The sequence below is a fragment of the Cetorhinus maximus genome, chromosome 29 (genome assembly GCF_964194155.1).
Source record: "Cetorhinus maximus chromosome 29, sCetMax3.hap1.1, whole genome shotgun sequence".
NCBI classification, from domain to species: Eukaryota; Metazoa; Chordata; class Chondrichthyes; order Lamniformes; family Cetorhinidae; genus Cetorhinus; species Cetorhinus maximus.
In genome coordinates, this window is record NC_135907.1 from 15409426 (window position 1) to 15553604 (window position 144179).

The 144179-nt window shown below is 46.8% G+C and overlaps 2 protein-coding genes across 2 annotated transcripts; both read right to left on the minus strand.

Annotated features, from left to right (window-relative positions):
- Positions 1 to 20782: 20782 nt before the first annotated feature.
- Positions 20783 to 85788, minus strand: LOC144669277 (ras-related C3 botulinum toxin substrate 1-like). Its single transcript, XM_078531609.1, has 7 exons — positions 85579 to 85788; positions 46681 to 46752; positions 44149 to 44266; positions 41411 to 41473; positions 39372 to 39531; positions 27896 to 28028; positions 20783 to 22873 (listed from the first exon to the last, which is right to left on the minus strand). Exons 1-6 carry the CDS (start codon positions 85611 to 85613, stop codon positions 27898 to 27900), a joined length of 579 nt encoding a protein of 192 aa, XP_078387735.1. The 5' UTR covers positions 85614 to 85788; the 3' UTR covers positions 20783 to 22873; positions 27896 to 27897.
- A 22589-nt stretch (positions 85789 to 108377) lies between these two features.
- LOC144669278 (ras-related C3 botulinum toxin substrate 1-like) lies at positions 108378 to 129727 on the minus strand. The gene is made up of 6 exons (XM_078531610.1): positions 129597 to 129727; positions 126915 to 126986; positions 123149 to 123266; positions 122219 to 122281; positions 113545 to 113704; positions 108378 to 110665 (listed from the first exon to the last, which is right to left on the minus strand). The coding sequence occupies exons 1-6, from the start codon at positions 129632 to 129634 to the stop codon at positions 110538 to 110540; spliced, it is 579 nt and encodes a 192-aa protein (XP_078387736.1). The 5' UTR covers positions 129635 to 129727; the 3' UTR covers positions 108378 to 110537.
- Positions 129728 to 144179: the final 14452 nt, after the last annotated feature.

Sequence of the window (144179 nt, forward strand, 5' to 3'; positions counted from 1 at the left end):
CAGCGACAGTGAAGGAACGGCGACATATTTCCAAGTCAGGATGGTGAGTGGCTTGGAGGGGAACTTCCAGGTAGTGGTGTTCCCATGTGTCTGCTGCCCTTCTTGTAGATGGTAGAGGTCATGGGTTTGGAAGGTGCTGTCAAAGGAGCCTTGGTGAGCTGCTGCAGTGCATTTTATAGATGGCACACACACTGCTGCCTCTGTGCTTCAATGTGGAGGGAGTGAATGTTGGAGGTGGTGGATGTGGTGCCAATCAAGCGGGGCTGCTTTGTCCTGGACGGTGTTGAGCTTCTTGAGTGTTGTGGGAGCTGCACTCATCCAGGCAAGTGGAGAGTATTCCTGACTTGTGCCTTGTAGATGGTGGACAGGCTTTGGGGAGTCAGGAGGTGAGTTTCTCACAGACCATGGCCAGGATTTTCCGGCCCTGTAGCGGGTGGGACCCACCGCGGGCGAGGCGGTGCCCTCCAGCCAGAAGCCCATTGACCTGCGGCGGGACCGGAAGATCCCAGAGGCAGGCGGGTGGGGGAAAATCCCGCCCCATAGCTGCTCCTGCACTTAGGCAAGCGGAGTGAGGGGGAGCGAGGGGGACCAACTCTGGGTGAAATGAATAAGGGACACACTGGCATGGAGGGTGCTGGCGAAACATTGAGATCAGGGGGAGCGGTAAGTGGCGGGACACTGATAGCGGGGTGAGGGGAGTCGGTCTTTCGCTTGCGCATGACAATACGTGCCCTGCCCCGAGTCCAATAATGTCGGCTTGGGCAACTTCCCACCCCCCCCCCCCCCACAACCCCCCCATCCCGCTCCTGACCCCCCCCTAGACAGCCCCGAGCCCAAACCACCGACCTGCAAAGCTTGAGACGCGTTCCGGGCATAAAGCCTGCAGGGACACAAGAAATCCGGGACAGAATGCATCCTGGGAAGGCCTAACCCGGAACGCAGAGCGAAAGACCAAATTACAGGGACGGACCCAGAAAACCCGGGATGGTCGGTCACCCCGTCTTGGAGCACTGGCACCCCCCCACCCAGGCCCGGGTCTGCCAATGGGAGTCGACCTCCAAGGACCCCCCCCCACCCACCTGTGGGAGCCTGAAACCAAATGGAAGTCCCAGTTGGTCTCCATTAAATAGTTTCCTTTAATAAGTCTGATCGGCTGCCTGCCAAGTGCGGGCAGGTACCCTGCAAAATGGGCCCAGAGGTGGCATTAGAGCCGGGCAATTTGCACATCACCGGCCAGGCTATTTTTTTTTAGTCCCCACCCACCTCAGGTCCCGGCCCCCGACATAACTTATTTTAGCTGGACGTGAAAGAGCGGACGCCATTAATTAAAGACGAGTAGGAAGATCTCCTGACCCCCTTGACTAACGCCCTTCCCTCTACCGAATCTGTTTTTAATCGCGTCGCTGTTTAAGATGTGCTAACGTGCGGCTTCACGAACGACACAATGGGAGCAACTGGTTTGACAAAGTGGTTAATTGTGCGTGAAGCGCTTCCAGTGTTTCTGAGAGAGGTGGCAAGGGGGCCATCCAAACTCCAGTTCCTCCCCCTTCTGCATCTTTCGGCAACGCCACACGTTGAAAAATTCCTTCTGGATCTGTAAAGCCTCTGGGCGGGATTTTTCCGGGTCCCGCCGAAAGCCGATGGGATTTCGGCTGAGCCGCCGAATCTCCCGCGTGGGCTCCGGCCACAACGGAGCTGGAAAATCCCGGCCTACAAATCGGCCATTCCAAGTGCATTGTGGTAACTATTCGATCCGGAATGGTTCCTGAGCCCCACACCAGTATTTCTCACCTGACCCACTACAAACCCTCATACTCAACTCGAAAGGCCCAATCCGGGGAGAAACCAGTTTTAATAAGTCCCTGTTCCTTTATGAACCAAAAAAGAAATGGTTTGATAAGTCAAAATCCATAATCTTGGATGTTTGAAATCATTCAGGCTAGGGCTGCGAGTAACATTCACAACACACAAAGTACCAGGCAATGACCATCTCCAACAAGAGAGAATCTAACCAGGTCCCTCTCACATTCAATGGTATTACCATCACCGAATCCTCCACCACCAACATCCTGGGGGCGGGGGGGGGGCTACTGTTGACCAGAGATTTAACTGGACCAGTCACATAAATACCGTGGCTACGTGCAGGTCGGAGGCTGGGAATTCTGTGGCAAGTAACTCACCTCCTGACACGCTAAGGAGTGTCCACCACATGGGACAAGTCAGGAGTGTGATGGAATATTCTTCACTTGCCTGGATGAGTGCAACTCCAACGACACTCAAGAAGCTCCATATCATCCAGCACAAGGCAGCCCACTTGATTGGCACCCCATCCACCACCTTGGAACACTCACTCCCTCCACCACTGACACACAGTATAAGATGCGCTGCAGCAACTCACCAATCCTCCTCCGTCAGCGCCTTCCAAACCCGTGACCTCTACCAAGAGCAGCATGGGAACACCACCTTCTCGAGGGCCATTCGTGGGGTGGTGGGGGCCTACAAATGCTAGCCTTGCTCACATCCCCATGAATGAATAAAAGAAAGAAGCCACCTTGAAATCTTAATGGCCAATTATCCTGTCAACTCGAGTTTTCACCTTGGGATTCGCTGCCACAACGTGAAATGGAACAAATCCTGTGATGGAATTTTCCTCGGGATTAATTCCAACTGATGCTTAGACAATGAGAGAACGGCTGATGTCTACAACTTCCCTGGTTTCACGGCGCTCAGCGGAGCAGTCGATGTATCGTTAAAATTGACTAACTAACATCATGTAGATTAATTCAGTCAAGCAGTTTTTATAATCCCATCTGTGTGAGCACATATTAAACCCAATTTGTGACTGACAATCTGTTAGATTTTAAAACAGCGGTAGCCCAGTCTCTATGGTGAACACTTAAAAGCACTAGACATTTTTAGATTGAGTTAAGTGCATGTGGGCAGGATGTGGGAGCACTTTATTTGTTTCTAATCAGTTTCGATAGAACTCAACCTTCCTTGTAGCTCCTTCCCCCAGTTCCTTCTGTATCATTCATCTGTATTTTGAAGTCAATTCTCGTTCTTTTCAACAGATTGAAAAAACAATTATGATAATCTTTTTTTTTTAAATCAAAGAGAGCTTAGAAGGTTGCACAGAGTAACATAATTTATCCATCAGTTGTTTTGAAGGTTGACAGATATTAGCTGGTAATGGTGAGACTGTGGGCTGGCAGTCATGGGCTCCTCAAGCTGATAGTGGTAGAATGAAGCGTTGGTAACCCAAGAATGAGAGGCATTTGTAAATTTTGAATCTCAAAAGTCCAACCCAACAGTCAGAACAGAGAACAGGCAGGTCACCTTCCTCCACTTTTTGTAAAGGCTCGGTAAAACCTCCAGGCTGACACTCCAACTGTGGTACCCATGGAGCGCTGCGCTGTCAGGGTACCACATGTGCTGTCTTACCGATGAAACATTAAACCAAGGCTCCACGCCACCCCTCCCAACCCCCCACCCTCAAGTCGATGTAAAAGATCCCACAGTCTTCATAGAGGAGCCAGGGAGTTCTCCCGCATGCCCTGCCTAATATTTATCCCTCAGCAAAATAGGTTATCTTGCTGCCACATTGATATCCATGGGATCCTACTGTGTACAAGTTGGCTGCCACATTTCCTACATTGCAACAGTGGCATACGTTTCAAAAATTACTTTAGCCCACTGTGAGGCCTTTTGGGATATTATGAGGGTGATGAAAAGTGCTATAGAAATGCAGGTTCTTTCTAATTGGCGTTAGGGCAGAGCTGAGCGAGCTCTGTCCTGCTTCTGACTGTGGCCTGTCCAGCCTGTAGGGTAGAGGGAGTTTGCTCTTTGCTGCCACTCGGTGGTGAATGTTAAGACCCCGATGGGGGAGGGGGGCAGGTACAGAGGTGGGCAGGGGAGTAAATTTTGCATTGCCAGCTGGCATGCCTATTTGCCAGTTCCATCTCATTCCTGGACCATTTTCCCGAAGGCAAGAGGAAGGGGCATGTTTGGCAGGGCTACCCGCCCGCAAGTAGCAGATAACCAATTCAACTGTGATTAAAGGTTTTCCTGGAGGTTTCATCACACGACTTGCCCCCACGCTCCAGCCAATCGGCCAACACATCTATCCCTGTGACACACTGCCTTCCTACGCCAATTGGAAAGCAAAAAGACTCATTACCCAATTGGATGATGCTTGACTTTCAGCCAAACAGCCTTTATTTTTTGCCATTTTTAATATTTTTATATCTGGCTAAGAGAAATGGTCAAAGAAAATGACAAATAACGACAATCTTCCTTAAATATTCTGATGATTTTTCTCTGGGTTTGCACACAACAGTGTCCTGGGGTTTGACCTTCAAGCCTGGAGGCTCCAGGCCAATTTTGGAGGGCTGGCGACCCTAGCTACAGAAGACTATGTTGTCGGACGCTGACTAGAATTTTCCAGTCTGCCTCTTAGTCCCTGTGGAGGCATTGTGGAACTGCCTGTGGTGTAGCTGCCTGGAGACAGCCTCCCAGTGGCACCAGGGCAAGAGGCCAGCGCTCCAAGGTGGCTTAAATGCTCCCCCCCCTCCCAACCCCCGGCCTGCCTGGCTTCAGCTGCAGCCACAGGCCGCCCTATGGCGGGTCCTCCCCCAACCACCACCCGCCCCACCCCTCCCCACCCCCTCACCATCCCCCCACTCCCACCCCAACAATCACTTCAAAATTAAAAAGTTACACAACGTACATATGAATTAGAGGCAGGAGTGGGCCGCTTGGCCTTTCAAGCCTGCTCCGCCATTCAATAAGACCATGGCTGATCTTATTGTAACCTCAACCCCACATTCTCACCTACCCTCAATAATAACCTTTCAACCCCTTGCTTATCAAGGATCTATCCACCTCTGCCTTAAAAATATTCAAGCGCTCTGCTTCCATCATCTTTTCAGGAAGAGAGTTCCAAAGACTCACGACCCTCTCAAAGGAAAAAAAAAATCCTTGTCATCTCAGTCCTAAATGGACTTATTTTTAAGGTGTTTAAAACCTGTCTCTAGATTCCCCCACCAAGAGGAAATATCCTCTCCACATCCACCCTGTCAAGACCCCTCGGGGTCTTTTTTTTTTATTCGTTCATGGGACGTGGGCATCAGTGGCTAGGCCAGCATTTATTGCCCGTCCCTAATTGCCCTTGTTCAGAGGGCATTTTTAAGAGTCAACCACATTGCTGTGGGCCTGGAGTCACACGTAGGCCAGACCGGGTAAGGATGGCAGATTTCCTTACCTAAGGGACATCAGTGAACCAGATGGGTTTTTATGCCAATCGGCAATGGTTTCACGGCCATCATTAGACTTTTAATTCCGGAAATTTATTGAATTGAAATTCCGCCATCTGCCGTGGTGGGATTCGAACCCGGGTCCACCAGAGCTTTACCCTGGGTCTCTGGAACACTAGTCCAGCAACAATACCACCACACCTCCCCTGTGTCAACCAAAATGGAGAGAGGGTGCCTCCATCTTGAGCCGCGCTGGCTGTAGCCTGTTGCTTCTTCAGTGCTAGAAGGCTTCCTAGTGGCACCCCAGAGCCCACTTGCTGTCTTTAATTGGATGGTGAGCCTACCTTCTGGCCATTAATGAGCAAACTGAGGGAAAATTGCAATCGGGTGGCTGTTCCCCCACTCAGTGCGGGCTTCCGCCCCTCATTCTGACCACGACAACGGGACCGAACCCCAAGAGGAAAATCCTGCCCTCGGTGCCCGAAATGGGACTATCGTATTTCCCTGTCTTCTCCAGGGCACGCAGAATGCAATTGCAAAAGGGAAAGGACTCTAGCGGATGTCGTCTGTGGTTCAGGCGGAGGAGGAGGAGGAGGGTTGGGTGGCAGATGGGCTCCGGGGGAAGAAAGCAAGGCGGCTCATGAAGATGAAACGTGTCACAGAAACGCAGGCTGTTGACAGGGAATTTGCATCGGAGAAAACAGGTGCCTGATCCCAACAAACAACCAAAATAGGCAGCTAAAAATGAACGGGTGATTTTGTTTAAACAATCTGCAGCAGCGATTATCACTAGGGTTAAAAAAAAACCCATAAAATTGAAGAGTGATGCAGCACAGAAGGAGGCCATTCAGCCCGTCGTGTCTGTGCTGGCTCTTTGAAAGACCGACCGCTGAGGCTCACTTGGCTAGGGGCCAAGTGCTGAAAAATGGGATCAGAGTAGATGGGGGCTTGGTGACCAGCACGGACACGATGGGCCGAAGGGCCTCTTTCCGTGCTGTAAAACTCGATGACACTCACACCACCTCCGCTTCTTCCATATAATTCTACAATCTTTTTTTCCTTATTTTGATCCAATTTTCTCTTTGAGAATAACTATTGAATCTACTTTCACCCCTCAGGCAGCGCATTCCGAATCTTAACAACTTGTACCGTTAAAAAAAAATTAGGTGGAGGGGGGGAAAGGGATTACTAAACGTAATGGATACGAGAGCTGGTTTGTAATCAGTAACTCAGGCCACTCATACTCGTACGGTACTTTGATCGGCAAAACCAGCTCCGTGGACACGAGAGTCGCTGTCAGCCTTTCCTATCCAGTAGAAGATGTGTCCCCCCTGCTCGTTCTGTCAGCTGCCCCTCCCCAGGAAGGTGTCTCACTGAGGGCAGCAACGTCAGTTTGGAGTTTTGATAGCTCACGTGGTACAATTGGTTCTTCTTTCCAGGTGGTCACCATTGAGATTGTCCACACGTGTTCTAACATTGTAAAATTTAGTGTTCTTTCTTTGACCACAAAGATGGCAAGCTCGCAGGGTGTGGTTCCCCAGCCGGGAGAAGCTGAGACAGCCTATTTTTAGGACACCTTTTCTGGCCACCTTCTCATCTGGGTAATCTGAAGAGAATCTGAGGGTCATTTTCCAACCCTCACTAGATACAGGCGGGGTACCCAGAGGACTGGAGGTCTGCGAACGTCATACCATTCTTTAAAAAGGGTGCGAGGGATAGACCAAATAATTATAGGCCGGTCAGTTTGACTTCTGTGGTGGCAAATTATGAGAATCAATTCCAAGAGACAAGATAAACTGTCACTTAGAAAGGAATGGATTAATGCGGGTAGTCAGCGTGGTTTTGTTAGGGGAAGGTCGTGTGTTACTAATTTAATCAAATCTTTTGAGGAAGTAACAAGGAAGATTGATGAGGGTAGTGCAGTGGATGTTGTCTACATGGATTTTAGTAAGGCATTTGACAAGGTCTCTCATGGCAGGCTGGTCAGGAAAGTAATAGCCCATGGGATACAGGGGAATGTGGTGAGTTGGATCCAAAATTGGCTCAGCGACAGGAAACAAAGGGTAATGGTTGATGGATGTTTTTGCGAATGGATAACAGTTTCCAGTTGCATTCCACAGGGCTCAGTCTTGGGTCCCTTGCTGTTTGTTGTGTATATTAATGATTTGGACTTAAATGTGGGTGGTATGATTGGGAAATTTGCAGATGACACAAAAGTTGGCCGTGTAGTTGGTAGCGAAGAGGATAGCTGTCATCTCCAAAATGATATCAATGGTTCGGTTGAGTGGGCAGAAAAGTGGCAGATGGAATTCAATCCAGAGAATTGTGAGGTAATGCATTTGGAGAGTGCAAACAAAGCTAGAAAATACAAAATAAATGGGAGGATATTGGGAGGGGTAGAGGAAGTGAGAGACCTTGGAGTGCATGTCCACAGGTCCCTGAAGGTGGCAGGGTAGGTGGATAAGGTGGTAAAGAAAGCATATGGAATGCTTTCCTTTACTGGTATCGAATACAAAAAGCAGGGATGTAATGCTGGAACTGTATAAACTGCTGATTAGGCCACAGCTGGAATTTTGTGTTCGGTTCTGGTCACCACATTGCAGGATGGATGTGATTGATCTGGACAGAGTACAGAGGAGATTTACAAGGATGTTGCCAGGGCTTGAAAATTGCAGCTGTGAGGAGAGATTGGATAGGCTGGGGTTGTTTTCCTTGGAACTGAGGAGGCTGAGGGGTGACCTGATTGAGGTGTACAAGATTATGAGGGGCCTAGATAAAGTAGACAGGGATGTCCTGTTCCCCCTAGCAGAGAGGTCAATAACCAGGGGGCACAGATTGAAGGTGATTGGTAGGGGGATTAGAGGGGACATGAGAAAACATTTCTTCACCCAGAGAGTGGTGGGTGTTTGGAATTCGCTGCCTGGTTTGGTGGTGGAGGCAGAAACCCCTCAACTCATTTAAAAGGCACCTGGATCTGCACCTAAAGCGCTGTAACCCGCAAGGCTACAGACTGGGTGCTGGAAGGTGGGATTAAAATGGGCAACTAGTTTTATTTTTTCTGTTCAGCCCGTGCAGACACGATGGGCTGAATGGCCTCTTTCTGTTCTGTAACTTATGGTCCTATGGTTCTAGGACTGCTCAGTCACAGATGCTGCTGTGCAAAGACACCACTGTCCCAACACAGATGCCCAACGGCCTTCATGTATCTGTCACCGTGTGCAGATCCTTGACTAGGGTCCTCGTCACCAATATTCCTTCGCCACAGGGCTTGGCAAACGGACCCTGTAGAAGCCGACGCGTGACTTTGTCTAGCGTGGGGACCTTGGGACGCTGTCACTGTCCACACAATCTTGATGGGCTGGCGGTAAGATTTTGGTGATGTGTGGAACCACGCCGGTAGGGACCATCTTGCCGCTGCAGCCTTCTTCAGCCTTCGCAGCTGGTGAGACGCACGGTCTTCCTTCATCTGTTCTGCCGTTGAGGACTTTTTGGACCGCGCTTTGCCATTTCTGCACCCCCGCAACCAACTGACCTTGACCTTGCCATCATGGGTGATCCTATCAGGAGCAAGGCGCTCCCAATGGCTTCGTTCAATGGGTCATCAGAGCGGACAAACCTCTCCACATGTCATGGTTGTGATCCACAGTTTTGCCATCCGGAATAGGATCCTGGATGCATTGCCAGAACTCCCCAGTTGTATAAATAAAAGGTTCATGACACCACTTACAGCTCAGCCACAACAACAAATATGCCATCATCATCAGCGTTTATGTTCTGACCCGTGACTCCACTCAAGACGTTAAAAGAAAAGTTCTAATCTAAGGGGGAAGGGGGATTCTAACCTTGAATCCTCACTGCCATCCCAAAAGAAGAAAAGATCATTCTTTTGCGGGACCGTTAATGCTAGGGTTGGTCATGATTCCGATATCACCGTGGGAAAAAAGGGATGAGAAAAGCCAATGCAAATGGGCATCCTCCTGCTGACAAAGTGTGCTCAGCCTGGCCTCATTATAACAAGCACCCTCCTTCACCAGGAGGAAAAATACAAAACCGCATGGAGGCATCATGGATCAAAGCGTTGGCACTTCCTAGATTATGTCATTGTTCGGGTCAAAGGTCTAAGTGACGTCTGTATCACTCGATCCATATAGGGGACTGATACCTGCTGGACACATCATAAACTTGTTCAATCAGAGACGTACATCCCCCTAGCATCAACTTGCAACTCAAGGTCCAAAAGTCCAAGAGGAAGAGGACTAATGCCTCAGCCCTAAAGCAGTCCGACCAAAGAGGGGGAATTCCAAGTGCAGCTCATGACCAGATGGAAAATCTTCACACACCCAACTCAGTTCCAGAACAGTGGGATCAATAAAGTCAGCTGTGTAGTATAAAGGGCTAACAGAGGAGATATGCTAATGTATGACATAGATGATGATGCTTCACTGACATCAGTCAGTCAAGTGTTAGACTCTAGAGAGAGAGAGAGGGAGAGAGAGGTTGGAACACAATGCCCAGGAGCAACGTGCCTACCCTGTAACCTGTTTAGATGTCGTACTAATAAACAGGAGTTAAGCAAGTACCAGAGTATGTCTACAGTCTGTCTAGTAATCAAGTATCACGCCTAGAGTCCACAGATAAGAAGGACCATCTCAGGACATGGTGGCAGCGGTGGAGACATCAATGTGAAAAATGCATGGGTGCCATCGCTGGACCCACAGCCTGAGAGTGAAGAAAAACTTTGAGAAGGGTGTCAAAGTCCGCAGTGGACTCCTGCACTGATAGCAGCTGGTGCTTACAACTCAACGGAAAGAGGCGGCAAACTGAAACACAGAGAGAGGATGCCAGCACCACTCGAGCAGTCCCTACTTTTCCCGCAGTCGCTGGTCAAATGTTGAGAAAAAACACAGAGGAACCAGAGCTGGACTTTTTGGAAGAAAGATTTCCCCAGGTATCGGGTGGCATTGGGATTGTACAACAGAGAGCAGCAGTTTATTTCTTTACGCTGTGGGTCCAGTAGCAGACGACATTGTCCTGGGGCAAGGGGTGGAGGAGTCCACTACAGACTTTGACACGTTCCTTAAAGCCGTCTGCCAGGGAATCCCATAATCAATCAAGCGGCCTGTTAGTGGAGGCAGGTTGAACTCAGACAGACAAACTGGGCTATAACTTGGCACTGCTCTGAGGCTTCACATGACACTCTTGACTGGGCAGGCCCACGGGTAGGCGGCCCCACCCATAAGAAAGCCCGCCAAACTGGGCGACAGGGCGGGAAGCTCCACACCGGTAGCCATTTTGAGATGCTAGCATTGTAGTGCCTGGACTGCCCAGCAGGGGGCACAGAATGCTCCCAGCGAGGTAAAACTGGACATTTCAAGTATTTCTGCAAATCCATCAACCTCAATCGCGGGAGAAGACATGAAAATATTTAGGAAACACATTCTATCCAAGAAATTGGGAATCAAGATAAAGACGAAATTACAAAGTTCCTAGGGAAAGTTAATAGCCTTAGCCTAGGCTATTGGTCAGTTACAGTGCAAGGTAAAGGCTTCGATACCACCTTTAAAATTGGTACTGGAGCTGGCGTTAACAAACTGGCAGATGATCTTGACTGGCTTCAGCTAATACCCCTTCATCTACCAAACATCAAACCACAAGGCCCCGGTGGCACACACCCTCCAATTCAAGGCAGGATTATTGCTCCTCTTTGTTATAAGGGGATGACAGGTTGTTGATTCTCTCCATGTTGTCCACAGTCAACGCCCATCCTCATTGAGTGGTGGTGTTGGCGTGCTTCTAGGAATCTTAGAAAAACCAGGTGATGCCCAACATTTGAAGAACTCAATGTCGTTCATGGAACAATCTTCAACCTTTTATGTAGAGCCAGTGGAACTTCAGCCTACAGCAGCCGAGGAAGTTTATTCAATCACAGAGACACCGTCCACTAGACTCCGGGCGGAGTCTGAAGTTATGAATCTCTCATTTCCTCATGAAGTGAGACCGGAGATGGCGGATACAGAAGGCGCTTGTGGCAGACAGTGGCCATGCTCATGAAGACCTGCTGGACCTGAATTGGCTCGTCCCAGAAGGGGGTGATGAGGAAGAAGCTGTTGCAGCGCTGAGTGATCTGCTGGAGGAGCTAGAGGTTGGCCTGTCTTTCCAATCGATAGACGCACCGTAGGAAGTCTCTGTTGTCTTTTCTCAGGAGTCTGGCAGCTAAGGAGCATTCAGTCCTTTGTTCCATTGAACCATATGATGTGATCTCTGTCCCAGTCAGCAGTTCCCTTTTGAAGGGAGCAGAGAGAGGCAGCACCCACTACACTGTCACGAAAATATAATCATTTTCATAATATTATTGTAATTTGTTGTAAAGGCAGGTTAATAGTGGGGTTTGGATTAGCTTCTCTGTGTGAGGCTTTGTGAGGTGGGGGTGGGGGGAGCTGTTTAATTGAATTGCAGACAGCTAATCTGGAGCTTTTGAGCTATCAAAAGAGAAGCTAGGTTTGAAATGCTAAATATGTAAACATGGCTGAAATTTTAGGATGTGAGGTGTGAAGAATATTTGCATTTTTAGATAAACCAGAGTAGTGAATTTCAAAGAGATGGTAAGATGTTACACCTAGCCAACAGAGGCTAAGCCAAACAGTGTGTTTATTTTTCCCAAAGATTTCCCGATAATATGAGTGCTATGGAAGATTTATATTATGGAAAAAGTAAAGTTGCAAAGACATATTGGGACAATGGAATTTACATTAAAAAGGGAGAAACCTGTATAAAGGAGATGAGGTTATGTGTAAGGAAGAAGGAATTCTAAGATCTAACAAGTGTGAAAAGCCTCCAGCCTCATGGTATCAAGTTGCTGTCTACAGGAACCGAAGCTACGAAAACTCACTGTGAATATCACTGTCCAGTGACTGCCTGGGTCTGTTGAAGTTTATTTGTTTTTATTGTTGCCCTAACAGAGGTATAACTGCGAGTCAGATTAATTAGGGAGTTAGGAGTTATCATCGTAGTAATTTGTTGACCTCTGTATGTGCTTAAAATCATTTCTTTTATTAATAAAGGTTTAATTTTGTTTTGGTAAAAAACCTCCAGGACTCGGTGGACTTGTCACTACTGAATTCAAGGCATGTATGTCAAAATAAAACTACAAATTGCAAAAACAGCCATGGCAGCTGTTTCAAATTTCTCTCTGGGATTTGAGCAGCTCAGCATTTACCACCCGCTGTGCCATAACACCACCAGCCGGCAACTCAATCCAGAGGCTCACTGCTCTCAGTCCTCACCTAGTATCCAATCTATCCCTACTCTGTGCTTAATTTAAACTCATGGTCTCATGGCTTCCCACGTCTGTCAAAACAAGAATCACCTATCACTAGATCTGGTATCCAGCCCTGTTATTATCGCACGGGTCTCCACTAGCTTGTCTCTAAGTCAGAATATAACCACTTCACCACCTGAGGATCGAGAGGGCCCCTAACCCTTGCTGACCGTTTATTCCAGAGAGGCCATTCACGGGCACGTTTGTACAGCATCTGACTCATCGACCACCCAGCCCACGGCCGAGTGGCCTTCACTGGTCGGGCTTAATCGCATGGGTGAGTTCGGGGAAGGGGGCTGCCGGGGCCCTGGGGGCATTGGACCCCAACAAGAGTCGGGGAGAGGGCGGCGCTGGGCGATGAGAAAGTTGGAGAGGCTGAAGGAGCTTTTGTTCAGCTTGGTTTTAAAGCCCGGCTGTGTTTACAGTTGATACTGCCAAGCGGAGATGACAGCCTGAGTGACTAGACTGAAGGTGGATCACTTTCCTTTCTCTCAATGATTGGAAATGTCAAGGTAACTGTTATTTTCACCCCTGAAAAGGCATTAAGCCTCATTCTGTGTATTATGACACCTGTCCTCAGGAACATTTCAGGCAGCTACATCGCCATGGAAACAAGATATTATGGAGGGAGAGTATTTGTGCCTTGGCATATATGCTGTTTTGTTTAATGCAGCAAAACAACAGCATTTAACCCTTTCTTTCCACCCCTCCTTTCTCCCATCCCTTCCTCCCCTGCCTGCCACCCATCCCCACAACGTTCCATAAGCCAATAGAAAGTTTTGAAATGGACCGGTGCTACCGACTGAAGGAGGGAGAGAGATTGAGTGGCAGTATGTGGTGGGGGGGGGTCAGCCGCCCGTCATCCTCGTTGGCCGGTTGTCCTGGTCGATCGGGGCAGGTGCGTGGAGGGCGGGCGATCGTTTTACTATCCGTTTTCGGCCACCACCGACGGCCGAAATCAGCCCTCGGGCCCTTCACTTGTGGATGACCTACTTTAACAAAAAGGGATCTCTAAGCGAGCACTTGGCAGATAACCATTAAAGTCACTCGCATCCACAAGGATCCCCAATTCAGTTTGCGTGGCCACTTCTCTTTGGCTTCCGCTTTGAAGTGAGCTTGGGCTGGCCGTTGATTTGGGCTACCTCTTGAATGTATTAAGGCTTCGGCCTTGTCGTTCCCTCTGGACTCCCAGAGGCAGTGTAAGAGATGTACGGTGGCAATGTGTTTGTAGAACCGAGCTAGTGTAAGCCAGAGACTTTTTTTTTTTAGTTCTGGCTTGGCTAGGCCTGCATTTGTTGCCCATCCCTAAATGCCCTTGAAAAGCCGGCGGTGAGCCGCCTTCTTGAACTACTACATCCATGTAGCCTAGGTACATCCACAGTGCTGCACCGACTAATGATCTGGAGGCATAAGTTCAAATCCCACCATAGGAGGTGGGGAATTTGAACTCAACTAATTAAATTAAATCTGAAATAAAAAGCTACTATCTGTCATAGTGACCACGAAATTTCAGGATTGTCGTAAAAATCCATCTGATTCATTCAGGCCCTTCAGGATGAGGAAATCTTCTGCCCCCACCTGGTCTGCCCTACATTTGACCCCCAGACCCAAGCAATCGGATTGACTCTTAACTATGGGCCTACGAAATGGCCTAGCAAGCTATTCAGCTGTAATCTAGGAGGTGGCTCACCACCACCACCTTCTCAAGGGCAATACACAGAGGCCTTACGGGTTTACTCAATGAGTGTATTAAAAGAATGCATGTCAGACGGGGATGTCGTTGGTGTTAGACTGCAGCTCAGCCCCCATTGTTCTTGAAGCAGCGACTATGGGTGTAAAATTAGAGGGTGTTCCTACCTGCAGTCACCCCACAGCCATTTTAAGGCCATTGGGCCATTAATTGGTTCGAGTCAAGCCTTCCCCTGCCCCAACCCATCAGAGAGGAAGTCCTGCCTCTGAAAGCAGCCTGCCAATCAAATGGCTGACAGCTCTTGTGCCAACAGCACCACCGGGTGCGGTGGCCACTGCTGGGACTACAGGCAGTCCTGGAGAGGAGCAGCACGGAGTCTGGTGTCTCCCAGGGGCCAGGCCAGCAGGCCCCTGGCGAGGGGACGAAGGGGAGGCAAGATCAACAGAGCAAGTGGGAAGGGAAATGTGTGGGTGGTAAGCTGGGGGCGGGGAGGGGCGGGGCTCCGATGGGCACAGCATGGCCAACCAGCAGGCTCCTCCGCAGCCCAGACACCTCCAGGTGGACACTTGGCACCAGCCTCTCGAGGTGGGTAAAATGCCAGCGATGGCAAGAGGAGGTCCCTGTGGGGCTATCAATTGGCCCACGGCCTCGTGGTTTATCTGACACATCCTCTTCTGACTGTAAAATACTCGCAGGGGAAAGTGGGTGCAGGTATATGATGGGCGTGACACCATTACAATTTTACACCGCTCCCCCCCCACCCACACACACCAGCCTGGCATCTTGCCCATGTGGGGACATAAAATTTAGCTCAATGTGGTGTGCAGCCAGCAAGCTCATAATTATCACTGAAAAGACAGACTTACATTTACATAGGGCCTTTCAGGACTACAGAAAACCTCAAAGTGCTTTACACCCAATGAGGTACTTTTCGAAGTGTAGTCACCGTCGTCATTTAGGAAACGGGGCAGCCAATTTGCGCACAGCAAGCTCCCACACACAGCAGTGTGATAACGACCAGGCAATCTGTTTTTTGTAGTGATGACTGAGGGACAAATATTGGCCAGGACACCAGGGAGAACTCCCCTGCTCTTCTTCAAAATAATGGTATGAGATCTTTTCCATCCACCCAAGAGGGCTGCCCACCGAGTCACAGCTGGCATCAGTGCATAAACTACCCAGGAGCTTGTGGCAAGGAAGCGATAAGCGGCGGGTTCGAATTGGCACAAGTTGCTGGACAATTTGTGACATTCTGCCATTTGCCTCACAGAGTTCACCAACCTCCGCGAGTGTCGCAAGATTGCTGAATTTATGGCCGAAGAACAGATCAATCGCTCCGTGGCCACTATTTCACTTCACACGACTGTTCCCCTAGAATCACAGAATAGAACGACACAGGGGGCCATTTGGCCCGTCTGGTCTCTGCTGGCTCTTTCAAAGGGTAAGCCACTCCTCTTTCACTGCACGCCTGCAATCCAATTTGCCCTTCAAATACTTATGCAATTCCCTTTCAGAAGCAGCGAGTGAATCTGCATCCACTGCCCTATTAGACAGTGCATTCCAAATTCCAACCATTCATTGCGAGAATGAGCTTTTTCCTCCTGTCACGTCTCATTCCTTGCGTGTTTTACGTTCTGTCATCGCCCTACCATCCGGGGTTTGGAATGACTCGCTGGGTAAGCTCTCCTGCCTCTGAGCCAGGAGGCTCTGGGTTCAAGTCCTGCTCCAGGACTTGTTTCCCATTATTTCTTTCTTTATACCCCGTCCCACCGTGTGGTTACTGTTAGGGGGCCTGTACACCCACTCCCACGAGTGACTTCCTGCCTTTTATTATTTCTCATCTGTACCCCAGCCACTTCTACATCCTGGTTTCCTGGACTTAGGCCATCCCTCTCTATTGTGCTAACACCATCATTAATTAAGAGAACCACCCCCTCCACCTTTTCCTAGCTTCCTGCCCTTCCTAAATGTCATGTGCCCATCAATATTCAGATCCCAAATCTACGTCATCCTGCAGCCATGTCTCCATTGTGGCTATCAGATCGAACTTATTTACTTCTATTTGCATTATCAGTTCATCTGTTTTGCTTTGAATGCTACGTGCGTTCAGATACAGAGCATTTAGTTTTGTCCTTTTATTATTTTTGTAACCTTTATCCTTATCTGCTTATTTACACTTATATTTGTATTCACTGTGCTCTCTGTCCCTTCCTCTCACGGTACATTTATAATTTCCCACATTAATGCTTTAAACCTCAAACAAAACCCCTCTATTTGCATGAGTTATCCAGCCAATCGACTGTCACTGTGGTCTGCACACGATGGAATTTACCGAAAGGGAAGCCTAAGTAAGATGAACAATGTCGTACGGGCTTTAAGTTTTAAACAAAAAAAAACCTTGATATATTTTTAGTCATCGCGATGTAAGGTTATCATCCATAGGTCAACGCAACATCATTGAAAGGAAAATAAATAAAAGATTTTAAGGTAACTTTTGTTACTGCAAGTCGAGGGGTCAGAGGGGAGCTGCAGTCAAGGAGGGGGGGAAAGCAACCAATCGCCAGGAGAGAGCTGAGGAGCAGGCCACTTTGGGATGATTATATGACAACTTACTTACAACATATTTGGCCAAGGTTTTGCTAGGAAAATCTTTATCACTAAGAGTAGACTAAGGCAGGCATTGTGTACAAAAAAAAAGTGCTGGAAAAACTCAGCAGGTCTGGCAACATCTGTAGAGAGAGAAACAGGGGTTAACGCTGAGCCAAATATGACTCTTCTTCAGAACTGAAGATCATCTTAGAGCCAGTTAGACTAAGAAAGGGATTGCCATTTAAATCTACGCCATATATTGCGGCGTACAAGTAAAAACAGCATACAAGAATCATTTTCCCAGCCCTTCATGTTTTTGCAGCGCATGAGTTGACCCTTTTCAGCCACGACATGCGGTGTTCGCATCAGTCGTTACCGTCAATTTTTCTCCCCACAAACGCATGCTTCACTTACCGATATAACTGGTATAACTAGCACGTACGGGCTGTGTTGTGAAGACGCGTGGCACTTTTAAGACAATCCCACTCTCTGCATCGGATGCTGATATTTCAAAACGGTGTTCACCTCCCACTGGTGGCTCACTTTTTATGCTAGGTGCATAAGTCCACCCCCATTTTTGGAGGGCTTTTCTTTTGAGGCTTCAAAGATCGAACTAGATGCCAACTTCTAGGATAAACAGGTTTATTTTTCTTTCTTTAATGAGCAACTTAATTCAAGTCCAGAGCGTTTGGCAAAATCCATTAATTATTTCACTTGCAATTTGTGGGTTAAAATGAAAACTACAAGCTTGAGAATAGGACAGAAAAGACTTACATCATTGATCTCATCGTGAGATCCAGCAATTTCTGGGTCATGATCTTTATTAGGGGGAAATCAGGGGAAAGAGGTAGGTTTGCTCGAGTTGCGCTCAGCCAGGCTTAGCATACTGCAGTCACCAAGGAAGAAAACCAATTAGGCTCCTTCCCTACGTCCAGTGTATAGTTAAATATTTCCCACAGCATTTCTAATTTTAATATACAAAGCCTACAGAGGCAGAAAGTGTTGATGACAATCACCAGGGCAACCTGGCCTTGGGGGAAAAAGTTATCCAAACCTGAACAATGTGTGAGACCAAATTATCATGAGCAACTGAGGTAAGATAATTACTCCAGCCATCGGAGTACCAAGTGCAGTTCCGCTGATGTTCGCTCCACAGCCCAACATGGTTTCCCAGGTTTCCCCTTGAGGCCAAGGCAGTTCAAATTGGCAAAAGCAACTAAATTCACAGAAGGCCAAAATGATGTGTTTTAGATCATTTATTTTGGTGATAAGTGCACCGCAGGCAAAGCCCAGCGTTTATGGCCCACACCTAATTGCCCTCAAGGTGGTGGTGAGCCACCTTCTTGAACCGCTGCAGTCCCTGCAGTGTAGGTACACCCACGGTGCTTCATTTCCTGTGGGCACCTCGATGCAACGGAGTGGCTTGCTAGGCTATTTCTGCAGGCAGTAAAGAGTCAGCCACAACTAGCGTGCGTCTGGAGTCACATGGAGGTCAGACCGAATAAGGATAGCAGATTTCCTTCCCTGAAGAACCTTTGGGAAACGGAAAGGCTTTTCCAAAAAAAAAACAAACAGATTCCAGTAGTGTCATGGTCATCGTTGATGAGACTGGTATCCTATTCCAAGTTTATTAATTAAATTCTTTCAGAGCCTGGGTGGAATTTGAACTCATGCCTCCAGAGGATCAGTCCAGCGTCTGGATTACTATTCCCGTGACATCACCACGACACTACTGTCCACATGATGGTGTTCCTTGGCGAGGGTCTTCAACTTTCAATCACAAGGGTTGGGGCATCTGAAGACTTTTTCCTTTCCCTATGCATAGGATGGGAGGAGGCTCATGTGGAGCATGAACACAGGCATAGACCAGTTGGCCAAATGGCCCGTTTCTGTGCTGCAATTTCTTTGGCACTCAAACTTCTTGTCCAAATATTCTACGTCCCCTGTTCTCTCATCAATGTTGCTCACAAAACTGGGCAGTAGCCAGTGCAGGCTGTCTTAATTTGACAATTCTGAGACACCATGCCAATTCAATCTCATGTCTTGGGTCAATCTTCTGTTAAGTCTTTTGTCCGACAGTCAAATCCTGTAGTCGGGCTTGAACCCATGACTTTCTCCCTCACCCACCTTCAAAAGGGTGTGGATATTGCTGGCAAGGCCAGCGTTTGTTGTCCGTCCCTAACTGTCCATGAGTTGGTGATGGTGAGCTGCCTTTGTGAACCACTGCAGTCCACAGTGCTGTTAGGGAGGGAGTTCCAGGATTTTGACCCAGTGGACAGTGAAAGAACGGCGATATAGTTCCAAGTCAGGATGGTGGGCGACTTGGAGGGGAACTTGCAGGTGGTAGTGTTCCCATGTGTCTGTTGCCCCTGTCCTTCTAGATGATAGAGGTCACAGATTTGGAAAGTGCTGTCTAAGGAGCCTTGCTGAGTTGCTGCAGTGCACCTTGTAGATGGTACACACTGCTGCCACTATGCATCGGTGGTGGAGAGGGTGAATGTTGAAGGCGGTGGACGGAGGCATATAATTGATTGGTGCTATCCAGTCAAGTAGGTGGCTTACTACTGGATGCTTCTCGTCACCAACCAGGCCAAAGCAGCCCACTTGATCGGCACCCCATCCACCACCTTAAATATTCACTGTCTCAGTAGCAAGAGTGCTTCCACCGAAACAACTCTAACACCTAACTAGCGGAGGTAACATCTCAATAGAGTACTAGCAAGCAGAGCAAACTACTCTGCAATTCACACTTCCTGGCCATACCCACCCAATTAGGTAAAGACTGACACATTTGTCTGTCTGAAATCCCAGGGGCCCTACTGGAACACACTTCACACATTACAAACTGACAATAGCCCCACCTCTCGATGGCGCACCTCCTGGTTGACTGCAAACAAACATCGCCAACTGCAACCTGGTAACTGACATGAGTAGAGGAGCCCCAAGTTTCAACCTTCCACGGAAAATCTGAACAACCCCAACCGCTTGAGGATGGGCCATGGAGGGAAGATGCGATCCACTGTGGAACAAGTGACCCCACAGAACAGCTCAAATTGTGACCGAGGCCATCCCAGTCAGACCATTTCCCACATACTGAACTCCTGCCCCGAGATCTCCATTCCTGGTGGCATCTCAACCATTCCCGTCATCAGCTAAAGCCATTGAATGGATGGTTAACCTAGACGTCGAACTATAACTGCTTCCCCAGCCATAAGACTACTATTACAGCCTGGGTTTCCACACAAGCAGCAGTCACTTCGATCATGAACTGGAGGACCCACACCCACGAAGCAGTGCCCAAAAGTGAATCAGCACCTTGAGGTGAGAATCCAAAAGCAGAGCAGAATAGAAGTCAATGTTTAACATCAACTTCAACGGCCTGGGGCCCAAGGTCAGATATTCCCTCCCTAAATCTTTCCTACTCACTCTCCTCCTTTGATGCACCCTTAAAACCTCCCTCTTTGACCCAAGCTTTAGGTCACCTGTCTTATTATCTACGTGGTTTGGTGTCAAATTTCATTTGATGAATGTTCCTATGTAGTGTAATATAAGGGTCTGGCATATACAGGATTAATGGTGGACTGAGTACAGTACTGCCCACACAGTGATGTTAAACAGCCCAGACCTAGGGTCAACGTGGTGTTCAGTAGAGACGTGTAAAGACCTAGACATGGAGATAACTTCTTGCCCGTACCCTTTACTGTGCATCGTTACAAGTCGTTAACAAAGGCTTGCTGTGAACATACAGAAGACGACAAGAAGATTTCTTGAAGACACATTCTATAACCAACACCATGGAGCACTTTAGGACCCTTCACAAGGTTAAAGCAGCTGTAGAAGTACAGATTGTTGTAACCGAGGAACTGTTTAAAAAAAAAAGGGGTGAGCAGCTGGAGTACAAAACAGAGGAACAAAAATAAAAGCCAAAGGAGGTCATGTTTTCAAAGTGCAGATTTTATTTTCTTAGAAAAGAACTGACAAAGTTTATAGCAAATTTTTTTTATCACTTCTGGCTATTTTGAGCCCACAAACTGTTACATAAGTTGCAAGGCACAAAAAGGGAGAGTGGTTTTTGTACTTTAATATATTTGTAGATTGTATAAAAACTGCAATCAGGCAGGATAGCTACTGGACTTTCAGGAGAAAAAAAAGAGAGATTGTACATGAAGCAAGTAAAGCTAATATTCCAGAGGGCTACAAATCTAGAATGACAATCAGAGGACAACACTACTGAAACCTGCAGTGGGGAACGAGCAAACTGTGCACCATGAGGGGAGCCAAGGCATTAGCTGTACTGATAGAAAAAGGTCAACTTTAACAGTGGATGCGGTCAGGGCGGGGAAATTCCTACCATTTCAACTCCTGGATCCCATTTAAATAACCCAACATGGTCTCCAGGCAGCCAAAATCCGGTTGGGAATCCCGAAAAGCCCCCGGGGAACCCCAGGAGAATAAATCCCTGGTGTGTGTGTGTGTGAAAATTGGCATCGGTTGGTCTTTGGAATCTGGTGGTGCTATTGGGAAGGGGAAGGAAGGCCAGAGCAGGGAAGACCGGAGGATGTCTGCCATGTCCATGGCCTCTCTTGCGCAGGTGGGGTCAAGGTCCCCGTGTGGGCCTTCTGAAGCGGAAGTTAAAATGCCGGCGCCTATGGCATTAAAATTGAGCCAAGGCGTTTTCCACGTCAAGTAAGCCACTGCCAGCTCTTCCATGCCCAAATTAAGGCAGGTAAAGCCAGTGATGGAACTATGGCACGACACAAACTATCCCATGACTAGATTTTAAACTGCCTGAATTTTACACACACACACACACAAACTTCCTGCTTCCTCCCCCAAAACCGTGCCCCGGTTTATACCTGAAGAGAATTGGGCAGAAGGCATCCATTTCCACCACATGGTCCCCGTGCAGCAAGCAAAGGCTCAACCCAATTCTAATGCCCCGTTAAGGCCAAAACATTTGCCCCAAGTTTGTGCATCACCAAGATCTGCACCCACAGGGGCACTAGATCGTATATAGCAGCAGTGCAAAGCCTGCCTGCTCGCCCAGTACGTCCATGCCAACCCGAACAGCGGCCCCCCCCTCCATCAAAGCCCCCCCACTGTGAAACAAACAGGAGCAGCCCTGTACTGGAGCAGAGCCCATTCGACGCACACAGCACTGATGAGCAGCCAGCAGCAAGCGTCTGCACTCACGGATAAAACACAGATTTTACTTGCAGGGAAAGGAGTTACAAGGCAGGGGATTTTTATTTTTGGTTCCATATCTGCAATAGTTTGTGGAAGAAAACAAACTTAATTGAGGGTAATTCTGACTGAATACTCTGCGGATTTAAAATCCTTAAAACACTATTTAAATACTTAAGACTGGTGTATCAAAGCTCTATATTTAACTATGCTATAGCCAACTTGGGAGTGTTTGATGCCGACATTAGGTTTAATTGGAGAAGGGCTTTTTCCCTCGCGGGCGTTCTTCTTAAAGTTGCCTGTTAATATAGGACTGGAGACGTGCTCTAAAGGCAGAATTTTAAACGCTTTGCAACTCAAAAGAGTAATCCAGCTTTCATGAACAACAGTGCCAGCATTTTCCCAGCTCCCGCTAGTAGATGTTCTGGGAGACGGAGTTACTGACTCAGTTAAATTGTAGGAGGGCCCAGAAAAAAAAAAGCTTGCCCCCCCCCCTCGCCAACCACCGCCCCCCCCCCTCCCAAAAACATTGTAACATCAAATTGAAGCAACTGAATATCAACCAGCAGGGGAACTGGTACCTTCAACATGTTGTAGAGGGACAGGATTAAATCGAACACGAGCAAAATAAAAAAAAAGCTTTTTTTGGACTTAAAGCACAATTTACAAAGAAAAAAAAACAGCAAAAATATTTCTTTTTTATAAAAGTAATAAACCGTAATGTTACATCCCCAAAAATATCTTACAAAGATTGCATCAGAAATCCAGTAGACTGGGCTCCAACTCAATCCTTTTGGCACATTCCTTTGGCTTGATCTGGTAAAATGGGCCACTGTGCGGCTGAAACAGTAAGAGAAATGGAAAATAAGTTCGAACAAGGTGCTGTGTTCACAGAGGACAGCCATCTCAACTTGGAATCATCCCTCAAGCCCCATCATTCTCCACCCCCCCCACCGCCCCACCACAGCTCAGTCACTGCTTACGGTTGCTGCCAAGTCATTGCAACCAGAAGGTCCCTCTTAACCCTGCACTCGGGGGTTATCACGTGGAAGTTCTTTTAAGGAAGCTCAAAGGCATCACCAACTGTGTCGGCCGTGGCTCAGGGGGTAGCACTCTCACCTTTCAAGCACCCAAAGCAAAATCGAGGACGAGAATTTAAAAATCAAAACTTTTTCTTGACCAGGAGCAAGTGTAGGTCAGCAAGCACAGGGGTGATAGGAGAATGGGACTTGCTGCACGTTATGAGATAGGAAGCTTACAATGATTGCAAGCAGAAAGAAAAAAGACTTGCATTTATATATCACTTCACACAACCCTTTTGAAGTGTAACCACCTTTGCAATTTAGGAAAGGCAGCAGCCAATAAGCACACAGCACAACACCGCAGTGCAGAGCTGAGCGAGTGCTGCACTGTCAGGGGTGCAACACTACAGTGCAGAGCTGAGCGAGTGCTGCACTATCAGGGGTGCAACCTTTTGGGTGAGACGTTAAACCGAGGCCCCATCTTCCCTCTTGGGTGGATGTAAAAGACACCATGGCGCTACTTTGAAGAGCAGCAGGGGAGTTATCGCCCGGTGTCCTGGCCAATACTTATTCTCTCGACTGACATCACAAAAACAGATTACCTAGCCATTGCCACATTGATGTTTGTGGGATCCTGCTGTGCACAAACTGGCTGTCGCGTTTCCTACGTTACAACAATGGCTACACTTTTAAAAAGTACTTCATTGGCTGTAAAATGCTTCCAGAGATCTGGTGGTCATGAAAAGCGCTATATAAATGCAAGACTTTCTTTTCTTTCAATATATAATCAATGTAAGTTGCCCACTGCAGCTAGCCCCATGCTCCTATCAATGCCCATCCCCCCTCCCCCGCCGACCCACGCTCACTGCCCTACAGTAGCTCTCCAAGTAACATCCTGATTTCAAAATTCTCATCCTACTTTTCAAATCCTTCCAAGGCCTCGCCCCTCCCCATCTCTGTAATCTCCTCCAGCCCCACAACCCTCCAAGCTAATCTGAGCTCCTCCAGTTCTGGCCTCTTCTACGTGCCAAGTTATAATTCCCTTGCCATTGGCGGCCGGGCCTTCAGTCGCCTAGGCCCCAAGCTCTGGAATTCCCTCCCTACCGCTCTCTGCCAGGCACTTCTCAAAGCCTACAACTTTGACCAAGCTTTTGGTCATCTGACGTAAAATATCTCCTTATGCGGCTCGATGTCATTCTTTGTTTTATAACGCTCCTGTGAAGGGGCCTTGGGACGTTTAATTACAACAAAAACGGACTGTATAAATGCGAGTTGACGCTGTTGTAGTTGCTGTCACAACGGTCAGTTTGGCCCGTCCGTCGTCACCCTTTAAGCTGGGACACGCTGCACTGTGCTCCTTCCAAATCTGGTGGACCGCAGCATCCCACAGGTTTCCAATACTTGTGAAGGGTGGCCCAGAAAGGGGGGTGCGGGGGACTCATTTTTTGACGTCTTTTGGACAGGCAACAAACACGTAGCAATCTGCTGGAAGGGGAGGACGCGGGGGGGGGGGGTGGAAATAAGATAAAAGATTCCAGAGAGCGGTTTTTAATCTTCGGCCTCAGGTTTTCGGAACACTGCCGCCCGTTTTGGGGCCAACAGAGGGGGTAAGGTCAGGCCCCTGGTGTCCAGGTATCGTCAATACATGCCTGCCGAGTGGAAAACATTGCTGACGGCACCATCTGGTGTCAGCAGGAGATATTTTGCAATATTTCACAGAGCACGTGGGAAATTGTGGAAGAGAAAAAAAATTGGTGTTCGATTTAACACATCCTCAGGGCATCTAAAAAAGAGCAGTGCTGCGGTAGCTCTTTGAGGCTTTGGGCTCCACATTACAGGTGAGGCAACAGAGAGGGTACAACCTGAGATTTGGCCACGTAAGACTTAAGGGCCAACCCGTTTGCTTTTCGAAGTCTTTTGCAATCCCATTTTTAACCCGGTGTTTCCTTTTCATCCAATTTTTACTAACTCTTGTAGATGAAATGGCTTTAAATGCGATACTCGTACTTGGAAATTAGGGTGTTCGGGGGTGAAAGGGTTAATCTGGGGCTGGGGAAAACAATATTGCCCATATGGTGTAGTCACATGTCTAGGAGTAATCTGATTGGAGAAGCTCATGGCTTGGACTGAAGCAGCCCACTGTCTTGCGTATCTGTACATAGTTACGTTCTACAATGAATGGTTGCTGTTCAGACCCCAGACCTCTGAACCTCTTCCTTAGGCGATCACCGCAACATACAACACAGCTGAAGGCAAAGGACCCCAAAATCTCCAAAAATAGAAAAAGAGAAATATCTGCAGCCTGACCCGAACCAAAAACGCACCAGGTACAAAAGACTTGGATGAAGGCCGTTGGAAATCACCAGAAAAGCTCCATAACAGGCATGGAGGCAGAGAAGGAAAATCAACTGAACAACTCGAGAATGGCTCCACCATAGCACGCAGAGGTCCACTGAAAATCCCCATCAAAAAGCAGGATCAAAAGAACTTGGTAACGATCGAGGCAGGGTGAGCAAACTTTGAAAAAGGCTTTAAAAAAAAAAGCTTCTAAACAAGGCGCAGTAACCAGGTAACACTGGGAGTTGGTTCATTTTCAAGGGTGCGGCTTGAAACGTGCCACAGAGTCGGCGCCATAAGACACGGTAACCGCATGGTGGAAAAAAAGGGAATGAAAAAATTAGCTACTAAATTCGATCCACCAGCGATAGCAAAGTCACTAACTGGCCTTAGTAATCGTTTTAAAAGATATTTTCCTGAGGTTCAGAGAAGATTTGAAACAGCTCAGCAACCGCGGCGGGGATCCGAAAATCTCCGGTCAGCACGGGAAATCTCGATTGGTGCAACGCCATTGAAAAAATTTAAGGCAAGCCTCTCCTGAGCTGAGAACAGCGATAGATTCTAAACTTACTCTGCCAGAACGATTTCGGGCAGATGGTAGGGTCAGACCAGACACAGAATTGGGCACTATGGAGGACAACACCATAAGTCGTTTCACCTGGCCAACAAAGACGTGGATGCTGGTGAGGCAAGTGTGAAGATAGACAGATGTGGACTTGGTGATAGAATATGGATTTCAAAGTTCAGGGTCGATCAGGACAGAGTTGGACACTACATGGTTCAACTTGGTACCCCATTAAAAATGAGTTTGAGAGTTGGGTTGAAACAGCTGAAGGGTCTGCTTAGTGATTTATTTTTGGTTTGAAACACAGGTTTCATTAAGATTAAAGGCCATTACTGCAGCTCTCGAATTGTGTCTTCCAACGATGTTCAGTTGGCTCCAGGAAAGTCAAACACCCTCTCTCCATTTTTGTAGAAATGGAATGTTGGCATGCAACTTACTTGATACTGTTCAAGATCCAGTGCATTGTCCACATCTACCTCACAGAAAATTACACTTGGTGGGGGGGTGTTCTCTGCCAATTCATGGAATCGCGGCTTGATAGTTTGACAAGGTCCACACCATGTTGCTGAGAAGTCAATAACCACTAGTTTGCATCCCGCCTCCTTCAGTAGCATTTCAAAAATCTTTCCCACCTCTTGATGGAGCCAGATGGATAACGTGCAGGGGATCAGAAAGCCAATGGGATGGGCCAGGATGGAGAACAAGGGGGAAGACTGCATCGGTAAGGGTGGCACAACCTCATGGAGGTTGGCAGGGCCAAGGGCAATGGAAAGCTGGACAGGATGACTGGGTTGGAGCTCAAGAGGGCAGCAAGAACACTGGAGGAGGAGGAGGGTGTAGAGCAACAAAAAATTGGGGATGATGATTTGTGAGGGCTGAGGCATGAGAGAAGTAGGAAGCACACGGGGCTTGGCGACAGATAGGATGGGTTTCGAAGCTCAGTGCAGAGCTACGTGTTAAATTTGGGGCCATTTGGCTCAGCTGGAAGGAGCCGGCACAATTGGGAGTCACCTGGAGCCGAGAACGGGTAGAAAGATCTATTACACACACTCGCCACTCTTAGGAGGGATTGCACAGCAGACAAGGTGATTCTTGGAGCTTAGAAGGAAAAATTCAGCAGAGAAGTTACATACATACTTAGCTTGTATTCCCTTAATTATTCCAACAGCAGCATCCTCTCCCAAGCTACCTTGTCCAGCATCAAGGTGTTAATAACTAAAAACCAGTTCCTCTGGGCAGGAAATGTCGCTCGTATGCCTGATGCCAAACTCCTGGAGCAACTGCTCTACTCGGAACTTGGTTGCAGCAGCAGACTCCCAGGAGCACAGTGGAAACACCTTAGGGATGTCCTCAAAAGCGCCCTCGCAGCGGTCAAACATCCCCCACCTGACCGATGGGAGTCCCCGGCTTGTGACCGGTCGAAATGGAACAGGTTCATTTGGGAATCTGTCGAGACACCTTTTGTCAGGAACGTGCAAAGACTAAGTTGAGGCATCGGAGGGAGCGCATAAACCTCCCAACAATCCGCCTATCCAACCTCCCAAGCTGCCAACCACCTGCCTCGCATGTGGCAGAGGCTGCAGATTGCGCATTGGACTTATCAGCCATCTCAGAACCCTTCGAACCGGAATGCAAGCAAGGCGCCTCGATTCCGAGGGACTGTGCAAGACGACGATTACTCCCTTGAATGTAGGAGATTAAGGGGTGATCGGATCAAGGTGTTTGAAATATTTAAGAACTTGGTATGGTAGATACAATGACCCTACTTCCTCTGGTGGTGGTGGTGGTGGTATGGGGTGGGAGTATCAAGAGATATAGAGCAAAAAGCAGGATAAATGGAGCCAAGGTACCAAACAGCCATAGTGTAACTGAATGGTGGAGTATTCTCCAGGGGCTGAATGGTCTACACCCATTGGTACCTGATGAAAAGACAAATACCTTTACAGTAGCAGACACCTCTTCTTTTTCCTTTCTTCAGGAGCTGGGCACAGCACCGCACGGATGGCCTCGTCAAACACCGTCTTCAGACCTCGCTGCGTGAGTGCTGAGCACTCAAGGTACCTCATGGAACCTTTTTCAAACACAAACAAGGAGAAATATCAGCAGGCGCCTTGACAATTAAAGATTTCAGATTTAATTAAGATTTGATGGAGATATTCAAAGTCCTGAGGGGTCTGGACAGAGTAGATGGGGAAAAACTGTTCCCACTGGTGGAAGGATCGAGAACAAGGGGGCACAGATTTAAGGTAATTGGTAGAAGCAGCAACGGGGGCATCATGAGAAGAAACTTTTTCAGGCAGCGAGTGGTTAGGATCTGGAATGCGCCGCCTGAGTGTGTGGTGGAGGCAGGTTCAATCAGGGCATTCAAGAGGGAATTGGATTATTATCTGAAAAGGAAGAAGGTGCAGATTAGGGGGAGAAGGCGGGGAAACGGCACTAGGTGCATGGCTCATTCAGACCGGTGCAGACATGATGGGCCAAATGGCCTCCTTCTGTGCTGTAACCATTGTGTGATTCTGTAAAGCAGCCGTTACATTTTCTCAGGTCTCGTGTTTTTCCCCTTCACGTGGCTGAATGCCAGTGGCCCAGTGCCCACTGCCTTACAACAGGAATGTGCCGTTACCCAGCCAGTGCCTAGAACTCTACTGGATCGCGGGGCTCCAACAACCACCGCCAACACAACCAACAACTTGTGCCTGCACAGCATCCTCGATGTAGGCAAATATCCCAAGAGGGAGAGTATCAAACAATATTCGATACTCAAACCACACAAGATTATATTAGAATAAAAGCAAAATAAAAAAACCGCAGATGCTGGAAATTTGAAACGAAAACAGAAAATGCTGGAAAAACTCAGCATGTCCGGCAGCGCCCGTGGAGAGAAAAACAAACAGTTAACGTTTCAAATCCAATGTGACTCTTCAGAACAGTTCTGAAGAAGAGTAAGACGGAATCGAAACATCAACTCTGTTTCTTTCTCCACAGATGCTGCCAGACCCGCTGAGTTTTTCCAGCATTTTCTGTTTTTAATTTCAGATTACTTTAGGACCAGTACCAAAGTTTGGTCAAAGAGGTAGGATATGAGGGGCTTCTTTTCAAGGTGGAAGAGAGGGGGACGGGATGCGGGTAGGGAATTCCGGAGCTTGGGGCCCAGGCAGGTGAAGACATGGCCGCCAGAAGTGCAGCCAAGAAAACTGGGGAATACATAAGCCAGAATTTGGGGGAAATGCAGAAGTAAGAAGATACGGAGATAGAAATGCGAGGGATTTGGAAACCAGGGTGAGAATTTTCTTGCTTTAACCCACAGTAGAGAAAACCTTCCGTAAATCCCTCAAACTAAGCACTCTGAACTACTTGCAAAGAGCTCACAGGTTTATTGTATATTGATGATACACATTGGACAGACACCATTCAATATCAAGCCTTGTCGGTCTCAAGCAGAACAGTTGGGCATTTCAGTGCAAAATGGTGTTAGTCTAGTCCATGCTCACTAAAGTAGAAGTTTACAAGGTTAGGGCATCAATCAAGGTTGTCAACCATTTGGCTTTGGGACAGTCAGTCAGTCAGTATGGTCAGACAGTCACTGCCCTAGATTGAGTTTTATCAAAAGTCTACTTCTTCCGTCCCTTAACTCCATGCCCTGTAAGGTGGAGTCACTGCAGTGTTCAATTGTTCTATGTTTGATTATACAAGTCTGATCTAGGCTCACTACGCTTGATTCATTAAGCCTGGGTGTGGATTCAGGGAAAAGTAAACATACTATAGAAAGAACTGGAAGTCAGAGCTAGAAGCATGGAGTAGACATTTTGAAGCACTGTGCATAAATCCTGTTAAACACACTTAAGTGTCATCCCAGCCTAGATCTAAGATTTAAAATATACAACAGTCACCGAAGGCCTTTGATGACTATTCTTCAGCAGTAAACATCAGAACTCGATCATAACCTCAACTATGGTGCAAAAGTTGACATTAGTTGCAGTCAATGGTAACAACAGAATCAGGCCGTGTTGTCAATGTTCAACTCCAGCCACCAGGTGGCGATGTAACCCTGGCTGCACCAGAGGACAGGAAGCAAGCCTGGGGCCTACCCTGGCCCTTGGTTCATGCAATATTGAGGCAGAAAGTGTCAAGATTCATCAGGAATGAGCAAAAAAATTTTTTTTTTTTTTTTTAAAAGGATTGAACGAGAAAGGACCATTTTCAAAAGAAAATGAAAATAATGGGAATAATACCTATTCATTTGTGGGATGAGAGCATTATTGGCAAGGACAAAAATAGTTTAAGCATAATGGAAGCATTCAATCTGTAACTTATGATGAAAGCTGGTGAGACAGACACTCGTGTTTGAAATGGCCTTGTTCATGGATGGCCTCATGCCCGAGATACTGGAGGAGAGCCAGTACCTGTGGCAATTGCACCCAGCATGAGTCAGCGGCAGCAGAAGCAGCAGCAGCTGAATGGAGGGAGAAAGAAAACAAGCAACAGGCTCTTAGATTAGTTGAGGAGGCTCAAAGAACAGCACCGAAGGAGGCCATTTGGCCACTCGTGTCTGCACTGGCTCTCAGAATGAGCAATTCACCGAGTGCCATTTCCCTCACCTTCTCCCAGTAACTCTGCACATACTTCCTTTTCAGATCGCTCTCTCTCTCTCTCTCTTCAGGTGCAATATGCCCTAAGAGGACATTGGTGACCATAGGCTTCCATGGGTTAATCATGGTTTTCCTCGGCAAGGTATTACAGTAGCTTGCCATCGTCTTCTGTAGGTTCTGCCTGACCAGGAGATTCTCCCACTCTTGCAGTCTGCCATAGGCATATTGGAATCAACTTGTTTGGCCAGGTTACAAATGCACCTTCCACAGCCATCCATGGGACTCGAACAGAGTTTCTAGCTATCACTATGCCCCAAGACACCACCAACCCCCCCAACTTTTCAGATAATAATCCCATTCCTTCTTAAATGCCACAAATCGAACCTGCCTGCACCACACACTCATCCCAGATCCTAACCACTCGCTGCGTGAAAACGTTTCTCCTCATGTCTCCACTGCTTCTTTTGCTAATCACTTTAAAATCTGTGCCCTCTCGTTCTCCATCCTCTCACAAACGGGAACAGTTTCTCCCCATCTACTCTGTCCAGACCCCTCGTGATTTTGAACACCTCATTCAAATCTCCTCTCAATCTTCTCATTTCCAAGGGAAACGGTCCTAACTTCTCCAACCTATCTACATAACCGAAGTTGCTCACCCCTGGAACCATTCTCGTGAATCTTTTCTGCACTTTCCCTAATGCCTTCACATCTTCCCTAAAAGTGTTGCGCCCAGAACTAGACACAATACTCCAGATGAGGCTGGACCAGTGTTCTAAACTAGTTTAAAATAACCTCCTTTGGAGGGGAAATAAGTAATACTGTGTACTGGATGGGCTGGGTGGCCTGTTTCTGCACCAGAGCCATCACTAAGCTGGTGAAGAGTGAAGGAAGCAGCGTGTGGTTAAATCCAAAAAGTGTTAAGCCGGAAGTAGGGTTAGATACCAACCTGTTCCAAATGTACGTGGGATTACAATACAACCTAAGCATGTTAACTTCCTGTACTGAAATGAGGACGTAAAAGTATAAAACTCCTTCATTAACCAGTTGGCCCCCACCACCAGCAGTCCACCCATCAAAATAAATATTCACTGGTGATTTCTCTTACAGCTATTGGCTCTTGCTGGGATAAGGTTCGACCAGCACGAACCTCCAGTACTTTGCCCAAGTGGTCTTCCTCCATGTGCCAGCCTAGATTTTGAAGGCTCTGAAGAGTTGCCTTGTTGGGGTGGTGGGGGCAGGGGTGGACTGGATGATGCAAGATTACAGTCAAGTTTAATTCCGCCCTTGGGCAAGATCTACACACATGTACAACCCAATAGCGTCGCTAGATAATGGCCAGGGCCCCTCAGTACAAGGACCAATTGTACCACCCCAACTGTTGCCAGCAGATCGGAGATCAAGCCCCAGAAGTTCCTGTGAGCCAATCGCACATTGGACAGTGATTGAGCTCAATGATTGGATGGCTGTAATGCCACAGAACAAAAAAGGAAGCTGGTTATTACAAGAGATTGAGTAAACTAGGCCGATATTTCCTGGAACTTAAGAATGAGCCGTGATCTAATTGAAATTAAGAAACTCGAAAGGGTAAATGCTGAGAAAACATTTCCCTTTCCTGGGGAACCAGGAACAAGGCCACAGCCTCAGAATAAGCACTCAGCCATTTAGGACTGAGGAGGAGGAGGAAACATTTCTTCACTGTGGGCCCTTGGCGTTCTCTAACCCAGAGGGTTGTGGAGTTTTACTTGGAGCTGGTGTACTCGGTCACTGCCTTTGTCCCTCCCGACACGGCGTGCTTGGCCAGTTCCCCGGGCAGCAGCAGGCGCACGGTGGTCTGGATCTCCTGGGAGCTGTGGATTCTCACTCGTTGACTATATTTAAAATGCAGGTTAATAGATTTTCAGGTACTAAGAGGATTAAGGGACATGGGATAATGTGAGAAGGTCAAGGTAAATGATCAGCCACAATCTTGTTGAATGGCACAGATCAGGCTCAAATGGCCTACTCCAGCTCCAAATTCTAGTGCATTTATGACAATGGCTCTCAGCTGCCCATATCTTCAATTGCAACAAGTCCCATTCCCACCATCCACCCCTGTGCTCACTGACTTACATTAGCAACATCTTGATTTTCCCTCAAGTCATCCTTACATGACCTTGCCCCTCCCTATCTCTATTCTCCTCCTGTCCCACAACCCTCAGATATCTGCACTCTTCTAATTCCGGCCTCTTGTGCATTCCCAATTATAATCGCTCCACCATGGGTGGCCTTGCCTTCAATGGCCTAGTCCCCAAGCTCTGGAATTGCCTCCCTTCACCTCTGTACCTCACTTTCCTCCTTGAAGGCACCCTTTAAAACCTCTCTCTTTGACCAAGCTTTTAGTCATCTGACTTAATATCTCCTTAGGCAGCTCAGTGTCGTACGTGGCTTTAAAATGCTCGTGTGGGGATGTTTCATCACCTTAAGAGGTGCTTTATAAGTTGCTGCTGATATTGTTATTAACGGGTTAGAACAAGAGTGAAGTCCAAGTCTCCAATCTCTGTGAATGGAGTCATGTAATTAATATGAGGAGTCAGATGTAAACTTTAAATCCATGTTCCCATTAATTTTTATGCAACTCATGCTCCCAGTGTCAACAGATGGAGGTGTTCTGATTCACTATTTAGTCACCAAGTCAAAGGTGCCAGAAATCAAGCCTTCAGGCTCATGACACTAGGAAGTTTGAGGAACAAAGGGACCTTGGCGTGTGTCCATAGATCTCTGAAGGTGGAGGGGCATGTTAGTGGCGTGGTGAAAAAGGCATATGGGACACTTGCCTTTATCAATCGAGGCATAATTACAAAAGTAGGGAGGTCATGTTGGAGTTGTATAGAACCTTGGTGAGGCCACAGCTGGAGTACTGTTTGCAGTTCTGGTCGCCACATTATAGGAAGGATGTGATTGCGCTGGAGGGGGTGCAGAGGAGATTCACCAGGATGTTGCCTGGGATGAAACACTTAAGTTATGAAGAGAGGTTGGATAGACTTGGGTTGTTTTCGTTGGAGCAGAGAAGACTGAGGGGCGACCTGATCGAGGTGTACAAGATTATGAGGGGCATGGACAGGGTGGATAGGGAGGAGCTGTTCCTCTTAGTCGAAGGGTCAGTCACGAGGGGACACAAATTCAAGGTGAGGGGCAGGAGGTTTAGCAGGGATGTGAGGAAACACTTTTTTACCCAGAGGGTGGTGACGGTCTGGAATGCACTGCCTGGGAGGGTGATGGAGGCGGGGTTGACTCTCATCCTTTAAAAAGTACCTAGATGAGCACTTGGCACGTCATAACATTCAAGGCTATGGGCCAAGTGCTTGGTAAATGGGGTTAGGTAGGTAGGTCAGGTGTTTCTCACGTGTCTGTGCAGACTCGATGGGCCGAAGGGCCTCTTCTGCACGGTGAGATTCTGTGATCCAGTGTGGGCTATACTCATTTACAGCCCCCAGCTGGTTTTCTCTGGGGACCAAATGGATAGAATAACCAGCCAACAGGACTCAAATTGTGATGAAAACAAACAGTGAAGCTGGACAGAAGGCCAGCGATAGGTGGGGGTAAAGGAGAGCTTGACAGAGATGTCATGAACAAAAGGACAAAGGGGGTGTTAATATTAGTGGCAAGGGCTAAATAAAGGTGCTGATAGTGGCAAAGATAAGAAAGCAGAATGTGATAATAGTAGAACAAGGGTAAGCGCTCTGAAATAACAACATGAACATGTAACAGATGACCCTTGTGGGGGTAGGGAAAAAGGATCTAGAATGGGATAAAAAAAGGGGGATAAAACAATGAATAAATAAATAAAAATAAGTGGATAAAAAATAAAAATGAATTTTGAAAAAAGGGATTAAACAAAAAAAGGTGGGGGGGTGGGGGTGAAGATAGAGGACAGAGTTCATGGTCTGAAGTTGTGGAGCTCAATGTTAAGTCCGGAAGGCTATAAAGTGCCTAATCGGAAGATGAGGTGCTGTTCCTCCAGTTTGCGTTGAGCTTCACCGGAACAATGCAGCAGGCCAAGGATGGACATGTGGGCATGAGAGCGGGGTGGAGTGTTAAAATGGCAACCGACAGGGAGGTCTGGGTCATGCTTGCGGACAGACCAAAGGTGTTCCACAAAGCGGTCACCCAGTCTGCATTTGGCCTCTCCAATGTAGAGGAGACCACATTGGGAGCAGCGAATGCAGTAGACTAAATTGTAGGAGGTGCAAGTGAAGCGCTGCTTCACCTGAAAGGAGTGTTTGGGCCCTTGGATTGGCAAGGAGGGAGGAGGTAAAGGAGCAGGTGTTACAATTGCATGGGAAGGTACCTTGAGAAGGGGGTGAGATGTTGGGGGTGATGGAAGAGTAGAGCAGGGTGTCCCGGAGGGAACAGTCCCTACGGAATGTTGACAGGGTGGGTGAGGGGAAGATGTGTTTGGTGGTGGCATCGTGCTGGAGTTGGCGGAAGATGATCCTCTGAATGCAGAGGCTGGTGGGCTGAAAAGTGAGGACAAGGGAGATCCTATCATGGTTCTGGGAGGGAGAGGAAGGTGTGAGGGCAGAGGCACAGGAGATGGGTCGGACATGGTAGAGGGCCCTGTCAACCACAGTGGGTGGGAAACGTCGGTTAAAGGAGGAAGACATGTCAGAAGCACCAACTGGAAAGTGGCATCATCGAAACAGATGCGATGAAGGTAAAGTAACTGAGAGAATGGGATGGAGTCCTTACAAGAAGCAGGGTGTGAGCAGCTGTAGTCAAGGCAGCTGTGGGAGTTGGTGGGCTTGTAATAAATATTGGTGGACTGTCTATCACCAGAAATGGAGACAGAGAGATCAAGGAAGGGAAGGGAGGTGTCAGAGATGGACCATGTGAAGGTGATAGAGGGGTGGAAATTGGAAGCAAAATTGATAAACTTTTCCAGGTCCAGACGAGAGCATGAAGCAGCGCCGAAACAGTCATCAATGTATCGGAGGAAGAGTTGTGGGGCGGGGGGGGGGGCTGCCTGAGTAGGACTGGAACAAGGAATGTTCCACATACCCCATAAAGAGACAGGCATAGCTGGGGCCCATGCGGGTACCCATAGCCACACCTTTTATTTGGAGGAAGTGAGAGGAGTTAAAAAGGAGAAATTGTTCAGTGTGAGAACAAGTTCAGCCAGACGGAGGAGAGTAGTGGTGGATGGGGATTGTTTGGGCCTCTGTTCAAAGAACAAGCGGAGAGCCCTCACACCATCCTGGTGGGGGATGGAGGTGTAGAGGGGTTGGACGTTCGTGGTGAAGAGGCGGTGGTTAGGGCCAGGGAACTGGAAATTGTTGATATGGCGTAGGGCAGAGGAATCGCAGATGTAGGGGGGAAGAGACTGGACAAGGGGAGAGAGAACGGAGTCAAGATAGGTAGAAATGAGTTCCGCGGGGCAGGAACAGACTGACATGATTGGTCTACCGGGACAGCCCTGTTTATGGATTTTGGGAAGGGGGTAGAAGCAGGCCGTCTGGGGTTGGGAGACTGAGGTTGGAAGCTGTGGAGGGAAGGTCTCCAGAGGAGATGAGGTCAGTGACAGCCTTGGAAACAATGGCTAGCCTATCCAATCTTTCCTCATAGCTGCAATTTTCAAGCACTGGCAACATTCTTGCAAATCTCCTCTGCGCCCTTTCCAGAGCAGTTATGTCCTTCCTGTAATGTAGTGACCAGAACTGCACACAAAATTCCAGCTGTGGCCTAATCAACGCTTTATACAGTCCATCATTACATCCTTGCTTTTGTTTCCAATACCTTGCCCAATAAAGGAAAGCATCCCATATGCTTTCTTGACCACCCTGTCCACATGTCCTGCCACCTTCAAGGACCTGTGGACATGCACGCCAAATGTTAACTCCGTTTCTCGCTCCACAGATTCTGCTAGACTCAGTTTGTGTTTCTTTCAGTGTTACAGTGCATAGTCTGAAAAGCAGTCCACCTGGGGCAGGGAGAACGTGGAGAGAAAGCTGGCTGTGCCATGGAAATGAGGACTGAAGGCATCACAAAAGGCAGTGATTAATTTGCAAACTTGACTGTTTTTCACTCCCATGGGTCAGCCATGAATTGGTTGGAAACTCGCACTTCAGAGTCACAAGGTTCCAGGTTCAAGTTTCACTCCAGGGCGCGAGCACAAAAGTTGACGCTGAAGCTCCAGTGCAGTGCTGAGGGAGTGCTGCACTGTCTTTTGGACGAGACATTAAACCGAGGCCCCATCTGCCTGCTCGGGTGGGAGGAAGGATCCCATGGCACAATTTCGAAGAAGAGTAGGGGAGCTTTCCCTGGTGTCCTGGCCAATACTTATCAATCACTAAAGGCGCCTTATCTGGTCATTATCATTGTGGGAGCTTGCTGTGTGCAAATTGGCTGCTGTATTTCCGAAATTACAACAGCGACCACACTTCAACAATACTTAAATGGTTTTAAAGGGCTTCTAGATGTCCGGTGGTGATGAAAGCCGCTATATAAATGAAAGTCTTTCCTTTCGTTGTGCCTGCACTGGGATCACTGAAGAACAATCCAATCGATTTCACTCCTCTCCCCAAATGCCCCAGGTAACTTTTGCCCTTTCAGGTTACATCTGTAAATTTCCAAAATGAAGATTTCTAAATAATCCAATCATTGTTTCAGCTAACCCTGACTTCTTAACGACACAAGGGAAAAGCTAACCCAGTAAAAATCTACAAGTATGCATACAAGATGGAAGGGGGAGAGAAAAAAAAGCAGTATTGGGTAATTGCTTCTTGTGTAATTCCCTGGCAAAGAACAACTTAGCATGTTTGTCTTCCGTTAATTGGTTCCCTATTCCTGTAATTCTAGAGAGCGATGACTTGAGTTGCTGATAGCTCCATTATTACTACTGCACTCACTGATGGAGATTTGCTACCAGCTCAAGGACTGATGTTCCTTGATGAGAACAACGCATTGAAAGCTGCGCCTTTTAGTAGGAAGCCATTGGCCTTACTGCAAGACCTGTATAAGCCTTAAGAGAGAATGGTATCCTTCTGGGTGTGAGCATTGCACAGATAGTCCAGGGGAAGTTTTGTCCCATCCTCAAACCAAGGCAGGTAACAGGATGCATGACCACGTGGGTCAGCTGAGGCTCTCCCAACGTGGAATGGTCTATCTTATCTGCCCCACTTGTCCTTCCCTACCCGTTCACACACATCTGTTGGGAAGAAACAACAAAAGAAAAACGGGGTGAAAGGAAACTGGGGATATTTTTTTTCTCCAGCCACCGAAGACAAACCAAGGAAACTCTGATCGCGCCTGACTGGTGATGTGAACTGCCCAAACGATGCATCTACCTTCTATCGGAAAAGGGTCAAAATTGCCTGTCGTTGCCACGGGACCTCACAGCCAACGAAGTGCTTTGTGAAGTGGAGCCGCCATTGTAATGTGGGAAACGCAGCAGCTAATCTGCACACAGCAAACTCCCATGGACAGCGTATGTGATAACGACCAAATAACCTGTTCGTGATGTCAATTGAGGGATAAATATTGGCCAGGGCACTGGGGATAGCTCCCATGCTTCCTTCTTTGAAATAGTGCCATGGGATATTTTAAGTCCACCTGAGACGGCGCCTCAGTTTAACGCCTCATCCAAAAGCGTGGCAACCCCGACAGCGTGGCACTCCCTTGGTATTGCAATGGGGCGTTAGCTTAGGTTTTGCTGCTCAAGCTCTGAAGTGGGACTTGAACCCAGAACCTTTTGACCCAGAGGCCAGTGTGATACCCGCTGAGCCACGACTGACAACGTCCAGTTCTCTTTTGAATGTTTGCGGTGAATCCGCAATCGCTGAGACCACTCCAAGTGCACGGCTACCGAGAGGCAGATATTCAACCAGAGCATCATCTGAAGGCAGAACTGCAATTGTGCACAACCTTATTCCGGGAACTATTGTACACCAATTTTTTTTTTTTTTTAAACTGGTTCTCCGCCGGCCCTGATCAGCACTTTTGGATGAACACGAGGGATCCGAGAATCTAAGTTATCTTTTCATAGAAGTCTGATGCATACAATGGAGAATGAGGAACTGCCAGGAAAATGTCCCTTTTAACTATTCGTTCCTATTAAGTAACATGTTCCAAAACCTGAAGTAATTAACCCTTCTGACACAACGTGCATTAGGTGTCCAGGGTAGTTTTGAGTATTCAAATCTCTCCATGGCCTGGCTCCTCCCCATCTCCGTAACCTCCTCCAGTCCCTTCAACACTCCTCCAGTCCTTGCCTCTTGCGCACCCTCGATTTTCATCATTGAAATCGGTGGCCACACATTCAGCTGCTGAGACCCTAAGTTCTGGAATTCCCTCCCTAAGCCTTGTCCAAGATGCTCATCAAAACCTTTGACCAAATCTTTGGTCACCTCCCCTAATACCTCTCACGAGGCTTGGTGTTGCATTTTGCTTGTCAACTGGTTCGTACCTTGGGATGTTTTACAACATTTTTTTTAAAAAAGGGTGCTGTATAACTGCAAGTCGCTGTCGTTAGCCACAACTGAGGCAGCACCGTGACAGACGAATATTAGAACTCCAACACACAACAGTATAGCAAAGTGGAGTTCAACTGGCCTCCCTACATCTAACACCTCCCTTAACGCTCCTGCGAAATACCTTTGGGTCATTTTACCACATTGAAAAGTGCGACATAAATACAAGACTTTGATTCAGTACGTGATAGTGTGGTCCACCAAAACCTCACTAGGTTTCACTGGTTGGATGACACTGATTTACAAACAGCCCAACTAGTCACCACCATCAGCCCTTGTTAGGGCAAATGCAGCATTGTCCCAAAGAAGGAGAAACCTTACCAATCTCCTTTGTCATGGCAAGTCCTTGTGGATAGGTGATGGGTGCCAGCTTCTTTTCCTTGAGTTTCTCTATGGTGTCTTTGTCGTCCCTCAAATCCAGTTTGGTGCCTACGAGGATGATTGGAGTACTAGGACAGTGATGCCGCACCTCAGGATACCACTGAGAAGAAGAACATAACAGTCAGCAAAATGGTCAACAACTCCTCAGTACAGCCGCCAATACACTGCCTCACATCTTCCTGACTTGCCATAGCACTTGAAAATCTTAATGTCATTGTCAACCAAGGCTTTTTTGTTTTGGCACTCAAGGTCAGTAGTGCTTAACTTTGGCACTGGTTGGCAAGATACTTTCGCAGGTGAAAAAAGGTGCAGAGCAAGATGCTCTCTCTACTCTGTCCCGATTATTTACTATAGCCCAGGGCACAGAAAGACACCCCTTCAAAGAGCAGAATGAACTTTCCCATTTCCGCCACCCTCAATATCTCTAAGTAGGGCCAGCTGTTTGTTACCGAATCATACAGGGACTAGTGATAACCAGTCACTAGAAATTAGATTGTCGTTTGATAGTATGGTGCTTGAATGTTGCTGACAAGAGAGACATGTCGTCAAAGCTTTTCATCCTACACTCATCAGGACAAACACAAAAACTTCAAGTTGCAAACAATCACAACAATTTATACTGCAGGAGAAAAGGGTGCCGGCTGGTTGGCAAGTCGACTCTGATTGGCCGAGGTGTTGCCAAGGGGAAAGCAGTGGGGAACTACTGGCTCCCCAAGCTCCCGAGTAATTCAAAAAGGGCTCAAGGTTGGAACATATTGCTTTGTTTGTTTCCCTTCACTTGAATGAATGCCGCTTCTGGTTAAGTGTAAATGAGCCATGTTATGAGCTAGTTTGAAATTTGGCATTAGCTTGTCCTGATGAGTGCAAAAATGAAAAACTTCGGCAACATGTCTCCCTTTTCAGCAATATTCATGAAATTGGATTGAAACGAACAAACCCACGACTACCTTGTCCGTATAATTGGTGCAATGAAGGGTCGAGAGGAAAAAAAAAACATTCGACCTTAGTTTCAGTTGTTACGTGCACAGAGACACCTGGAGCTAAAAACAGTGCCTGGAACTTCTACGATATCGCTGAGTAACGTGAACTCCGTGTTCGATCCCTCCTGAAACCCGCAATTTAAACTTAAAATGGTGTATAAAGAGAGGAACTTCTCCCCAACACTGCAATTTCTCAGCTGCATGAACAACAAGTCTATTTTAAACCCAAAGACATGCTGCACGATATTACACGACTTTGCATCGTATGTGGCGTGCTTCACGAGCGCTGACACACAACATTCTTAAAAGGGGTTTGACAGGGTAGATGCGGAGGAAAAAAATGTTTCCCCAGATATGGGGGGGTCACAGTCTCAGAATAAGGAGTCAGTCACACGGACCGAGCAGAGGAAAAATATCCTGATGCAAAGGTTTGCGGATCCTACCCCACAGAGCTGTGGTTGCTTGGTATATTCAAGACAGAGGTTAATGGATTTTCAGGTGCTAAGGGAATGAAGAGACATGGGGGACAGTGCAGGAAGGTGGAGCTGAGAGAGAAGATCAGCCACGATCCTAGTGAATGTAGAGCAGGCTCGGAGGACCAAATGCCTTACTCCCAACTCCTTACGCTCTTCGGGTCCCGCACTCCAGGCTTGGGTGCCTCCAAGTGAATGCATTTAGAAGCCACCGGGGAATGATCCGGCGTCAAAAACAAGGCGGCTCACCAACAATATCCACAAAGTTGCCAAGGCTGCTGTTTGAGGCAAACTGCAGCAGCTATTTTGAAACCAGATGCAACAATTCCAATGAGCGCGGGAATGATCAAAGCAACACTGGGGCAAAATTCCCTGCATTAAGCAGGGATGTCTTGGAACCCAGGCTGTTCCTTTTTACAAGTTTCAGCCATACCAGCAAGATTGAACAGCTTTTGGATAAAACGATGGACACCGCTGGCAGAACAAGAGCGACCGGTTTAAAAAAAAGAGATGCTTCAATGCTTACCTTGGCACGAACATTTTCAAACGATGCAGGACTGACCAACGAAAAACAGATCAAGAACACATCCTGGGAAGAAAAGAAAGTGAATCATTACCTCAGCAATTCAAGTTACACAGGATATATGGCGCAGAAAGAGGCCATTCAGCCCAACTGGCCCATACTGGTGTTAACACTCTCAGAATTCAAGACCGGCCTACAAAAACAGGCCAGCCCGGGGAGATGGCCATATCCTTGCACCAGACAGCCTCATTGTTTTCCTTTCACTATTCCCCACCTCTCTTCTCCGAACCATTTTCTCTGCCTCCTCCTTTTTCCCTCCGTCCACGTTTCTTCTGTCAAAGTCGTTTAGTCATACCTGGATATAATGCCATTGGTGGCATATGCCTAACCATAAAACCCATGCTTCATACTCACACCTCAACGGTGAGCCTTGGGAGGTATTGTAACTATGGAGGCCAGTACAACCAAGAGCTCATTTTATATCCATGTACATGCATTTTCCAGCATCATTCACCTGAACGTCAATCAGGAACAGGAGCTCAGGCTGATTTTCACACCTCAACTCCTTCCACGTCCCTTGGATCTGGTCTGTTTAGTTCAGAGTTACAGTGGGAAGCAGTAGCTACCTACTGCTGAGCCTTTACTCAGAACCCCTCATCACCCAACCCAATAATCTAATGAGAAACTCTCTTTAAAAGGAAAGACTGAGGGGTGACCTGTTAGAGGTATTTAAGATTATGAAAAAGTTTGTTATGGTGGATGTAGAGAGGATGCTTCAACTTGCGGGTGAGACCAGAAACAGAGTCATAAATACAAGGTTGCCACATTCTGTCCCATCTGCCATGTTAGTGACTAAGTGTGAAGTTAGGAAAAATGACAGGCAAAATAAAAGATTTTTAAAAAAATGAATATTGAAGCTAGGAAATGTGTGCAAAGGGACCTGGATGCCCTTGTAGAATCACAGAAAGTTAACATGTGGTAAAGTGAGGTACCCTGTCCCTTTAAGACAATGCAAGTGTACTGATCATGTGACAGCACTGACAAATCACTATACAGCGCAGGCAACTGGGAACTCAGTCTAGCTCTGGAGGTTTCTGAGTGAGCACGTATGATCTGGTGCTCTGCCCTATGTCTCAATAAACCACCACTGTTAATTCTTACATTGGTCTCTCCCCATTATTGATTGCAAGCAGCAATGAGGAGAACGTAGGAAGGCGTGCAATTAGAGTTCGATTGGCCAACAAACTCATTTACCAAAGACATAAAGGTCAAGAATGATGGGAGAATCAAGACCTGTTCCTAACCAAGCTTAAGGCTTCACGACATCCTGTTTATGAGGAAAACGGAAAGAATTTCCAAGAGAGGATCGGCGAAGAATGGAGGGTGCATTGAGAGGAACGTAAGAAACAACGTAGAGGAAAGATGCAAGATCTACTACATACAACAAGGGGAGGAAGCTCAGGAGATTGGAGGAAGAAAAGCTTAAGAGCAAGCGCAAAGGGAAGGAATGCTGCGAGGCGTGAAAACTGGGAAGCGTGAATACCAGAAAAGACAATGGAAACAGGAAGAAACTGAAAGGGAATGACGCCAGCGAGATACAGAAATTGTAGAACCAGAGCACCATAGAGAAGTAGAAGAAAGGAAATATGCTGAAGACTTGTTTCATACAAAGGACTAACAGCTCTGGAGTGACAGAGACTCTGATCGAGATGACTGTGGGGGATTCCCACATTATAGAATGGGAATCCAAATGGAGAGGCGGTGGCACTGAGCAGAGTGGAGCCGGAGGGGGACACTGGTGGCTATGATGATGAGAGGCCAGCATTCAGCTGTGGGGATTCGACAGTTCAGCAAGCAATTAGGAAGGAAAATGCTACCTTAGCTTTTGTTACAGAGGGATTAGACATCAGTAAAGAATCTAACTACAATTACTACCACCTGGAGTAGGGTGTGCAGGTTTGGCCTCCTTACCCACGGAAGGGCATACTTGTCCCAGAGGGAGAGAAACAAAGGTTTGCTAAATTGGTTCCTGGAATTAGACAATTGTCCTATGAGGAGCCCTACATTTTCTGGAGTTTAGAAGAATCAGAGGTGACCTAATTAATACATATAAAATTCTTAAAGAGGCTTAACAGGGTAGATGCTGAGAAAGTGTGGGGAATCTAGAACCCAGGGTCAACAGTCTCAGAATAAAAAGGGTCGACCATTTAGGACTGAGATGAGGAGAAATTTCTTCACTCAAAGGGTCGTAAATTTGTGGAATTCTCTATCCCAGGGGGCTATGGATGCTCAGTCATTGAAAATACTCCAAGACAAAGATGGATAGATTTTTGAATACTTGAGGAACAAAGGAATACAAGGAAAGTGGAGTTCAGGTAGAAGATCAGTCTTAATCTTAATGAATGGTGCAGCAGGCTCGAAGGGCAAAATGTCCTACTCCAGATCCTATTTCTTACATATTTTTTCCATGTTCTTCTGTAAATCCAACAGGGAATTCAAGGGAAATTTCTTTACCCAGAGAGTGGCGAGAATGGGGAACATGCTCCCACTTGGAGTAACCGAGGTGAATGGTACATACGCATTAAACGCAAGGCTGGATAAGTACACGAGAAAGGAATACAAGGTCATGTTGATGGGGTTAGATGAAGAGGTGTGGGAAGAAGCTTGTGTGGAGCACAAATACCAGGGCAGACCTGCTGGGCTGAACTGTGCTACATATTTCCTAATTGAGATCTACGTACAGTCTGCGGGTAGGAGAGTGGTCGAAGTCGATCATAATCCTCTTGTCCAGCCGTATCCCATAGCCCCAGGTTCACTGGCTTCCCATCGACCATCACATTGGCAGAATAGTTATCGAATCTGTAAGGAGGACACGATCAAACACTGTTGCAACAGAACTGGAACAGGGAGATGCGAGCGTAGTGGTAATGCTACTGGACTAGTAATCCGGAGGCCTGGACTAATGCTGAGGTGGTGAGAGTTCAGATCCCATCAGGGCAGCTGGGGGAATTTAAATTCAAAAGGAGTATGTCCAGACATTGCATCTTTTTTTGATTAACATAAGCATGGTGCGGGGGGGGACCAATAGCTCTCTGGGTGCATTTGCCACGGCAACATCTCAAGCAATCAGAGATAACTTGCCGACCAATCAGCACCCACTTCTCATGCAGTATAAACTGTTGCTCCCTTTGAGATTTGGTATCCTTGTCTGACGACTGCAAGACGAAAAGCTTTGGCAGCGTCTGTCTCTTTTTTCAGCAATTAATCTAGGAAAAAGTGCTTAATAATAATAATGAAACTAATGGATCATTAGAACACATTTGGTTCACTAATGTCCTTTAGGGGAAGGAATCTGCTGTCTGGCCTACCCGGTCTGGCCTACATGTGGCTCCAGGCCCACAGCAATGTGGTTGACTCCTCTGAAATGGCCGAGCAAGCCACTCAGTTCATGGTCCGCACTGTGATTCTGTGAATTGGGGACGCATAATAATTGCTGGCCTTGCCAGCAACGCCCACAAGCCAAGAGCGAATAAGAGAAAAAAATATATATATCCTTTGCTTAATTGCAGCCACTGCCATGGAATAGAAAGTATTCATTTAATAACTCAGCCATGGTTCCTTTTAGGCCTCTAATTGGCCCTACTCCTCCTTTTACCATTGTTTATGCATTTTACTGCAAGGGTTTTTTTTGAAGAAAGCACCTACCTCTTTTGTTTTTGGCAGAAGCAATTGGGTCTCAACAGATCAGACGTTAGGCCACGCCCACCATTAGAAAAACAAACAAGGATTAAAGGGACCTGGCAGCTGCTAGCATTGAGTCCGAGCTCTACGGCAGCCATTACCGCCTCAGAGCTCGAGACCCCAAAATGTCACCTTGCGGCCCCACTCAGGTCACGGCCCACAGTCTGGGAATCTCTGAACTCAGGGTGGGGGGGATTGGTGGAAACTAGAAATACGTGCGTAACATATTTGCTGTGCATCACATAGTCCTCATCTGGACATCGCCGTTCTGTCCTGCCTCTGGAAGAATCTTAATCGGATATACTTTGATGCCATCGGTTAGCCAATTGTTGGTTTGGATGTCGCTCCAGATGTGCAGCATTACCTGGAAGTTATAGCACAGAAACAGGCTGTCCAGTCCAACATGTCTGTGTTTATGCTGCACGTGATCCTATGCACTCCTACCATCAACAGCAGCAACAACTTATATTTATATAGCACCTTTAGCTCAGTTAAGCATCCCAAGGCATTTCACAAGGAGCATTATAAAGCTGAATGTGACACCGAGCCAAATAAAGAGAGATCAAAACAAATGGCCAAAAGCCTGTTCAAAAAGTGGGTGTCTTAGGAACCTCTTAAAAGGGATGAAAGAGAGGAGCAGAGATTTAGGGAGGGAATGCTAGAGCTTGGGGCTCCGAAGGTACGGCGGCCAGTGTTGGAGTAATTAAAATTGGGGATGCTCAAGAGGTCAGAATTAGGTGAACGTAGTTTTCTTGGGAGGGCTGTGGAGCTGGAGGAGATTACAGAGATAGAGAGGGTCGGGGCGGGGGGGAGGGGTGGAGGGATTTCAAAACATGGATGAGAATTTTGAGAGAAAAAAAAGAGACGTTGCTTTACTGGGAGCCAATGTGGGTCAGCGGGGAGATGGATGAACAGGTCTTGGTGCGAGTAAGCGGTTTTGGATGACTTCCAGTTTATGGAGGGTTGAATATGGAGACTGACCAAGAGTGCATTGGAATAGTCAAGCTTGGGAGGTAACAAAGGCATGGCTGAAATGGATGACTAAATTGAGTTTCATTGGGTCCAGAGGTGGCAGGTATCCAAATAATCAGAACAATACGAATGCAGTGGGAAACTCATTTGTCCCAACTTCCTTTGAGCTAGGGACAGATTCTCTAATCTCAGAAATAGCAGAAAACTCTCTTTGGGGGAGAAGAGAGTCCAAAACTAGACGACAGAAGTATAAGATGGTGACAAGTAAATGCAATAATGGATCGCGTGCAGCATAAACACAGACATGTTGGGCTGGACAGCCTGTTTCTGTGCTATAACTTCCATGTAATGCTGCACATCCCGAGCGACATCCAACCCAACAATTGGCTAACCGATGGCATCAAAGTATCCTTGTTTGGAGAAGAAGTGAAATATGTCCAATTCAAAATGCATGTGGTCTATACGCTGAGGGGAGTTCGTTTGTCCTCGGGGGACATTTTCTGAGCAAATCTTAAAATACTAATAAGAATTAAACTCATACCCAGCTTCAAGGTACTTACACGGTTGGGATGTATTCTCCTGGAAAGGCATTTGTCGTGTAGCTGATCAGTAGACAGGTTTTACCCACAGCTCTGTGATAAAAGAAACACAGACACAGGTCATCGACATGAACAACGACTAACCATCCTCATTTATCATGCTGTGTGCAAATTGGTTGCTGTGCTTCCTACATTGCAACAGTAATTACACTTCAATAGTTGATGATAGGCTGTGAAGTGCTTTGGGAAGTCCCGGAAGTGCTATATAAATGGATCATGAAGAGTGCTTTATAAATGCAAATGTGTAAATTTTAAAAATGTAGAAGTTGGAAATCTGAACCAGACAGAATGTTGGGAGATCCACAGTCAGACCATAAGATGTAGGAGCAGTAGGCCATTCGGCCCATCGAGTCTGCTCTGCCATTCAATGAGACCATCGAGTCTGCTCTGCCAGTCCATGAGACCATGGCTGACCTGATAATCCTCAACTCCACTTTCGTGCCTTTTCCCCATAACCCTCGATTCTCTTACTGATTAAAAATCTGTCCATCTCAGCCTGGAATATATTTAACAACCCAGCCCCTACAGCCCTCTGCGGTAAAGAATTCCACAGACTGACTACCATCTGAGAGAAGAAATTCTTCCTAAATCTCTGTTTTAAATGGACGACCCCCTTACTCTGAGATTATGCCCTCTGGTCCTAGACTCTCCCACAAGGGGAAACAACCTCTCAGCATCTACCCTGTCAAGCCCCCTAAGGATCTTATATGTTTCAATAAGATCGCCTCTCACTTAGGACTAAGAGAAAAAGACAGATCATGGCATTTTGTGTGATGGACCAGAGGGTGCAAACAAGCACCTCCCCCTTCCTTTTAAAAAAAATCTTTGTAAACGTTAGCTACGGTGCTGTGCTTTTTCTTGCACTGCTTTTAATTCACATCCCTATTACTTCAATTTAAATTTAAAAAAAGCTAAACCAGCTGACTGGTAGCAAACCACCACCCCCACCCCCCACCACCACCCACCCCCCTGACCTCCTCGCCCCAAGGAGAACCTGAAAAAGTGTATTTTCAATCTGCTTCATTACAATGTACATAACACAGTTCAGCACAAATCTTTTTTAAACAAAGGATGTCTAGTAATCGTGTGTAATACATTTGGCCTATTCAGCATCACAATTGCTTTCACTGTGTCAGCAATAGAAAGAACTCTCTTTAGAGGCAGTGTTTCTGTTACTCACAGAGATCCAGCTGGATGCTAACGGGTTCAAGCGCTGGAACGCGGGTTAAATTATGAGACAAGTCTTGGCTGCCAATGAAACAGTTTTCGCACCTAGACAAACAGCTCAACACACTGACTGCCAAAAGTGCTCGGGTATCCGATGGAGGTGAAAGATAATGACGCAGAAATGGCCAGTAGCAATTTTCACACCTAGACAATGATATTGAAGACATCACTCCTGGCCCCCATCGCAGATCTTTGTACTTTCCTGTTTCCCACCCCAGCACCCTGCCACTTTTCCGAGCTCCGCACTTGCTTAAAAGCCGTTTAAAATCTTCCAGCTCTGATTTAAGGGTCATCGACCTGAAACGTTAACTCATTTCTCGCTCTCTCTGCGGATGCTACCTGAGCGTTTCCAACATTTTCCGCTTCTATTTCAGCTTTCCAGCAATCACAGTACAGTAAGGCCTTGGTTCGGCATGTGCAGGGAATGGGTGCCAGTCAATCAATAACTGTGGGCTCTGTTTACCAATAGAATACAGCGCAATACTTGTAGCATAAACGAATGTGCAAGTACTCTAAGTAAGGAACAGTATTCTTTTTACTTCTACTCTTTGACAGTAGATTAAAACATAAAATGAAGTATAAAATAATACAGTGTACGGTATGAGATCTAGATAATTTTGTAATTGCTTGCGGTTGGTAAAGTGACGATTCATGTTCGGGGAACATCAGAAATTTCAGTTATCGGAGTGTTCCGGTAGGTAGAATGCCAGATAACACAATTTATTTTTATTTTTTTTAAACTGTATTTTGCTTTGGTATTTGACTTACTGCCTCCACAAAATGAAACTGCTGCACAAGCTCAGTGAGCCTAACCAATGGGGTAGCTCAGCCATACGGGCAAGGATAGGTTAAGCTTCAATTCCCTAGTGTGCGCTCAATTCGCTGGGACAGCAGTGGAGGCGTTACCACGGGGTTTCGCCAGCTATCGAAGGTGCTAACAACTGGTTAGGCTTTTTTTTTATATATTATTCGTTCATGGGATGTGGGCATCGCTGCCTAGGCCAGCATTTATTCCCTAATTACCCTTGTTCAGGGGGCATTTTAAAAGCCAGCCACATTGCTGTGGGTCTGGAGTCACATGTAGGGCCAGACCAGGTAAGGACGGCAGATTTCCTTCCCTGAAGGGCATTAGTGAACCAGATGGGTTTTTACAACAATCGACAACGGTTTCATGGTCAGACTTCCAATTCTAGATTTTTATTGAATTCAAGTTCCAAATTCAAAATTCAAAATTCGGACCCAGGTCCCCAGAGCATTACCCTGGATCTCTAGAATACCAGTCCAGTGGCAATACCACTACACCATCGCCTCCCCTTGATCCTGATCACCATATACAAGAAAACGCAAACATTAGCTGAGGGCAGGATCAGGGTCACTTTTATGTTTTGAGTTATTGGGTTCGCTGTGCCCTGCATATCCACACACTAGTCGGTGCTTGAAACAACGTAGGCAGAGAGAGACCTATTTACTTAAACACTGGTGGTTTATTGGAACTATGAACAGAGCCCCAACACCACGTGTGCTTCTTCAATCACCTCCAGCTCTAGACTTAGTTACAAAAGTAGCCCGTGCTGTTTATCGATTGGTCGATACAGTCACATGGTCGATTAGCTACACTCTCTTAAAAGGTACTTAGCACTCCACTTTACCACAATCACAGAGGCCCACAAACTCGGCCTTGGTGGCAAGTGCTAGAGGGTCAGTCACAAGCACCAGCTGCCCCCTGAGCTGTGCCCAGCAAAGTGCCAGTGCCTTCATGACAGGGAGAGGCAGCAACGATACACCCAGAGAGGTCATTCTGAGGTGGCTATTTCCTACAATGCAAGAACTTGCTTAACTCCCAACTGGTGGTCAAAGCAATAAAAACAGAATCCCGCGAGGAGAGAAACAGAGTTAACATTTCGAGCCCAACGCGACCCTTCTGCGGAAGAGTCATATTGGACGAAAACATTAACCCTTCCTTTCTGATGCTGCCAGACCTGTTGACTTTCTCCAGAGCTTTGTTTTTACTTCAAATCTCCAGCATCAGCAACCTTTTGCTTTCATTTTGGTGGTTGAAGCAGTTTTGCGCGCGTGGTGATCTAGAAAAATACAACTCCTATGACCTCCTAGAAAAGGAACCGGAAAAGGTATTTAACCTGCTTTTTTTTTTTAAACAAAAAAGTCTGTTGACGCGGGTTGGTGGGCACTTGAGGGGTCTGGGGAAAAGTGGGGGAAGCAGGGTTTGGATTGTGTCACCCAGCGACCTCGCCAACACTCATCTGTGCAGGAAATCACTGCAACAAAGAAAGGGTTAATAACAACCAAGAGCTTTTTTAAGTTTGGTCGATGTAAGTGGGGTTTTAAAAAAAATCACCATTTTGTTGGTTGTCACCCGTCTATGACCACAGGAGGCAGATCACAAAAACCCCAACAACGCAAAATACGCTGATGGGTTCGATAGTGTCACTCACACGTTAAATAATGTGAAATTTTTACCAGTGAGTCCCCATTTGATGAGATATTTTAAAATGACACAACTGTAATAAGTAAAATGGGACAACTGCGCGAGAAAAGATGTCAAACATGTCAATTTAATGAGCACATGGAACCTCTGCATGATTCATCACAAGGACCGAAAACCCAGGAGATTCTGCATTAAAATTTGGAAAATATTTCGATAGGCATGTCAGTAACAACAAGCAAGTGTTTTGAACAAAGTCAGGGCTCTATTTAAAAACTTTCCCTCCCCTTGAATACACATTGACTTTTTTCAGCTTCCTCTTCAGTCGCTGGAAGTGTTTTAGCTTCTCATCGGGCTGTTTGCTTAGGTCAGCCGGTTTCGTGGACACCCAACGACACCCGGTTTTAACAGGAGTGCAGGAAGCGCGAATCCTGGACCTTGCTCGCATGTCGCTTGCTGACTTTTTTTTTTTAAAAAAGCAAAAGGAGGTGGGAAACCAGCTACCTACCCCACTGCCCCACCCCCTATATGTGCTAGTCAGAGAGAAGATGATGCTGGGACCTGGAAAGAATGCTCTCTATCACTAAGGCAAATGGGCAGACACAGGGCCAGAGAGGTGGAGGGCTTGGGTACAGATGTCCAGCTCCATTTTAGCTGATCCAAAGCTATTTCGCCAGTTGGCCAAAGATTATATATGTTTTTTTTTAAAATGAGGCTACAGTTCCTGTATTAAATGAAAGTTGTAAAAACTCTCATTGCAGACATGCTAACTGGATTTAGGTTTGATTCATTCCACTCACATCAAAGCTCGTGCAGATAGTTTGCCATCCAATGGGTTCCCTATTTCAGCTAGCTCTTTGGCAAGAAGATATTTCCAATTAGCCATCAACATGTCATTCTCTTCTGGGGGACAGTACCATAGCGGTAATATTACTGGACCAGTAATCCAGAGGTACAGAACAATGCTCCAAAGGTCCAAGTTAAAATCCCACCACGGCAGCTGGGGGAATTTAAATTCAATCAATTAATAAAATACTAGTCTCATTAATAACGATTATGAAACTACTGGGTCATCGTAAAAACCTATTTGGCTCACTAATATTCTTCAGGGAAGGGAAATCTGCCGTCCTTACTTGGCCTGGCCTACATGTGACTCCAGACCCGCAGCAATGTGGTTGGCTCTCAATTTCCCTCTGAAATGGCCTAACAAGCCTAACACTTGGTTCAAGGGCAATTAGGGATGGGCAACAAACGCTGGCCTTGCCAGTGACCACCGCACCCCCCCACCCAAAGAATGAATAACAAAAAAAATTAAGACTTTTTTCGAAAGGAGCTGGATATATTAATACCCTTAAATCTGGAATTCTCGTTCCAAAAAAAAAGGAATGGGGTTGGGTGTGGAGTGGAGGGAACAATTGGAGCTTTCAAGACTAAGGTAGACTTTGGTTAGGTAAGGGTATAAGGCATATGAAGCCATGACGAGTAAATCAAGTTGAGATACAGATCAGCCACAATTCAAATGAATTAGCAAGAATAGGCTATTTGCTCCATCAAGCCTATCTGCCACTCATCAAGATCACAGCTAGGCTTTTACTTCAACTGCACCTTTTCTTCCTTTCTTTACTCTTTCATGGGACGTGGGCGTCGCTGGCCAGGCCAGCATTTGTTGCCCATCCCTAAATGCCCTTGAAATGAGCGGCTTGCTAGGCATTTTCGGGGGTGGGCAGTTAAGAGTCAACCACATTGCTGTGGGTCTGGAGTCATATGTAGGCCAGACCGGTTAAGGATGGCAGATTCCCTTCCCCGAAAGGACATTAGTGAGCCAGGTGGGTTTTTATGACAATGGACGATAGTTTCGAGGTCACCATTACTGAGGCTGGCTTTCAATTCAAATTAATAAATCGGAATTGAAATCCCACCAGTTGCCATTGTGGGATTTGAACCCATGTCCCCGGAGTATTAGGCCACCATCTCCCCACACTATTCCAACATCCCACCACCCCCTTAGTATTCAAAATAATAGGTTGACCTGGGTCTTGAACATACTCAACATCTGAGCATCCACAGTTCTCCGAAGGTCAAGGATTCCAAAGATCCCACAAGTTTTTGAGTGAAAAAAAAATCCCTCATCTCCGTTCTAAATTTCTGACACCTGTTTTTGTGCCAGACTTCCCAGCCAGAGGAAACTGCCTCCCAGGCTCAGCCCTTTCAAGCCCCTTAAGAATTGTGTGTTTCAAATAAAATCACCTCTTGTTCTGCTAAACTCAAGGGACTTTGTAAAAAAAAAACTTTATTCCTAAAATTTGTAAAGGCACATTCTAAAACATTTCAAACTGTATAATACAGAAATTGCAGTAAATTAAACTTCTGTATCCAGCATGTTCCACTAAGTTGCCTTAAAACAAGCTCAATTGCAATACTCTTGATATTTACAATATATATATTCCATGTCAGGTATGCAGCCCAAGAAGCTCTCCAAAGTTTCCAGCCCCTTGGTGTACTATAGCTGATCAAGACAGTGGTCTTTCCCCATTGCACCTCTGCAGTGACTGCTCCAACCTTTTCTTTGGGACTGTTTTTTTTTGTAAAAATATACTTTATTCATAAAATATCTTCAATCACATTCCAAACCATTTCAAAAACAACATTACAAGGGTACAATCCAGGTTACACTTTTACAAGATGTATCACCAGGTGCATCAGTACAAACAATATTACTATCATTTACAGCCTTTCATTTTGATCTGTACAGCCCGAGGGGCTCTAAACAGTTCCCAGTCTCTCGGTGCGCTGTGGTAGAAAGGTCTTAGACAGCGACCCTTCCCCATTGCGCCTTTGCGGCAGCTGCCCCAAGCTTTAGTGCGTCCCTCAGCACGTAGTCCTGGACTTTGGATTGTGCCAGTCCGCAACAATCGGTCGGGGACAACTCTTTGTGCTGGAAGACCAACAAGTTTCGGGCAGACCAAAGCGCGTCTTTCACCGAGTTGATGATCCTCCAGCTGCAGTTGATGTTTGTCTCGGTGTGTGTCCCTGGGAACAGCCCGTAGAGCACAGAGTCCTGTGTCACAGAACTGCTCGGGATGAACCTCGACAGCAACCACTGCATCTCTCTCCAGACTTTCTTTGCAAAGGCACAATCCACAAGGAGGTGAACAACGGTCTCTTCCCCACCACAGCCACCTCGAGGGCAACGTGCAGAGGGGGTGAGCCTCCTGGCGTGTAGGAAGGATCTGACGGGGAGGGCCTTTCTCACCCCCAGCCAAGCTACGTCTTGGTGCTTGTTGGAAAGTTCTGGCGATGAGGCGTTCTGCCAAATGACTTTGACAGTCTGCTCGGGGAACCATCCCACAGGGTCCACCCTCTCCTTTTCCCTCAGGGCCTCTAGGACGTTACGTGCTGACCACTGCCTGATGGACTTGTGGTCAAAGGTGTTTTTCTGCATAAATTTTTCCACCAGGGACAGGTGGTACGGCACGGTCCAACTACTTGGAGCGTTCCGCGGCAGCGTGGCCAGACCCATCCTTCGCAACACCGGGGACAGGTAGAACCTCAGCACGTAGTGACACTTGGTGTTTGCGTACTGAGGGTCCACGCACCGCTTGATGCAGCCACACACAAAGGTGGCCATCAGTATGAGGGCGATGTTGGGCACGTTTTTTCCCCCTTTATCTAGAGGCTTGTACATCGCGTCCCTGCGGACACGATCCATTTTCGACCTCCAGATAAAGCGGAAGATGGCTCGAGTGATCGCCATCGCGCAGGAGTCTGGAATGGGCCAGACCTGCGCCACGTACAGCAACAGCGAGAATACCTCACACCTGATGACCAGGTTCTTACCCGCAATGGAGAGGGAGCGTCGCTCCCACATGCCCAGTTTCCTTTTCACCATAGCCACTTGCTCCTTCCAGTTTCTAACGCATGCCCCGGTCCCTCCGAACCATATCCCCAGCACCTTCAGGCCGTCAGCCCTGACAGTGAAGGGGACAAAGGATCGGTCAGCCCAGTTCCCAAAGAACAAAGCTTAGTCTACTCAATCTCTCCTCAGGGGACAACCGTCTCATGCTAAGAATCAATCTAGTGGACTTCTGCTGCACTCCCTTTAAGGCAAGTATATCCTTCCTTAGGGAAAGGGGCTGAAAAATTCCTTTTGTCCCAAACACTATTCCAAATCAGGCCAATTTCCGTTAAAAGGAGAACTCCGGGTTCGAGTTCTGTTTAATGAGGGGGCTGAATGGCCTTCTCCTGCTCCTAATGTCTTATAAAACAAATCTTCACTACTTCGCCACTAGGAACATTCATTTTTCTCACAACACCTTTGCCGAAGGCATCCGATCACAAGGCTGTACTTGGATATAATTCCATTGGTCACTCAGGGGAAGGACATCAAATCAAACATACAGCCAGGGAGGAGGACACAAGGAGGAGCAGGAATACATTAGAAGAAGGTGAAGATTCAGGAAGAAGCGACTGACGCTTTTTTTAAAAAAAAAAACCCATTTGCTGCCCTGCCTAGATTCGACCAGACCCTGCAACAATTGCCAATTAATCTTTCCAGACTGTTAAGTTTTCTTCATCACTGTAGAGAAGTGCCCTCAACACTAATGCAACAATTAAAATGGCTACAGGCTTCCTGTTACAACATAAGCTGTAAAAACGTGAGTCATACATATCTAACAGCTTCGCTGGAAGTTTTAGGTTGCACCACATGAGTAAAGGAAGGGTTTATTTAGCATTGTTTTAAAAAAAAAACTGAACAGGATGAAGTTCAAAAGATAGACATAACACAAAACAGCAGTTTACAGCCTTCTGGACTCAAGGGTGGGGACAATTATAAATCATAAACACTGCTCCATTTTTTTTCCAGACTGTCGGTGATGATTTGGCTCTTCGCCTCTGTGCCTCTTTTAGTCCCACCTTTTGTGTGTTTCTTCTCCCATTACCATCTCCTTTTGCCTTGCACCATCACCCCTTTCTCAATTTACTTTCTCCTGCCTTACACCTCGTCGCAGTCCTTCCCTTTTGTTATTTCCCCAACCCTCCACCTGCTCGCTCTCCCCCCCCCACCCCTCATCCCACACCATCCATACCCTATCTCTGTACCTGCTTAAAACCTGTTACGTTTCTAACTTTTCCAGTTCTGATGAAAAGACCATTAAGCTGAAACATTAATTCTGTTTCGCCCTCCACAGACCAGCTCAGCATGGCCACCTTCTTCCCTTTCGTTATTTCGGAGAAATAAATGGTAAACGAGGCCAAAGTCAAGCCCCAGATTTAACACTCAGGGACCTGCAAAAAAACCCAGGGGGTTAAAATAGAGGCAGCACCCTGCTCTCTGGCTTGGCCGTGCACTCTCACTGGCTACGCACTCAACACCCGAGTTTCTGAAGGTGTACAAGGACCATACCACAGGGCCCCAGTTGGATTGTGCGCGCTCGGTATGAGCATTGACAGGAAAACCTGGAAAGGAGACTGACTGTTAAGTCATTTAAAGCTGTTCGAGAGCCAGGAGAAACAGGGATTCCCTCCCAATCTGCCAACTCCACCTCCCTCTAAGCTCACCGTCACCAGGGACCAGCCCAGCAGATCCCCAGCAGCACCCTCCTGCCACACTCGCCCGCTAGCGCCACACTATTGCTGCCAGGTTTAGGCAGAGGTCGGGCCTCATTTATTTAAATAGGACCCGCGAGTCAAAATGGCAACGCCTCACGCAGGAAAGCTGGGGCTAGTCCTGGGCGTGACCCTACTGAAGAAATCGGGGTCTTAAGATGATCTTAGTAGGGAGTCAGGCAAGGCTGGAACATGAATTTCGCTGCATTCTAAAGTTCTCTAAAGGTCATGCGGTTCTCCTTCGCAGTGGGATCTTGCCGTGCGCAAATTGGTTGCTGCATTTGCGGGGTGGCCAGCTCACAGGGAATAAATCAAGAGACACTATTGGTGCGGCCGAACCTGTAAGAGCAGGCTCACGGACTCGGTTAAACAGTCCCCCAGACGCGCGCTCAGAACCCCCGCCCCAGCACAAATCAAAGCGCTCCTGGGCCCGATGCACGCACAGCAGCGAGGACTGGCCGAAGGCACGTGCAGGCTAAGACCAGCAGGCGCGGGTGAATTCCTGGGGACAAAACATGTCCCAAGAGAGGCATGACCCGGGATGCGGGACACAAAGGGGCCTAATTACGCGGCAGTCCCGCATAATCCTGGACGGGCTGCCCATCCTGGCATTTCCCAACACAACACCAAGGACCACATTTCAAAATAAGCAACGAATTAGATCTCAAGAACTTTGGGATGCCCTGGGCTGATCTCTGGTTCTAAATAAGCCCCCATGTCCTTGCTTTCTGAGAAGCTGTCTTCCCTCCTGCTCATCCTCAGCTCAGCGCACTCACCGTAATGAAAACTCGCAGCGCTCCAAACTCACTCCCAGGATTTCAAAAATCGTGGAATTCCTTACCTGCCTTAATTTTATAACCTACTGGCTTTAAACGCTCGCTTGGAGTCGCTTTCTGATTTACACCATCTTTGAAGCTAGATGCATCCTGCGCTACTGCGTCTTAGTCATTCCACCAAGTTTCCAAACAATCTGGAGAAAGATATTTATCAGTTTGAAACCACTTGCCTTGAAACAAAAAAAAAAGGGCCAGCCACGTTAGCACTGCTCTGATTTTCAACATTTTAGCTGGACTGTTATAATTCTAAAATTCCCACCCTTGATTTAAATCCCTCCGTGTCCCTGCCCCCTATCTCTGTAATCTCTTCCAGTCACATAACCCTCCGAGATACCTGCACTCCTCCAATTCTGGCCCCTTCAGCAACTCCGGTTTTAACTGCCCCAACATTGGCCGCTGTGCCTTCAGCTAGAAAACCCTCCCTACACCTCTCAGCCTCACTTTGCTCCTTTTTAAGACGCTTCTTAAAACCCACCTCTTTGACCAAGCTTTTGGTCACCTGACCTATCTTGTGTTTCTGCAACAAAGTTTTGCTTTCTAACACTCCTCGGAGCGCCTTGGGATGTTGGATCACGTCAAAGGTGCAAAGTCTTGCTGCAGCAATCAAGAAAGGTTTATTTTACTGCCTAGGCGCCTGACAAACGTCACTCTTATCAAGCTGCTTTCAGGCTGCATTTATATAATGCCTCAACACGACCTGTCAAAATACATTAGAGGAACAATAAAAAAAGTGCACACAAGGGATGACAGTTGACAAACCGTGCTAGTTGAGCGATGACTGAAAGCTTTGGCGAGATGATAAGATTCCAGATTGTTCCACCGCCCCCCCCCACCCCCAGTGGAGGCTGAGGCAACCGACTGCCAAAGCTGACGCAGTTAAAGGGAGCAGGAGATGCCCAGAGTCTGTAGGCTTCAGGAGGGAATGCGTGACAGGCGCAGGTGTTGAGTAGTAGGACGGCCAGGGCCTTGGATGAGCACAGATATGCGACGAGAGGGATGAGCGCGAGTTAAGCACAGGACAGGGTGCAAGGAGCTCGAGTTTGAACAAACTGGGATAGTAATGGGTGGAGCATGAAGGGCTGGCACAGGGAACCTGGGGGATGGATTTGATGGGTTGGGGGGGGGGTGGGGAGAAACAACCCAAGTCTACGGGTGACAAGAAAGCTAAAAAAAAGTGAAGAGCGAGCAACGGCCAACTTGACATGGGAGGTGGAAGTAGTTTGAGAGGGTACACATCCCCAAGTTTGGCATTTTAAAGGAGGGAGGTGAAGATGGCATTTTGAAAGGGGGATGGTGCCTGAGCAAGGAAAGCCACTTACAATGAAAACAGCATGGCAGCCAGATCAGGTCATTGAATGACCAGGGGAATCAAGGAAACAGGGTCTGGGTCTCTGATGAGACGAGTGGGGTAGGGGAGAAAAACTTCAGCATGACAGGAAAATCCCAGAGCTAGGGTGGATGGGAGGGAAAGCCAACAGCAACTAAAAGACTGGTGGAGCTAAAGGGATGGCTGGCCGGCCTCAACTTTAGCGACATAGAGGTTCATGGAGTGTTCTATACTCTGTACTAGAGCCAACAGTAAAGACTGGGAAAAGGAGATGGCAAAGGTATTTCAGCAGGGAAATGAAATATTCCTTGCTCTTCAGGATGATCCAAATGTAAGAGGAGGATTGACTGAGGAGAGTGTGATCTGGTTAATGTGCAGCTCCCCTCTAATCTTTCTACCAATCACTTTAAATCCATGCCCCCTAGACACTGACCTCTCTGCTAAAGTAAACAGGCCCTTCCCCTCCAGTCTAGCCAGGCCCCTCACAATTCTGTACATCTCAATCAATTCTCCCCTCAGCCTCCTCTGTTCCAAGGAGAACAACCCCAGCCTATCCAATCTCTCCTCCTAGCCACAATTTTCCAGTCCTGGAAACATCCTTGTAAATCTCCTCTGTACCCAGCTTAAGGGTGCAAAGATAACAAATATACAGAGGGGTGGGAATCAGCAAGTTGGCAATTGAATTTTTTTTTTGGGAACGAAGACATTAAAGCCAGGTAAGTGTGGGAAGCTAAGCACATTCTGTTATCACCGTTGTGGGCCTTAGCTTAGGTTGCCCTTGTTTAGGATCAATAGAGACTGCTGGAAAGAAGGCTGTTGTTGATAAACTTTACCTTTTCTTAAATATTCTTCGAACTATGTACACAATAGCACGAAGCTTTACATAGCACTCTCTCGGCATACTTTGTCGTCATGTGATCTTACATCACTGATGATGCAGACTGTCTAGTTACATTAATCTTTTACACTATGCACGTAGTGGCAGGGGGGGTTGGAAGTTTGCGATCCAGCACCCTTTAGATTTGGGGGCTAGGAAGAGGACAGGAAGAGCGCCCAGGAGTATCACCTTGAGACTGAACTAGTTATTAATTCCTGCAGTTCAACCTCTAAACGGGCTACGCAATGCAATAGTTGAGTCACCTTTATTTCAGTTGCAAAGGTTTTGTTTGATGCAACTTAGCAACAGGGTTAATTAGCAGAAAGTTGGTGTTTACGTGCGAGGAATGGGAAATGATACCAGGGCTTCCAGTTCTAACACGTGCTCCAGGTGAATCAATTACTACTAATCCCTCAAGTCCCATTCAGGCTGACTTTCCAGAAACTATCAGGAACTTAACTCAAAATGAATTGCTGGTCTGCTCATGAAGAAAAGGCAAATTTTTTAATATAATTGGATTACAACAATGATATATCAGAGAACTGGGTGGTGTGCATATATTACGCACGCCTAAGGAGACTGATGGTAAGCTGATTTAAGCCCTACACTACCGGAAAAGTTTTAGGAAAATACTTGTTATTACAGTAACATGTCCATTAAAACAGGAAAGGTTGGGAAACAGAGCACAGTCCAGTCACACTAAGATAACCTTGACCTGTGAGCACATTCACTGCTGCCTCTCTTGTCCTGTGAAAGGGAAGTGGGAGAAGTAACTTACATTCATTTGTAATAAATTATCAAAAATAAATGAATTATTGCAAGAGGATTTTCCATTTTGTGGACGTTTTTTAAAAAATTCATTACTGTGGGCGTCACTGGCTAGGTCAGCATTTATTGCCCATCCTTAATTGACCTTGAGAAAGCGCTGGTGAGCTGCCTCCTTGAATCACTGCAGTCCCTGTGGTGCAGATACAGCCACAGTGCTGTTAGGGAGTTTTCCAGGATTCTGACCCAGCAACAGTGAAGGAACAGCACTATATTACCAAGTCAGGATGGCTTGGAAGGGAACTTGCAGGTGGTGGTGTCCCCATGCATCTGCTGCCCTTGTCCTTCTATTTGGTAGCGGTCATGTGTAGGGAAGATGCCATCTAAGGAGCTTTGGTGACTTCCTGCAGTGCATCTTGTAGATGGTACACACTGCTGCAGTGCATCTTGTAAATGGTACACACTGCTGCAGTGCATCTTGTAAATGGTACACACTGCTGCCACAAAAGCAGGTTAGAGGCTAGGAATCCTGCGACAAGTAACTCACCTAACTTCCCAAAGTCTGTCCACCATCTACCAACATCTGTGCATCGATGGTGCAGGGAGTGAATGTCTGTAGATGGAGTACCAATCAAGTGGGTTGCTTTGTCCTGGATTCAAGCTTCTTGAGTGTTGTTGGAGCCGCACTCATCCAGGCAAGTGGAGAGTATTCCATCACACTCCTGATTTATGCCTTGTAGATGGTGGACAAGCTTTGGGGAGTCAGGAGGTGAGTTACTCATCGCACTATTCCTAGCCTCTGACTTGCTTTTGTAGCCACAGTATTTATATGGCTAGTCCAGTTCAGTTTCTGGTCAATGGTAACCTCCAGGATGTTGATAGTGGGGAATTCAGTGATGGTAATGCCATTGAATGTCATGGGGCGATGGTTAGATTCTCTGGCATTTAAGAATTGTTTTAAGAAACAGCTCATGAAGGATACTGTTCATACCAGTTACAAGGCTACTCCTGCTATATCACCAGGTGGATTTTTAAACTGAAGTCCAAAAATAAAGGACAAGGGGCCCACTCAGCTTGCAATTTATTCCCTGGGTACCCTAATTCACTCCTCTTCATAATTCAATAGAACGTGAAATGGGTTTATCCCATGGGGAAAATTATTTTAATCATTTAGTGAAGCAGTTCCATCCAAAATTTATGTTAAATTTACTTCTCTAAATTTAAAAACTTGAGACTGAACTAGTTATTAATATTCTGGACTTATCTCATCTATTTTTCTCATTTAATTTAATTTTTTTTTTAATTACACAGCTCAATGACTCACCCTTCCCTATAACTTCCTTCTAGAAAGAGAGAGGGTAGCAAGCCCTTCACAACTCATTATTCAGGATTAAGCTCAGTCTTGCTCTTCGTTGGGCCTTTTCCAATGTTGACATTATGTCTGTAGCACAGTGATTAAATAACAGTCCAACACCCTGTACAAAGCATTGCAAAGTCTTGGCAAATTACCTCTCTGCACTTGTACTACATACGAACAAGGAGGAGTAGGCCATTCAGCCCCTAAAGTCTGCTCTGCCATTTAATAAGATCATGGCTGATCTGATAGTAACCTGAAATCTGCATCCCGCCGACCCCTGATAACCTATCATCCCTTTGCTTACCAAGAATCTATCCAGCTCTGCCTTAAAAATATTCAAAGACTCTGCTTCCACCACCTTTGCAGGAAGAGAGTTCCAAAGACTCACGACCCTCCATGCAAAAATTTTGCCTCATCTTCATTTTAAAGTGACCCCCTAGTTCTCGATTTTCCCACAAGAGGGAACATCCTCTCCACATCCACCCTGTCAGGACCTTACATGCGTCAATCAAGTCCCCTCTTACTCTTCTAAACTCCAGCGGATACAAGCCTAGTCTGTCCAGCCTTTCCCCTTAAGACAACCCACCCGTTCCAGGTATGAGTCTGGTAAATCTTCTCTGAACTGCTTCTAATGTACTTACATCCTTATGTCTTGCGTCGCAGCATTTTGACTGCTTCACCACATTATCTGGACAAGGAAAGGGACAAACCATTATTATTTCCTGGTCTCTCACCTAGCCTCCCTGTATTATTTCAATCCAAAAATCTCCATAAATTTAGGAAGCACAAATTTAGCATTGGATTTCATTTGGCGTTTCTCTTCACAGTTGCAAAATGGGCTATTTTTTCTGGAAATGTTTAGTTACATCAAGTACTTTCCCTAATTTACGGTCTGTAAATATGATAACTTAGATTTGTTTTCAACGCTGGGAACATTTATAACCATTATAAACAGTTTTTTTTTGTTCATTCATGGGATTATGGGCATCACTGGCTAGGCCAGTATTTAACTCCCATCCCCAACTGCATATGAGGTAGTGGTGGTGAGCTGCCTTCTTGAACTGCTGCAGTCCATGCGGTTTAGGTACACCCAGAGTGCTGTAATCCAACTTCCTGTACGACTTTAGGTTGCAGTTTCTTCATTCAGCCATTGCTCAAGAACATGCATTTCCTATTTCTTGTTAAAACCAACTTTTTACCCAGTTACTTGCTCCAGCCCAACTTCTCGTAGCTTTACATGGAGCTCCACATGAAAGGCCTCTTGTCAGAGTCACGGGGGGTTTGGGGGTGGGGGGGTGGTCATTCATTGTGTAATTGTGTCTAGAGCATTCTGAAAGTCCAACTTAACTCATGGGAGATTTCCACACTCTACTTTGTATGCAGAAAGTGTGCAGAAGCTGCCGTTTGTTCACTTTCAAGAAGAGGTGGTGAAGGGGATTCATACCTAGCGCAAAAGAAAGATGGTTGTGATTATTGGAGGTCAGTCATCTCAACTCCAAGACAGCAGTGCAGGAGTTCCTCAGGGTAGTGTCCTCAGCCCAACCATCTTCAGCCGTTTCATCAATGACCTTCCTTCCATCATAAAGATCAAAAGTGGGGATGTTCACTGATGATTGCACAATGTTCAGCACCATTCGCGACTCCTCAGATGCTGAAGCGATCCATGTCCAAATGCAGCAAGACCTGGACAATATCCAGGCTTGGGCTGACAAGTGGCAAGTAACATTCGCACCACACAAGTGCCAGGCAATGACCATCTCCAACAAGAGAGAATCTAACCATTGCCCCTTGACATTCAATGACATTACCATCACTGAATCCCCCACTATCAACATGTTGGGGTTTACCATTGACCAGAAACTGAACTGGACTCACCATATAAATAATGTAGCTACAACAGCAGGTCAAAGGCTGAGAATCCTGTGATGAGTAACTCACCTCCTGACTACCCAAAGCCTGTCCACCATCTACAAAGGCACAAGTCAGGAGTGTGATGGAATACTCCCCACTTCCCTGGATGAGTGCAGCTCCCACAACACAAGAAGCTTGACACCGTCCAGGACAAAGCAGCCTGCTTGATTGGCACCTCATCCACAACCATTCACTCCCTCCACCACCAACACACAGTAGCAGCAGTGTACACCGTCTACAAGATGCATTACCGTAATTCACCAAGGCTCCTTCGACAGTATCTTCCAAACCCATGACCACTACCATCTAGAAGAACATGGGCAGCAGATAGATGGGAACACCACCACCTGGAAGTTCCCCTCCAAGCCACTCACCATCCTGACTTGGAAAAATATCACCGTTCCTTCACTGTCACTGGGTCAAAATCCTGGAACTCCCTCCTTAACAGCACTGTAGGTGTACCTACACCACATGGACTGCAGCAGTTCAAGGCGGCAGCTCATCACCACCTTCTTAAGGACAACTAGGGATGGGCAATAAATGCTGTCCCAGCCAGCAAGGCCCACATTCTGTGAATGAATAAAATAAAGGGGGGGCAGATTTAATGAGGTGTTTAAAATCGAGGTGTGTTGATAGGGCAATCAAAGAGAAACTAAGCCCACTGTTGGGAGGGTCAGTAACCAGAGGACACAGATTTAGGATAATTGGTGAAAAAAAAACCAGAGGCACACCCTTTTTACGCAGAGAGTTGTTACAATCTGGAATGCTTGGCTTGAAAGGGAGGTGGAAACAGATTCAATAGTAACTTTCAAAAAGGGAACTGGATAAGTACTTAAGAAAAAGGACAACTTTGCAGGGTGTTGGGAAAAGAGCAGGGTTTGCCGGGGGAGGTTAATTGGATAGCTCTTTCAAAGAATCAGCACAGACATGATGGGTCAGATAAGGGTTTTATAGCGCAGGAGGAGACTATGATTCATCAAAATCGTCGAACGATTGCAGCTCAGGAGGCGGCTGCTTGGCCCATCGTGCCTGGATAGCTTTTTCAAAGAGCTGGCACAATCAGTCCCGCAGTCCTCCCAAGCCCTGTTCACCTCCCCCCCCACTCCCCCCACCCCCCCAACCACACAACCCCCGCAACCCCCCGCCCCACCACCCCACCCCATAACCCAGCAAATTTGTCTTTTTTTTTTAAAAAAGTGTGCAACCTCAAAAAACGTTGAGATGGTTTCGCAGGCAGTACCCTCCCTTTCTGAAAATCGACTACGCATCATCTCTAAACCACATGGGGAGTGCTACATATACAGAGCTGTAACTTTTTGCACTGCAAGTGGAGGTGGTGTGTAAGCTGGTCAATTATCTCCACTCTTGAAGGCATCAATTCATACTGGAATGTTATCATGGGCAAGGGAGCAAAACAAATAAAAAGCTTGGAAAAAAATGCCAAATTGAACCAAACAAGCATGTGTTCTTCGAGTCAACACTTTGGTCTCTCCCACAAGCAGAGACTTACAAAAAAGGTTAAAAAAAAAGTCAAACAGTTCAACAACTATTATTCATACATTTTCTTTTAAGAAAAACATGCAAATCTGGAGAGGATTTGAAAAATACTCTTCGTAAGACGAATTTAAAATAACAATGCCAACACATCAATCAATTCATCAGGCGGAGTACAGGCAAACCTTTAAAACAATACGATCCTGACTTTGAAGCTCAAAACAGCCCAAAAGTCAAAATGGCGACTGTTAGCTTCAGACTCTGGAGAAAACAAACAAGTTTCGGTATCACCAAAACCGTCCCGTCAGCAGGAAATCTGGGCTTATAAGATGAGGAAAGGGTTGGAACTGTAGGGTATGGCTAAAGGTCAAAGAGAATAAGTGAAATTAGTCTGTCAAAAATAAATCTTTCCTTATCAGAAATCCCTGCCCGACTTTATACAGTGACAATTTAGATTTATATAGTACTTTTAACGGAAAGAACATCTCAATAAAGAGCTTGACAGAGACACACACACACACGTTCATTTAAATATAATCATTTGGGTAATTTGGGATGCCAAGGACATCAAGTGTGGGGCCAGAGACATATAGCCTGCGTCACAAAGATAGGTTCTTTTCCCCGAAGGACACTAAGTGACCTGGTCAGGTCTTTTATGACAATTTGACATCTTTCATGGCTCATTTCCCAACAAGTTAGCAGATTTATGGAGTTCGGTTTCACAATTTGCCGTGCAGGAATTTGAGGTCATGAGCCCTGGCTGCTGCTCGCCCAGCACCACAGCCTGGGAGCTTAATGTACACAGAAGCTCGGACAGGTGAGCGTCCCGAAGGTTCTGGAAAGGTGGATAGGATTAGGAAGGGAATCCCAGAGACTGGGAGTCACACTGCTGAAGCTTGGTTTCGAAACCAATTTGCTTTTAGGGGCGATCAGCCAACAGGGCACAAGACGCAGCAATAATTCCAACAAAGTCAGATCCACTGGGCTCAGCTGGCAAAAACATTGCTGAATATGATCCTGGGCCACACAGACCAAATTTTATCTAACTAACTAACTAACTAACTAACTAACTAACTGTCGGCCTCACTAAAGGCGCAGAAAAGGGGCAAGGAAGATTTCAACAAAGGATCCCTATTCCTGATCACTGCCCAGTGAGCCACGCTGGACGTAGAATTGGACCCAAACTGACTGTGAAGTGCAACCTCTGGGCAATCAGGCTGCAGGCACTCTATCTACCTACAGTGGCTGCGTGAGTAGAATACTGACCAGCCATTTACTGCAGCACAAAGCAGCAGGTTCAGGAAAGGCAAGATCTGGAAAGAAAACAGTGGAAATTTGAGGTGGGGTTACACACTACATCCAGAAGTGAAAAACAGAGCAAAGGGGGCGAGGCGTGGGAGGAGAGAGAGAGAGAGAGAGAAAGTATTATCTACCAAAGGAACATGTGGGTAGTCATAATTCAGAACACTTTTTTCCAGAAAAAAAGGAAGGAGAGTAGTCTTTTAAACAGAAAATACACCACCGAAACGTCATCCTTACTTCATCTATCGGCATATCCTCTATTCCTTCCTCCTTCATGTATTTACATAAGTTCCCCTGAAATGTATCGACATTATTCGTCTCAACTGCACCATTTTGTAGCAAGTTCCACATTCTCGCCACTCTTTGGGTAGAGAAGTTGCTCCTCTTTCAAGATGACTTAAGAGGAACCTTGTGTCAAGGCCATTGCAAAGAACAAAAAAAAGAATGTTATGGTAGCTCGTATTTCAGCAAATGTTAAGGAGGCATCAATGCATGTCTGGTACAGAGAGAGAGAGAGCACCACATTGTCAGCGGTGCCGTCTTTCTGATGACCTGTCAAAACACTTGCTGGTCACGTGGGCATAAAAGATCCCATTATCCTTGCCAATCTGTGTGTGTCAACGAACAACAGATTAACTGGGTAGGCATTCATTTGCTACAGAAACATGACAACCTTGTTTGTCTACAGTGACTGCACTTTAAAAACAATCCATGGGTTGTATCAGGGAAATATGATAAGATTTTTTTTTTTTTAAATTAATTCATGGGATTTGGGCATTATTGGCAAGGTCTGCATTTATTTCCCATTCCTAATTGCCCTCAAGGAGGTTATCAGCCACCACCTTGAACCACTGATGTCCATCAGTGTAGGTAAACAGGCGATGCTGTTAGGAAGAGTGTTCCAGGATTTCAATCCAACCATTGTGAGGGAACGGCAATATGGTTCCAATTCAGGATGGTGAGAGATTTGGAGGGAACATGCAGGGGGTGGTGTTCCCGTGCACCTGCTGCCATTGTTTTTCCAGGCAGTAGAGGCTGCGGATTTGGAAGCTGCTGTTGAAGGAGCCTTGGCGGGTGGCTGCAGTGCATCTTGTAGATGGTCCACACTGCTGCTACTGTGCGTCATTGGTGGAGGGGGGTGGTGTTGAGCTTCGAATGTTGTTGGGGCTGCACTCATCCTGGCACGTGGACAGTATTCCATCACACTCCTGACTTGTGCCTTGTAGATGGTGGGCAGGCTTTGGGGAGCCAGGTGGCGAGAGTTACTTGCATCTGACCTGCTCTTATAGCCACAGCACTCAAGTAGCTAGTTAAGTCAAGTCTATAGCTAATGGTAACCTCTGAATGTTGGTCATGGGGTCTCAGCAATGGTTATGTCACCGAATATCAAGGCGAAATGGTTAGAGTTCCTCATTGGATATGGTCACTGCCTGGCACTTGCCTGGTACAAATATTACTTTTATTTATCAGTCCAAGCCTTAAATGTTGTCCAGGTCTTACTAGATGTGGGTACATTATTTGAGGAGCCACAAATTAATCTGAACACTGTGTAATCTTCATCAAACATCCCCATTTCTGATCTTATGATGGAAAGAAGGTCATTTAAGCAGCGGCTGAAGATGGCTGGGCCTGGGGCACTACCCTGCAGTGATGCTCTGGGACTGAGATGGCCTCCAACAACCATAGCCATCTTCCTTTGTGCAAGGCATGACTCCATGAGAGTTTCCCCCCCACCGACTCATAACACAAGTTCCTTTCTTCTTAATAATTGATTTTAAAAGAGGAAACTCTTGCCACTCAAACCCAATAACTATGCTCTATGAAATCCAACACTGGAAAAATGTTACCCAAGTAGCTGTAAACAGCTTGACATTTAAGGTGCAAGAAGAGACTTGTTATATTGTGAACATCTGCTCTGTTATGAGGAATTTTTTTTTTTTTTTGAAGCCAGTCTCTTTAACGTGTGGCTGAAATGATTAAAAACTAACCTAGATAAGTAAAGAGGGCGTATGGAAATCCGGTGTGTTAGGACAAACATTGTTCGAAGTCGAAAGTTTTTCTTTCACAAGAATATTTTGGACGAGCTAACGCTCCAATTACTCTGGAAATGTTCAATTGTGCTACACAGAACTGGTAGGATTCCATATCACTTTGAACTGCATCGTCCACTTTAACTGTTTTTCCCTACGCCACGATGTACTTAAGAGCACAAATTCAGAGTTGAGTCAATTTGGAGGCAATTTATACTTCAATGTTAGCGTGAAGCCAAAATCCCTTTACACCATTATCAACCTTTCACTGTAAGCATGTCCGTCCCCTTAGAGCACCATTTCTATACAAGCAGCTTAAAGAGACGAGCCATTATTTCCCAAGGAGTCAAGCAGATTCCAGATGACTAGATATACAATCTCAGGCAACAAAATCATTGATCCGAGACTCAAACGGAATGCAGAAACAGGTATTAGCTGTTCCAGTCCCTCGAGCCTGTTCCAAAATTCAATTAGGTGATGACTAAGATCATGGCTTATCTATATCTTATCTCCAACACTTTCTTTTAGTCTATAGCCCTTACTTAACAAAGATCAAGCAAAATTTCCAGTTGACCTAGCAACGGTTCAGTAATACTCGCTAATTTTCCACATAAAGTCAATTCCTTTTTTTCTGTGCTGTCCTCAAGAAGCTCAATGGTCACTCCTGGTAAAGTATTCTCCATTACTTTCCCAATGGTCTAATTCTATCCCACGTACATTATTGACTTTTTTTCCAAATTATCCCCAGTTATTACCAGCAGCAGCAGCACAACTCCAGCACTGCCAGAGATGACACAGAATTGAGAGACTGTCACAGGAGATGGACCATCACGTGTGTTCGAAGCCTTACATATAAGCAAGTGCTTTTTCCCCAGTCTGACTCGGCTGATAGCAGCCCTAATGTTATAAAAGACAATCTCCTCTGTCAGTGCCGTGGGAGATCTTGTTAAAATTCCGCACATTACTGGCTGCCTAGGTAATGCATATGGTTCCACTTGCCATTTCCACCACTGTAAGGACATCCACTAGTACATCTTAAAAACGTAGGCTGGTAGAAGATAGGGACAAGAGGAGGCCATTTAGTCCATGAAACCTCTTCTGCCATTCAGTTTCACCATCATGGCCACTATCTCAAATCCTTCTACTGCCTTAGCCTAGCCTTTCAAAAACATAGTAGCCACTTAAGCTGGGGACTCTCTGGGGGGTGGGGGGGATATATAAAAAAGCGTTCCACTACCCTTTGTGAAGAAATGCTTCTTGGCATCATCCTGAATAGCCTAGCTCTAATGCTAAGGTTCTGCCTCCTGGTTTTGGACTCATCCATCAGAGCAAATAGTTTCTCTCTGTCTACCCCTCCAACTCCTTTCAAATCACCTTGAGCACCTCCACTAGGTCACCCCTTAGTCTAATATTCAGGATTAAAGGGCCTGATTTTAAAGGGACGGAGCACATAATGGCAAGCACAAGGCCCAAAGGGGGCACACCCAGAACCTGGGGCCAATTGTAAAAGGACAGGGCGCCTCCTCGCCATAACCTTTCCCGGACACCCACCCAAACTCAGCCAGTGACCCTCGGAGTTCAGACCCAGGCACTCAAATATGAGTAGTGCAGCAAGCAGTCCTACTCCACCCAATCCACTAGCGCACAGTTTTTTAAAAAAAAAATCAACAGGCTTATCTACCTGGATCTTGAGGCCCTTGGCTGGTGTAGCCCGATGCCGAAGTTGCCACTGTTCCCTCCCCATCCCTGCTCATGACCCTGACTAAATTGCAAGGATATGAATAACATCGTCGAAGACGGGCGCACTTAAAGAAGGACCCTTTCAGCTTAGGTAGGGTGCTCAAAAGGCACGGCGGGAAGGTAGTGGGATTAGAGGGACTAAATCACTGCCCTAAATTTAACTGCACACCCCTCCCACCGTCTCCATCTGGTTTCTGCCAGGCAGGGAGGGGTGTAAAATCAGGCCCTCCACAAAAGAAAGAAGGAAAGGAAAAAGGTTCCATTAGATACCCAGAGGTTCAATAATCTCGCTTTTAGGAACATAGGAGGGGTAGGCCATTCGGCCCTTCGAGCATGCTCCACCATTCAATAAGATCATGGCTGATTTGGTTGTGGTCTGCTCCCCATAACCCTAGACTCCCTTGCCCAACAAATCTGTCTAACTCAGCTTTGAATACATTCGATGACCCAGCCTCCATTGCTTTCTGGGGAAGAGAATTCCCCACACCAAAATTAGAGGTATTCCAGTCACAACAGGCCAACCTTTGCTGCACCGGTATTTACACGCGAGTCTCTGCTCTTGCCCAAATTGTTTTCTTCTGCCTTGGGAACATGAAGAGCTGCTTCGATACTGGATTAGGTTCCTGTACTCTTTCCCCAGATATTTAAGCTGTACATACTTCAACACACAATCCCTTGGGGAAAAGGGGCAGAACCTGTCTGCCACTTACTGAAAACTAGAACAACCAAGGACAATTAGGGATGGGCAATAAATGTTGGCCTTGCCAGCAACACCCACATCTCAAGAACAAATAAAAAAGTTAGGAATATTGATACCATCAAGAAGCTCGACACCATACAGGACAAAGCAACCGACTTTATCGGCACCCCATCCACCACCTTAAAACATTCACTACCTCCACCACTGACGCACAGTGTGTACTATCTACAAGATGCATTGCAGCAACTTGTCAAGCCTCATTCAACAGCACCTTCCAAACCCACGACCACTAACATCTAGAAGGACAAGGGCAGCGGTCACAAGGGAACACCACCACCTGTAAGCTCCCCTCCAAGCCACACACCATCCTGACTTGGAAATATATTCTTCACTGTCACGGGATCAAAATCCTGGAGCTCCCCTCCTAACAGCACTGTGGGTGTGCCTACGCCACATAGACTGTAGCGGTTCAAGGCAGTGGCTCCGGCTCACCACCACCTTCTCACGGGAAATTAGGGATGGGCAATAAGTACAGCCAGTGACGTCTACATCCCATGAAACAATAGGAAAAAAAAACTGCTGACTGAAAATCCGTTTGAATCACACAGAGCCACGATTCTGCTAAAATTATTCCTTCTAACGGTGTGGGTGATGCTGGCAAGGCCACATTTATTGCCCAGTGGGTTGCCCCAAGCAGCAATCATCAAGCAGAAAGCCAGGCCTCAGTGGTAGCACATACAGCGTTCATCATATCTAACGTGGAAAGCGCGGGAGTTGATGGGTTTGGGTATAAACCTACATCCTGCTTGGCTTCCCATCAGTGTGGAATTGATGGGCATGTGGGCAGACCAGCAGCCATTGGAGCCAGCCAACTTCCAGTGCCAGCTTCCACTCTAGTCAGCTGACAGGAAGTGGTCTGGAACTGTAGCAAGCAGTCTCACAGCACAAATTAAAAGGCGATCACAAAAAAAGGGATGAAAGATTTTCTGACATAACATGGCCCCCCCCCCCGGCAAGCCCGCGTGCGTTGTGCCCTGCACCCGTCAGAAAGTTTTGAAACGTCACATCACATGCAAGAAAAATATAATCAGGACTTCCTGTAAACCGAGGGGCTTGTCAAACATTTAAACTGGTGCCGAGAGAGCTCTTCAGCTTAAAAAAAAAAGTGTCATCCTGGCAGAAGGTTTTTTTTTTTCGCTCACCCTTAACAGGAATCAACCACTGGCCCCAGTTTCCTCCAAGCTCAAACCCTCCTAGGATCATATCATCAGGAACCAGCTTTGAAAAGGGCTTTCCCCTCATCAACAGGCAGGAGACGCAAGGCTTCTCGGCATTCCTGAATTCTCCCCCGCCTGAGAATTCTCGACTAGTCCCCTTCCCCCATTTCGCACCATTCTCCGAAGTTTCTGGCTTGCGTGAAGGAACAGTTCTACAAAAATGAGCCATCTCCCGGCGCCTCACCCCCTTATTCATTTGCGAGCGCAGATGGAGCAGACTATTGGAACCAGGGGAAGGGCCAGACGACGTTACAAGAGACCTACAGAAATTTGAGCTCCCTTCATCAGAGCAAGTGCATCTCAGGAGTTTTGATACAGTTGTACAAAATTGAAGATTTTTGACAAAGCAAAATCAGACGAAGTTATTTTAGTCACGGCTCAGTGGTTTGCCTCAGCGTCAAGTCCCACTCCAGACACAGGAGCAGAAATCCAGGTCATGCTCTACTGCAGAACCGAGGGAGCGCTGCACGGTCGGAGGTTCCATCCTTAAACCAAGGTCTGCCCCCTCAGGTGGATGTAAAAGATCCCCCGGCATAATTTCAAAAGAGCAGCAGAGTTCTCCCCGGTGCCCCGGCCGATATTTATCCCTCAACCAACGTCGGTAAAAACAGATTATCTGCTCATTATTGCAGCGTCGTTTGTGGCAGCTTTTGCTATGTGCAAGTTGGCTACCACATTTCCTCCATCACAACAAAGTAACTGCACTTCAAAAGCACTTAAATGGCTGTAAAGCAATTTGGAATGTTCAGAGGTAGTGAATGGCGCTATATAAAATACATTTTTCCCCCCCCCCCAGTGAGTCACTAAGTAAACAGCATAAATTCAATATCATTCCTAATAGAACAGGCAGATTAGTACTTTTTTAAAAAAAAATACAAACACAGAATATTTTAGGACATGAATATCAACACTATCACAAACAGAGTACATCATAACTTATAAAAAGGGAACAGCAGAAAAATTTGAAAAATTAAAAATAAAAACAGGGGTCAACGTGATCGCCGTTTGAGGGCCTGCACAGGTACAACGAGCCAACTGGCCTTGTACGAGGAACCCAATAGAGGTCTTTAAAATTGCGAAGGGGTTTTGGTTGGGTAGGTCTGAGGGCTATCTCCACGTGTTGAGGAGACCAAGAGTATTAGTCACCAATACAAGATAGTCACCAATAAATCAGTAGGGATTCAGGAGAAACTTCTTTACCCAAAGAGTGGTGAGAAAGTGGAACTTGCTACCACATGGAGTAGTTGATCCAAATTACGTAGAAGGATTTAAGAGGAAGCTAGAAAAATACATGGAGGAAAAAGCAGTAGGGGGGGAATACTGATAGGGTGAGATGAAGCAGGATGGCAGATGGCTCGTGTGGGGCATAGACCAGTTGGGCCAAATGGCCTACTTCTGCATAGGATTTAACGTATTACAAAGGGTTTACTATGACTCACCTCAACCTCCATCTTAAAACACCAATATTGGAAGTATCTGCTATTACAGCAATTATTATTGCTATAAATACAATGCTAAACCTCAAGTCAACAACCAAAGAATGCGTTAGCAGGATTATCGACTAACTCCCTTGTAATTCACAATCTCAAACAACAAACATAGAAGTAACTGGCCTGAGGCTCAGACAAGCCTCGACCTGACAGCCAACATGCCGTGTAACCGCAGAATTGATCCAAAGCCAAAACAAAGAGCACAGTTGGAATTTGGAAAAGAACACTGAACAGCAGGCAGGGCATTTGCAGAGGCATTTAAATCGGGTTGTCAGCTGCAAAACCCAACATCTGTAATCCCAAGTGCCGTTCACATCTGCAAGGGTGTAATCTAACATCGGCCTACATAGAATAAGCTTGGCACAGGCATTATTTGGCTATCACAGTTATACAAAACACAGGAATGAGGAGGAGTAGGAGTAGGCCATTCAGGCCCTCTAACCTGCTCCACCATTCAATAAACTCATAGCTGATCCGATTGTGGTCTCAACTCCATTTTTCTGCCTCCCCCCACCCCCAAACCCTCGACTACCTTGTTGATCAAAAATCTGTCTAACACAGCCTTGCATATATTCAATGACCCAGCCTCCAATGCTCTCTGGAGGAAGAGAATTCTACTGACTAACAAACCTCTAGGGGAGAAAAAAAAAATTCTCCATCTCATCCTGACGGCATACACTTTTTTTTTTAATAAAAATTCATTCACGGGATGTGAGGCTTCGCTGGCTGGGCCAGCATTTTATTGCCCATCCCTAATTGCCCTTGAGAAGGTGGTGGTGGGCTGCCTTCTTGAAACGCTGCAGTCCATGTGTGGCGTAGGTACACCCACAGTGCTGTTAGGAAGGGGGAAACACATGGCTCAGATCTATATGGACACCTGACATTTTAAAAGACATCCGGAGGTCATGATGTAGGCAGGATATCTTTTCATCGTGACCTCTGTGTCCCAAAGCCCTTTACCAGTAATGAAGCAAAACAGTGAATTTCAACAAGCAAAAGAAAAAAAAAACGTTGCATCTAAATTACACAGCAAGATCCCACAAACAACAATCTGAAAAGAAAAATTGACCTAGATGTTAAAAAAAAACAAGATATTTGTTGAAGGATAAATATTAGCCACAATTAGCTAGACGAGTCCAGTTAATTGCTTACGGCTTTTCTTGCATTCCATGGGGTCGCCCCAATGCTGGTTGACATCGACCGTCATATTTTTGGATATGGTGGGTGATTTAAGAGCGGGACACCCTTCCTGCCACTAACCCTCCTCATTTATCCGGGCGGAGGACCAGCATCAATACACACTGGTTTGACCCCCCACCTCCAGTGGCTGGGTTGCTTCATAGCCAACAAGTCCTGGAGTGGGACTTGAGCCCAAGGTCTCCCAGCTCAGAAGTAGGATAACTACCCACTGAGCGACTCCAGCTCGCAGCCGAGCCCAGTTAACCTGTCCCCAAAAGGTGTTTTGTTTCTAACCTCACAGGAGTTCCCCCACCAATGTTTCTATTTGTACACACCAGCACCCCAGAGCGCAAACGTCAATTTAGAGCCAAACTCTGAACATTTTGACCGTCTCAGGCCCAGCTGGAAAGAGAGTCAATTGTGGTTTTTTTTTTGTTATACACCTAGCAGGGAATGCAGCACTGCACTGTAAACCTGGTCCAGCATCCAACACACATCACCACAAGTGAAAGGTCAGTGTTCACCCGATCACTGTCACAGGCCTCCTCCCCTCAATCAGAGAGAGGGAGGAACATGATATTCCAAACACCCCAACCCTTGCAAGACACAGAGACGCACAAGATCAAACAAGTGTTTCTGTGCCTTTTAGATATCGGGGTGGGGTCACATTGCAGATTTTGAGAGAACTATGCAAAGCACAATTTTTTTCACCCCCAAAGTTTATTTTCGTAAACTCCAATGAATTTTCTCCATTCCTTGTCTTTTCACAGAGCCTACTGTCCACACTATTTAAGTGGCACTGGCTGTCTGTTACATTATCAACTGCCATAAGTGTCTGAAGACATTTAAGGGGACAGACACTAAAGCAACTTTTGGACAATGTCAGTGCCTATGGAACCTCAAGTGATGGTTCTTCACGTGCGAGTCTATACTGAGGTTTGATAAGCTCGGCAGAGACACAGTAGCCAGATCCTGTGTTCCAACAATATCCTGAAAGCCAGCTCTCCACCTTGCACCCTCTCTTGCCCCCCCCCACAAATACGACTTTGGATAGGGAATCAGGAATGGGAACTCAAAGCCTTTTTAAAAAAAAAAATTTATTCTTTCACAGGATGTGGGTGTTGCTGGCTAAACAATATTTATTGCCCATCCTCAACTGCCCTCGAGAAGGTGGTGGTAAGTCACCTTCTTGAGCTGATGCAGCCCATATGGTGTGGGTACACCCACAGTACTGTTAGGGAGGGAGTTCTAGGATTCTGACCCAGCAACAGTGAAGGAACGGTGACATAGTCCCAGGTCAGTGGCTTGGAGGAGAACTTGCAGATGGTGGTGTTCCCATGTGTCAGCTGCCCTTTTCCTTCTAGGTGGTAGGTCACGGATTTGGAAGGTGCTGTCAAAGGAGTCTTGGCAATCATTGCAGTGCATCTTGTAGATGGTACATGGCCATTATGCCTATTGCCTAATGTCCACCCACCCACTCCTGTCATAGCCAAGGTCATCTAACGCAGAACAGACCAGTGATCAAGCCTGGGATCTCGTGGCCTAAATGACTCTCAATAAAAAATATCCAGTGAGGGGAACTCCATTGGTGGGGTAAGTTGAGAGGGCAGAACCATGTCTTGCCTGAAAAGCTGCTGCAAGCAGGTTCAATAGTACCTTCCAAAAAAGGGAATGGGTTGCATAATTGCTGGCTAGGCCAATGTTTCTTGCCCATCCCTAAATGACCTCAAGAAGGTGGTGGTGAGCTGCCTTCTTGAATTGCTGCAGTCCACATGGCGTAGGTGCACCCGTAGTGCTGTTAGGAAAGGAGTACTTGAAGCAGAAAGACTTGCAAGGTGGTAAGGAAAGAATAGAGCAAATTAAATGTTCTTTCAAAGGTGTGGCACAGGTACAATGGGCCAGGTGGCCTCCTATTGAGCTGTAAGACCCAATGCAATAGGAAAACAAAACATTGGATATTTTGATAGAAGGAAGGAGATCAAATCGGCTTCTTCCTCCAAGACTACCTTGCGGAAAAACCCCTTCAGATACTAAATCATACATATAATGTGTGCATTCTATTGAGAGAACACAAGGCTGCATAATGAACAGCGGTAAGTATGACGTGCTGACAAAAGACTGTGACCCCAATTAACCCACCCCAACCCAGTACTGAGAGCTGCCAACTTGCGTTTTTCTTTTGTTAAGAACTTCCTTTCAGAATTTTCCATTCAAGCTTTATTCATCCATCCAAACAGGAACATGGAGGATAGAAAACCGTTTAAATTCCAACAAGTTCAAATCAGAATTAGTTTTCTTGCCAAAATAAGGTTGGATTGAGTGCAGCAAGAGGAGTGCACGATGTGGCATTTGATCTGAGTTACAGTTACAGGCAGGAAATACAAGTGCTCAGCCCTCATCCTTTACAAGATAGATCACCATCTGTATAAAAGCCTTTTCTACCATCCTCCCCTCCCACCCAAAGCAAATTGTTTTTTTTTTTAAAACCAGTGTGACCAGCTTGGAGGTCAATGCCATTAGAGTTCTGTGCAACACACCATTGCTTTTAATTAGGTTCAATCTTGGATATTACATAGAAAATGAGGGAGTAAATGTGCATGTGCGTTTAAATCTAGCAGATAAGCATTCAACCTTGCAGGAAATGAGCACTTCCGTTCAGACTGAGGTGCTGGGTTGTTTGCCATCCCGTGTGGTTTGAGCTTTTGTAATGCTGGGTAAAAAAAAAAAAATGAACATTTGCATTGGTATTGCGCTTTTCCACAACCTCCAAAAACTGCCAAAGTACTTTTCAGCCAATGAACTACTTTTTGAAGTGCGGTCACTGTTACAATGCAGGGGGCAGGAGGCATGGCAACCAATCAGCGCACAGCAATATAATGACCAGATAGCTTCAAAAGAAAAGATGTTGGCTGGGGGGATAAATATTGGCCAGAATACTAGGGGGAACTCTCTTGCTCTTCTTCAAAATAGCATCATTGGTTCTTTTACATCCATCTGATTGACATGACCTTAGTTTTTTTTTACACATCTCAGCTGAAAGATGGCATCTCTGACTGTGCAGCACTCCCTCCATACTGAACTGGAGTATCAGCATAGAGTACGTGCTTATATGCTCAAGTCTCGAGCTTAAACCTACAGTCTTCTGACTTAAAAGTCTCGAGCGAATATTGGAATGTTATTTCCTTCACCTCTTTGGAAGCTGCCGGCACTTGTTGGCACCCAGTTCCACAGGTGTCAGGCACCATTCAGGATTTCACCCAAGAGTTCATATCTCTCACGAGCCCAGTCAAGGAGCGCTGGCAAGCTGTTGACCATGAGAGGGGATTACAGCAGAAACTCATCATCTCGCAAACTGATGCGTCTATTCAAACTCATTCTTCGAGCAGAGTTAAGATCTGGGACAAGAGCTTAGGTTGATACATGGCATGGCAAAGGAAGAGAACATCACTCATTGCATTTCCATTCATTACAGCCCCTACTTTAAATTGATCAACTCAGCACAGTCTGGGGATCAAGCAGAGAACTTTCCTATTCTCTCTAGGTCAGTCCCAACATGGAGCCACTGAAGGAACAAGGACAATACATTTCTTAACCCAATTAAACCCCACAGAATGTTGAAATTCATGACAAGGACAAATTAGGTTTCTCCTTCACTCCTCCGCTCCCCCCCCCCGCCCTCACCATCCCCCAAGCATTGAAAGGACTGGTTCCCGTAACCACTTCTAGTTTAGAAGATTGGGGAACTGAAAGCAACAGATTCTCCATTGCTTTTTAGTCTAATAGACACAAGGGGAAGATAAATAAATGTTTCAATAGCATAACCCTATATTTAGATACAAGGAGACCAAGGTTCTAGACTTCACTGCACTGGGGATGTTTCACAACGTATTTTTTGACATCGAGTGCCTCAATCTGCATCGCATTTCAGAGGGAAAACAGTATGAGAGTCAACAAGATACCTGACACAATTGAAAATAGTTTTCAATTTAACCAGTAAATGCCAGGGTTCTACAATGAAGTAAAGCTTCAGCCAATTTCCTAACATGTCAAATCTGACCATCTTGCAGAGCATGTGACTCACTTAAGCTATTCTAAATGAACCACCACTTGGAACACTCAACACAGCCAACATAAACTATGGAGCTGGGGTTGGGGGAGGTTGTCATCAGGGAGAAAAGACTTAAAAATCTTCAGCAAGGGAACAGGCAACAAGTTTATCCAGTCAGCTCTACTGTCCGAAAGATCAGAAAGGCCCCAAATTCTGACCCAATTTATTTGATCTCATCAGGGGCACTACAATTGTCCTCTGGACCCCTGAGGTGAGGGGTGGGGAAAATCTGGCCATAGTCCCACTCCTAAGAGCATAAGAACTAGGAGCAGGAGAAAGCCATACAGCCCTTTCGAGCATGACCTGTCATTTAATAAGATCACAGGGTCGATCTTTTGACCTCCGCTCCAATTTCACATCCGACCCCCTTATCCCTCGAAGTCAAAAAAAAAATCTATTGATCTGTCTCGAGTATGTTCAACAACTGAGCATCCACAATCCTCTGAGGCCAAGAATTCCAAAGATTCACCCTCCAAGTGAAGAAATCCTCCTCGTCTCAGTCTTAAAATGATAAATTCCTTAATAGAGAGGCCTGGATTTTCACAGGCTTTTATTGAAATCAAAGTCCACCATCTGCTATGGTGGTGGGATTTGAATCCAGGTCCCCAGAGCATTACCCTGGGTCTCTGGATTACTAGTCCAGCAACAATACCACCCTCGCTGGATTTTCACAGAGTAGAGCCAACTCTGGAAGCCATTAAAAATCGTAGGCGGGACCCCAATTCCAGGATTCCTAGTGCAGGTAATGTTTTCTGGTGCGGGTGGTGAGCCCGTACCCTGCCCTCTTGACCTGGTGTGTTCCATTCAGGGGTAGGTATCTCACACCCTCTCCTCCCTCCACACACCCCGCCCCCATCCCCATCTTTCATAGGGTCAGGCCAGCTTCTTGAGCACTTGTGGTTCACAGCTCATCAGAGGAGTCGAGAACCATAGTCTGGATTAAGGAACATTTTGAAAATTATGTTTAAAAGCACATATGCATTCCCCCCTCCATGCCTACTCACCATGTACAGAACCAATGAGCCATAAAATAACAATGGCAAGTCTTGAATTGCTCATTTCTGATTAACACTTTTATAAAGGTTGTAAAAACAGCAGTTTTTTCCAAGGCAGACTTCGGAATAGGCGTTTCTATTCATGGGTATTCAAGTCTTGCCACTGTTACTATATGGCTCATTTATTTGTTATGCACTATGTATAGAAACAATGGGAGTGTAGTGGGGTGGAGGGCAGCATGAGGCCCTCTTCCTGGAGTTCTCTGCCTGAAGACAGGTCCGATCCACAGCGCCCTAACCTCCGCCAAGGGAGGGCAAGGAGGCAGGTCCTGAATCCACCCCAGCCTGAACAAGGATTGAAATCCACATTGTTGGCACCATTCTGATCCTACCAGCCATCTGAGCCAACTTACCACCCACCCACCAGGGAACCAGAGCTCTGTGGCAACATACACTCTTACATGTACGTCTGGGGCTATGGATAGTGATGGTCGAGGTTCCAACATCCTTTCCATCTCGCGACTGACCAGGAATCTCTCCCGCTCCAGCTGTCTGCATGTGTTGAAAGGATTTACAGGTTGAACACACCTTCCTTGGCCATCAAGTCTTGGGATGAGACTTGAACACAGAGCTTCCAGCTCAGAGGAAGGGATGCTACCCACTGTGCCACAAGGCCTCCTTTAGAGGACTAACTCTAATACAACTGGGACAAATCCCAGAGAACCGAGGCAGGCCTTATAATCAGCCCAACTCAGTACCTGGGGTCCGTGGGCCTGACCTGATCCAGCCCCACCTCTCAGGGTGAAAATAGTACAATGTGCGGGGCCATTTATATGGAGAAGGGTCTGCCGAGATGGGATCTTTCCCGACTAGAGACTCCCGCCTCATTAGTGAAAATCTAGCTGTATGTCCCTTAACTCTGGACTCTCCAGCCAGGGTTGATTGCAACAAGAAACATGCATTTATGTAGCACTTAACACAGTAAAGTTCCCAAGGTATTTCCCAGAGGCAACTGTCAAATAAACTTTGACATCAAGCCACAAAAGGAGGTAGCAACGCCAGTGACAGTGGCCAGAATGCATGCGAGTACCTTCACATAAGTGGAGCTTCTTGATGGTTAAAGAGTTGACAGCAAGCCATCTGTTACCATAAAGGCTCACATGAATATCAGTTGAACAAGGTATTGGCCCTTTATTTCAAAGGGAATGGAGTATAAAAATAGGGAAGCCTTGCTAAAAATATACAAGGCACTAGTTAGACCACACCTAGGATACTGCGAACAGTTTTGGTCCCCTTATCAAAGGAAAGATATGCTGGCATTGGAGGCAGTCCAGAGAAGGTTCACTAGGTTGATCCCGGGTATGATGGGATTTTCTTATGAGGAGAGGTTGAGTAGGTTGGGCCTACACTAATTGGAGTTAAGAAGAATGAGAGGTGACCTTATTGAAACATACATGATTCTTAGGGGGCTTGACAGGGTAGATGCTGAGGGGTTGTTTCCCCTTGTGGGAGAGTCTAGGACCAGAGGGAATAATCTCAGAGTAAGGGGTAGCCCATTTAAGACAGAGACGAGGAGAAATTTCTTCTCAGAGTAGTGAATCTGTGGAACTCTACCACAGAGGGCTGTAGAGGCTGAGTCATTAAGTATATTCAAGGCTGAGATAGACAGATTTTTAATAAGGGAATCAAGGGCTATGGGGAAAAGGCAGGAAAGTGGAGTTGAGGAGTATTAAATCAGCCATTATCTCATTAAATGGCAGAGCAGACTTGATGGCCCAAATGGCCTACTTCTGCTCCTACCTCTATAGTCTTATGGCCTATGGAACTATATCCAGAATGCAGTTAGTACTGGCAGAAGGGCAGGAATCCCATACTAACTAAAGTGAGTGACATCAGTGGTCAATTTACACTATAGAAGTGAAAGTCTAGCCCACGCAGAACAGCTGGCAGAGTGGAGTATGATAAGAGAGCCCACAGAACTATTCCAGGTGCACATAGCTTCCTCCTGTGCCCTGGACTGGATGCTCATTAATGCAAAGCTTACTATATTTTCCATTATATTCACCGGGCTCTCAAACGCAATTACTCATGTGAAGCACTGATGGAGATATTTCACCACTAGACGAGGTACTATATGAAGGGGGCTACCCCTTCCCTTCCCCTCCCCCCACTCCGTTAACAAGATAATTGTTGCAGTTTTAAATACAATTCCTTTCCCTTTAGGTTACAGAGCTACTACAGAGTCCCCAATAGTACTGCTTGACTTGGACAACACAAGAGAGGGTATTGGACAGATGTCCTGGGGTTAAGAGACAATACTGCTGCTTAGAATGTATTTGAATACAGGAACAGGAGACCATTCGGCCCCTCGAGCCTATTCCACCATTCAATGAGATCATGACTGACCTGTGACCTACCTCTATATACCCATGCACCTTAAATTTTTGTTAACAAAAGCCATCAACCTCAGATTTAAAAATGAACAATTGATCTAGTATTGATTACCATTTGCAAAGAGTGTTTCTATCACCTTTTGCGCGTAAAAGCGTTTTCTAATTTAATTCCTAAAACGCCCGGCTCTAATTTCTAAGCTATGCCTCCTGGTCCTGGACCACCTCACCCCACCCCACCCACCACAACCAACAAATAATTTCTCTATCTATTCCTTTGAATATCTTGAAAGTGGTTCATTCATCACCCATGCCCTGAAATAGGTTACTACCATTGGTCCCCTGGCAACAATTTTCCATTTGAATTCTGCCGAGATTTGAGTGTTTATTTTTCCTCAATGAGGCTTTTTTTTTTTTAATAATGACACGTTAAAACGTACATAAACGTTGCGAGTCCTAACAAGATGTTGGACCGTGATGCAACAGCTAACAGGATATTGGTTTATTGCAGCTGTATTACTGCAGAAGTTACTGCCGCTCCTACAAAAGCACAATCTGCAAACTGAACTGATCCTGAAGGAGGCAGGGGGCTATTTAGCCCCACTAACTTGCCACTGTGGCAGGGATTTTCTCAGGGGGGCAGCGACATCACCTCCGCAGTCCCCAAAGCTGTCCTCCGCCTGCTCATCTCCATGCTGCACTTGGCACCACCAGCTCTAGACATTCAGCCAGCTGCCACGTATAATGCTGATGACACTCTGCTCTATCCCCTCCACCATCATTTTTGGCTCACTCGGACTGTTTGCCCAACACGCACTGGTGGGTCATTCCCAATTTCTTCTTGCTAAACACTGGGATGATTGAAGTTATCATCTTCACCCCCCCCTTCCATAAACACCATCACACTCTTCCCCAATTAACACTTAACCAGGCTGTCCACAACTTTGATGTTCCCATTTGACCCATGTTCTTTCTTTCATTAAGGGACCACCTACTCGCACCCTCAGTAATGTCACGTGAAGCTCTTGTGCAAACTTATCACGTTCAGATTTGGTTAATCCCTTCTTACCCTTCTGCTATCCTCACCCTGCCCATTAACTGTAGTTCATCTAAACCTCTACTTCCTGTATCACAATGCATGAAGTCCTGCTTGCTCATCACTCCCCTCCTCATGCATCGATCTAGGTTCACAGTCCCCAATTGCCTCAAGTTTAAAAAAGTGCATTTAAATCCCTTCAGGGCCTCAGCTCTCCCTTTCTTCTTAACCTCTCCTAGCCCTACATCCTCTCCACGTCTCCATCACAGTCTCTTGTACCCACTTTGTTATGCTTAAGCTCAATTCTCTGGAGCTACCCCCCCACTCAAGCACCTCAGACTCCCCAACCACATCGCTCTCGGCCAAGCTTTCAATCACCCTCTGCTGAACTACCTTGTTTTTTATTGGATCAGCATTCATTTTCCTTTGGGACATGAAAGGTGTTCAGTACAATTCCAAGATGCTGCTACAATGTCTGTAGCCTTTGGAACAGTGGATCAAGATATTTAAGAATCTTAAAGCCAAGCCTAAATAGATTTTTGGGCAAGGGCTCAAACCAGATTACAATTTGATCATTTAAGCAGGTTTTTTGATACTGACTATCCCTTCAAGATTAATGCTCAGCACCATTTCTGAGAACGTTTCATGCAATCAAATTTCTCTGCTGTTTGCATTATTCAATAACTACTTGGAGAAATAACAGTCGAGTACTTGATGACATGATTGGTCACCAAGGGCAGGGTCTTGACACAGCTCGGCTAAGGAGGGGCGGGGGGGGGGGGGGGGGGGGGGGGCACCACCTGGGCTTCACCTCACATCTGTGCTCAAGGTCAGTATCAAACCTACTGTTGGCAGGAACCTCAGGAGAAGATAGCGTAACACATCCTCCCTCAAGGAAACAGGAGCTGGTAGAATTTACTCTTCTCCCACCACCCCCACCCTCTCCCCATGCCAAAGAAGAAAGACTTGGATTGATACAAGGTCTCAAGATGTCCCAAAGTGCTTCTGCAGCCAATGAAGTAGTTTTGAAGTGTAGCCACTTTTGTAAAGTAGGAAATGCAGCAGCCAATTTGCACATTGATAAAGTGATAATGTTTGCACAATGATAACTTTATGGTCAGTCAATCTTTGCTAAAACGATTAGACATGATCTCAACCAAATGATGAAACAGGCTTGGGAGGGCTGACAGGCCCATTCCTGTTCCCACAGGAAATTCAGACCCTCAAGTCTGTTGATCAAGAGAATTAAAAGAGGCATCAAAACGATGCAAGTTCCAGAGTCAACATGCCAAGCTTTGTGCTGCCATTGGGACAAAGGGACACCAGACCAGTTACGTTTAAGAAACAGAATGCCTCGCAGCTCCTAAGCCAAGGACCATAAACAATGCTCGATAACTGCCCTAACAGGCTCACCAATAATAACTTAATGGAATGCAACAGGTTGGGGGGGGGGGGTGCTTTGCCAGCTGCAGGGGGCGGTTTGGATGAAAGACAGGAAACAGACAAGTTACAAAGATGTGCTTTCAGATCTTCATCTCAAACTTATGCACACTAATCAGCCAAAGAACGTGCATTTATATAGTGCCTTTCACCAACTTAGGAGGTCCTGAAGTGGCACAAAGCCAATGAAGCATTTCTTTGAAATACAGTCACACTTGTAATGAAAGGAACACACCAGCCAATTTGTGCACAGCAAGCTCCCACAAATAGCAATGTGATAATGGCCAAATATTCTGAGATATGTGTGGTTAAGGAAATAAATAGTTCAGGACTTTGAGGAAAACTGCCCTGCCCTCTCTTTCGAATGACTGCCATGGGATCTTTCACATTCACCTGATTTAATTTAATCACAATTTAGCTCAAGCGACCCCTCTTCCTGTAAGTTTACGGTTTTAATTTCTGGCCCATCTGGCTTGAATTCCCATCCAACTGGATTTCAAAAAAGCTTCCCTGTAGCTAAAAGTCTGTATAAGTCAACACCACACCTTTCTCAGTCCACCCTCAGATGAAACCTCAGGCTAAGCTTTTTTTTCTTCAAAAACATAGCTCAAAATGGGTGTGCACGCACAAAAATGAGTTTAATTCAGGAAATCAGTAGGCAGCAAGACACAAGTGTGGTAACATCACAATCCCCAAGTACATCAAAGGGCCAAAACCCCAAACTAATACACTTGTTGGTGGGAGAGTACGGTATATAAAAGCTATTGGAAAATTTTACACACAGTAATACAGAACTTTTTAAACCAGTCAGCTAGGATTAAATCATATCCTCATGGGAATGTCCAAACCACACGCAAAAGAGATTAAAATAAAAACTTGTGGAATGATCAGCCTTTGAAACCTACTTTTTTTTAACAAAGCTCAGGTCTTTAAATCAGCATTTTGAATCTTCATTAAAAACACATGGGGCATAACAGATGTGAATTATTAGACACAACAGGACTATTAGACCAAAAAATAGGAGCAGAAAGAGGCAAGTTTTTTTTTTAAAAAGGTAAGTCTTTCTAGTAGAACAGGATAAACTGTAACTGTGTTGCAGAAGTACTAAAATGTCCATGAAAAACTAAAAGGGAAATGAAAAAAAGAGGAACTTTAATTTTTCATCTTACTTAAGTCAACTTTTTCCAATGTCTATGGAAAAAAATTTAAGAAGCGCGATTGTACGATTGACACTTCAGGAAACATCGAAGTGCAATTATGGTCAGGGACAGACATAAAAAAACTTCAAAAATAATGTAGAAGTTTGAAAGTTTGCACTTATTACTCACCCATCCCCCACCACCACACATTTGATGGCCTGCATCTTCCCAACTGGATTAACTAAGGCTTCAAAATCTCCAAGAAGTTAATTATCAAGAGGGGGGGGAAGAAAAAAAAAACACGTCGTGAGGAAAATAAACACGGTTAAAGAGAGATGCACCAACTTGTTCTGCCACAAACTTCTCAACTCGCGCAACCCCAGCCACCACCCAAACTCTGCGCTGCAGCTTGAACTAACATGAATCGCCGGTCCCACCCTCCATCCTCCCCATTGGCCGCCCCGCTGACATGCGTCTTTGGATTGGCTTCCTTGGGCGTCAATCATGACCGAGCGGGTCGGCCTGTCAATCAAGGCAGCGTCTCCCCCCCCCACTCTGTGCCTGTCTCTGATTTGATTGGACAGTTCTCCTCTTGGGCGGGAACTAAGCTGTCAATCTGAGACTATCACCCCCATAAATTGCAAATTTGCCTATGACTAAACTGCAAATGATAAAATCAAATCCTCTCTCTGCCTATTTACGTCTCTGGCTGTCAAAACTATTTGAAGGGCCATGTAGAAGGAACAGGGGGAGTGGGACTAAATGGATAACTCCTTCAAAGAGCCAGCACAAACACCATGGGCCGAATGGCCTCCTTGTGTGCTGGCTCATTCTACGGAACTAAGACAGCTCAACGGACTCTAAGATACAGATCAACCAATTGATCTGTAATTGGATGAATAGCCTCAAGGGACTGAAAGGTGTCATCGTGTCCTTATATCAAAGGATAAGTATAGATAAAGCAGTAAGGCACATGAGAAAGTGGACATGAGAAAGTGGACCTGTCACTGGGAAAACTAGGATCCTGTTACAACACAACACAGCACAATACCACCCCCCCCCCCTTCACTAATTAAGATCGACAGCAAGATATTGGAAAATGTGGACTATTTTCCATTTTTTGGGAACCTGCTTTCGACAAAGGCAAACATAGATGACCAAATTCATCACCACCTCCAAGATGCCAGCTCAGCCTTTGGCTGACTGAGGAAAACAGAACCAAAACCGAGTCTTAGGTCCATGGTTTACCTTACCGAGCGGCAGTGATTCCCGTGGTCCTATGTGCTTTGGAGATTTGGACAACCTACAGCAGGCACCTCGAGCACTGGAGAAGTCCCACCAGCGGTGCCTTCGCAAGATCCTCCAAATCCAGTGGCAAGAATGGCGGCCCAACAGCAGTGTCCTCTGCCAAGCCAACTTGCCCAGCATCGAGGCGCCGATCAATCAAAACCAGCTCCTCTGGGCAGGACATGTCATTTGTTTGCCTGGCACCAGACTCCAGGAGCAACTGCTCTACTCGGAGCTCGGTCAAGGCAGGAAACTCCCCGGAGGAGAGCGGACACGCTTTAGGAATGTCCTCAAAGCACCCCTGAAGAGGTCAAACATCCCTGTCGACTCATGGCAGACCCTGTCTTGTGACCGACCCAAATAGAGAAGGCTCATTCGGGAAGGCACCAAAGACTTTGGAAGATTTCATCGGGAAAGTGCAGAGCGAAGCCAAGGTGTAGTGGAGGGGAGTCCACAAACCTGCCAACAACTCATCTACCTCACCCTCCAGGCACCACCAGCCCTGCATGTGGCAGTGGCTGCAGATCGCACATTGGACTTATCGGCCACCTCGAGCCAGAGTGGAAGCAAGTCACCCTCAATCCCAAGGGACTGTCTAAGGACTGCCACTGGCGAAATCAAATCCTCTCGCTGCCTATTTATGTCTCCAGCTATCAAAATATTTGAAGGGAAAAAAATTGCAGAGCTATATGGAAGGAACAGGGGAATGCGGCTAAATGGATAACTCCTTCAAAGTGACGGCACAGACATAATGGATTGAATGGCCTCCTCCTGTGCGGTGTCATTCAATGAGTCAATGGAACTAAGATGGGAAAATGGATGCTAAGGGCTGGATTATCGCCATGGAGATGGGAAGCTTGAGTCAGGAAATTCCCCACCTCGGCGGGCCTGTCTCCATGAAAATGACCCCCAAAACCACAATTTCCGCTCTGGGTTGGAGGGGCATGAACAAGTGGGGCCTTCCGCCTCTGGAGGTGGCCACAGAGTCACACGAGTGCCAGTGCGGGCTGGTGAGAAGATCCGCCTCGGTTTTCTGAGACCTCGGCCCAGTTTTATAAAAGGCTGTTAGGCCCTGGAGCTCTCACTCCTCACCCCTCCCCCCACCCGCTACGTCGCCTCATACCCCCCCCAGGCCACCTCCATGCCATCTCACGTCCCCCACCTCCATGTTCCCCCATATCCCCATGCTATCTCCATGCCACCTTATACCCTCAACCGCCCACCATGTCCCAGCATACCCTCATGCCACATGCCCCCTCTATAGCCGCTCACCCAGTGTCCACTATCCACAGACGTCAGGAGTCTTGTAGAGATGAAAAAAGTTAAACTTATAACAACCTAAGAGAACTTTCACTCATACACTCTTTATACAGAAAAAAAAACCTCCCATTCATGAACCAAAGATTTTGAATTTCCTCATTAGTCAACCTGCTATAAAAAAGCAAACTTCTATTCGGTAACCACATCCAGAATAACTAATCCTTTATTAGCCTCTTAACATTGTCAATCGAAATATGAACTTAGACCCCTGATAAGCATTTCTTGGACATTTGAAACTTATCCCAGCATTTATAGTGACCTTAGCTGCAATTACATGCCATCGAAAATGTCAGCAAAGAACAGCATTGAAACTGCAAAAAACAGATGATAATTTTTTATCTAACTTACACCAGATGGCCTGTCAATGAATGCACTCAAACAGCAGGCACTTTTTTAATGTCGACTTGCCAACCAAACCGGACCCTTTTCTCCTGTAGTATAAATTGTTGTGATCATTTGAAATTTGGCATTCTTGCATTTGTCCTGATGAGCATAGGATGAAAAGCCTTGGCAACTTGTCTCTCTTTTCAGCAACATTCAAGTTCTGTAGTACCAAACAACTGTTAATATTTTTATATTTAGTTTCTGTGTATTGTCTATCTTTTTTTCTGTCTTTCTATCTAGATCTTTGCCTGTCTTTACATATATCCACATCTATTTCTGATTATTAACTTAAATGACATCTGTAATTAAATCATCTGTAATTTTTCTATCTATCTATCTGGGTTCTACATATCCAGGTTAAGGAGTGATTTGATCAAAGTTTTAAGATATCAAAGGGAACAGATAGGATAGATAGAGAGAACTGTTTCCACTGGTTGGTGAGTGTAGGACTAGAGGGCATAGTCTAAAAATTAGAGCCAGATCTTTCAGGACTGAAATTAGGAAACATTTCTACACAAAAAGGGAGGCAGAAGTTTGGAACTATCTTCAGAAAAAGGTAATTGATGCTGGATTAATTTGTCTGTTTGTTTGTAAACAATGTATCTCAAAAACTAAAGGACGGATTTAAACAAAACCTGGTACACATGTAGTATATGGCCCAAGGAAGAACTCCTAGTTTTTGCCTAAGATATAGATCCAGATCCTTGATAGTTTTTAAAGGATCTGTTAACATTGGGAGATACGGCAAATTGATTTTCTTTTAGAATGTTGTGGGTTGTTTAAGTTAGAATGGTGTTGATTGTTTTAGAACATTATGGATTACCTCAGATGCTGTGGTTCAGTTTGTCACAGCTGTCAAAATGTGAGCAGAGTTTTCAGAGCATATTGTTGGATGTGGATTGGCCTGAAGCCTCCTCAGTGAGATGGAAGCGCAGACAGGATGGGCTGAAGGGCCTCTTTCCGTGCTGTAAACTCTATGACACTATGGCCCCCAATACAACAAATGTGCACTAAAAAAAGTAAAGATTCCCTGATAACCTTGGCAACATTTATCCCATTTCAGTCTGCATTGGAAGACCATGGATCAGATGTTCTCAAGAAATCCTTGCCTTAATTGTTTGCTTTTGGATTAAGGGGAATGAATGAAATATGGAAATTGACTTCTGATTGCCCACTTCTTTCACCTCACCATTGACCTCTTTTGCCTTCACTCTTTTGGCCCTAGGTCCTGGAATTCCCTCCCCAAACCTCACCGCCTCACTCCTCCTTTAAGATGCTACTTAAAACCTACCTCTTTGACTAAGCTTTTTGTCCAAATATCTCATAATGTGGCTTGGTGTCAAATTTTGTCTGATAACGCCCCTGAAGTCCACCAAAGAATGTCTTACTATATGGAAGACGCTATATAAATACAAGTTGTTGTTACCTACAGATGTCACCACTGAGTAAGAACAAAGCCTCCATGTCTTAAAGAATGGTTGTTAATGAGGAACTTCAGTGGTATGAGCACAGAAATCCAGCTGATGACTAGGATCTTCATTATCATTCTTTTAGTCATTGTAATGATCTTGTAGGTGAATCATATTAGGTCACGAGATGTCACCTGTCTATAAGATCTGTTTCTCTCTCAGAAAACGCCACCTGACCTGTTGAGTATTTTCTGTTTCTGTTTTCACTCCAGATTTCCAGCCTCCGCAGTATTTTGCCTTTGTTTTGTTGCATCCACACTGTTTCCCTCCAGTCAGACTATTTCTCCATTTCTAGAAGAATTGGGAAGTGAAACTCGCAAATAGCAACGAAATAAATGACCAGACGGTCTGTTTTTTAACGGCATTGGTTGAGGGACGAATGCTGACACCATCTCGATAGGATATGCGTGACAATGGTATATGACAAAGGTGAATAAAAGCAGAAAACTATAGCTAACGTTTTTCTGTCATGTCAGCAATGCCTAAATACAAATGATAACTACCTCATCTCTAATTAGGGAAGTATAGGCGATCAAAATTTAGCTCCGTGAGACAGCCCCTATTGTTCGTAATGAATGTGAAAGATCACACAGCATTAATTGTAGACAAGCATATAGTTCTCCTTATTGTCTTGGCCAAAATTCTTCCCTCAAGCAAAACCACGTGGAACATATTTTCCAGCCATTCATGCATTTACTGTTTGTGTGGCCTTGCTGTGTACATTTTACACAGCTGTGTCCATTTTAGGGGAGATGTTGGCATATTGGTGATGTCACTGGACTAGTAATCTACCAGGCCTAGGCTAATGCTCTGGTCACATGGGTTCAAATCCCATCAGGGCGGCTGGTGGAATTTGAATTCAGTTAATAAATCTGGAATTATAAAGTTAGTCTCAGTAATAGTGACTGTGAAAGTGCAGGAAATCTGTTGTCCTTACCTGGTCTGGCTTCCATTTGACTCCAGACCCACAGCATATGTGGTTGATTCCTGACTGAAATGGCCCTCGCAAGCCACCCAGTTCAAGGGCAATTAGGGATGGGTAACAAATGCTGGCCTTGCCAGAGATGCCCACATCCCAGGAAAGAAAAAGAAAGGTTCCATATTTGCCTACATGACAGATGTGACTGTATTTTGAAAGTAATCTATTAACTGTAAAGCAATCTGGGTTATTCCAAACACTTAATACGATGCTATCAAAATCCAAGTTCTCCCTTTCTTTACAATAATATGAATTAAAAAGTTGTAATATACTCTCCATTGTAAATTATGATGCAACTTCTATATCAGAGCACAGAAACAGGGTTTTTTAAATTCATTCATGGGATGTTGCATCTCTGGCAAGGCAAACATTTAATTGCCCCTTGAGAAGGTGGTGGTGAGCTGCTTTCTTGAACTGCTGCAGTCCATGTGGTGTAAGTACACCCACAGTGCCGTTAAGGAGAGAGTTCCAACATTTTGACCCAGTGACAGTGAAGGAAAATTGACATGGTTCCCAGTCAGGATGGCGTGTGGCTTTGAGGAGAACTTGCAGGCGGTGGTGTTCCCACCTATATGCTGACATTGTCCTTCTAAATGGCTGATGTTCTGGATTTGGAAGGTGCTGTCGAAGGAGCCTTGGTGAGTTGCTGCATTGCATCTTGTAGATGGTGCACACTGCTGCTACTGCTGGAGGGGATCCCGCTGCCCCCACCCTCCATACACCAGCCTCTATATTCAACAGATCACCTTGTGCCATTTCTTCCAACTCAAGTGCACCGCTCCTTCCCTCCCTTTTCAACACGCAAAGGGACAGTTTTCTCCATGACATCCTGGTCCACTCCTCAAATCACCCCCAGCTCCCCCTCTCCTTGCCACGGTAGCTACCTTCAAGCGCAGCAGATGCAACAGCTGCTCTTTACCTCCTCCCTTCTCACCATCTAAAGCCCTAAAGACTCCCTCCAGGTGGCACAGTGGTTGACTTGTACTTCTTTCAATGTAGTAAACTTCATTGGCTGCTCGCAATGCGGCCTCCTCTAAACAGGGGAGACCAAACGCAGATCGGGTGAACACCCTGAGGAACGCATCAATCCAATCTGCAAGCATGCCCATGACCTTCCAACTGTGCCAAATTAATTCTCTGCTCTGACCTTTCCGTCCTCAACCTCCTGCACTGCTCCAATGAACATCAACATAACTAAAGGAACATCACTTCACCTTTCGAAGAGGCTCTTTAGAGCCTTACAGGATCCACATTGACTTTCAATAATTTCAGAATATAACCTCAGCCTCAATTTTTTTCAGACAGCAACTGTTGATAATGATTCTGCTTTTCCCATTTATATCTCCCCCATACTCAACATTTGTTCTTTTACTTGGCCTGTTGCCAATGGGGAGATGGTGGCCTAGTAGTAATATCACTGGCTTAGTAATCCTGAGGCCCAGGCTCTGGGGAAATGGGTTCAAATCCCATCACCACTGCATCTGGTGGAATTTAAGTTCAATTAATAAATCTGGAATTTAAAGCTAGTCTTATTAGTGGTGACCACAAGGCTGCCTTTGATTGTTATAAAGACCCATCTGGTTCACAAATGTTCATTAGGGAAATCTGCCATCCTTACTGGTCTGACATGCAGGTGACTCCAGACCCACATCAACTGACCTCTGAAATATTCAGTTCAAGGGCAATTATGGATGGGCAACAAATGTTGGCTTTGCCAGTGACACCCACATCCCATGAAAGGAAACAAACTCCCTTTGCCTTGCATCATCATCCTTTGTTATTCAATCTCTCCTGCCTTTCCATCCTTTTATAAACCTTTCCTTTTGTCCTATCTGCTCCTGTCCCCTGCCTCTGTACTTGTTTCAACTTGTGTTAACAGCTCAAACTTTTCTGATTAAAGGTCATTGACCTGAAATGTTAACGCTGTTTCTTTTTTTTAAATTAATTTACGGGATGTGGTCGGCGCTGACTAGGTCAGCATTTATTGCCCATCCATAACTGCCTTCAAGAAGATGGTGGTGAGCTACCATCTTGAATCACTACAGTCCATGTGGTGTAGGTACATCCACAGTGCTATTAGGGAGGGAGTTCCAGGTTTTTGACCCAGTGACAGTGAAGGAACGGTGATATATTTCCAAGTCAGGATGGTGTGTGGCTTGGAGGGAAGCTCCCAGGTGGTTGTGTTCCCATGTATCTGCTGCCCTTGTCCTTCAAGATGGTAGCAGTCATAGGTTTGGAAGGTGCTGCCTATGGAGCCTTGGTGTGTTCCCGCAGTGCATCTTGTAGATGGTACACACTGCTGCCACTGTTCATCTGTGGTGAAGGGAGTGAATGTTTATGGATGGGGTGCCAATCAAGCTGGCTGCTTTGTCCTGGATGGTGTCAAGCTCCTTGGGTGTTTTTGGAGCTGCACTCATCCAGGCAAGTGGGGAGTATTCCATCAGACTCCTGACTTGTGCCTTGTAGATGGTGGACAGGCTTTGGGGAGTCAGGAAGTGAGTTACTCACTGTAGGATTCCTAGTCTCTGACCTGCCCTTGTAGCCACATTATTTACATGGCTAGTCCAATTCAATTTCCGGTCAACATCCATTCCCCAGGATGTTGATAGTGGGGAATTCAGCGAAGCCATTTAATATTAAGAGGCAATTGTTAGATTCTTTGTTAGAGATGGTCATTGCCTGGCACTTGTGTGGCATGAATATTACTAGCCACTTGTCAGCCCATGCCTGGATGTTGTCCAGGTCTTGCTGCATTTGGACATGGACTGCTTCAGCATCTGAGGAGTCGTGAATGGTGCTGAACATTGTGCAATCATCAAAGACCATCCCCACTTCTGACCTTATGATGGAAGGAAGGTCATTGATGAAGCAGCTGAAGATGGTTGGGCCGAGGACACTACCCTGAGGAACTCCTGCAGTGATGTCCCCACAGACGTTGTCTGATCAGCTGAGTATTTTTGGGCATTTTGTTTATCTCGCCTCTTATCCTTCTGACCAAAATGTATCACTTTGCAATGCTTTCTGCTAAATTTCACCTGCCATGCGTCTGCCCATTTTACCAGTCTGTCTATATCCTCCAGAAGCCTTGACCCTACACTTACATTTCTCAGGCTCGATGGTGGGGAGCTATCTGAATAGAATCATTGCACATATCAGTAAGTTTGTTTTTGACTGGGAAATGCATGGTGAGTTGGACTGTCGTGAAAATATACAGGAAACCCGGTATGATTCATGCTGTAATTTATGTGCAGGCTTCTGCTTGCACCATGCATACCAGGCCAAAAGCTGAGGATGCACACCCTTCTCCAGTGTGATTCAGGCATGTCTCAAAGCAAACTCATATCTTTCTATCACACATATCAGATTAAATGGCAATGATTCACTCAATCTGTAACTGTGTGACTCGTGCTGTGTGACTCCCTGTATACGCACCAGACAAGACAGAACGATTTACCAAGAACCCTCTTCTTCAGTTTTTCTACCTAAGGGCATGTCTGACCCGCAGCACTGCAATCTCCACCACAGGTAGGGGAAGGACCCACCCCAGCCAGGATGGGGCATGTTCGCACCAATCTGACCCAAAGCAACCATCCAGCCCTAAGGAGTCCGATTTGTTGTGGCAACATGCACTTTTATGTCCGTGTTATAGTCCGGAGCTATGGATAGCTTTGGCAGAGGTCCCAGTGTTCTTTCCCATGAACATGGAATCTCCCCCACTCTTATCATCAGCATACGTTGGAAGGCTTTTATTAGATCCTGTACCCTGATTTGTTGGGACATAAGGATCCAGGTTGCACATTTGTTTTGCTGTGTCCAAGTTGGTATCATAGACAGATAAGATCTGTAGATCATTCTTAGAAGAAATACCTTCTGTTGATTTACAAAAGGAACTCAGTAGCTACACTTGTGTGCTTACAACTCAAAACTCTGTCTTAACATTTCAGACTCTAACTCAAGACTACTGACTACAGAGGTAGCCTGTGCTACGTTGCTATTGGCTACCAAGATCCTCCATTACGTCGCTCGTCTTAAAGGTATATTATACATCAGACCGCTCCCTTTACTCAAAAATACATTTTACAAATTTTCTCAGAATATCAGATTTTTCACACAGATAAGTAATTTACAAAGTCAGTCTTTCTGGGGGTTTCCTCTCACGTATAGAAAGTCTCAGCTCTACAGCTTCTGATGTTTTATCTGGAACCTCCTTCACTGGAGTCGTCTGATCATCAGACTCTTCAGCAGGTGCCTGCAAGTCTGTTCCCTCGACTCTTTCAGGTACAGCCAGCCCTTCAGGCGCATCTGTACTTAACTGAGTTGTTTCAACAGGAGACGTTGACTCCTTCAAATGGGCTGGCCAAGGGAGCGGTTCAGACGTTCGGGTCTGGTATGAAGAAATTGTCTGGGGTTTCTATAGTGACTAAACTGGCACATTTTCTTTTCCATTGTAGGACCACCCCTCATACAACAACATGTGTCACACCCGCAGAATTGTCGATGAAGCGTCACGAACACTAGCGGAACCATTTCTGGATATTTTGTCTCTCCTCTTCTTACATGATCCACATGTCTCCATATGACTCAATCTTCCACTTTCACGTGGTAGGAAAGACGTCCAGTTATTGCACTTATTTCACCAAACAACCACGTTGGTCCTTCTCTAAAATTCTTCACATATCTTCACCTTCTCTCCTACATTAAACGTCCTATCACAACCGTGCCAGTCATGTCCAGTTTTCTGACTTCCCTGGCTTCTTTCCACCTTCCCCCTGCACCCCCCCCAAAGTTTGGCATAATTAGGCTGAATCTCGATCGGAGATGAGGCTTCATCAACAATTCCGCGGGCGTGACACCTGTTGTCGTATGAGGGGCGGTCCTGTAATGGAAAAGAAAATGTGACTTTACTTATGCCCTTGACTTGTATATCTTCTCCCGTGTAAGTTTTCAATTTGGCATCTGTTTCTTCCAAATTTAGTTTACGTTCCCCATGATTCAGGTATTTAAAAGTGTGCTCACCCATCACCGTGGCGGATGCTCCTGTGTCCACCTCCATTCTGATAGGCCTCTCATTCACTCCTCATGGTTACATAGATAGGTTCTGTTCTTCCAACCTTTAAATTGTGCAACGAATAAATATCTGAATCTACTATTTCAGGCTTTTCAACACAGTAGATCTCATTGGGTTTTTGCTTTTGTTTGAAAGTCTGCATGATTCTATTTTTACAATGTCTCATGCGGTGTCCGCTTCGATGACAGAAAAAGCTTTCGATTTTTTAAAACTGTGGTTCATTACAAGGTTGTCAGCTTCCACTCCTGTTACCATTATGACATGTTTTCACTGCTAAGTTATCTCCTTTTATTTGTCTGCTAGCGGTGGCTGCTTCCCCACTTCTGAGCAAAGCCTTGTATTTTGGCCCTCTTCTTGGGCTGAGGCTCCACGCCTAACGTGGGGGATGGCGCCATTTTGCACACCCTGTGTGGCTTTCAAGACCCGCACTGCACCTCCCATCGCTGGAGCGATTTCCAATGCCTTCTGAAAATTCAAATTTGTTTCAGACAGCAATCTCTTCTGAATCGCATCTTCACTTATGCCGCGCACCAAATGGTCTCTAAGCATATCATTGATAGATGTACTAAACTCACAATATTCTGTTAAATGGTTCAGACTTGCCAGACAACAAGCAACTGTCTCCCCCACAGCTCTATCCCTCGAGTTAAATTTGAACCATTGCATCGTCAATGGGTCGGGCTGGTAATGATTCTTTACAAGGTTCACCAAACGTCTCGAATCTGGGCCACTGGGCGCCAACAAGTTTCGAATCAATCCATACGTCTTACTCCGACACGTGGTTAAGAGGATCGCGCGCTTCTTCTCCTCCCCAGCAATGTCGTTCGCCTGGGAGAGGAACTCAAGGCGTTCAACATGACGAGACCAGTCATCCGAGGCTGGATCGAAAGGTCTAACTCTTCCAAATTGTGGCGTGCTCTGAGGGGATTGTTTCGGTGATCAGGATACAAGTTTTCCTTTACTTACAATTGCCTTGCGAGACACGGCCTGATTTCGGTTCTCTTGATTTCCTTCGTTCTTTCTTGCTTTTTACTCTCCTCGTCAGTTTGTTGGATCCTGTACCTTGGTTTGTTGGGACTGAAGGATCCAGGTTGCACGCTTGCTTTGGGGTGACCGAGTTGGTATCATAGACAGAGAAGATCAGTAGATCATTCTTAGAGGAAACACATTCTGTTTATTTGGAAAAGGAACTCAGCAGCTACACTTGTGTGCTTATAGCTCAAAGCTCTGTCTTTACACTTCAGACTCTAACTCAAGGCTATTGACTACGTAGGTAACCCGTGCTGCTCTGCTATTGGATAGCAAGATCATGTGATCTTCCGTTACAACATTTTTCTTAAAAGTATATTACACGCCAGATTACTACAGCTTTATAAGTTGAAACTCAACCGGTCTGAACCTGTCGAAACTCAACCTGTTATGAAGAGAGGTTGGATAGACTTGGGTTGTTTTCGTTGGAGCAGAGAAGACTGAGTTGAAAGGTCAGTCACGAGGGGACAGTGACTTCAAGGTGAGGGGCAGGAGGTTTAGGGGGGATGTGAGGAAAAACGTTTTACCCAGAGGGTGGTGACGGTCTGGAATGTGCTGCCTGGGAGGGTGGTGGAGGTGGGTTGCCTCACATCCTTTAAAAAGTGCCTGGATGAGCACTTGGCACATCATAACATTCAAGGCTATGGGCCAAGTGCAGGTAAATGGGGTTAGGTAGGTAAGTCAGGTATTTCTCACATGTCAGTGCAGACTTGATGGGCCAAAGGGCCTCTTCTGAACTGTGTGATTTTGTGACTACATTAACAACACACCTTCCTAGCCATCAAGTCCCAGAGTGGGTCTTGAACCCACAGTTTCTGGGTTAGAGGCAGGGACACTACCTGCTGTGCCACAAGACCTCTCATTTATAATATCACACGATAAACAGTTCACCACCTCTGACTGACATCAGCCCCAACTTCACCATTCACCAATACCAAAGCTAAAATACTGCGGGCGCTGGAATTCTGAATTAAAAACGGAACATGCTAGAAATACTCAAGACGCTGCTTGACCTGCGGAGTGGTTCCAGCCGTTTCTGTTTTTATTTGGCCATCCACCAGTTTGACTCAACTGGTCTTACTGTCATGGCTTAATTTGTAGTATTAGAGCATAGGAAAAAGGAGCAGGGGGTGGGCCATTTGGAGCCTGCTCCACCATTCAGTGAGATCATGGTGATCGTCTAACTCAACACGTTCCCGCATTATCCCCATATCCCTTTATTCCCTCCGTATCCAAAAATCTATTGATCTCTGTCTTGGATATGCTCAATGACTGAGCTCTCTGGGGTAAAGAATTCCACAGATTCCCAACCCTTTGAGTATGAAATTTCTCCCCATCCTACTCCTAAATGGCTGACCCCTTTATTCTTGAGGATGTGATCCTCAGTTCTAGGACTCTCCAGCCAGGGTAAACATCCTTCCTGTATCTATTCTGTTAAATGCTTTAAGAATTTTATACATTTCAATGACATCACCTCCCTGATTTTATGGATTTGTTCAGGATTTACCTTTACAGAATGGTTACAGTACAGAAGGAGTCCATTCGTTTTTTTTTTCATTCACAGGATGTGGGCTTCGCAGGCTGGGCCAGCATTTATTGCCCTTGATAAGTTGGTGGTGAGCTGCCTTCTTGAACCGCTGCAGTCCATGTGGTGTAGGTACACCCACAGTGCTGTTAGGGAGGGAGTTCCAGGATTTTGACCCAGCGACAGTGAAGGAACGGCGATATATTTCCAAGTCAGGATGGCGATTGGCTTGAAGGGGAACTTCCAGGTGGTGTTCCCATGTGTCTGCTGCCCTTGTCTTTCTAGGTGGTAGTTGTTGTGCATTTGGAAGGTGTTGTCTGAGGAGCCTTGGTGAATTCCATTCAACCCATCATGTCTCTGCTGGCTCTCTGCAAGAGCTACTCAGACTGGCCCACTCCCCTGTTTTCTCCCCCGTAGACCTCCCATTTTTTTTTCTCTTCAGATAATTATCCAATTCCGTTTTGAAAGCCACAATTGAATCTGCCTCCACCGCACTCTCAGGCAGTCCGTCCAGAATTTACCCTGTGGTTTCGACCCGTGTGCCCCAACACTATAAATCACACTGAGTAGGAGGACCTTCTGTCTGCTTTTACATTAGACCTTCTTTCTAAGTGTAGTCATTGTGCGTTTGCCAATCTATTGAGAATGTGTTCATGTTCAGGGATGGCACTGCAATAGCGGGTGGAATTGGAGATACCTCGAAACGAAGCTGAATCATTGCCCACATTAACAGAAGACATCGAGGTTTTAAGGGAAGGTTTGCGGGGGGGATTCTCCCGTTCTTCCTTCCGTAACTTTGGCAGAATATCGATGGAAAGCCTGTTTGTGTGGGTTTGACCCAAACACCAGGGGCAGAATATTTCCCTCGTCGGGCGAGTAACGCGGGTAAAATAGCGGGCGGTGACGTCAGGCGAGCGTCCTGACGCCACCGTGCGCTCTCACGAGAGTCGGCTGCGCGCCAGCTGACAATTGAGCCGCCTATTAAGGCCCTTAATCGATTAGTTGACTCGAATTTTTCGCTGCCGGCTCAACCGTTCGGTTGGCGGGCGAGCAAAAAGGCCAAGCGGCCTTCGCATTGTAGGCAAAACCTCATCCACGGGCGGGATGAGGTTTTGACCAGTGACTTTAAAAAATTGAAAACTTTTAACACTCGTATTTAACATGGTCCCTGACAGAGTCACCTGAGGGGACATGGTTTCATTATTTTTAATGTCTTTATTCTTATTGTTAAAAATCTTCGGCTCCCTGAGGGAGCTCTGCGCCTCAGGGAGCTTTTACTGCACATGCCCGTGCGCATGTGTGAACTTCAGCACTCGCCCTCCTCCCACCACCCCCCCCCGACCCCAGCAGTGCCGAGCGCTACAGCGCGCGTTTCATGCCGGTTGGCCGCTTAGGGGCCATCCAGCATGGAATTAATGTCGGGCCCCGATTGTGGGCCAGAGGTCAGCTTCGCGCCCCCGCTCCTGGGCCCTCCCCCACCCCGACGAGGGCAAAATTCTGCCCCGGAATTTAACCTATGCTGCTACCAGCGTTCAACCAACGTTAACGTCACTGAGCGAGTGTTGCATTTTGAAAGGTGCCATTTTAGATGAGGTGTTAAGCCGGAGCCCTGGTGAACATTGCAACAGAAACCAGAAAGGCTTTAAAGTTGAGGTTCGGGAAGCACGGGACCAAATAGACCCAAGGGCCTTCCAACGCTCAAACTCGTAGAGTCATTATGGCACTAAAGGAGGTCATTCGGCCCGTCGCGGCCATGCTGGCACGTCTCACAACGACGTAGGAGACTGATGAGACGTGTCGGTGGTGTTGCCAACCCTCCAGGGTTTGCAGGTTAATACCCAGAGGCAGCAACATAGGGAGTCTGCAAAAGGATAGGGGCAGGCTAAGTGAGTGGGCAAAGATTTGGCAGATGGAATACAACGTGCGAAAAGGTGAACTCGTCCGCTTTGTCGGGAAGAATAGAAGAGCAGCATATTATTCAAATGGAGAGAGACTGCAGAATGCTGCAGCACAAAGGGATCTGGGATTCATGTCCTTGTGCATGAATCACAAAAAGTTAGCATTCGGGTACAGCAAGTAATTCGGAAGGCAAATGGAATGCTGTCCTTTATTGCGAGGAGAATGGAAAGTAAAAGTAGGGAAGTTTTATTGCGGCTGCACAGGGCCTTGGTCAGACCACATCTGGAGCACTGTGTACAGTTTTGGTCTCCTTACTTAAGAAAGGAAATAAGAAGGGCATTAGAAGCGGTTCAGAGAAGGTTCACTTGACTGATTCCTGGGATGGGAGGGGTTATCTTATGAGGAAAGGTTGGACAGGCTGGGCCTGTATCCACTGGAGTTTAGAAGATTGAGAGGTGATCTTATTGAAGCATAGACCCTGAGGGTCTTGTCATGGTGAGCGCTTAAAGGATGTTGCCCCTTGGGGGAGAGCCTAGAATTGGGGATCACAGTTCAAAATAAAAGATTTCCTATTTAAGACAGAAATGTGGAGAATTTTTTTTTCTTCCAGAAGGTCGTTCATCTGTAGAACTCTCTTCCCTGGAGAGCAGTAGAGGCAGGGTCACTGAATAATTTTAAGGCTGAGCTCGATAAATTCTTGATTGACAAAGGGGTCAAAGGATTATAGGGGGTCAGGAAGGAGCGTAGATCTGAGGCCACAATCAGATCAGCTGTCATCTTATCAAATGGTAGAGCAGGCTTGAGGGGCCGAATGGCCTGCTCCTGCTCCTAATTTGTATGGCTGTATGAAATGGGGAGAAAATTCATAGGAGAATTACAGGGCCAAATCTTATAGTCTCCAGACCATTGGAGGCTGGACGTACGATTGAAGATGTGCACTCCGGGACCCTATGGATGCCCTGACATGCAGAACTGTGTGGGAATTGCTGGGAAGTTTCAACTTCAGGGCAATCCTCCTGCTCTCCGGGACCCCCTGTGAACACTTCTGCAGGACTCACCTGGATACTTACCCAGGAAATGTTAGACCGATTCAAATGTGCTCTAACATCTGGGTAACTACACAACCGACCCCCCAATCACCCCTCCCTGGCCCCCACACCTACCCCCCCGACCCTTTGACTACCTTCCCTGACTCACCATCTAACCCCCTGATCCCCCAACTAGCCCTCTGACCCAACCTGACTACACCCCTGTCCCATCAACCCCCCAACCAGACTAGCCCCATGACTATCCGAGCACCCTCCTAACACGACCTGACCTGACCCAACTACCCCTTTGATCCAATTACTCACTGAACCACCCCTCCTGACTACCCCCTACCTACCAACAACCCCTCCAACCACCTGACAACCTCCGACCCCCACCTGAGTACCTCCAGCCCAAAATCACACCCTGACAACCTGAAAAATCCCCCCCCCACAATGTGAACCGACTGCCCCCCCAGTCCCAACTACCCATCCCAACCACCTGAGCACCCCCCGACTACTCCTACCCCAACACCACCCACAACCACCCAGCCGCCCAACCCAACCTGACTGCCCCTCCGTCCCAACTACCCCCCACCCCTAAACCACCTGACCACGACCCCCGATCCCACTCGGCTACTTCTGCCTGGCTACCGCCACCCAACAACCACCAGCCCCGCTCCGACCCGACTACCCACCAATTCCCCCCCCCCACCCCCCCGCCCCACCCCACCCCTCCCCCCATGGTGGAAAATTCCGGCCTAAACGTCGGAGTTCACTGCGTTCAACTTTTTTTTGTTTAAAGAGACGAACGCGAGGCAATAAATAGCTCCGTGTTTTGAAAAAAAAACGAGCGTCCATCTTCCGACGTTATGCAAATGTTGGTTGCTCGTGTGGACTGGAAGGAAAATAAAATAAGAAGTGGAAGGTTTCAACCGCCCGGGACTGTAGGTGATCGCGGCAGGCGAGTGACTTACCCCGCAGGTCGGACGCGACACGCTCTCTGCCCGCTTTAACGATGTTAACCAGTTGGGAATAGTTTACCCGCGGTGCTCTCCGCGGTGAATGAAAGCCGGGATGAAGACTGCTCCTCTGCTGCCGCCCCAGGTCAGCGCCGCTGTCTCCAAGGGTAACAGGCGGTGCTGAGCCCATCGGCCGCCCTTTCGGCCACCCGGACCGCTGCCTCGGCTGGGACTATCCCAGCTCATAAAAGCAAAAAACTGCGGATGCTGGAAATCCAAAACAAAAACAAAAATACCTGGAAAAACTCAACAGGTCTGGCAGCATCGACGGAGAGGAACACGGTTAACGTTTCGAGTCCGTATGACTCTTCAACAGAACTAAGTAAAAATAGAAAAGAGGTGAAATATAAGCTGGTTTAAGGGAGGGTGGGACAAGTAGAGCTGGATAGAGGGCCAGTGATAGGTGGAGATAACCAAAAGATGTCACAGACAAAAGGACAAAGAGGTGTTGAAGGTGGTGATATTATCTAAGAAATGTCCTAATTAAGGGTAGAAAGCAGGACAAGCAAGGTACAGATACCCCTAGTGGGGGTGGGGTGGGGTGAAGGAATCAAAAAAGGCTAAAAGGTAGAGATAAAACAATGGATGGGAATACATTTAAAAATAATGGAAATAGGTGGGAAAAGAAAAATCTATATAAATTATTGGAAAAAACAAAAAAGAGGGGTCGGAAAGGGGGTGGGGATAGAGGAGAGAGTTCATGATCTAAAATTGTTGAACTCAATATTCAGTCCGGAAGGCTGTAAAGTGCCTAGTCGGAAGATGAGGTGTTGTTCTGGAGGATTACACCCGACGCCGTGATGTTGAAGCACGGGGACCCCCCACAAAGCGCACACCCGGGATTGTCACCGCCCCCCCCTCCATTCCCAATTCCTTAGGGACAGCTCTGACCCACTCAACCTGATCTGACCAGACTGCACCCCCTCGACCAAGCCTGACCTGACTTCCCCCGACTACCCAACTACCTGCCCCAAAATGTGACCACCCCTCCACGACTACCTGACCGCCCCACGACCCGTCTGCTAACTCACCCCTCTCACCCGCCTACCACCTCGCCCGCCTACCAATTACCCGCCTACCCGTCCGCCCACTCGCCCCCTTCGCTCTGGACCACAGGCTGGATCTTTAAACTTACCATACGGCGGCTAGTGCCGTAAAAAGGAGGCGTGTCCTGCCTTCCCTCGACTCTACTCCATTCCAACCGAGTCCCCCGATGGACTAGAACGAGGGGACACAAGATTAAAAATAAGGAGTCTCCCATTCAAGACGGAGTTGAGGGGAAATTTCTTCTCACAGAGGCCCGTGGAACTCTCTTCCCCAGAGAGCAATGAAGGCAGGGTCACTGAATCATTGTAAGGCAGATTCTTGACTAACAAGTGAGTCCAAGGTCACCAAGGGTCGGCGATACGTGGAGCTGAGGCCACAATCAGACCAACCACGATCTTATTGAACGGCACAGCAGGCGGGCGAGGGGCCGAATGGCCTGCTCCCGCTCCTAATCTGCACATTGGCACGACGTTGCGCTGCGCGTTTCTGTGAAAGCCGGGAGCGGGAGGTCCCGGGAGGAAGGTGCAGCAGTGTCGATCCGACCCATCATTGCTACTGCTCGGGAGACCCGGGCCTATGCGTTTGGCTTAACCATTTTTTGATGCTTTCTGTTATTAATTCCATTACAAAAAATCCCAGATGTGGCTGGGGAGCTGTTTGACCGACGGTCAATAATCAGCCAATCAGGTTACAAGGAGGCTGTTCAACTTCCAATTGGCTCAGTAAGGGTGGGGGTGGGGGCGGGGACCATGAGGATGATGGATGTGTTGTCTGACCAATGGCGGGAGCGTGTGGGGGGGAGGAGGCGGGGACAGTTGGATGTCACGTGATCAAATCTCCCGGGTGACGTCCAAGCAGAGTTGGCAACTCCATTTGCCGGCGATTCCCATTTCATTCTCCAAGGAACCGGCAGCCCGAGCAGTGGGCGCTGGTCAATAATGTGGGGCACAAATCATTGCTGCCTTTTGTGCGTCGCGTCCTGAAATTATAATTCACGTACAGCAGGAAACAAAGCTTTTAAAATATCGTATGATAACCAGCAAGAAATTGCCTCATCAGAGGCCTCCCCCGGGGCCAATATTTTGGGACTTAATGCCAGGCTGGGAAATAACGACTGCCATCTACCGGTCTGATAAAAATTGCAGTTCACAATCTGAGGATGGAGCGTTAATTTTGTTGTAAAAGGTGTCAAGGCCACATCATACGATAATAAGAGCTCTGATGCCATTCGGAGTACTGGGTGCGTGCCTGAGTTTGAGTAGGCCGCACAATTATCACTATGGCAACAGCATAGAGTGCCTCTTAACAGGAAGAAGGACAACTTGCATTTGCATAGCACCTTTAGCATAATGAAATGGCTGCGTTTGCTGCCAACGCCGTGCGTGTGGAGCCGCACTGATTTACTCCGTGACATCATTGCGAGCGAAGGAGTGGGCAGTGACCGGGAGCAGAGATGCTTGTCGAGCATTATTATTTTAAAGACGTTTCACCCTGAATTTTGAAAGATATTTTAGGCAAACACAGACGCCGTTAAGAAAACACCAGGCCAAATTAGTCTCCAAACCAGTAAAAAATAAACTCACATTGTGCCCCACAATGTACGCCCCACAGCTCCCTAAACCAGAGGGGCCACCGAAGGACCCACCCACCTCTGTGCTGACAGATCAGGTTGTGCGGCACTCTGTCTCTGAAGGACTTTTGCTGGCACTGTGTCTCCCGCCAATGACGCCATTAGTGTTCTGCATGTGCGCAGCCGGTTATCGGCAGCCATTTTGCACGGCCATCTTGTGTTGGCAGAAGGCAAAATTTATCACTGAGCCACATAAGGAGATATTCGGACAGGTGACCAAACGCTTGGTCAAAGCAGTAGGCCTTAATGAGTGTCTTAAAGAAGGAGAGAGAGAGAGGAAGAGAGGTTTGAGAAGGAAATTCCAGAGCTGAGGGCCCGGGCAGCTGAAGCCACGGTTACCATTGCGGAGTGGTTAAAATCGGGAACTGCAAGAGTGCAGATATCTCAGAGGAGGAGGTTACAGCGATAGAGAGGGGGCCAAGGCTATAGAGGGGTTTGAAAGGGGTTTGAAACCACAAGGGTTTAGGCATTTAAAGTCCAGTCACATTAACACTATTTTTCTAAATTCATTTATGGGATGTTGTCTTCGCTGGCTAGTCCAGCATTTATTGCCCGTCCCTAAATGCCCTTGAGAAGGTGGTGGTGAGCTGCCTCCTTGAACTGCTGCTGTCCATGTGGTGTAGGTACACCCACAGTTCTGTTGGGGAGGGGGTTCCAGGATTTTGATCCAGCAACAGTGAAGGAACGGCCAATATATTTCCAAGTCAGGATGGTGAGTGGCTTGGAGGGGAACTTCCAGGTGGTGGTGTTCCCACCTATCTGCCGCCCTTGTCCTTCTAAATAGTAGTGGTCGTGGGTTTGGAAGGTGCTGCCTAAGGAGCCTCGTTGAGTTTCTGCAGTGCAACTTATAGATGGTACACACTGCTGCCAGTGTTCGTCAGCGGTTGAGGGAATGAATGTTTGTGGAAAGGGTGCCAATCAAGTGGGCTGCTTTGTCCTGGATGGTGTCGAGCTTCTTGAGTGTTGTTGGAGCTGCACTCACCCAGGCAAGTGGAGAGTATTCCATCACACTCCTGACTTGTGCCTTGTAGATGGTGGACAGGCTTTGGGGAGTCAGGAGGTGAGTTACTTGCCACAGGATTCCTAGCCTCTGACCTGCTCTTGTAGCCACGGTAACACCCAGGATTTTGATAGTGAGAGAATCAGTGATGGTGATGCCATTGAATGTCAAGGGGCGATGGTTAGGTTCTCTTTTAGATGTGACCATATCCCACTCATAGGCCAGAACCTTGTGCCACAGACTCATAGTCATAGGGGTCTACAGCACAGAAAAAGGCCCTTCAGCCCATCGAGTCTGCACTGGTCAAACAAGTATCTAACTATTCCAACCCCATTTTCCAGCACTAGGCCCATAGCCTTGTATGCCATGGCATCGCAAGTGCACACCAAATACTTCTTAAATGTTATGAGGGTTCCTGCCTCTACCACCCTTTCAGGCAGTGAGTTCCAGATTCTCACCACCCTCTGGGTGAAAAAATTCTTCCTCACATCCCCTCTAAACCTCCTGCCCCTTACCTTCAATCTATGCCCCCTGGTTATTGATCACTCCAGCAAGGGGGAAAGTTCCTTCCTGTCTACCCTATTTATGCCCCTCATAATTTTGTACACCTCAATCATTTCCCCCCTCAATCTCCTCTGCTCCAGGGAAAATAACCCCAGTCTATCCAATCTCTCCTCATAACTAAAACTTTCCAGCCCAGGCAACATCCTGGTAAATCTCCTCTGCACTCTCTTTAGTGCAATCACATCCTTCCTATAATGCGGATTCCAGAACTGCACGCAATACTCTAGCTGTGGCCTAACCAGCGTTTTATACAGTTCCAGCATAACCTCCACGCTCTTATATTCTATGCCTCGGCTAATAAAGGCAAGTATCCCATATGCCTTCTTAACCACCTTATCTACCTCTCCCACTACCTTAAGGGACTGGTGGACATGCACACATGATCCTCGGTACTTCCCAGGGTCCTACCATTCATCGTGTGTTCCCGTACCTTGTTTGTCCTGCCCAAGTGCATCACCTCACACTTATCCGGATTAAATTCCATTTGCCACTGATCAGCCCATCTGACCAGCCCGTCTATATCCTCCTGTAATCTAAGGCTATCCTCCTCACTATTTACCACCCCACCAATTTTCGTGTCATCTGCGAACTTACTGGTCAATCCTCCTACATTCAAGTCTAAGTCATTTATATGTACCGTAAACAGCAAGGGACCCAACACAGGTAATGTGGCGGTCCCTCGATCAAAGGTACTTAGCGCTATTGGGGGGACTGGACTTCAGGAAGGGGAGACTCTCTGAAAGCCACCCCATTGCCCTTGTTGCTGACACCCCTGCACCCCCTGTGAACCCCTCCACACCCCCTCCCCACATCACTTACCTGTGGCCCCAGGCGCTCTGCGATCCTGGGACTCCGGTGCCCTCCCCCCAGCGGCGCTGCTGAGCCCAAGGTCTGCCAGCCCTCTGATTGGCCAGCAGACCTCGGTCAACGAGACTTCTGCCTTCGGGGTCTTGATTGCAGGGGGGAGGCCCGGAGCTGCCTGGTTGGCGTGTGGGCCTTCCCGAAAAGAGGCAGCGCGGGTTTCTCGCTGGCTCTCCAGCCGGAAAGCAAAGACCCCTGACACCTCGACCAGATTCATTCAGGACAACCCTCACATACAAACGTACACATGCACCCACAAATGAAACAAGTTATGCACAGAAGAGGAACAATATGCTTTGTCTTGCAGTACTTTCCTCTCACCACAAGAGGGTGACAAAATGCTTTGTAAATGAACCAGCGATCGTCATTTTCCAAAGCCCTGAGCACTTGACAGAAACTCCCAACACAGGAGCCATGCACTCTTTTCAGCTAATCAATTATGTTTGAAAAAGTGCACAGATATAATGGATGTTTCACCACGCCAGTAATTGTTTTGACTCAAGGTGTTGCACCCTCATTCCCTGAACATTAAAAGTTGTTTTTTTTTGTACTAATTGAGTGCTGAATTATCCAATAATTTGAATCCAACAAGGCAGATATTAATCCCGCAGATTATGGAGGTCTGAAATAAAAACAGCGAATGCTGGGAAAACCAGTCATATTGAAGAGCCTCGAAACATTAACTCTGTTTCTGCCTCCACAGATGCTGAATTTTTCCAGAACTTTCTGCTATTATTATTAACGTGAAGATTAAACAGGAAGCATCATGGCATAAAACAGAATTCTTAGATAATAAGCCATGAGGTAACCTTGAACTTGGCGACCTAATTGGATGAGTGTGGCATTGAATATTTGATCAGAATTTTAAATTTTTTTTGTAAATTTTATTTCAAGAAGCCTCAAATAAGCAAATGAATAAAAGACTCACTCATGAGCAGTCAAGACACAAACATTATTTGAGAATATTTTCAAGAGAAGACAGTAATGATTTTGTCAGATACATTCTTCACGCTTTTATGCAGATTTGTACAGAAAGTTTATACACATCAGGGTCAGTGGGGCCACATGTAGGAAGATTGGATCAACTGGCTTAATTGCTCTCGTTGCCACTGCATTTTCCTACCTGTTAACCGTTGAGCTTTGAGCCACAAGTCTCAGTGCCGTTGAGAAAAAAGGACAAATCTGACTTTTCCCCACAGAATTTAGTGCCTTACCCTCCCAGTGGAATGCTAGGTGTGTCCAATTTTGCTGCAAACTATCTTGGGAGACTCGAACATCAGTGCGAATGATGAGGAGCTGTACCAGTCACACCTGCTGTGCTCCTTTCCCACATATGAAGGAGCTGCTTAACAAATGCAAAGGATGAATACAGTATTGAGCCCACCACTGCATTTTCAAAAACCACCCCCCCACCAAAAAATGGACCCACAAAATGTTTGGAAACTTTGACTGGAAATCCTGTTAGGCAGTTTCTGGTTGCAGATTTCGGAAATAATCAACACGCCATAGACTGGGAGAACTCGGAATCGATCTATGAGCAGGTCCAGGAAAGAAATCCGGAAAGATTATGACGATTTCAACAGGAGCATCAAGGTAAGTCAGGAATATCATGTTTCTTTATGATGAGGATGAAATATATCGAGGGTGATAACTCTCGGTTCTTAGAATAGAGAAGGTTGGAGTAGCAATTTGAATAAAGATGTTAAAAATTATGAAGTTTTTCTTTAAAGTTATTCATTTGTGGGATGTGAACATCGGTAACAAAGCCAACATTTATAGCCCACTTATTTCACTTGAGAAGGTGGTGGTGAGCTGCCTTCTTGAACCGCTGCAGTCCATGTGGTGTAGGTACACCCACAGTGCTGTTAGGGAGGGAGTTCCAGGATTTTGACCCAGCGACAGTGAAGGAATGGAGATATATTTCCAAGTCAGGATCATGTGTGGCTTGGAGGGGAACTTGCAAGTGGTGGTGTCCCCATACATCTGCTGCCCTGGTCTTTCTAAGTGGTAGAGGTTGCAGGTTTGGAAGGCGCTGTTGCATGAGCCCTGGGCTCTGGGGTGCTGCTGCAGTGCATCCTATAGATGGCGCACACTTCAACCACTGTGGGGTGGTGGAGGGAGTGAATGTTTATGGTGGTGGATGGGCCACTGATCACATGGGCTGCTTAGTCTTGGATGGTGTTAAGCTTCTTGAATGTTATTGAGGCTGCACTCATCCAGGCAAGTGGGGATTATCTCATTACACCTCTGACTTGTGCCTTGTAGATGGTGGACAGGCTTTGGGGAGTCAGGAGATGAACTACTTGCCGCCGAATTTCCAGTCTGACCACTCTTGTAGACTCAATGTTTATAAGGCTGGTCCAGTTAAGTTTGTGGCCAATGTTAACCCCCCAGGATGTTCATGGAGTAGATAGGCAGAAACTGTTTCAAGAAGACGGGGGCTGGGCAATGCAGTGAGAAAAAGGGACAGTGATACTTATTCTATCAGCTAAACACTTCAAGTACGAATAACAAATTGGGAGACACACAGGACAAGATCCAATACCCATGGGACTTTATCCTCATGGCCTTCAGGAGAAGCGATGTTCAAAATCATGAAAGGTTTTGATAAGAGTGAATAGGGAGAAACTGTTTCTAGTGGCAGAAAGGCTAGTAACTAGAGGACACAGTTTTAAAGCAATTGCCAAAAGTACCAGAAGGGGAGAATTTTATTTTCGGCAGGGCTAGTTATGATCTGGAAAGCGCTACCTGAAAGGGAGGTCGAGCCAGATTCAATAGTAACTTCCAAAAGCGAATTGGGTTAGGGGAGGCAGCTGCAGAGCCATGGGGAAGGAACAGGGGGAGTGGGGACTAATCCAATAGCAAAGTGAGACGGCACAGTCACGATGAGCGGAATGGTCTCCCTCAGAGTTGTAAGATTCTACTAGCAGAGCAAAGATGGGCAACGAAAACTCCAATTGACTTCAAACTCCATGTTGTCGCGCAACGTCTCAGGAATTGCTAAGGATTTACCCCACCAATAATTTCCTGATACTTCTTCTACAGAATGTGGCACGATATCCTTTTCCTCTGCACTGGCTGGAAGATTACAGCCCGAATGGCCTCGTCGAATATTGTCTTTAGGCCTTTCTGTTTGAAGGCCGAGCTTTCAATAAACTTCGCAGCCCCTGTGCAAATTAAAAACAAGAGAAAAGCATTTTCAGCCCGTGTCCTCTGTCTGTTTGTGTTCGGTCGCTCCTCCTGCAATTCAGGATTGACAGTCCTGACTCAAACACCTGCGATTCCCTGATAAGGATGGCAGGTCATCGAGTGAGGCTGATTCACAAGGAGAAGCCACTTGTGTTGGCCTTATAGATGTGGTCATTTCTGAACTACCGATTGTTAATGTAGAAAGGCCTTAGAAATTTGGACATGTCCATTTTAAGGGTGTGTGGATTGTGGAAGGGGGCTTGGGTTGGTGAAATGAGGGGGAATGATCCTTGTGTGTGAGTGGTTGAGGCCCGAGATGCTCCTGACGATCTCGGGCCTCATGTACCTCGAGGAGTCGAGCTTCCTGAACTCACTTGTAGATCAAAACCTATCTAACTCAGCCTTGAATCTATTCAGCCTCCATTGCTCTCTGGGGAAGAGAATTCCAACGACCCTCGGGGAGAAGAAATTCTTTCTCAGCTTCATCTTAAATGGGGAACCCCTGATTGTGGAACTGTGCCCCCTCGTTCTAGATTCCCCCATGAGAGGAAACATTCTCTTAGCATTGACCCTGTCAGGCCCCCTCAGAATCTTAAATGTTTCAATTAGATCACCTCTCATTCTTCTAAAATCCGATGCGTATAGGCCCAACCTTAATTGTACATGAAACAAAACAAAAATTGCTGGAAAAACTCAGCAGGTCTGACGGCATCTGTGGCGAGAAAGACAGAGTTAACGTTTCAAGTTGTTTCGATTAGTTCTGTAGAAGACTCATACGGACTCGAAACATTAACTCTGTCTTTCTCTCCACAGATGCTGTCAGATCTGCCGAGCTTTTCCAGCAATTTTTGTTTTTGTTTCAGATTTCCAGCATCCACAGTATTTTGTTTTAATTTTAATTGTATATGAATTGTGTTTAACCAAATGTAACTTGTGGGCATTACTTGGGGTTCCACTTGAGACACTTATTGAAACTGTGGTATGGTTGAGTTAGGAGATGTATGCTGGTAATGTTTTACTCTGTAAATAAATGTAAGACTGAGTAAAGATTGGCTCGAGGACTATCCTTCAACTAGATTTCTGGAATAGAACATTCTGTTCAGAGATGAATGCAAAGCACATCCCATGCCCTGATTATGTGAAATATTTTGCCACTCATGAGACTGTCAATGGTCAAATTAATGTGCAAGCACGGTCTCCACTCATCTTGCATGAATGTCACATACCAATCTCCTTCACTATCTGTGCACCTTGCCCATGGCTGATGGGTGTCTGGTTCTTCTCCTTCAGCTTCTCAATGGTTTGTTTGTCATCCCTTAAGTCAAACTTGGTGCCATTTCACCTCAGCGCGTCTTAGGCACGTAAAGGAAGGGAGGGCCACCGGGAAGGTGGGGTTGGTGTTCCAAATGTGTTCCGGGGTGGCGTTGGTGATCAGCGGGGTGGGAGGGCTACTGGTGGCCAGTAGCGATCCGCGTTCTTTGAATGTGAGGTCGAGAGGAGGATTCTCCCCCTTCCCGGCTCCACTTGCAGGTAGGTAGTTCATAGAGACTTGCCTTGCTCGTTGTGAATGAATAGGCAACCTCTCTAAGATAGTCCAGTTGGTGGACCAGTATTGCAGGCGGGGCCTAAAACAGGTGTTAAAAACTTATTTACACGTGTAAAGTGCTCAACATTTGTTTCAGGCCTGGACACTGAAGCAATTTATTCCCATTATGGCAGGTGGTTGACTTCCAACTCATAATGAACATACAGTTCTTGCCTTCCCTATCCTTAGGCTTGGAAGGCCATTTGGCATCTAAATAAAGGACCGTAACACTGCTAGATTTCTAGGCCAAGCTTAATCTTACTCTTCAGCTCGCAATATGTGAACTGGTTTTGGTGTGGGGTGGGAAGGATGTGGGGGTAGGATTCCCAGGATACAGGCCATTGTTTTTGACCTGCACATCCGCTAGTATGAGGACTTCTAGTTCCAAGGCTAATTCCATTTTCCCTCGTAAAAATATGGTTGGCCATCGAGTGCTAGAGGAAGGGTGAATATTTGTTCATCAGTTGGCCAAAAATGCTCTATTATGTCTTGAACATTATTGATGGATAGTTTTCTGTGTTAAGAACATGAGAAATAGGAGCAGGAATAGGCCATTCGGCCCCTTGACCCTGCTCCATCGTTCATTAAGGTCGAGGCTGATCTGATCATGGCCTAAAATCCACTTCCCTCGCCTGCCTCCTGAAACCTTTGAATCGCTTGTAGATCAAGAATCTGTCTAACTCCGCCTTGAATATGTTCAATGACCCAGCCTCCACTGCTCTCTGGGGAAGAGAATCCCAACGACCCTCTGAGAGAAGAAATTCTTCCTCAGCTCCATCTTAAATGGGAAACACCTGGTTTTGAAACTGTGCCCCCTAGTTCTAGATTCCCCCATGAGAGGAAACATTCTCTCAGCATCTACCCTGTCAAGCCCCCTCAGAATCCTGAACGTTTCAGTTAGATCACCTCTCATTCTTCTAAACTCCAGTAAGTACATGCCCAACCTTAACTGTCTATGAATCGTGTTTAACTATATGTAACTTGTGGCCGTTATTTGAGCATTTATATGAATAGAAACTTACTGAAACTGTGGTATGGTTGAGTTAGGAGGTGTATTCTTGTAATGTTTCACTCTGTAAATAAATGTAAGACTGAGTAAAGGTCGGCTTCAGGACTATCCTTCACCAACTAGGTTTCTGGAATAGAACATTCTGTTTGGAGATGACCACAAAGCACATCCCATGCCCTGATCATGTGTGCCACTCATGAGACTGTCAATGATCAAATTAATGTGCAAGCACAGTCTCCACTCATTGTATGAATGTCACGTACCAATTTCCTTCGCTATCTGTGCACCTTGCTCATGGCTGATGGGTGCCTGGTTCTTCTCCTTCAGCTTCTCAATGGTTTCTTCGTCATCTCGTAAGTCAAGCTTGGTGCCCACGAGGATGATGGGAGAGTTTGGGCAATGCCGTTTGACCTCAGGGTACCACTGTGTAAGGAGAAAGGGAAAGAAAAGCGGACCAATGATGACTTATCCGCACAGACAATTGGGCCAACATGAAAAAGAAAGAAAGACTTGCATTGATGTAGCGCCTTTCGCGTCCAATGGATGTTTCAAAGCACTTTAGAGCCAATGAAGTAATTTTGAAGTACAGTCACTCTCGTCATGTAGGAAAACCATTTAAGCTCTATCTTTATTCACTATTGCACTTTTATACCAAAGCCCTGGAAGTCTTGCCATACTCCATTCCTGTGACATCACTGCCATCTTTTCATAGTCCATAGATGGAAAATCTAGTCTATTGTTTATCATCCCTGGAGAATCTCTGACATCTCTCCTACATTCCTGGCAGAAACAGTTGAGGAACATTCAGCACCTGACAGGCATGCCTTCCCTTATGTCTTGCCCCCAACAGAAACTTTGCCTTTCTCTACTTTATCTACGCTATTGACCAAATCATATTGCCTCTCCTGTTCCCACTCTGACACAAGTATACCATTCCACATTTCCTCTCTCCTTTCTATGTCTTCACTCTTGTTAAATTCAAGACTCAGGACACCACTTCCTACTCAATTCATGTCTTCACTGCGTTTGAGACTGTGGGATTTGGCACGGCCATTCTTCAGCAATGCCATGTCCAGCTTTTCACTCAGTGACAGGCTGTTGAGTCGCTTTATGACGCATTCCAAGGTAGAGCCTTTTGAGAATAAGGCTAATGCTTTCTTCTTCTTTTTAGTCAGCCCCTCGGGATCAAGGATGCCTTTCTTCCGGTTCCATGGGTTCTGCGATGGCTGATAAGTCCAATGCACATTCTGCAGGCTCTGCCACATGCAGGGCAGGTGGTGCGTGAAGGGTTGGGTAGAACATTGGCTCGAACGCCCTCAGCTCCATTCCTCTGAGCTCTGTCCAGTTTAGTCTCGGCGCCAACCCAGTCCAGAGCGAGGTTGAAGAAGCCATTCGACCGTTGAAAAAGCAGCAATGACGCTGGGGCAAATGGACTCTCTGCTGGAATTCTGAAACACGGCGGAGATACACTCTTGGGCCCGGCTGCACCACCTCAGATCCCTCATCTGGGAAGAAGAGCGCGTGCTGGTGGATGTCGGGGACGCAGTGATCGTGACTATATTCAAGAAGGGAGATGGGGTCTGAAAATGGTAACCACAGGAGGAGCCCCCCCGCCTTGTGTTTGCCACAGGGAAGGCAATTGCAAGGACCCTCCTCAACCGTCTCCTCCCAGTGGCCAGGGAACTCTTTCCAGAGTCACAGCGCGGCTTTTGCCCATTGAGAGGCACCACTGACATTCCCTGCGCGGCAAATTCAAGAAAAGCGCAAGAAACAGCACCGACCGCTGCACATGGTCTTTACTGACCTCACAAAGGCTAATGGAGTATCCTCCTCAAATTTGGCCGCCCTCAGAAATTGGGCGCCGTCCTCTGCCTACTCCGTGATGACATGCAAGCCGTGATCCTCACCAACAGAGTCAACACAGAGACCCTGTCCCAGTGAAGATTGTGGCGTGGCTGTGTCACGCAACCCTCTTCTCCGTTTTCCTGGATGCAACACCACACCTCGCCTCCTGCAAACTCCCCACAGGCCTGCAGATAATCTACAAAACAGCCGGGAAACTGTTCAACACACTCCGTCCTCAATCCAAAACTACAGTCACTCCAGCCTCAGCCATAGACCTTCCGTATGCTGATATCTTACCACACAAAATGGTTTAGAGTAAAGAAATAGTGATGCGGATACCTCCTCCTCATAGAACCACACAGCACACAAGGAGGCCATTAGTCCCATTGTGCCCGTGCTGCCTCCTAGAAAGAGCTGTCTTGTTTTTACTCCCGCTTCTTGCCTGTAAACATATAAGTTCCTCATCCTCAAGTACCTGTCCAGCTCTAAGATAAAAGCAAAATACTGCGGATGCTGGAAATCTGAAACAAAACCAAAAAATGCTGGGAAAACTCAGCAGGTCTGGCAGCATCTGTGGAGAGAAAGACAGAGTTAACATTTCGAGCCTATATGACTCTTCTCCAGAGCTAAAGAGAAGTAGAAATGTGGTGAAATATATACTGGTTAATGGGGAGGTGGAACAGGTGAAGCTGGATAGAAGGCTAGCGATAGGTGGAGGCAAAGGAGAGATTGCAAAAGATGTCATAAACAAAAGGTCCAAGTGGTGTTAATGGTGGTGGCGCTGACTAAAGGAGGTGTTAATGGTGACGTTAAGAGGAGAAAGCAGAATGTGATAATGGCCAGACCAGGGTAAACACTCTGGGAAGAACAACATGAGCAAGTGACAGACGGCCCTAGTGGACATGGGGTGGGGGGAGGGGACAGTGGTGGGAAAATAAATCAAAATTAGGCTAAAAGCTGGGGATGAAACAATGAGTAAAAATGGAAATAAATTTAAAAATAATAATAATAAAAATAAGTGGAAAAAAATAAATAAAAATTTAAAAATAAAAATGAACATTGAAAAAAGGGGGATCAGAAAGGGGTGAGGGTGGAGGAGAGAGTTCATGGTCTGAATTGTTGAACTCAATGTTAAGTCCGGAAGGCTGTGAAGTGCCTGGTCGGAAGATGAGGTGCTGTTCCTGCAGTTGGCGTTGGGCTTCACTGGAACATTGCAGCAGGCTAAGGGCGGACCTGTTCTCAGGCCCACATGTCCGTCCTTGGCCTGTTGCATTGTTCCAGTGAAGCCCAATGCAAACCGGAGGAACAGCACCTCATCTTCCGGCTAGGCACTTCACAGCCTTCCGGACTTAACATTGAGTTCAAGAACTTCAGACCATAAACTCTCTCCTCCATCCTCACCCCTTTTTGATCTCCCTTTTCTCAATGTTCATTTTTATTTTTAACCACCGTCCCCTCCCCCCACCCCACCCCCACTAGGGCCATCTGTCACTTGCTCATATTGTTCTTCCCAGAGTGCTTACCCAGTCCGGCCATTATCACATGCTGCTTTCTCCTCTTAATGTCACCATTAGCACCTCCTTTAGCCAGTGCCACCACCATTAACACCCCTTTGGCCTTTTGTTTATGACATCTTTTGCAATCTCTCCTTTGCCTCCACCTATCGCTGGCCTTCTATCCAGCTTCCCCTGTTCTGCCCCCCTCCCATTAAACAGAATATAATTCGCCACATTTCTACTTTTCCTTTAGCTCTGAAGAAGTCATAGGGACTCAAAACATTAACTCTGTCTTTCTCCCCACAGATGATGTCAGACCTGCTGAGCTTTTCCAGCATTTTTTGTTTTTGTCTCACCTGTCCAGCTCCGTTTCACAACTACTTGCGGAATCAACCTTCATCACCTTTTCAGGGCAACTGTTCCAGGTCCCAATAACTCCCCGCGTGAAAACACTTCTCCTCATCCTCCCTTGAGATCTTTTGACAATGATTTTAATTATCCATAGTTGCTGGTTATTGACCTAATCCCCAGAGAGAAGAGTTTTTTTCTCTTGAAAACCTCCGATTAGGTCATCGCCTAACTTTCTCCGTTCCAAGGAGGACAGGTCTAAATTTCCTAATCTCTCTTCATAACTGAAGTCACTCATTCCAACATCCTGTTGCGATGATCCAAATCATCTCTGGCTTCCTGCTAGAAATAATTAGATTGCTTTGATTATGACACCGCCACAATGGGAGATGTACGTGGGATAAGCCAAAACTTGCATTCAAATTCTATCCGGCATTTGCATCTTCCTTTTCTCCTGCCTACAACGGTCGAGAATTCCAAACATTCAATGCAAATCGAAACAAATAGCACACAAACAAAAACCCCTCTGGACAGCTGCCGAACAGAAGGGTTAATCACTGGGGATAGGGGATTAGGTGTGTGCTTTACTAGTTTTCCCAGGCCGGAGGATCACCTGCCAAGGTTGACACACTCCCTAGGGCTCGCCTTGTCCCAGTTTCTGACTGGGATGGAAATTAGCTTTGTACAAAGCGGGCAACAGCTCAAGGGGCCCCTCGTCCAGCTTGATATTCAGATCCATTCAAGTCAAGGCATCCAAGACGAGTTTCTACCACATTATCCTCTACCTGAAAGCAAACATTGCCAACATGGCCAACGATTGGCTGGGATTTCTGCCAGGGCTCCTCCCACTGACTTTGGCAGAAAGCCCAGGAAATGCGGCGTAACCGGACCGATGCACCGTATCCACCGACCCCCCCTCGCCGGCGTTCCGGGAGAACTCTGCGGAAATGTGAACCAATCGTTCCTCCATTAACAAATGACGACGGTGAATTTGTGGGCAATCTGGAACTTAGCTCAGCTGGAAACCCAAGAACACTGTGCTTACTCCCCTGAGTCGGAATATATTTTTCTAAAAAAAAAAGGAAGTGCTCCACCCTCACAATTTTCTGGTGCCTTGCCAGGTCAAGTCTGAACAATGGGTGTCAACTGGATTTTTTTGGACGCAAGAGGCATCACAGCTGAGCCTGAGCCTAGGCCCATCCTCAGCTGACGTCCACGTCCACATAAGGTCAATGAAGAGATGGAACCCAGGCTGACCTCCCCCCTTCACCGAGCAATGAAGAGGAGTGTGGTGAAAGTCTCTCTGGCATGGTTGTCAACCTTCCAGGGTTGTCTTGTAGTCTCCAGGAATTAAATATTAATATCCCCTTATATCCCCCTCCCCCAACACTGCTACAACACAATCATTGGGGAATTAAAAACAAAATTGATGGGGGATTCTTCCTCCATTTTCTTTGAAAACTCTCACGTGTTAGTTAAAAGAATGTTGGAGATCAAGAGAACAACAATTTGACCATATAGGATGACTGGAGGTGAGAGGTTAAGTCATGAAACCCCCAAGAATAAATCCAAGTGGAGTTGGCCTACCTACTTCCGATTGTTCTAAGGATCTGAGGTAAAATGAACACGGTGTAGTCTCGAGAGGGAATGGGGTCACATTTTAGAGATTCAACACTGAATTCAAAAACTCGTCCTTTAAGAACAATGGACATAGAAGCACGAATTGGGGAGTGCAATACTAGGCATTAACTTTGCATCTATCTCATGCCATACCTATCCTGGGAGCAGTATGCAAATACTAATGCTTGGGGTAAAGACATTGAGAAAGTGTTCTGCGCCCTTCACCTGTTGTAAGTGGACGGGTTTAGTTACTGTTCAGAATGAAGTGTCTGATGTTGTAAATATGAGACTTGCTGAATGATCTCATAGTTTATGCTTTGATCTTATCTGGTAACATGTAAATGGAGTGAAACTATGCAGATGAAAATATATCTTGGTTTCTGTTCTTTAGTCAGAAGCTATTTGTATTTCTAAATTATAATACGTTTGTTAGCAACATGCGTCCATATAGCACCCGTAATAGAGCAAAACGGCCCAAGGTGCTTCATAGGTACACTATCAGATCAACATTGACGCCAAGCCGAAGAAAGAGACATTAAAGCAGCTGATCAAAGAGGTGGTTTTTACAGAGGGTATTAAAGGAAGAGAGAGAGAGATGGAGAGGGTTAGGGTTGGAATTCCAGTAGCTAGGGCCGTAAAATGCAGCGAGCCCATTATAAACCCCATTGACTTCAGCGAGAGTGTAAAATCCCGCTGCCGTAAAATTCTGCCCCATGTATTTTTGACGTGAAATGAATATTGCAAATATAACCTGTAAGTGTAGTGAGGCACCTCAGAGTGTCACATACTGTATTGAAAGAAACGGATCTGTTTTGCTTTTTATGTAATGTTAAATTTAAACTGTCACCCAATGTACCTTTACAAATTCTCTGAATGAGGTAGGTTTTTGAAAAAAATACACTCAATGTCAGGCTGCCAATGGTGGAATGAAAGAAGCGGGGTCCTGAATTGGAAGGACTCAGGGTTTATGAAGGGCTGTAGGAATGGACGAGGTTAATGTGCAGGGTGGGGGGAATGAGGCTGTGGAGGGATTTAAACATGGAAAAGGGAGTAAAATGGTGGCATTTGGAGACATTTAAGTTCTGTCAATATGCCTGGGAATTCAACTGAAGGCACCCAGAAGTAAGTTCCAAAGCTAATGAGTTATTGAGTGTTGCTGGAAATGCAGGTAAAGGGGTATGTTGTAAAGAGGTATATGTTGGGGTAGCCATGGAAGGAAGTTGAATGTTGTTCAACAGAACATTTCCACGTTCTGAGATTTGATCAGATGGTCAGGACTGTAAAGGGTGAGACTGGGGTTTACACATCATAATTCAGGGCCCACTGGCACCGAGAGGGGCAGATTATCAATAAAAATACAGGGGTCCAGATGGCAGGGTTAAAGTCCACTTACAGCAACGGATGGGAGAGAGAGGGGTGGAGTTTCAACTTGCAGTCCGCAGTGTAAAAGTGGCACTGTGGATGAACGGCTTGCTGTGGAAAAGCGCCAGATAACCATTACCGTTGATCTCCACAGAAATGAAACTTGGGTAGTTTTAATAATGGCCAGCCAAGCCCCAACATTTACATCCAGTGGAAAATTTAAAATCTACTCTAACATGTTCGATATATTAAAAAAAAAGACAATTTGATGTACAGTCCCACCATCTACACTTCCATGTTTATCAGAGGCCACTACTTGTACCTGGTCAATGGAGCTAAATATTTCCCATTACCATAAGAGTTAACTATGAAAGCGTCACACGTTAAGAGTGCCGAATGTATTGAGCACTCATATTAGTATTTAGCCCGCAGTTTTAAAGGAGCCTGAATTGTTTCAATCGGTTTTCGCACATGGTTACTTTAAGTAGTGAAGCGATTTTTGTTGCAACAGCTGGTGGTTAGGAGAGGCTGATGCTAAATGAAATGGTCTTTCTGCAAAAAATGTTTGTTTCAGGTCGCGTATCCTTTATCCGTAAATCTGAAAACCGAGCACATTCCAAAAACCACATTTTTTTGGGAACCTCACCGACCTTTAGCGCCGGAAGTCTCGCTGTTTGTCCGCACTGTCCACCTTGCGATTTTTGTGGTGAGCATGTCAAAAAGAAGCTTATTTGACGTTGTCCTGTATTTATTATTCAGTTATACATCTGCTCTTCTAGACATTTTATTTACATTAGACTATAGTTAGCCTAGGCTTAGGCGATTGGAGTGTAAGTTTATATGCTGTTTATCCAAAAATAAGAATTATCTGAAATCAAAAAGCAATCAGCCCCGAGGTTTTCTGATAAAGAATTCTCGACCTCTGCTACCATCCACCTGGCATAACCTCAGTACTGGCAAATCATATTCATGCCAACTTTAAGCACAAAGGTGCCCACTACAAGTGTCGGTGGAGGGGGTGGTATTCACCTTGATGAGCCTAAACATCACCGATCAATCCTAGCACTGGGATGATAACCAGGGGTGACGATGAGAGAGGCTTGGAGTGGGATTCATGGGAGCAGAGGGAATCCAATGGAGGTTTTCGAAATGATGTAAGGGTTTCCAAGAATACATTAAGGAAGATCACTTCTACTGGAAAGTGAATCAGGAGCAAAACGTCTTAGGGCTGAGATTTTCGCTGAGCAGGTGGGGCACACGCCCGACCCACTCAAGCGTAAAATGACGTTGCGATGACATCGGGCGAGCGTCCCAACATCATTGCGCACTCGCGCGGTATTCCGGTTGGCGGGCGAGCGCAGGAGTCGACAATTAACAGGCCTGTTAAGGCCATTAAAGTGTTAACTGAATGCAATTTTTGGCTGCCCGTTCCAGCCCAATGGCTGGGGGCGGGGGCAGGAGCAAAGGGTTTTTTAACGAAACCTCAACCAGGGGCAGGATGAGGTTTCCAGCAGGAATTAAAACCAAAATAAAAATTTTGAAATATCATCTATAACACGTCCCTGCTCGTGTTTTTAACATTTGTAAGTTCTGCCTCAGAGAGCTTTCATTGCGCGCACCTGCACGCGTGCGCACACTTCAGCGCTCACCCTCCTCCCGTTCTTCACCCCGGCAGCGCTCAGCGTTGCAGCGCGTGTCCCACGCCGGCTGCCCCGTTAATTGGCCGGACAGCGTGAGATTGATATTGGGGGCCCGATCGCGGGCGGCAGTCGGCTTTGCGATCGCTCCCGGGTCTGCTCACCACACCTCCACCAACAGCGTAAAAATCCTGCCCTCAAACTTAGAAGCATAAAGGAAGAATTTTTTTTCCCCCCCCCCACACATGAGGTCATTTGAATAGGGATGACACTACAACAACCGCTTGCATTTATTTAGCCTCTTTGACATCCCAATGCCAAGCTAGGAGCTTTACCGCAATGCATTCATTGAGATTGAGATTGATCACGCTAAAACAACAGCTTGCATTTGCTTAGCCCCTTTAACATCCCAATGCCAACATAGGAGCTTTACCACAAGCCATTGATTGAGACCAAGGCATTTAAGAAAGAATTGGAAACATATTTGAAAAGAAAATGGTATTCTAATGTATAGGGAGAAATCAGAAAAGCGGGGTTGGAGACGATCTTTCTGATCTTTCTTTCTACACAGTTGCGATCGTTTGATTGGCCATTTCCCCTACTTAAGGTCGTAGTGCCCCATGACTCACCTTGACACGTACGTTCTGGAAAGAAGCAGGGCTGACCAGGGAAAAACAGATCACAAACACATCCTGGAAAAGAAGAAAGCACAATGATTCAGATAGTAGTCCTCAGAAGCCAGATTTACCTTCCACTCAACACCATGCCAAACCATTACACTCCCTTACTAGGTGGCGATAGTCGTTTGTGTTCATGTCCCTGGCTAATAATCCAGGGACTCAGGCTAATACTTTAGGGAACATGGGTTCAAACCCCACTACAGCTGGTGGAATTTAAATTTAATTTACCCGTCTCAGAAATAGTGCCATGAAACTATCATCGATTGTCATAAAAACCCATCTGGTTCACTAATGTCCTTTAGGGAAGGAAATCTGCCATCCTTACCCGGTCTGGCCTACTTGTGACTCCAGACCCACAGCCATGTAGTTGACTCTTAACTGCCCCTAAGCCATTGAATTCAAGGACAATTAGGGATGGGCAACAAATGCTGGCCTTGCCAGCGATATCCACACCCCATCAAAGGATTCTAAAAGCAGTAGTTTGAGTATGTCCAATCTGTAAGTGATTCCAAAGGTCACACAGCTAAATCTACGCTAAGGAGTTTGATTGTTGTGGAGGTGCTGCCCTCACCTTTGCCACTGTTTTTTTGCATGATCCTAGAGTCAAGGAGGATCTGAGATGCTTGGCAGCTGTAGTGGACGGCCAGTACAGGGTGTTTCCCTGCTGCAGCCCACCAAGGGTTGCTAATCACGGCTTCTGCCACACTATCACTAGGGTCAAAGGCAAGAAGGTAGGCCCCAAGAACCACCTCAGCCAATACAGGGACTGATCCCACGCTGCGCCACACTCTTAGCCAACTGAGCTAACTCGACCCCCCCCCTGCTTTCTTGGCAAAAGAGAGAAAGAGAATGAGAGATTTACTACGAATAGGTCCTTACAGTTTGAGGGTAGGAGAGAGGTCGCAGCTTGTCATAGTCTTCCTGACCGGCTGTGTCCCACAATCCCAGATTCACTATGTGACCATCGATGGTCACAGTGGTGGAATAATTATCAAAGCTGTAAAGGAAGGCGGGAAAAGGTGTCAGTCCAAAAAGAATAACTCAAGAGCCTCTCTAGCCAATATCCATTTACAAGGATTTCAATGTCATTGTCGTCCTTGGTTCAGTGGGTAGCACTCTCGCCAATGATTCAGAAGGTCAAGGGTTAAAGTCCCACTTTTAGAGACTTAAGCACAACATCCAGGCTGACACCCCAATGCAGTACTGAGGGAGTCCTGGACTGTCACAGATGCCATTTGTTAAACAAGACATTAAATAGAGCACTCATCTGCCCTCTCAGGTGAACACAAAAGATGCCACTGCTTTGAAGGAGAGCAGGGGTGGGTAACACTCCTTAGTGTTCTGACCAGTATTTACCCCTCAACTATCATCGCTAAATACCTGGTCCTTGTCATACTGCTGTTTCTGGGAGTATTCTGTGTGCAAATTGGCTGCCATGTTTCCTATATTACCACACATGTAAAGTACTTTACTGGCTGTAGAGTGCTTTGTGATGTCCTGAGGTTGTGAAAGGCGCCATCAATATTCTGGGGGTTACCATTGACCAGGAACTGAACTGGACTAGCTACATAAATGCTGTGCCTACAAGAGTAGGTCAGAGGCTAGGAATCCTGCGGTGATTAACTCACCTCCTGACTCCCCAAATCCTGTCCCTCTACATCTACAAGGCACAAGTCAGGAGTGTGATGGAACACTCCCCGCTTGCCTGGATGAGTGCAGCTCCCACAACACTCAAGAAGTTCGACACCATCCAGGACAGAGCAGCCCACTTGATTAGCACCCCTTCCACAAACATTCACTCCCTCCACCACCGACGCACAGTAGCAGCAGTGTGTACCATCTACAAGATGCACTGCAGAAACTCACCAAGGCTTCTTTGACAGGATCTTCCTTACCCATGATCAGTACCCCCACCAGGAAGGACAAGGGGAGCAGATATATGGGAACACCCACCACCTGGATGTTCCCCTCAAGTCGCTCACTGTCCTGACTTAGAACTATATCACTGTCCTTTCACAGTCGCTGGGTCAAAATCCTGGAACTCCCTCCCTAACAGCACTGTGGGTGTACCCTACACCACATGGACTGCAGTGATTCAAGACGATGGCTCACCATCACCTTCTTGAGGGCAATTAGGGATGGGCAATGAATGCTGGCCTTGCTGGCGATACCCACACTTTGTGAAAGAATAAAAAGCATATAAAGCAAGTCCTTTCATGTTCTATATTGGAAGCGCTCCCTGCTTGCATGGAAAGGTGAGGGAACTGAGTGCTGGTGGTGACTGAGGAGTGGACCAGGGTGTCACTGAGGGGATGATCCCTTTGGAAGGTGCTACATAAATGTTGTTGTTGTTGTAGTGTTCAAGTGTGTATGGCAACTTGCTGTTGCCAAGTGGTGCATTGTGGGATTTTTCCGGCTTTCCTGCCATCCATTGACCACCCGGTGCCAACTGGCCTGATTTTCCAAAGCAGCACCACATTAAATGTGGGTCGGCTCTAGAGTTGCCAACCCTCCAGCATTGCCCTGGAATCAGCAGGAATTAAAGGCCAGGGCCCTGCTGCAGTAACAGTCAGGAGAAGAACCACAGAGGCGGCAAAAAAAAAATTGCGTGTTTTCTTTTAAATTTCTTTGAAGGCCTTTATTTACCGGTTATAAAAATGTGGACACGGTGGGGAATAAAGGTTGCTTCACTGACAGTCAAGAATCACCCAATCAGCTCGGGAAGAGTCTGCTCACTTTCTGATTGGCTGTGGGGATCATGTGATGAAACTGTCAGGAAAGGGGTCTTTGACCCAATAAAACAGCCCCGGGTGCTTCACAGGAGCATTACAAAACAAAGTGTGACACTGAGCCACATGAGGAGATATTAGGTCAGCTGACCAAAAGCTTGGCCAAAGAGGTAGGTTTTAAGGAGAGTCTTAAAGGAGGAAAGTGAGGTAGAGAGGCAGAGAGGTGTAGGGAGGGAATGCCTTGTTTTTATAACAGATTGAACACTTCAGGGGATTTATTAGCTTTGAATGGGTTTCATGAATGGGAGTGTTTTTTCAGTACTAAGTGTGTATGAGTGAGAGCGGCATTTGATTGTTCGAAGTTTCTTTCACCACCACATGGCTCCTGAGGTCTGCCCCTTGGGGCCGAGGCAACGAAAGGTACAGCCACCAATGGTGGGCCGATTAAAATAAAGGACACAGTCTAGGAGTCTCAGGATCATCGCTCAAAACCACCTCCAGTCGGCAGTAATAGGTTAATTTTATGAGTTTTCAAATATCAGACAGAACTTCTTCTGCATCAGAAACTGAACGCATGTGGCCGACAAATTTCCATCAGTTCAAGCTACCTGCAACATTATTAGTCTCACTAGAAATATTGGCAATGTGTGAAACTGCAAAAACGTAAATGATGGGATTATGGACCTGATTTTTGCAGAGTTGGGTCGACTCCAGAGACCTTTAAGAATAGCAGGTGGGACCCGGATGCGGATGCCTACCCCCCATCTCCAACAGACCCAGTTTTTGCCAGTGGGGGAAGGGGGTGGGGTGTGAGTCACACAGGTGGGGAACCCGAATTCAGCAGGACGATTTGAAATAAGTGTTTTTGCTTGTTCCTAGAGCCTTAATCTGCATTGTGGAAGTCACAAATTTATGGAGTAGACATAAATGCTTAATAAGGGAAGATAAGGTCTATTTTATTGCCCACGTCTGAAGTTTTTAAAATCCCCAGCCTGTTAAATATGAAAAAACAGGCTGAAGCTGTCAGTTAGAGTTAAAAAAAGGTCATCTGCTGGATTCCTTTGATTAACCGTCAAACTCGTGTAGATTAGTAAAAAAGCATTACTATCTGTTCCTGCAGTTTCAGTAGAGTTCTTTGTTGACATTCCCTAAGGGCTGTTATTGCAGCTGAGGTCATTATGAATGCTTGGCTGAGTTTCAAAATCTACAAATGCACTTATCTCAGTGGGGGGCGGAGTTTACATTTGGATTGACAGTTTAAATAAGCCCATAAAGGGTTAGCCGTCTTTGTCGTGGTAATGAATAGAACTTTGTTTTCATAACAAATTGAACACTTCAGGGGATTTATTAGCTTTGAATGGGTTTCATGAACGGGAGTGTTTTTTTCAGTATTAAGTGTGTATGAGTGAGAGCGGCATTTGATTGTTCGAAGTTTCTTTCACCACCACATGGCTCCTGAGGTCTGCCCATGGTGGATACTGGGTGAGTGGCAATGGAGGTGACATGGGGGTATGAGTCAGCATGGAGGGAATATGAAGGGATATGGGGGATGAGTGTGAGGGGTGAGGGGGTGTGAGGGGTGAAGACCAGAGGGGCTATCAGCATTTTATACAACTGGGCCAAAGCCCAGAGAACTGAGGCGGGCCTTCTAACCATCCTGCCTCAGCCCTCGCCCGACCCGGCGGTCTGTTACAATCTGTCTCTGGAGTTGGCGAACTCCATCCCACGTCCGCCTTCCCCGAGTGAGAATTGGATGTAACGGGGCCCCTTATCCCCTGACTCGTGAGACCTGCCTCGCTGGTGAAAATCCAGCCCTATGACTCCAGGAAACCTGGGGCCTCTCTCCCAACAAAGTAACCATCCCTCGCGAGAAAGAGCGGAAAGTAAAGCTGAAAGAAGTAGCAACGGATACTCACACAGTTGGAATGTACTCCTCGGGGAAGTCGTTGGTTGTGTAAGTGATGAGAAGGCAGGTTTTCCCAACAGCCCTGCAAAAAGAGAAGAATCCAGCTTGTTGTCAGTCCCATGGAAATCAATGGCAGTCTTGTGGGGCGGAGGGGGGGGTGGTGGGTGTGGATGGTTGGGTTGGGGTAGGAGTGTCAGTAGAGCTGGATCAACACCAATAGTGAGCCTTTGCCAGTGCTCGGCATTCCTACCGACTGTTACGCGTGTGTCGTCCCTCCACCCGCTGCCAAACATCTGCACCATCGACAGCAACTACAATTTACATCCCGCCTTTAACTTTGCAAAACATCCCGCACCCCCCACCCCACCCCTCGCCCGAAGATGCTCAATGGGAGTGATGATAAAACAAAATTTGATGTTAGGTTGGATGACTAAAAGCTTGGTCAAAGGGGCGGGTTTTAAGAAGCATCTAAAAGGGAGAGAGAACTAGAGAGGTTTAGGGAGGGACTGCCAGAGCTTAGGGGCCTGGGCAGCTGAAGGCACAGCCACAGCGTTTACAATCGGGCGAGGATGTGCATGAGGCCAGAACTGTAAGAGCTCAGAAATCTCACAGGGTTGGAGGGCCCCAAGAGTTTACAGATGTTGGGAGTGGGGGGGCCATGCATGGAAGCCAATTCTTCTCTCCCTCTGCCCTTTCCAACAATCTCGCCAAAGCACCGTATGGTCCCGGCATGCTTTCAAAAGTCTATTTCGTTGCGCCTTGCTTCTGACCTCCCTCACCCATCGACCATTCTGCAATGTAGCATCTCATCTCCCGATCGAAATGCTCCACCCCTTCAAACACCTTCTTATCCTATGTGCAAGTCCAACTGAATTGTGAGTTATTGGAACGCATTGCCTGAAAGGGCGGTGGAAGCAGATTCAATAATAACTTTCAAAAGGGAATTGGCTTAATACTTAAAAAGGAAATAAAATGTACAGGGGTAGGGGGAAAGAGCACAGGGGGAATAGGATTAATTGGATAGCTTTTTCAAAGAACTGACACATACATGGTGGGCCAAACGACCTCAGTCTGTGCTGTAAGACTGTATGATTCTACTGTGATCAGCCATTAGCAGGTCTGTGAGGTGAGATTGTCAGAAGGCCCCAGCATCAGTTCTTAGATACATGCTAATACTTTTGCTTTGTGGAAGGAGTTACTATTTGCACTTGTCTGTAACTGGAGCAGTGGTGGTTGGTTTGTGGTTTGATTTCCACTTTGATTAATAGTTTTTGGATCTCTCTTCGGGTAACTTGTGGCCTAATCGGTATTGGGTAGGTTTCCCCCTACTTATGAGTGACTTAGGTCTAACCTTGGTAGGTTTCTTCAAAAACACCTTTAGTTACACTACATGCATGATAGGTTTCTAGTTAGGTACATCTCTCTCGTGTACAGACTATCCCATCTGATCTGCTTAGTCGCTTGCACATAACTGCTGAGGTCACAGTTACATCATAATGCACATCACTATCTCATTACCATAACTACTAACCCATTATTCTACAGTAGGGAACACAACAGTACTCCCAGGACAGGAAGGATGAAAAAAAGAACATCAGCTAAGGTCCCCATTCCTGTTGACTATCCAGCAATGGCTGCCTGAAAGGGTGTGGCCTGGATATAGGCTGAGAGAAAGAGCTGCTTATAGTTATCAAAGAGGTCTTGTGGTGTAGTGGTTAGCATCCCTGCCTCCAAACCAGAAACTCCAGGTTCAAATCCCACTTCAAGACTTGATGGCTAAGGAAGGTGCAACCAGCCAAGCAGGTTGAGTTTAAATCTGCCAATGCACTGGTGGTAAGATTGTGAGAGATTCCTAGACAGCCATGTAATGGGAAGATTGTTGGAGCCTCTCCCATCACTATCCATAGCTCCAGACTACTACTTTGTAAAACAAAAAACTGGAAATGCAAAACAGAAATACCCAGGAAAAACTCAGTAGGCCTGGCAGCATCAGCAGAGAAGAGCAAAGTTGACATTTTGAGTCCTCATGACCCTTAAACAGAACTAAGTAGAAATAGGATTTCTACTTAGTTCTGTTGAAGGGTCATGAGGACTCGAAACGTCAACTTTGCTCTTCTCCGCTGATGCTGCCATACCTGCTGAGTTTTTCCCAGGTATTTCTGTTTCTGTTTTACAACTTTGTAAAAGTGCATGCTGTTGCTGTCACAGTGACTTGGACTTCCCTGAGTGAGTTGTAACACACACCACTTTAATGTAGTACAATGTCCCACCCAAGGTACTTCACAGGAATGTTAATCAGACAGAAGTAGTTACTGAGCTACTTAAAGGTTTTAAAGAGCCTCTTAAAGGAGGAAGATGGATAAGAGGCTTTTAAGGAGGACATTCTGAAGGCAAGGGAGGAGAGAGCTGAAGGTGCAGCTGGTAATGGGGGGAAGGGGATGAAGGTAAATGACTGGTGCACAAGAGACCACAGTTACAAAAGGGAAGAATAGTCCAGCAATCAGCAAGTTCAAGAATGGTCAGAAGGGAGGCTGACATTTGTGCAACTGTACTCAAGTGTTTGTTAGTGCCTTCAGAAAAGGAAGGGAGAGTGGAAAGGAAATGTTGTATCATTTGTAGAGGGTGCAGTCACAACCTATCTTAATGTAACATAGGTAGAAACATCAGGGAGGTGATAACAAGGATTACTCACCCATCCCCCACCACCACGCATTTGATGTTTTGCATCATTTAAATGCCGGAATGTATGATTTTCCCTCAAGAAAATCAAAGAGTAAAAGCACAAGGCAAACTCTCGTCTGTAAACGTCCTTGGATCAAACCTTGCTTTGTTTCTCTGTGCTGCGAAACTTTCTCTCTCTCTCTCTCAACCATCCACCTCTGGATCTCTTGCTAACTGAAGACTGCCCACTGTGCTCACATCCTGATCAGCTATGTAGGAAAATTAGTGTATGGTGAATTTAACTACCAAATGAGAAAGCTGGGTTTGGAGAGTCTTTGAATTTTATGAATAAGTTGTCTGGTTGAACTAGGAGATGGGTGGAACAAAGCCACAGTGAACGTTGTACTCCAGGCCAAACTCTCACCAAATCGGAGCGGCGCAGGACTGAGGCAATGATTGAGGTGAATTGGGTAGTCAGATGCAAAGAACCAAACACCTTGAAACTGGGTATGTCTGTTCAATACCTCAGCCAGAGTGTGTTCAACAGGCAAGGGAAGTAAAATAAGGAGAAAACACCAATATCTTACGTTGATGAGCGTTAACCCAGATACCTTGACTGCTTCCCCATTGAGGCTGGGGGACCCTCCAGCGTGACATCCCCATCAAAAGCACCTTCCCCTTTCCTTTCAACATTCAGAAGGGAAGCTTCCCTCCGTGATAGCCTGGTCCACTCCACAATCATCCCCAAAGATCCCCATCCCTTCCCGATGGCACCTTTCCATCTTAGCGCAGGAGGTGTAACACCTGCCCTTGTATTTCCTCTCTCCTCACCATCCGAGGCCCCAAACACTCCTTCTAGGCGAAGCAACGATTTTCACCTCCTTCCTTCAATTTAGTCAACTGCATTTTTTTTTTATTCATTCACGAGATGTGAGGCTTCACTGGCTGGGCCATCATTTATTGCCCACCCCTAGTTACCCTTGAAAAGGTGGTGGTGAGCCGCCTTCTTGAATCGCTGCAGCCCATGTGGTGTAGGTACACCCACAGTGCTGTTAGGGAGGGAGTTCCAGGAGTGTGACCCAGTGGCATTTAAGGAGCGGCGATATTGTTCCAAGGCAGGATGGTGAGTGACTTGGAGGGGAACTTCCAGTTGGTGGCATTTGCTACTAACAATACTTTGTCCTCTACATTGGGAAGAATAAGCGCCGATTGGTTAACTGCATTGCAAAACGCCTCTGTTCAGTGTATGGGTAAAAAAGCCAAGCTTCTAGTCGTCTGTCATTTTAATTCTCCACCTTGCTCTCACACTGACATCTCTGTCCTTGGCCTGCAGTCATGTTGCAACAAAGCTCAATGTAAGCTCCAGTAACAGCACCTCATCTTTCCATTAGGTACTTTACAGCCTTCCGGACTAGACATTGTGTTCCACCATTACAGACCCTAATCTCTGCCAGTATTTTATTTCTGTTATATTGCGTGTTTCAGTCTTGTTTGTATTTTTGCTTTCAGACACCAGCTGTTCATCTTCTGCTCTTCACATCTCCTCTAAGAGATATCCTTTGTTTCTTTATTTGTCCCATTACCCCTCCCTTTGGCCTTGCACCATCACCTATTTTGTTATTTAATTTCTTCTGTCTCCCAATCTATCACAGGCCATCCTGTTTTTCCTTTCTCCCCCCACTCCCCTCCCCCATTTCACCTGCTTAAAATCTATTACATTTATAACTTGTCCCAATTCTGATGAAAATTTATTGACCTGAAACATTAACTCTGTTCCTCTCACCACAGACAATGCCTGATTGGCTGAATATTTCTGGTATCCTCTGTTTTTATGCCCCCAGTGAGACTACTCTGTTATACACCAGTGACACGAGAGTAGAAGACTGCAATAGGAGGAGGCTATTTAACCCCTTTCGCTGCTGCCACCACTTAAGGAGGTCATGTCTGATCTGGGGCCTAGTTCCAATTCCTAGTTGTGCAGTTGCCTCAAAAAAAGTGTCTGCTATGACTTGTTGAACGCTAAGAGGTGTGGGAAGAGGGGTCAGTAACTGCTGCCAAGCAGAGCAGCCAGTTCCAGAGCGTGTCATCAGACCCAGGTCCTAGCTCAGCCCTATAGCTAAGTGACACTACTGGGAGCAGTGTTCCACTGATAGACACATGGGTCAGTCTGACCCAGGCCCACTGATAGACACATGGGTCAGCCTGACCCAGGCCCACTGATAGACACATGGGTCAGCCTGACCCAGGCCCACTGATAGACACATGGGTCAGCCTGACCCAGGCCCACTGATAGACACATGGGTCAGCCTGACCCAGGCCCACTGATAGACACATGGGTCAGCCTGACCCAGGCCCACTGATAGACACATGGGTCAGCCTGACCCAGGCCCACTGATAGACACATGGGTCAGCCTGACCCAGGCCCACTGATAGACACATGGGTCAATCTGACCCCCAGGGGCAGGATTTTCAGCTCAGCGGGCGGGCGCGTGCCCGACACGCGCAAGCGTGAACTAGTGCGCAATAACGTCGGGCGAGCGTCCCGACATCATCGCGCACTGGTGTGATATTTCGGTTGGCAGGCCCACGCAAGAGTCAGCAGCGGGTCCGCCGACAATTAAGAGGGCTTATTAAGCCGCTTAATCAATTAATTAAATTGAATTTTTTCACTGCCTGTCCGACCTTACGGGCAAATAGGCCAGGCGGCCTTTGCATTTTGGACGAAGCCTCGTTGACAGGCAGGATGGGGTTTCCAACGGTTACTGAAACAAAAATAAAAATTTTATAACACCCTTCCCCGCGTGTCCCTCTTCGTGTGACTGAGTCACGTGTGGGGACATGTTCATACCGTGCGTTAGGCATTTACTTTTGTATTTAAAATCCTTCGGCTCCCTGAGGCAGCTCTGTGCATTCAGGGAGCTTTCAGTGGGCGTACCCTCCGCACATGCGCACACCTCAGCGCTCGCGCTCCTCCCACCTCCACCCCACCTTTCACACTGGCTGGCCGTTAGTTGGCCAGGGCCCGATCGCGGACAGAGGACCGCTGTGCGGCTGCTCCCAGGCCCGCCCACCGTGACCGCCTAACGAGGGGAAAACCCGCCCCCCAGGACAAAAAGGGAAAATGAGTCAAGTAGCCAAGCCCAAACTGTCATTACCTGGATGAGGAGTATTCAACGAACAATGTAGCTAAGTTTAAAAAACCCATAAGGCTGATTAAAATTAAGTTTGGAAGCTACGCTTACATGAGGGTCAGTCTGGCAAGTTTTGGATGTGGATCCAACACTGTGGTTTCCATGGCTTCTCCTGCTGCAGGACAACCCACATTGCCTGTAGACCATCACTCCACTCGTCACACTCTGGTTTCTGAGAGAGAAAGGTTCATCTCAGATTTAAGTGTAAATATTCACAGATTACTCAGGGGACTTGGATTATGTCCATTCGTGTCCGAGCCGCGGGGGACTAAACACTGAAGAGATCGATTTTGCAGCGATAGAATGTAGACAGTAAGTCACAGGAACCTGTGAATGGAGCCATGGACAGGATGAGGACACGAGCTCGAGAGGATATGAGCCTGATGGGGATGTGAGGGTGTTTGAGAGAGTTAGTGGTGTTGTCCCTTGAGGTGTGAGACCCCTGTGGGTGTGTGATGGGTTTGTGAGTGTGTGGGTTGAGAGTGATGAGGCGGTTGACTTACCCTGGCGGATCAGATGACATCATTCACCCTCTTCCTGCGCTGGATGGCTGACCTCCTCTGTTGTCCGGTGGCACTGACCACCACGGCCACCGCCTCTCAGGCCAGACTGAAGACTCCGGTGGACCTCATGCGGCCAGAGCCTAGGTAGAGGACATCGTGGCAGCCTTCCACTGTGTCCAGCACGCGCCCCAGAGAGGCGTCACTAAATTTGGGGGCTGCCATCTTCCTGGCTTTCGGTGGTACCTGTCGCCTGGAGCAGTCCTGGTCTGTCGACGTGAAGTAGGCCGCGCTGTGGTCCACTTTAAACACGTCGCCCGCAGCGAGGAAGTGCTGAGGTCACAGCGTGGTGGGCAAATCTGAGCCCACCCGCCAGGGATCTGGCCTTCTCCCCACGAATGTTTAATTAACGAGGCGGGACATGGCGGGAATGGGACAATATGGCACAAAAACCCACTACTGCAGCCAGTGGGTAAAGCATCCCTTATCACGCCCGCTACCACACGTAGTGCAAATCTGGGATGATTCCGCCCTTAGTTTTGGGAGTTCCAAGTTTAAGCTGTATAGTTACCACAGTCAAGCTAGATTCTTTTTACATCAGCAATAGAAATGAATAAATGAATGGTGTTGGTGCTCAGAACCTACCCAGGCATAGCAAGGGATTGGTCTAGAGTAGACTGAGGTGCCCATTAATGTTACAGATAAGATGTGATTTGTAGGCCCCATTAAAGGATTAAAGTTAAAGGGCAGAAAGCTCTGCTGGGTTTATAAATGGAGGAACTATGATGGTGGAAATATGAAAGCTGTCAATACTGGGAAACATGTATTCACAAAAATCTTGGTCTTATTTTTGCTCGTGTGTTATGGGTGTTTATGGTCCATCTTCAGTTGCACAGAGGCCAAATGTTAATTGGTGTAGCTGGAAATCAGGACTAGGGCAGATCATGTGAGGTGTCTGGGCTCGACAGATGCTATGGTCTATCCCTGCTCCCATCTCTTGTATTCTTATGTACTCATGATGAAGGAACAGTGATATATGTCCAAGTCAGGGTGGTGTAGGATTGGAGGGGGATTTGGAGACAATGTTGCTCCCCTACACCCAGCGTTCTTCTCAATAATACAGTTTGCCAGTTTTGGAAGTGCTGTCAAAGAAGCCTTGATGAGTTGCTGCAGTGCATCCTATCGATAGTACAAACTGCGCCACCACAAACTGCCTGTGATGGAGGAAGTAGATAGCTTCAGCTTACCGATCAAAGCACCAATCGAGATACCAATCAAGCTCGGTCCTGATGGTGTTGAACCTCTTGAAGTTGCAGCAGCTGTAACCGTTCAAGCAAGTGGATAATATTGCACAATGGCTGTTGAACTCATGCCCTGTCACCGATGGAGTCGGAGAGTCCGGGGATGAGACACTCACCACAGAATTTCGAGTCAATTGTAACCTCTTGTAAAGTTGTTGGTGGGGGGGATTTGGCAATGGTAATGTAATTGAATCTCGAGGAGAGATGTCTTTTAATGGAGATTCTCATTGCCTGGCAGCTTAAGCTTGGAAGTTGTCCAGGCTTTTCTGCATGCATGTATAAACTGCAGAATTATCTGAGGAATTGCAAATACAGCTGAGCGCTGTGCAATTAACAGCAAACAGCATCACCTCGAACCTTGTTTTGAAGCAAAGGTCATTAATGAAGCAGTTGACGATAATTGGGCCAGGAGACCAGTCTGAGGAACTCCAGTACCAAGGCTCATGTGATTGGCTTCCAACATCCACAACCAGCTCTCTGTCTGCTACTTATGACTAACAACTAAAAAGCTCCCCCCAACCACTGACGCTATAAGACGCAATGAGCAGGCTTAACGAGGGTCGAGTGGGACTTCCACTCCTCACTGGGAGGGGGTGCTGTTGGGTTAAAGGCTGGGAGGTGGTAACAAGCCTTAGGTTACCTATTTGAATATGGCAGGCGGGCTGCCGATTTCGGGCACCTGCGCACACCCCTTATTATGGGGGTGAGCTCGGGGCCATGTGGGAAGGTGGTGGGTTGGGCACCCACCCTCTTTTAGGTGCCCCACCCACCCCTTGCCAGAAACACACCTGGCGGGGACACATAAAATGCAGCCCCAGGACAAAAATCAGGGCTGACGCTCCAGTGAGGGAGTGCTGCACTGTCAGAGGTGCCATCTTTTTGATGAGATGTTAAACTAAAGCCCTGTTTGCCCTCATAAGTGGATGTAAAAGGTCCCATAGCAATATTTTGAGGAAGAGCAGGGGAGTTATTCCTGGCGTTCTGGCCAATAATTATCCCTCAAATAAAATTACATTGCTTCTACAACAGTGACGACGCGTCGAAAGCTACCTAATTGGCCGGAAGGGACTTTGGGATGATCAGTGGTCATGAAAAGTGCTATAGAAATGAAACTCTTTCTTTAATTGCGTGCCAATGTGATCGGGGTAAACAGACAAAAGGCATTCAGTCTTTTCCCGCAAGTGAGACTAGCTGCAGTTCACCAGAATGATCAATTGTGCTGTCTCATTTGGGACTGAAGGCTTCACAAGGCCTTCGTGTTTCACTCCACTCAGTGCCTGAGCTATCATCTTCTGGACCGAGATCTAAAAAGAAACTTGCTTGTTAGACATTCTCGAGCCACAATGTAATGGCAAGTCTGACATTTAAGCTTTGCTTCCGGTCACCCTGAGGCCCTGGAAGCTGTTGCCAATGTCAGTTCCACCAGACTCACCAGTGAATGTCCTACTTTCATTGGGACAGTTAAAATTAGCCCAAAATTGAAACGCTGACAGGCCTAGATCTTGCAAAATGTCACCGCAGAACGATCCAAATACAACAGCGAAAGGCTGCAGACGCTGGAAATTGGATATAAAAACAGAAAATGCTGGAAATGCTCAGCAGGTCTGGCAGCATCTGTGGAGAGAGGTACATTCAAGACCGCCGCCTTTCATTAGAACTTGGAAAAGCTAAAGAGGTTTTGAGCAAGTGAAAGCGGGGAGGGTGGGGAGAAGGACAAAGCGGGAGGTCTGTGATTGGGTAGAGGGCAGGAGAGATTAAATGACAAAACGTTTCACGTTGCAAGGCCAAAGGGAGTGATAATGGGATGAGTAAAGATGTGACTGGAGGAGGTGTGAATGGCAGGATTAGCCGCTGTCTGAATGTGAAGGAAGCAAGAGCGAGGGAAAAAAAATCAAACCAGAGGGAAAACCTAAAAAAAAGACACAAAGGTTATGAACCAAATTGTTGAACTCAATGTTGAGTCAAGAAGGCTGTAATACGCTGGGTTGAAAGGTCAGGTGCTGTTTCTTGAGCTTGTGCTGAACTTCACGGGAATTAAGGACACTAAAGTTAAAATGGGAGCACGGTAGAGAGTTAAAATTACTGGTGACTGGTGACTGGATACTTGCATACTCCACATTGATCCAGGTTTCGGTAGAAGCCACACAGCCTTGGGAGTGGTTCGGGCCTACCTAGGACTCCATTGGATTTTATTTTCCTCCACTTTAGCTTCAGCAAAGCTAATAAATTGTTGTTAAAAGACTTGAGCTTATACTCCCACTACTAAAGAATCTATAAGTACGGGTCACTATTTAAAAATAAGGGCTCACTAATCTAAGACAGAGATGAGGAGACATTTTTTCTCTCAGAGGGTAGTGAGTCTTTGGAACTCTCTTCCTCAAAAGGCGGCGGAAGCAGAGTCTTTGGTTATCTTTAAGGCAGAGCTAGATAGATTCTTGATTAACAAGAGGGTGAAAGGTTATCGGGGGTAGGCAGGAATGTGGGGTTGAGGTTACATTCAGATCAGCCATGGTCTTGTTGAATGGCGGAGCAGGCTCGAGGGGCCGAGTGGCCTACACCTGCTCCTAATTCGTATGTTGGTGTGTCTTCAAATCAAGAAAGTGACATCCTCTATGACAATTGACATCTTCTATTGGCCATACTAGAAGCTGCCATTTATAGGGATTTCAGTGAACTGATTGGAACATCAAGGCCCTGGCGAGGGAGCAATGGTGACTTACCAGGGGTTGAGGAAGACGATGTGGAGATTAGAGAGGCTGTGATTGTTCTTGGCATAGTGAAGGGCTAAAGGGAGATTTCATATTAATTAACATTTTCTTGGTTTCTGGCCCTATTTCAGCTCTTTCATATCAGCTGACTTGCTCTAAATCTACCAAACACATTGCACCTTTCAACACAAATCTCCTCAGGGGTGGAAAAAATAAACTTGCCCGTCTTTCTTGGAGATTTTTGTTTATATGGAAGTTTATTCATTTTCTAGTCAGTGGCACGTGACCGTTTCCTTGGCACTATCAGGTAAAATCCTACAAACTTTGTACATTTTCACACAACCTCCACCAGGTACCTGGCCCTAAGAGGGCATTGGTGACCATGGGCTTCCATCGGATTGGTCCATGGTTATGCCTGGCAAAGTACTGCAGTGGTTTGCCACTGCCTTCTGCAGTATGGCTGACCAGGCAATTCTCACCACCTCGCCTTTTTGGAAGGATTTACCTGTTTGGTTATGTTATGTTATGGACTCACCTTCCATGGCCATCAAGTCCTGGAGTGGGACTTGAACCCAGAGCCTCTGGCCCAGAGGCGGGGACACTACCCCCTGCATCACAAGGCCTCCACTTTGTGCATCCATCTTTAGGTTATGGACAAGCCCAGGGTGCTTCCTTAGTAACTTAAGTTAGTGTGGCTCAGGGGATTTATAGAGCATTGCACATGGGTGATACTTGAACATTGGATAATCTGTAGGAGGGTTGACATGGGACATAAGTTTCAGCTTCAGCTGCCAGTGGTTTGAGAGTGGAAGTCAAATTATAAAAGAAGGGATGTAACTAGTGAGACTAGTAAGACAAGTTATAAAATAATTTTCCATTACCAATTCCAACTGAAGTCCAGCAGGTGGCAACACAATCCACAAAGTCAACTGAAAAGGAAAGGCAGTGTTGCAACGTAAAAGGAGGAGGCCATTCAGCCCCTTAACCCTATTCTGTCACTCTGTGAGATCATGGGTTGAGCTGCATCTCAACTCCATTTTCCTGCCTTCATTCTGTCTCTCATGATACCCTCAGCCAACAAAGATTTATGGGTCTCGGGCTTGAAAAATTAAATTGGCCCCTGCAGCCATCTTGGGGAGTTTTAAATCTCCCCCTGCAATTGGTGTGTTAAAATTCTTCCTGATTTCGGCTCCGAATGGTCCGCCCCCTAATTTTTAAATGGCCCCTTGTTTGGGATTCCTCCAAGAGAGGAAATAATTTCTCTGTGTTTACCTTATCAAATTCCTTAATCATTGTGAATTTTACTTCAGTCGCCTTTCAACCACCTAAACTCAAGTGAATGGAGCTGATCGTCATAGCTTAACCCTTTAAACCCTGGTGCCGTCCAGTCGAATGTGTGCTTATACCTTTGCTAAGGTCCTATGTCCATAGCCGACTTCAGGCTCCCTGAAGCATCACTTCTTCCCATTGGGTTCCAATCGAGGGAATTTAATGGGGACAACTGAGGACCCGCGAGGGACCCATGTTCCCTCCTTGGGCTGAATTATGAGCCAATCAGGCAGTTATCAGGCCGACCGCTCTTTTACAGAATCAGGACCCCTGGTGGCGGGATGTCCGACCCACTGAGAGCTGCCAGCCAATCAGAAGCCAGCAGCTCCTTGGCTCGGCGGCACCACCCAGGGAGGCGGTGGCCGCCGTGGGAAATACACCCACCAGAGGCTCAGAATCGCAGAGTGACCCAGGCCGGAGATAAGTGACGGAGGGAGGGGGTTTGGCAGGGCGAGAGGGAGTGTGGTGGGTGCCGGGGTTGGGGGGGCGGTGGGGGGTGGGGGGGTGTCGGCAGCAAGGGCAGGAGAATGGCTGTCAGCAGGTCCCACCCTTCCCGGTGCCAGGTCCCTCTGTCGGGCACTGAGTGCTCTTGAACGAGGGACCCCCCCTTTCCGGGAGACCACAAGCAACCGGCACGGGTTCGCTTGCCATGCTCGCCACGTGGCCGCAGGCCCACCACCGCTTTACTACCAACCGGGGCAGGATGGCCGCCACTGGTGGAGGGGCGGGGGAAGGGCACCATGGGTTTTCCAGCCACGGGCTTAATCAGGGTGGAGCGGGTAGGAGGCAGAATCCTTATCCGACATCAATCCCACACGATTAGACGCTTCCGCCTCCAAACTCGCCACAGAAGGTCATAAAATACTGCTCAGTGTCTTTGAGGTTAAGATCCAGCAATTCCATCAACTGTTTTTTTTGATTATTTTTTTGTACCTGGGCGCTAACTTTTCATAACTGGTGCACACTGACACCAAAACCCCTTTACCACAGTCTCTCACCATTGAGACAATGTTGGCTTTTCTCAGATCCAAAGTGGATGTCCTCGCCCTTCCCCCAGGTGGAACTCCATCTCCTGTAGTCCGAGCCACTCGCTCAGCCTGTCTTTGTCCCTATGTAAGTTTTTCCTCCCATCCACACAACATACTGTGTCTCCTAACTTGGTGAAAATACACTGGTCAGGGAAGGGGGCCACACCCAATAGCGACAGGATGATTAGCAGCTTCATGTTTCTCTGTGGCAAAAAATAGACATGTAAAACAGCTTAGCAGATGGCAGCAATGTTTGGAATCTATTCTATCCAATGCTCAGTGCTCTTCTTGGCCGTTAAGGCCCTCGTAACTTCTGTCATCCAACACTCTCATCGTCCTCCCTCCGCATCCACAATGTCCCTCACGCAAGATTTGCCACCATGTCCCTCACTAGTTACATCCCTTCTGAGGGCTCCCAAAATGGTGGGACTCTTCCAAGAGGGAGGATGGGAAAAGTGGGCAGAGACGTGCGAGAGACGGAAAGGGGTGAGACCGGGATGGGGCGACGGGGGGGAATAGAGGAGAGGGGGATTGGTGCGATGGGGAAGGAAGCAAAAAGAAAGAAAAACTCACATTTATATAGCGCCTTTCACGACCACTGGCTGCCCCCAAAGCACCTTACAGCCAATGAAGCATTTTTTGAACTGTTGCCATGTCAAAAAGCATAGCAGCCAACATTGTACACAGCAAGCTCCCACAAACAGCCATGTGATGATGACAAATCACCCGCTTTTGTGATGTTGATTGATGGATGAATATTGACCAGGACACTAGGGGGGGGAGCTGCCCCAGCTCCTCTTCGGGATGGTGCGGTGGGGTCTCTCACACCCACCCAAAAGACAGATGGGGCCTCAGTTTAAGGTCTGGTCCAAAAGACAGCACCTCTGGCAGTGCAGCACTTGGTGTGTCAGCTTTGGTTTTTTTGTGCTCAAGTCCTGGAATGGAACTTGAACTTGGGTGGGGGGGTGGGGGTGGGATTCAGCTGGGCTACCAACTGAGCCGCAGCTGACACAAGGCAGAGCGGGGAGAGGAGTAAAGGTAGGCAGCAAGGCTCGGAGGTGAGGAGAGATGAGTGAAATTAGCCACGATTCCCCTAGACTGTCTTGCGGGTTTAATTTCTTCAGGGAATCCTTGACGCGCTCACTTAGATGTAGGGTGCACAACTCTGGCCAGACATATGACTGGAGCGTTTGTCACATGACCCTCCTGCCTACCTTGCACCCCTCCCCCCACCACCCCCCCACCCAAGCTCCGACCACCCTGCAGCACAATGTCCACTCGCACCAATTGCAAAGCGATCAAGCTCCCCTTTGCCCGACCCGGTTGGTCCATGGTCATCGGGGAGTTGGGACTGACCGGATTTCTCCGCAGAGACACTTCGTGGGCTCCCAAAGGGCCTCACGTCCTCCTGCTGTGCAGCAAGTGACCCTACGGCCTTCTTCCCACCTCCAAGGAGTTTTCGGGGACAACGAAAAATACCTCGAGCGCCCCTGGCAATTTTTTTCCCCCAGGGCTCTGGCGGAAGCGGGGCCCAGGAGGTTCATCTTTGATTCACGGAGGCTCCAGGACAATCCTGGCGGGTTGGCAACTCAAAGGAGCGTCGCTGTCGGAACGGGGCTGAAACAAGGAACGCAGAAAATGCCGCTGACGCTCAGCCGGCCTGGCAGCACCCGTGAGGCAAGGCACAGGTTTAACGTCTTTGCCCGGGTGGCGAAGGCCTCAGCTGCCAGCTGGAGAGTCGGCGCGAGCCCCACATCTTTTCCAGGCACTTGAAAGGCCAGCTGCGGGCCTTCCCCTGGTCCAAGACCCTGGGGGTGGGGGGAGGGGGATGTGCCGCACCCCGCCCCCCCCTCCTCCCCCCCCACCCCCACCACCCCCCCCACCAGAGAACTGCCGGCCAATCAGAGGCAGTGCCACCGACGGTTGCCGTGGCTACACCCACCTGAGGCCTAGGATTGACAAGTGACCCAGGCTTTCAGAGGAACCCCTTAGTCAGACACTGAGCACCTTTGAACGAGGGACTCCCCTCCCCCTCGCTACCCACCACCCCCCCCCCCCCCCCCCCCCCCCCCCCCCCCACCACCCCCCGCACGTGCCAGGGTTTGCCTGTCGCACTCCCTGCATGGCGAGACCCCCCACCGCTGGGTGAATGTCTGCAGCGTGGATGAGGCCCTCGAGTGGGCGTTCATTCCCCACTCAAGGGCCTCAACTGGAGGCCGGGCAGGGAGGCCGTTTATGGGGGGGGGGGCGGAGGCAGGACAGTGGTAGGGTCCCGCACGCCGCCTACCCATCTGACTAATTGCACCCCCCCCACCCCCCCCCCCCCCCCACCCCGCCACCAAACCCACCGCGGGTGAGGCCACCCAATGTTCCAGTCGATGACCTTTGGTCACAACCGGAGCAAGTGGAGATGTAACGGGCCTTAAAGCAAGTCCAGAGGCCGGGAAAGGGAGGTGGGGGGGATGGGCAATAGGACAATAGGGGAGCTCTGTGATAGGACGGAAGGCAGGTTAGGTTAAATGGCAAAAGAGTTGATGGTGCAAGGCGGGGAGGGAGATGGGGATGGGACACAAGTAAAGGAACAAAAGATTGATTCAGAGAAGCTTAAACGCCAAGAGCGGAACCATTCCCAGCACCTGCTGCCCAATAAAAAATGGAAACAATGCGGAAAATAATTTGATGCAACCACATTAAGCAGATCGTTCTCCAAGAGATTAAATCCTGATTTTAACTTTGGTCATGACCTGGGGCTTGGGCCACAGACCTTTACTTGGGTCCCTAAATAAAGAAAGAATTAAAATTGTACACAACAACAGAGATTAATCACATCAGAAGGTTCTGAATTACAGACCGAGAACTTAATATTGGATCTTGCTGCATTCCAAGGCTATATTTAGGTCTTAACCGACCTTGTGGCTGATCGGCGCTCCCCTAATAGTGATCGAATTTCTTCTGATTAGGGCCCAGTTGACTGGGAAGAGATGGGAAAGCCAGCGGGAGGGAGGGAAGGTAGGGAGGGAGGGAGGAGGCTGAAGACTAACATCCTTGGGCAAGGGGTGGGTTGGTAGTGGTGATGGATGGTGATTGAAGGCATTCTGAGCTTGTCTAGCCTCAGGTTCTTAGAGAATAACACAAAGTTAAGGTGATTGGCAAAAGAAACCGAAGGTGACATGAGAGAAAATTCCCAGAGCCTGGGCTGCACCTCCGGAATGTGCGGCGGTTCCCGTTCCGGGTTTCAAAAGGGAATTGGATAGTCACTCGAGGAACAATGGGGGGAGGGGCGGGAGAGTGGCAGCAGCTAGGGGGCGATGGTGGCCTAGTGGAATTGTCACTAGACTAGTAATCCTGAGACTGATGCTCTGGGGGACATAAGTTCAAATCCCATCCATGGTAGCTGGTAGAATTCAAATTCAATTAATTACAAAAAAAACAGGCTTTGGATTTGAAAGCTCAGTAATGAAACACACATCAATTGTTGTAGAAACCCATCTGGCTTGCTGAAGGAAATTTGCTGGCCTACATGTGACTCCAGACCCACAGCAATGTGGTTGCCCTCTGAAATGGCTGAGCAAGCCACTCAGTTCAAGGGCAATTAGGGATGGGCAACAAATGCTGGCCTAGCCAGTGACACCCACATCCCATGAAAGGATAAAAAGCTAAATTGCACTTGCAGAGAGATGGGCCAAATGGCCTCTTCTGTGATGTAATCATTCCGTGCTTCTATTTTATGATTCTTGAGGGCTTGGACAGGGTAGACGCTGAGAGACCCTTTACCCCTGGCCGGAGAGTTCAGAACAAGGGGTCACGAGGGGTCGGCCGTTTAGAGAAATTTCTTCACTCAGAGGGTTGTGAGTCTTTGGAAGTCTGTGTCCCAGGGAGCTGTGGATGCTCAGATGTTCTGTACATTCAAGACTGAGGTCGATATAAATTTGAGCACTAAGGGAATTCAGGAATATGAGGCTTGAAGCAGTAAATCAGCCAAGACCTTATTGAGTGGGGAAGCAGGCTTGAGGGGCCGAATGGCCTGCTCTTGCTCCTATTTCTTATGCTCTTATATTCACTTGAGGAGAATGGGTGTATGAAAGTCTAACTTGGGGGAAGACATTAAAAAAAAATGCTTTGAAATGAGTATAAAGTGTGTGTATGCTTGATGGAGACAAAGCTCTATTTATAACTACACATGAATGCATATTTCTCTACTGCTCTCTCATTTTTCAATATAGTACCCTGGAGATCTGCATAAATGCAATATGTGTTACCAAACTCTTCGAGCCAAAAAATTTCCCTTGTAATATTTTTCCTTTGTGGTGCTGTGCGACGAGGCAATGGGATGGTGGGAGTGCAGGATTGGAGAAATGTCACAAAGAACCAGCTATTAATGTTCTGCGTTCTAAACTTTTCCATGAAAAGAGATTCCCATTTAACCTCCCGGCTGTAGTTCCTCAGCACGAGGTCCCACAGCGCTCTAGATGTTTTAGTAAGTAGCTGACGAGGGGGTTGGGGGAGACAACATTGGAATGTTTGGATCTGGATTGTGTCCTACATAGCGAGAATAAT

Bases quoted from the DNA above. Each gene is read 5' to 3' on its own strand.
- LOC144669277 (XM_078531609.1), bottom strand. From the start codon at position 85,613: ATGCAGGCCATCAAATGTGTGGTGGTGGGGGATGG. The intron at 41,474-44,148 runs GTACGTAGATCT...TTTTCTTCCCAG, and splicing joins CACTCTCCTACCCGCAGACT to GATGTGTTCTTGATCTGTTT. The intron at 28,029-39,371 runs GTAAGGTTTCTC...TGTTTGAAAAAG, and splicing joins TGCCATGACAAAGGAGATTG to GTTCCATGAGGTACCTTGAG.
- LOC144669278 (XM_078531610.1), bottom strand. From the start codon at position 129,634: ATGATGCAAAACATCAAATGCGTGGTGGTGGGGGATGG. The intron at 126,987-129,596 runs GTGAGTAATCCT...CTCTTTTTGCAG, and splicing joins TGCGTGGTGGTGGGGGATGG to GGCTGTTGGGAAAACCTGCC. The intron at 110,666-113,544 runs GTACGTGACATT...TAATTTGCACAG, and splicing joins ACAGATAGCGAAGGAAATTG to GGGCTGCGAAGTTTATTGAA.